The sequence below is a fragment of the Mytilus galloprovincialis genome, chromosome 6, assembly GCF_965363235.1.
Source record: "Mytilus galloprovincialis chromosome 6, xbMytGall1.hap1.1, whole genome shotgun sequence".
In the NCBI taxonomy this organism is placed as follows: domain Eukaryota; kingdom Metazoa; phylum Mollusca; class Bivalvia; order Mytilida; family Mytilidae; genus Mytilus; species Mytilus galloprovincialis.
In genome coordinates this window covers 15241210-15385388 of record NC_134843.1, presented here as the reverse complement: position 1 = coordinate 15385388, position 144179 = coordinate 15241210, and the positions used below count along the sequence as shown (strand labels likewise).

Sequence of the window (144179 nt, the reverse complement as noted above, 5' to 3'; positions counted from 1 at the left end):
TAAAAAGTTTATTGAAAAATTGATTTGTTTCAATATATTTTTTAAATATTTATATAGAAAAAAAATTTGAATCAACATTTTTATTCTTAGACCACATTTTTTTCTTCTTTTAAAATTACAGACTTTCAGCAGGGGGTTAAGACATTGTGGAAACTTATTCTTTATCTCTTTCATAAACTTTTTAACAAAACAAATAAAACATTTCAAAAGTTTTTTTCTTAAATAGATAATCAATTTCCTACATTATGATTAAAGTAGAATTTTCTTTAATAGGTAAAAAAAAATAGTTTGAAATACTATTTGCAGTATTAGAATAGAGTTTTTGAATTAGTACAAGATAAATATTTGTGTTTTCGTAAGTCAAGATAAATAATAAAACAGACAATAATAAATGTACTTGACAAGATAATTGTATTCAAAGAGGCTTTTTACAGAGAAATATGAGTTATGGCGTAGATTATGAAAAGAATATTCTATTTGTTTATTTTGTTTTACAAGACTGCTGTTTGTAGTCCGTGGCCTATATACTGGATCTGCACTTTCTGACATAGACTGGCGACAAAACTGGGAACTAGCATACAATTATATGTTTAAACTTATTTTACCCAAAGAATTTTATAAAATATAATTACCTCTTGGCCTCGGTCCCTGTTTTAATTCTGACTTAAACATTTTTAATTCTAAAATACTGCTTGAGATTATTTTACAAAAGGGAGCTGGACATACAGTTGCCTATAAGTGCTTACATCCACTACATTTGAACTTTTGTGGATAGTGCTTACATCCACTACATTTGAACTTGTGTGGATAGTGCTTACATCCACTACATTTGAACATGTGTGGATAGTGCTTACATCCACTACATTTGAACTTGTGTGGATAGTGCTTACATCCACTACATTTGAACATGTGTGGATAGTGCTTACATCCACTAAATTTGACCTTGTGTGGATAGTGCTTACATCCACTACATTTGAACTTGTGTGGATAGTGCTTACATCCACTACATTTGAACTTGTGTGGATAGTGCTTACATCCACTACATTTGAACATGTGTGGATAGTGCTTACATCCACTAAATTTGACCTTGTGTGGATAGTGCTTACATCCACTACATTTGAACTTGTGTTGATAGTTTTTTTCTAATTGGAAATCAAACCTTATCTCCTTATTTTTATATGGACTTATTATCTTTTAAAGGGGCATTAGTTTTAAAAATTCATGTTCACCTATTAGACTCAAATTCTTTTATCTGATTTATAACACACTAAAACATCTATCTAAATTATAAAGACTCCAAAAGAAACAATTTACAATGCATGGACTGGTTTAATGGATCAGTATTTCATGTGTTTTTCACATAAACTTAAATTTTAAAATACATGGACAAGCACATGCAATTTTTCTAGCACCGTTTGATTTTTATGTTATTAATTAAACAAATATGTGAATCATCTTATAACTAAATAAGAATGATTGCTTGTGCACAGAATCAGTAAATGAAATGGATATTCCCCATGGCTCCCTAAAGTAACTAGTTTCACTTTCCAATGCTGACATTCTGTTCTGTTAAATAACTGGACATGCTTAACACATGCATCTAAGCCCATATCCAGCTGAGGGTTAAAATGAAGGTTGCATGAAAACTTATTGGCCAATTTTCCAACATGTTCTCCACTAAAACTCTCGGGGGGGGGGGGGGGGCCACTTACTATATAATTAGTGGTAGGGATGAGCCGCTGGAATAGGTCACTTTTTCATGCTCTATGATATATGAAAAGGGTGAGAAATTCAGATTAAATATATCAATAGGTTGATATTATCACTTGCTTGATTATATCATAAGTATCTGTTCAAACTAATCAGATGTCCGTATTTATTTTTGATGCTGTTAAACCAAAGTCGTAAATGCATCAGTTATTTGTCAAACCAATTAAACTCTATTTATTCTGATGTGGTATTTCCACTGATGCCAGTGACAGATGCAATAAATCCGACCAAATTGACATTTGCACCTATATAACATTCAAGGGTTTGTATACATAAAACATGATAACAACTATTTAAAGAAATTCCATTGTGACAGCGTCCTTTAAGAGGGAACGGCAATGAAACTTTTTATCAGTTTTTAATTAATATTTAAATTTAAATAAAAGGGGCAATAAGAAGAAGGTTTTTAACATGTGACGAATTTATTGGAAAAGAAGGTGATATTATTGCGACTACTTTGCTTCTTAACAAGAACGTGATGATGAGCTGGAAAAAAATCTATAATAATGTACCAGAAGATGAAAAATATTTAAATATATCTATAGGTCTGTTTTTTGTTAATTGATATATGACAAGGTATATATTTTTGATAAACAAAATATATGAAAAGGGTGGGGTACTTGATGTCTCAGCTGCTCACCCCTACCAAAAAAAGTTTGAAGTGGCCCCCCGAGCTAAAACTACAAAGAGATATCTCATTAAGGAAATTGATGATCAGGAGACACTCTACAAACCATGCTCATTTAAAGTTGATGGAGAGGAAGCTTGTTACATATTTTTCTCATTGAATCCATATGAAACTTTCTATATATAAACTTCTTATTGGTAGAAATGATGAAAGGAACATCCTCTTGGAATGTATATAATTTGGTTCCAAAGGATAAAAGATGATATATATATCTGCCAGAGTCAAGCTTTGATTCTGAGAGGCCAATAGAAGATTCCTCCTTCCATCAGAGATGTGTTACAGGAGTTAAAGTGTCTCTGTTTCCATGGATATACAGTGTTACCTGCATAATCCCAAACCCGAGTATTCCAACATCCTGCTTTAACCAACACATTTTCATGGTCCAAATATATGCCTATCCTTGCAGAAAAAAACTGAGTATTCCGACATCCTGCTAAGTGCTTAATCCAACATTTATTCTGGTCCCCAATTGTGTTGGATTACAAAGGTATATCAAAGTCATTAAGCAATAAATCTTGGAAAAAAATATATATAAGACACACATGTGCACCTTCTACTATGTGATATATGTAAAGACTTTGCAGCTTTATTGAGAAATTCTCCATTTTGGGGCTGTAAAACATTTTTTCTAAGTACATTATGGAAATAAATTCATCTTTGTCTTGTATAAATCTGATCAAAAATCAATGAATGATCACTATGAGTTAATAGTTTCATAACCTAGGCTCTAGTTGAACATAGAAAAACCCTCAAATCTCTTTATTTATTGGTCCAAGAATGTATTCTGTATAACTTAAAATTTGAAACTAAACATAATTTCATAAATATGTTAATTTGCAATTGAAAAGAACATGTATGCTAATTTAGTGACCTCTAACTTTGGCATTTATTAAAAAATGATTATCTGTCTAAAACTTAATGCAATAGCGTTATATGAAGTTTTCAGCCCAAATTGGGTCAAGTGAGCTATTTAGTACTATCCTCAACTTATTTCACACATACTGAAAATTTCTTTTTCACTCAAAGTGATAATGGTTGCATTTTTTTTTTGTCATTTATTGACCAATTTTTTATTTTGTATACCATATTATGTTGCTCTTGTTGCACACAATATGTGCCTGAGTGTTTTAGTAATAGTAAAAAACATTTGGCGACGTTTGGCGTCCGTTGTCAATCATTGTCTGTTAAATTTTATAAGATTTTCTCTTCTGAAACCTATTTAACACTTATGATGGTCCCAGCTGAAACTCAGCTGTCTGTAAATGGGACCCAAACTTGACCACAATCATCATTGTAGAAAATGTGTCCAATGATCCCATCTGCCAACCAACATGGCGGACAGACTACAATGTAACCTGCCTAATCTGACACCTGAGTATTCCAACATCCTGCTTTAACCAACATATTTTCATGGTCCCAAAATATGCTGATCCTTACAGAAACAAAACATGAGTATTCCGACACCCTGTTTATCCGACATGTTTTTTTCTGGTCTGCCAGTGTGTCTGATAACACAGGTGACTTAAAAGGGTGTGCTGTTTATACATGAATATAAATTATTGCAAAATTTTATTCCTATAATGATGACTTGTTGAATGCAACAGACATGACACTGAAATAGAAATAATTTTGATGACTCAAACTTGTAATTTCTTAGAAATCGACAATGATACTGCAGCCGGAGACAATGAATAAAGACTGGAAATTTCAATATGATAACGAAATATGAATGAAATTTGATTTATATTACATGTTTTGTTTGACTATATCAAGTAGGAGGAAATTATTGTATTTTATTTTTCATTCTGTTACTAAGTGTTTTAACTGATTATTGTTATGCAACTGTTTCAGACTTGCGAAAAAGGATTCAAATCTCATACTAGTTCAAAAAGGGAAACACTTTCATGTATATGTATGCTTAGTATACAGTAAAGACCTTTTCCATTACAATTATGCTTTGATTTGTAATTGTTGAATCCATGCTTCAAGGGAGAAGGTTTGGTACCATTGAAACGTTTAATCCCGCTGCAAATGTTTGCACCTATCCAAGTCAGGAATGATGTACAGTAGTTGTCATTTGTTTATGTAATTTATAAGTGTTTCTCATTTCTCGTATTTTATATAGACTAAACTGTTGGTTTTCCTGTTTGAATGGTTTTACACTAGTAATTTTGGGGCCCTTTATAGCTTGTTTGGTGTGAGCCAAGGCTCTGTGTTGAAGGCCGTACATTAACCTATAATGTTTTACTTTTAATCGTTATTTGGATGGAGAGTTGTCTCACACCACATCTTCCTATATCTATTCATCAAGATGCTTCATATTAAACAATGGGAGAATGACCATTAATATACATCTAATCAGCTGAGGTACTCCTTAACTTAAAAAAAAAACCAACTTATGTTATACTGCAACACCACTGTCTCAAGTTAGGGGGAGAGTTGGGATCCAACTACCATGTTTAACCCCTCCACATTCTATATGTATGTGCCTGTTCCAAGTCAGGAGCCTTCAATTCAGTGGTTGTTGTGGGTTGCTGTGTTACATTTGTTTTTCGTTTATTTTTTGTATGTTAATTAGGCTTAATGTTTGAATTGTTTCACATTTTTGATATCCTGGCCTTTATAGCTGACTATGTGGGACAGGCTTTGCTCATTGTTGAAGCATGTGACCTATGAATGTTAATTTCTATATATGTCATAATGGTCCCTTGTGAAGAGTTGTCTCATTGGCAATCATTCCACATCTTCTTTTTAATACTCACTGAAAAAAACTCTGCTCAAACTTCAAGTAATTTTGAAAGAAGTTTTGATGAAAAGGGTCTTAATAACAAAGGCCTAAATTACAAATTATAAATACATTATTGTTTTTTTTCTGCTCGCTGAACTGAACTACTTGTTCCAGTAGGGGACAGTGATTACGAGTGTTTGCGTGGGACTCCTTTTTTACAGAATTAATTATTCTATAGTGAATTCAACTGCACTTAATATTAATCTGCAGCATCTTTTGTGTTTTAAACTGACATGCATATATTGTAAGTTATAAAACACTTGAGTAATAAAAAGGAATTATATCAGTACAATGCTAGCACAATACCTTTATGTGATAACTGTTTGAAATTTTTTTTTTATTGAGTTCAAAGTGTTTTTAGTTTGATTTTTTAAATATTTTTTTATAATATTTAGTTTTGATTTCTATAGATATCCCCTGGTATTATGCAATGACTCCTTCCTAAATTTTCTGATAATTGAATATGGAATTTAAATTGAATACACTATTAAATGTCTAATTATTAAACCTTACACAACTCTTGCTTCTTAAGACTGACTTTACAAACATTTTAGTCAATACAGTTTGTTTGAAAATTGAAATTAAAAATTAGAAATTGAATGGAAACGTACTGAGGCACCCTAAGTGTTTTTGTAAAAAAAATCGTCAATTTGTTGAAAACTGATGAGAACATGGGGTTTCTTTCACATAGTATGTTTTGCCGTGTTTTCTTCTTTTGAAATAATGATGGGTATTTAGTTGTACCTGTAATTGTCACCAGTGTTGAACAATACATTTTAATATCATGGGTCTACCAGCTTAGTATAATCCTGTTTGAATTTTGATTTTTTTTGTGTTTGAAAATGAATTTAAAAACTATTCAGAGTATAATATTGTATTATATTTTATAACGGTTTGGACTTGCAGTAATTGGTTGCCCTTTGCTAGAGGATTTGTATTGATCTTAAGAAAAATAAGTTCAGACTGGATTAAAGTTTTCTGCATTTGAAAGCAGACCTTGCTGCCAGATTAGAAAGAGCATTTTGAGATTTTTCCTGTTTTTCATAGTTGTTATATATACTGGTCTTGGTTTGAGTTGTTGAGTTGATCATAAATAAAAATAAGTTAAAAAGAAAAGGAAAGGAAAAATAGTAGTTACAAACTTAGGGAATACAATTTTGTTTTTTTAAGTGTATGATATTTTGATTATTATTTGATTAAGCACTTGTTTCTAAATGCTCTTTGGTTGCAAATTGTTTATAAAAAGATATAAGAAGATGTGGTATGAGTGTCAATGAGACTATGTGAGCCAAAATTTGTTCCTGTGAAAAAAGTTCCAGTGGAACTAATTTCACAGGAAATATGTTCTGGGAGAACTTTTTTCACAGACAATTTCTATATAATTTGTTCCATCTCTATGAAATAAGTTCCACACTTTACCTAGTGAAATAAGTTCCACACCTTACCTAGTGAAATAAGTTCCATGTTTGTGAGATTTGTTCCTTACCTGGTGAAATAAGTTCTGGATTTATGAGATTTGTTCCTCACCTGGTGAAATAAGTTCCATGTCTGTGAAATATGTTCCTCTGGTTAAACAAGTTATATATTATATACTGAGCACTTGTCATCAGTGAGTTTAAAGTCATTATAAAAACATGTATTATATTGATAATGGGATAAATAAAAAATGTGTAAACATTCAATTTGGATCATGGGGAGTAAAACAAAAGTTTAATAACATACTCAATTAATAATACTAAAAATGACACTTATGAACCAGGAAAGAGTAGAATAAGAAATAATAATAAAAGTCATTCCGACAAAAAAGTATTATAGTTAAAGATGAACATTTGTACTTTTTTTGAAAAGGACAATGTGACTGATCAATTATATTAAAAGACATAAAGAAACAAAAGACACACTCTTTTAAAACTGTGCAGTGACCATAGCTAAGTACATGTATGATTAGAACACCCATGACAGATCAACAGGAAACAAGGAGGTCGAATACCACATAAACGATAAAATTACAAATGTACCCCATGCAAGCACAGTACTTATTTTCTGTGAAATAAGTTCGAGCAGAATACTCTCATTCATTTCTATAAAATACCTTCGTTCAAAACTAATATCACAGGATTTTTTTTAATTTTAATATTGGAACCAAAACTCATGGTGCTGTGATTTTTGTTCCGAAACTTATTTCACACTTGGTTAAAAAATTAGTTCTGGAACATATTTTCTGTGACATAAGTTCCGGTGGAACATATTTCTTATAAAACTTGTTCCGGCGGAACAAATGTCACGCCGGAACAAATATTTTGTTACAACTACTCTCCATCCAAGTCACAATTTATAAAAGTTAACCATTATAGGTCAAAGTATGGTCTTCAGCATGGAGCCTTGGCTCACACAGAACAGCTAACTATAAAGGACACCAATGATTACTAGTGCAAAACCATTCAAACAGAAAAAAACTCTTCTCTCTTTCAGTTTTAAAAATTCAGAAAATGGGACTTTATCTCTTGTTGGCTGATGCAATTTTCTTTTTACAATTTGAAATGTGATGTCCCTAATTTCTAAATTGTGATGATTTTCAAATTATTTTTTCATTGATATTACTGAATACTTTGTTGATATTAAAACATATTTCATACAACACTTAAAGTTGCACTTAACTGTTTAAAAAAAAACTGCAGTTTCATGATAAATGGTGTGATTATAGGGTGCCAGGGTACTATTTTAAATCATCTGTTAATTATATTGTCTAAAATCTAACTTTTTGATGAATCAGTGTGTACTTTATTGGAATTCCTCATTAAATATGAACTTCTAGGCCTATCAGTTTTCTCTAGTAAAGGCTAGTGAAAGACTCAATTAGCCTCTCTGGCAGACATAACTGCATTTATCTTTATAACTTCAAATTATATAATAACGACTATAATATTTAATTTTTGACCCGCAATCCATCAGTGTTAAAAAATTGAATTAACCTGAAATATTACTCAAAAATTTCTCTTTTTTTACAGGATTGATGGAGAAAGTCAGATATTTCAACACCATCAAATCCACAGGATACCATCCATCACACTGTCTTAAGGTCAAGGATACAATGGGGTATGACAAATGACCAAAAAATAACAAGGTTTATTTATAATGGAAAGTATTCATAAGAGTAGAGTTACAAATGTGGTGGAACATGAGTGTTATTTTTGTAACATATTCTTTTCTCAATATTATATGTACTGCCACAGATGATTTATGTACATGTATTATATTATATTAAGTGATTAAATTTGAGAATAATACTCATATTAAACAATATTTTCCATTGGCAGCTTGTGTCACTAACATAATTGAGTCAACGTTCATGAATGGAAATTTTCAAAATTTATTTTTTACTGTTTTAAGATTTATAAAAATTTCGTAGGGAAATGTATTGAAAAATATTCTCCTTGAGCTGGCCCCAAGGTCATAACACTTTTGAGTATGATTATCGTACTGGACTCATAAATCAACCAATCAAATTACTGGATTTTGTGTTTCAAATTTCGCTTGAGAATTTGATTGTTCTTAGTTAAGTTTTATCAGTAAGGACAACCATTTGATACAGTACATGAGTATGGGAGAATTGTTCATTCATTAGTACTGATATTGAATTGTGCCGTTGATGCCATCAACTGATCAATATGGTTGCAGCTGAGGTTCTTGCGTTTTCAAGTCAGGCATTTGTAAATTAAAAAAATGTTTGGTATTTGACCTCAAGGTCTTATTCTTGTTCATGTTTATGTCCAGAATCATTTCTTTTTGCCTTTGTTGATGTGCTGACTTTTTTGTTGTGGACCATTTGAATTAAGAAGTGGATTTGGAGGCCTAGAGGAAGATTTTGACAAAAGCATGATCCAGATGTTATTGATAATTTTAATATTATAATTCTGGTTTTGAAGAAAAATAATAACTTTCCCTTGTTTAAACTTGAATACCCTTAAAAAGCTTATATTTGAAAAAGTAATTAGTTTCATATAAAAGTTTTTGATTGTAGTTTTTTGCAAGGTGAGCCTCTTGGTTTTTTTTTAACTTCAGGGAACCACATTTATCTTTCGTGCTATTCAAAATAAGGCAGAGTATCTTAGGACCAGGTCTTGTTCAGAAAGTTATCAATTTTCAAAGGAGATAGCTGCTTTAGGATTTAAATTCAAAATGCAAAGCACCAAAGTTTTTTTTTCGAGAATGATGCATTACACATGATATAGCAAAGGGACTTGAATATTTAAATTATATTGTCTCCCCTGGCTAAAGTTAAGCTTAGATTAGGAAGATTTTACTGTACATAGAAAGCAACATTAATAGCATATTAAATCAAATCTGTTTGGAAGTGATAAAACTGATTTATTATAGAATTTTTTTTTTAGAAGTCGTGAACTTTATCCTTTACTGTAAGAAATTTACGAGTACAGAAATGATTAGAAAGTGGAAAACGTACAGAACTGATTGTTGGTTATAGTGGAAAACATTTGGAGAACTCTGACTTTACTGTGACCTTGAAACTTAGAAAGATCAGTAAGATCCAGGTATTTGAAATTATAGGGAGATAACTCATTAGATATGAACTATTGTTTCCTTTATAGTGGAATACATTTGGAGAAATCTGACTTTACTGTGACCTTGAGACTAAAAAGATCAGTAAGATCCAGGTATTTGAAATTTTACTGGAGATAACTCATTAGATATGAAATATTGTTTCCTTTATGTGAAATTAATTCACGATAGACAAGTCATTAATCTCACTTTTTATCTTGAGTTGAGATATTTATTCAGTCATAATTTTTGATACATTATTTTTTAATTTTTTGGATGAAATATAACTCTTTTCTATTAAAAAGATCATGATTTATAATTTTTCTTCAACAAGAAGAGAAATTACACATGTAATAGTATGAATTTTTTGGAAAAACACACCTCAAGTGTGCCGTCAAAACCAACATTTAAATAAATGTTTGTTTTTTCAGTTCATCTTCAAAGAGAAAAAAATGGCCATTTATTTTTCTATCTTCAATTACATCTAATAAATGGGCCTATTAACATGATAGGGTATAATGACTACCAGATCTTTGGGTTCTAGATCCAGCGTTACCTTTTGATAAATTGTCTAGTTGGTTATACTGATGTATATTTTGTGATAATTTGGTTAACGTTATTTGGTAATGGGAAATGTCATATTTTGTGGGCAGAAATAGTGAGAAATGTGTTTTTGAAGGGTAAACCATTAACTTTACATCTCCTAATTATCTGCTAAAAGTCGTTCCACATTTATCTTTCAAATCTGAAGACTTTTTTTCACTAAGGTAAGATTTTAAATCTTGATGACATATTATATATTTTATATTGGGGAAAATGTTTTACATCTCTTTATAAACGATATGGGTCCAGTTCTGTTGTCTATTTAAAACAAATTTAAAAACTGATTTCAAGGTTTTCAAGAGACACTGCATACATCAAAAAACAAATATGCATTAAGAAGATTAATTTCTCTTTATGAACATTGGTTTAGTCCATTTAAAACAAATTTGTTCTTCATGTGGGCTTAATTTTAATTCCTGTCTTAGGGTTTTGATTATTCAATCTTTTAACATCATAATCTCATGCTTTTTATATTGATCAGAATGCATTTGATGTTAGATATACCCAGCAAGACCGTTTTCTGTTGTCCATTTAAAACAGATTTACGATTCTTGTTCCAATGGAATTATTGGGTAGAAGACAACCTAATATATTTTATATTGATCATGTATGTCTGTCTGCCCTGCAGGATCATATCTCTGTTTTGTTTGTTACATGCTGATGAAATGGGGTGTCTTGGCAAACAATAATTAATCAATCATTTCATGAAAAAAGTTACAGGAGCATATAAAGTGTCTCTTTGTCCTTTCTTCATGCTTGTGTAAGAAACAAATGCTTTCCTGGCCTTGTGTTCGTAAAACTTTCAAGTACAATTTTTGTACTCAGACTCAGAAATCAACCAATAAAAGAACTGGATTTGATTTTTCCTCAATTGAGCACACATTTTGAACTCAAGAGTGCTGAGTAAGATTTATGACAGACCCTTGATAATTAACCTTCGATAGATTGGAATGAAATAAACAGGGAAGCTATAGGGGAGGGAATAAAACATTCACATTTACTACTAATTAGAATATATTTTGGCCTCATATTAAACCAGTTTGGACTGTTCTCATCACTAATTGTTTATTAGACACTTAGACACTTACCCACTATATTCTTAAGTTATCCAGTATAAAATTGTATTCTTGGAGTTTGTGTTATTCAACCAACCTTAACATTGCCACGCTTTTCCCATCACTTGGCGTCCGTCGTCGTCTTCCGTCGTCGTTAACTTTTACAAAAATCTTCTCCTCTGAAACTACTGAGCCAAAGTTAACCAAACTTGGCCACAATCATCATTGGGGTATCTAGTTTAAAAAATGTGTGGCGTGACCCCGCCAACCAACCAAGATGGCTGCCATGGCTAAAAATAGAACATAGGGGTAAAATTGTTCATCAAGTCAAGATCTCTCTGCCCTGAAATTTTCAGATGAATCGGACAACCGGTTGTTGGGTTGCTGCCCCTGAATTGGTAATTTTAAGGAAATTTTGCTGTTTTTGGTTATTATCTTGAATATTATTACAGATAGAGATTAACTGTAAACAAACAGCAATAATGTTCAAAAAAGTAAGATTTACATATAAGTCAACATGACCGAAATGGTCAGTTGACCCCTTTAGGAGTTATTGCCCTTTATAGTCAATTTTTAACCATTTTTCGTAAATCTTAGTAATCTATTCCAAAAATTTTCTCCTCTGAAACTACTGGGCCAAATTTAACCAAACTTGGCCACAATTATCTGTGGGGTATCTAGTTTAAAAAATGTGTGGCGTGACCCGGCCAACCAACCAAGATGGCTGCCATGGCTAAAAATAGAACATAGGGGTGAAATGTAGATTTTGACTTAAATCTCTGAAACCAAAGGATTTAGAGCAAATCTGACGTGGAGTAAAATCGTTCATCAAGTGAAAATCTATCTACCCTGAAACTTTCAAATGAATCGGACAACGGGTTGTTGGGTTGCTGCCCCGAAATAAGTAATTTGAAGGAAATTTTGCAGATTTTGGTTATTATATTGAATATTATTATAGAAAGAGATAAAATGTAATCAGCAATAATGATCAGCAAAGTAAGATCTACAAATAAGTTAATATGACTGAAATGGTCAGTTAACCCCTTAAGGAGTTATTGCCCTTAATAGTCAATTTTGAACAATTTTTCGTAAATTTTTGTAATCTTTTACAAAAATCTTCTCCTGAAACTACTGGGCCAAATTAAACCAAACTTGGCCACAATCATCATTGGGGTATATTGTTAAAAAAAATTGTGGCATGACCCCGCCAACCAACCAAGATGGCTGCCATGGCTAAAAATAGAACATAGGGGAAAAATGCAGTTTTTGGCTTATATCTCAAAAACAAAAGCATTTAGAGCAAATCTGACAAGGGATAAAATTAATTATCAGGTCAAGATCTATCTGCCCTGAAATTTTCAGACAAATCGGACAACCTGTTGTTGGGTTGCTGCCCCCGAATTAGTAATTTTATGGAGATTTTGCAGATTTTGGTTATTATCTTGAATATAATAATAGATAGAGATAAACTGTAAACAGCAATAATGTTCAGCAAAATAAGATCTACAAATAAGTCAACAAGACCAAAATTGTCAATTGACCCCTTAAGGAGTTATTGCTCTTTATAGTCAATTGTTAACAATTTTTGTAAATTTTTAGGAAATATTTTCCACTGTAATTACTGGGCCAAGTTCATTATAGATAGAGATAACTGTAGCAACAAGAATATTCAGTAAAGAAAGATCTACAAACAAATCACCATCACCAAAACTCAATTTTGTCATGAATTTATCTGTGTTTATTGTTAATATGCACATAGACCAAGGTGAGCAACACAGGCTCTTGAGAGTCTCTAGTTTTACCTTCAAGCTGCTAACTATGAATAAAAGGGAATAGTGTTCCGAAGGTCCTTAAAAAGTATGACGGAAATATTTGTTAGATGAGCCGACAGGCAAAGTGATTGTAATTTAGCTCTAATACAATAATAGTATTAAAAAAGGGTTTCTAACAACTATATTTTTCCTGGAATAGTCCTGACCTAATTGTTAAGTTTGTCACAACAATAAATGTACATATTGGTTAAGAGTGCACATTCTTATTTTAAATGTCAAATGAACAAGGTATTTGATCTGATATCACTAAAAGTGTACAACTTAAAATGATGATCATACTTTTCTCTTAAACAATGCCGTGGCAAATTCATTAGAGTATAAATAAGCAGTGGCGGATCCAGCCATTTAAAAAAAGGGGGTTCCTAACCCAGGACAAAGGGGGGGTTCCAACTATATGTTCCCATTCAAATGCATTGATTGGCCAACAAAAAAGGGGGTTCCATCATTCCCCCCCCCCCTCCTGGATCCGCCAATGAAATAAGTCATTTCAACTGGCAATACTACTGTGGATTCAGTTATTTTCGTTAGTATTAATTTTGGTAGATTGCTAAAACTTACATATTCATGATTATTTGATTTCGTGTTTTTTTGCCAATATTTGTATACAAAGCCTATTAAAAATACGTTATTAGTAGATTATTTGAAATCGTGGTTCACCTGTACCCACAAAAACAACAATAAACTGGTATCCAACGAATAATAATGAATCCACAGTAAGCTATAACAAGACAGTCACTTTAGGCAATACACATGTTTGACAAGTAATTCTAGAACTTGAGTGATTGATTATAAAATCCAATATGATAAAAATATATGATCCCGGGTGAATGTCTTGCTGAAAAGGATCTGACAACACTCCATAGCATTCTACTTTATGTTTTAGTAATTATTACATTAGCCAAAGAAAGCCCTTCCTAAAAAATTGTGAAGGTGTGTATCATTGCAACAAAGCAAGAAGATCCCCAAAAAATCTTAGATTGGAAGGTAGAACAGAGGCTTGTCAGATTCTTGTAAGTGTGGACACAGAATCTTTAAGGATGTACACCTCTGAGGAGCCAAAAATTTCTAGAATTAAACTTTTTTTCTTAACCTGATTTTTGGGTTTATAAGACTGTAACAAAATAATTGATGAAGAAAAAATCATATGGTGGTGCACTTCTTTTTTTGCTACGGCCCTTTGAAAATGCCCAATTTTGATGATTTTCCCATTTTTCATCGATTTTTACTTATTTTTGGGCTATTATCATGAAAAAAATCACAGTTCCACAATTAAACTTTTTCTCATACTTTCTATAAAGATAAAGTGGACCAATCTGAATAAATTTTACTTACAAAAACTATAGGTAGGTGTTAATATAAGAAAGTTTTATCATCTTTTGACGCTTTTTTGTGTAAAATTTACCATGCTGTCAATTTTGTATTTTTGTGATTTTTCTCAGATTCAAGAACAAAATGCACATTATTTCAACTTTTTTGTTATAAATGAATGAAAAAAGACATGTCTAAGAAATTTGAAAAGACCAAAATGATATGGGATGTACATGATTCTTGTAAAATCATTTTTTGTATCCGTCACCCATTTTCTCAAAATTTTGGCTAAAAATTCTGACTTGATTGGTCGTAAAATTTGAAAACTGGATTACGCAAAAACCATTCATTGTAAATACACAATTTTTTCATAGATTTATGTTTGCTTGTAATATTTTTAAAAGTCATTGATATTTTCCACTTGTATCATATGTTTTGGAAATAATTCAAGAACGAGATTTCAACGTGACTGAACGAGACTGAAAAGTCAGAAGAATACATCCTTAATTTAATCACGTAGAAAGCAAACATTTTGAAGTTCGATCCTTGGTTAGGACATAGTCTTATTTGAGGGATATTTGTGCTGAAGGTGCTACCAAACACCTTGAGTCAAACTAATTTATGGTTTAATTTTATTAAATCTTGGCAAAATATTTACTCTGACCCTTTGACAAAAATTTAAAAAAAATCACAAAATTTGAATCACACACTTAACCTTTATCAGAAAAAAATTCATTGGCTATATATCAATTTGACAAACACAAATTATGATTATTGAAAAGCTGATTGCTTCTTTCACTATAGAACATGATTAAAATGTTCACCTGATTTTTATAGAGTTATCTCCCTGTAGTGTTATGTCATTCCTTAAGTTGGATCATTACTATGTAGTTCCTCAGATAGAATTTTCTTATACTTTTACCAAAATGTAGATTTTACAATGTTTTTTTTTTCAAAAAATATTGTAAAAAGTATGGGTCAATTATTTAAGCTACAAGTTTTACAAAACTGTCCAATTTTGCAAAGATTACTTGCGAAGAAAAAAAAAAAAACTTTTTGTGAAAAGAAAGAAATCTGTGAGATATAATTTGAAATAAAATACGAGGAGACTAATTTTATGATATGCTTTAAGAAATTCAAATGAAAAAAATGATGCCACTAAACTTAATATCTTACTCGAAGTAGAAAAGTATGATTCCAATATAAAATAATATTACTGTATGAGTTATCTCCCCTTATATGAATAAGTTGAAAATTTGATTGAACAGTAACACATATTCGGTAATTGTAAAATCAGTAATGCTATAAATCATTAAATTGTGTTAATTTTATAAAACAATCTACACATAACTGCCATTTTCTGTCCTAAATATGCAGATCAAATAACTGGACTAATTGTGTTCTGCTATTTTACGATTCAAGATGGCGGTCCAATTAGTTGTTAAACCTTTCCTCCTTGATTTTAGCTTATCTGGCCCTAAGTGAGCTTTTCTTGTCCGGCGTCTGTAAACTTTTACAAAAATCTTCTTCTTTGAAACTACTGGGCCAAATTTAACCAAACTTGGCCACAATCATCATTATGGTATGTAGTTTAAAAAATGTGTCTGGTGACCCGGCCAACCAACAAAGATGGCGGCCATGGCTAAAAATAAAACATAGGGGTAAAATGTAGATTTTGGCTTATATCTCTGAAACCAAAGCATTTAGAGCAAATCTGACATGGGGTTAAAAAGTTTTATCAGGTTAAGATCTATCTGCCCTGAAATTTTCAGGTGAATCAGAGAACCCATTGTTAGGTTGCTACCCATGAATTAGTAATTTTAAGGAAATTTTGCCTTATTAAGTTATTATCTTGAATATTATTATAGATAGAGATAAACTGTAAACAGCAATAATGTTCAGCAAAGTAAGTCCTTTTAATAAGTCAACATGACCGAAATGGTCAGTTGACCCCTTAAGGAGTTATTGCCCTTTTATGGTCATTTTTTAACAATTTTTCGTAAATTTTTGTTATCTTTTACTAAAATATTCTCCTCTGAAACTACTAAGATGAATTTAACAAAAGTTGTAAACAATTTTGTTATTATCTTGAATATTATTATAGATAGAGATAAACTGTAAGCAGCAAAAATGTTCAGCAAAGTAAGATCTATAAAAAAGTCAACATGACCAAAATGGTCAATTGATCCCTTAAGGAGTTATTGCACTTTATAATCAATTTTTATACGACCGCAAATTTTGAAAAAATTTTCGTCGTATATTGCTATCACGTTGGCGTCAGCGTCGTCGGCGTCGTCGTCGGCGTCGGCGTCGTCGTCGTCCGGCGTCCGAATACTTTTAGTTTTCGCACTCTAACTTTAGTAAAAGTGAATAGAAATCTATGAAATTTTAACACAAGGTTTATGACCATAAAAGGAAGGTTGGTATTGATTTTGGGAGTTTTGGTCCCAACATTTTAGGAATAAGGGGCCAAAAAGGGCCCAAATAAGCATTTTCTTGGTTTTCGCACCATAACTTTAGTTTAAGTTAATAGAAATCTATGAAATTTTGACACAAGGTTTATGACCACAAAAGAAAGATTGGGATTGATTTTGGGAGTTTTGGTTTCAATAGTTTAGGAATAAGGGGCCAATAAAGGGCCCAAATAAGCATTTTTCTTGGTTTTTGCACAATAACCTTAGGTTAAGTAAATAGAAATCTATGAAATTTAAACACAATGTTTATGACCACAAAAGGAAGGTTGGTATTGATTTTGGGAGTTTAGGACCCAACAGTTTAGGAATTAGGGGCCAAAAAGGGACCCAAATAAGCATTTTTCTTGGTTTTCGCACTATAATGTTAGTATAAGTAAATACAAATCTATGAAATTTAAACACAAGGCTTATGACCATAAAAGGAAGGTTGGTATTGATTTTGGGAGTTTTGGTCCCAACAGTTTAGGAAAAAGGGGCCCAAAGGGTCCAAAATTAAACTTTGTTTGATTTCATCAAAATTGAATAATTGGGGTTCTTTGATATGCTGAATCTAACTGTATATGTAGATTCTCAACTTTTGGTCCCGTTTTCAAATTGGTCTACATTAAGGTCCAAAGGGTCCAAAATTAAACTATTAGTTTGATTTTGACAAAAAATGAATTGGTTGGGTTCTTTGATATGTTGAATCTAAAAATGTACTTAGATTCTTGATTATTGAAGTTTTTTGGTCCAGTTTTCAAATTGGTCTACATTAAGGTCCAAAGGGTCCAAAATTAAACTTTGTTTGATTTCATCAAAAATTGAATCCTTGGGGTTCTTTGATATGCCAAATCTAACTGTGTATGTAGATTCTTCATTTTTGGTCCTGTTTTCAAATTTCAAATTCTACATTAAAGTCCAAAGGGTCCAAAATTAAACTAAGTTTGATTTTAACAAAAATTGAATTCTTGGGCCTCTTTGATATGCTGAATCTAAACATGTACTTAGATTTTTGATTATGGGCCCAGTTTTCAAGTTGGTCCAAATCAGGATCTAAAATTATTATATTAAGTATTGTGCAATAGCAAGTCTTTTCAATTGCACAGTATTGTGCAATGGCAAGAAATATCTAATTGCACAATATTGTGAAATAGCAAATTTTTTTTTAATTAGAGTTATCTTTCTTTGTCCAGAATAGTAAGCAAGAAATATCCTATTGCACAATATTGTGCAATAGCAAGAATTTTTTTTTAATTGGAGTTATCTTTCTTTGTCCAGAATCAACTTAAATCTTTGTTATATACAATATACAATGTATATACACTTTTTACTACCAACTGATAAATTTAAATAATCTTTACCATTCAGTGATAACAAGCAGTTTTTTTACATCTTAATATTTTATGATGTATTTAAATGAGTAGTTATTGTTGCAAACTCCATTAGAAATTTGAATTGATATCAGTTTTGAAAAAGGGAAACGGGGATGTGAAAAAAAAAGGGGGGGGGGGTTAAATTTTTCTCATTTCAGATTTCATAAATAAAAAGAAAATTTCTTCAAACATTTTTTTGAGAGGATTAATATTCAACAGCATAGTGATTTGCTCAAAGGCAAAAAAAACCTTTTAAGTTCATTAGACCACATTCATTCTGTGTCAGAAACCTATGCTGTGTCAACTATTTAATTTTAGATTTAAAAACTTTGAAGAAGAAATCTTTAATTGATTTGTAAAATCTTGGCATTTGTTTTGTGTAAAAAAAACCATGTAATGTCAAAAATTTGATCACAATCCAAATTCAGAGCTGTATCATGCTTGAATGTTTTGTCCATACTTGCCCAAACTGTTCAGGGTTCGACCTCTGCGGTCGTATAAAGCTGCGCCCTGCGGAGCACCTGGTTATTATCAATTTTCATAAATTTTGTAAATTTTTACAAAATAATTTCCACTGAAACTACTGGGCCAAGTTCATTATAGATAGAGATAATTGTAATCATCAAGAATGTTCAGTAAAGTAAGATCTACAAACACATCACCATCACCAAAACACAATTTTGTCATGAATCCATCTGTTTTCCTGGTTTAATATGCACACAGACCAAGGTGAGCGACACAGGCTCTAGCCTCTAGTTGTTTTACATGCTGTCTCACAAAGTTAATATACCCTAATGTTTAATCTTATTTATGACTTTTTGAACAATAATTCTGGAATTTAAAAAGTGTAGAGAATTAATTGGAGGTAGAGTCTCAAATGGCCTGAAAACACAGTTATTTAGTAGTGCATGTATTTCAGACAATAAATTCATATTGAAAAAAATTGCACATGCTCTATCTACAAAAGATTTTGACAGTGTAGTGTACTACTGGTGTGACAAATAATGTCAAAAGTATAGATAAGTCTACCAGCTTTAACTCAATGTATAGACAATTCTAAGTTAAGGGGTCTAAAATTCAGTTTGACAGCTTCAGGCATACTAATTTTTTAGCTTTTTTAACTGGATCAAATTACTACTGAACATAAAGATTTAGCATCCAAATTTTTATGCCCCACCTACGATAGTAGAGGGGCATTATGTTTTCTGGTCTGTGCCTCCGTTCGTCCGTCCGTCCGTTCGTCCGTCCGCTTCAGGTTAAAGTTTTTGGTCAAGGTAGTTTTTGAAGAAGTTGAAGTCCAATCAACTTGAAACTTAGTACACTTGTTCCCCATGATATGATCTTTCTAATTTTAATGCCAAATTATAGTTTTGACCCCAATTCGTGTACTATGGACACATTCTTGTTTTAACATGTAATTTCATCCCTTTACTTAATATTTCATGCATAAAATATCGAGATTTTGGGAAAGTTTATTAAAAAAAATGCAAGTTATACACTGTTCACAATAAGGACTACTAGGGACTACATTTGTAGACATCGAAACCAAAGGATAATAGCTGTGTCTTTGGATCAAATTGAGCATAATTTAAAATAAAATACTTCTGGCAATTATTTGCACCAGTTTTAATGAACAAATCACTGATGAATTTTGTTTGAAAGTAGATATATGGATACAAAGATAGCATAAAAAGCCTTTTGTTTTTTCTTAAATTTTGAAAATTCAATAATAATTAATACTTCCAAAAATGTGTTACACAAATTTAGAGTAAACATGTATGAAAAGAAGATATTCCAATGTTTTTACTTGTGCAATAATATGTGTGCGTTAGATATGTCTGTCCAATGGAGAGAAATTGAGTATAAATGTCTAAAATTTTAACTCTTTTACCTCTTAAAGAAGCGCATAAAGGTATATTTTGTCATTACATATTTGCATAAACTGGATTAAAATTAGCTTGCATGCAAATTTGCCTGGAAGGTTCATCGTAGGAACAAAACTGTATCATATGTATATACCTTAAGAAAATAAAGATCTTGTGAGGCAGGGTTATTCTTACCCATGCTTTTGCACTGCCTCATTTCTCTATTAAACTATTCTTTTTACCGATTATACTTTAAAAACCACAGTGCTTTGGGAGGTCTTGGAAAGAGTTGGCAATCATTTACAGAATTGGCAAGGCTTTCGCTGTGGATAAATGTCTTTTTGTAATTCAAACTGAAGTATCTAATGTACAGAAGGTTCATGAAAAAGATAAAGTGTAACTAGAAATACTTGTCATTAAAAATGAATTTGTTTAATATATCAATAGTCTTTCTCTAAAACTGATGACTTCTTTTGGTCATTGATGAAGGAGGACGGTCGTGGGATATTTTTGATAAACTTATGTTTGATTACTTAGGAATTGAAATATATGTCGATAGGACTAAACTGAATTTTTAATATCTTTTATTTCAAGTGTTTAGGGTAAATATTCTTTTGTTCCTCAAAATTATGGAAAAAATAATAATTAGACTAACAAATCTTCATTATAGATATTCTGAATCTAGCATTTTGAATCTCCACTGCATCTTATAGTGCGTCTATATGTTTTATACATGTTTTTTCGATGGGTCTCTTGATGCATCTGCGGAAAAAGCATCAGTTAACCTATAACAATTGTTTTTCGCCAACAGGAAGTCATTGGCCAGGTGTAAATGTTTTTTTAAGTTTAATTAATCAGTTTTTGTTTATAAATTATCACCTGTCATGTGTCATGTAAGTTTTACCTGTGTTTTTTGGTGTTGTATTTTTTAGGAGCCTTACAAGAATACTTAAAACAAAACCTCTATCATGTTTAGCATTCTCGGTAGAGCAAAATGTCAGAATTTGAAATTTTAATGTGAAACTAAGGCAGATCTTAAACTAGTTTTTTGTTTATTTTTTATAATCCACTCTTAATCACTTCTACTGTACAAAAATTAGTGTCCTTGATAGATGATGAAATAGCACTTTTTTATATATAATTACTTGTGATTCACTTGAGTAATGGTTTTAAAAATTTTTAATCTGTTGTTTCTGATGACAAAATAGAGGTCAAGTTCAATACTGATGATTCTTACATTTGCCATTCAGGAGTTATGGTTCCAGTGACTGATTGCAAAATGGCACTTTATGATGCTTCTTTCTGATAAAGCTTGATTCAATTTTGATATGTAATGTCTTGTGAAAAAATTGAGGACAAGGTTGTTTTTCATTTTTTTACTGCAAGAGTTTTCTAGATGGCTTTTAAGAAGACTCAATTTGGTGCCATTTTAACAGCTAATTGATGACAATAACTTTAATCCCTTTGTCATGGACATGATTTTGCTAATCTTTGACCAGTTTTATTTTCATGTATGAACATTTTAGTGCACATGCTTCTTTAGCTGATCTCTGCCTACTTTCTAAAACCATTTCATAGCACATAATATTTGTACATAATTTCTGAAAGATTTGTGTTTTGTTCCTTGTTAAAGTCATTGTGGCTGATGAACTTCCTCAGTTTTCTTCAACAGTGCATTTTAGATATGTAAAGTCAAGTATATGATGGAATAATTAAAGTGTCATATATGCTTTCAATGCATCTCAAGTGGACCTCATATTCACATTTCGTGTTATTCTTGTGTGCCCACTTTTCTGGTTAGGTAATGTCCAGATAGTCTTTTAATTTGATATAAACATAAAAATATTGCTACTGTAATAAGTACAGTATATGCAATTGTACAACGATGATTAATCTAGCTAGGTTTGTTTTGAGTTTTTTATGCCATAGACAAAAATATATATAAGTAAATGGTATCAGAAGGATTTGGTCCATAAATTAGGGTTCTTTCTAGTGGCTACTTTGTTTCACTTTTAAATGTTGACATTCTCTTCTTTTTGATAACCATACAATCTTTAAACATGCACAATCAATCTTTAGCTGAGGTAAAATTGAAAGCTGTATAATTATGGATTCAAATGTTATACTTTTGATCTGCAAGCCAATAATAAAATATATGATTTCTTTGTACCCATGCTGCACATTTCAGGAGATATAGAAACACTGGGTGTTTTCTGTCTATCTGGTGTTTTTATTGCTCTGACATGTACAATACTTGCCAGATTTTTATGAATCTTATATCACAGGTTTAAATCAGCAATGTCTTCGAAGAGATTGAAATTAGTGCTATCAATGATTTAAAAAAGAATTATGTAATGCCCCTTTGATACATTAGCACTCTCATGTGTTCAGCTCTTACCAGAATTTTATGAAACTTAAATCATAGGTTTATATCAGTAATGTCTTTGACAAGGCTGAAATTCCATGCCAATGAATAGTTTATAATAAAGAGTTATGCCTCCTTGAAATATGTGTTGTATGGAAAATTGTCTTATGAGCATTCTAATATGTACAATTCTTGCCAAATATGTATAAAATAAATATATGAGTTTATATCGTCAATGTCTTCTTAAGAGTTCAAAAATTTGTGCTGATCAATTATTTTTAAAGGAGTTATGTCCCTTGGATATATTGAGTTTATGGAAAATTGCATTGTCAGTGCTCTCATGTGTTCAATTCTTGCCAAAATTTTATGAAACTTGTATCATAAGAATATATGATCGATGTCTTTGACTTTTTCCATGTGAAGGACTTACAAAACTCACTGTTTTAAGAAAATTTAGCCACAAAAGTTTTCTTGGCTTGTATGAAAGGGAATGATCAAATTGCTCCAGTATATGTGATACCTTAATTCCATGCTGATATGCAGGGCCAGACCTGGAATTTGTCTTTGTTTGCTAAGCCTAAAATTAGATTATATGAAAGACATACACTCTCTCTGGTATAGAATTCATTATTTACAGTGAAAACCCAACATTAAAGATAATTTGGTAGTCCTTTAGTCTTACAAAAATTCTAATTCTGCTTGAAATTTAAATTTTAGATTTTTTTTTGTGAAAGCATGATATTCTGTAAGTGTAACATTATGTCTGACTATAAATTGAACCATTTATATTATAGTAAAAACTGAAAACAGCATAATAATTATGTTTTATTTTTATTTTTTCATTTATTTCTGATGAAAATTGTTGCATGTTAATTGTTTGAAAATTTATTGAACATTTTATTTGTTCTTGTAAAACACATACTTAGCATAATGTTACTATTTTTGATTTTCAAAAACATTATTATGTTAGTTTATTAACTAAATATAATATAATGTTCTCTCCATGCCAATAATTTTGAAACATGTAAGATTGTTAAAGGTTACAGGAAATTTGCCGTTATCTAAAGTATAATGGGCAATATTTTCTCAGAACTGTATAATTCTGACGCCATAAAATACTTATACAATCAGCACAAAATGGCTACATAGGAAATTCTTCAGGGAATTCTCGAACATGTTTTCTGGTTCTTACATAAGTTTGGGTTTTTTTTATTTATTAAATAATGAAATGTCAATATTTAATAAATCTATGATATTTAAAAAATTCATGAAGTACTTTAGTAAGTTGGGGGAGGTGTAACGTCATGAAAAAGAACGGTTGATGCTCTAAGTCAGATCATGGTAACATGAAGTACTAACATTTTTTATTGATCCATGGAAAGAGATATTCTATAAGTTAAGTTCTATAGTACTTTGTCCTTAAAATACTGTAATGTAGTTAACTCTTTTTGCAGTACATGAAAGGGCAAGGTTAACTTTGTGGCAAAAAATAACATTGAATTTTAACTTTATCATAAAATGTCACAAACATCCAAAATCTGGTTCTTAAATGAATCTTATTCAAAAGGTTTTATTCCAGGTAAGTCAAATCTTTCCATAATAGTAGCAAGAACATCTACAAAGTAAGCACAGTTTTGTTGAAATTTGATGATTTTGTGCATTTTTTTTGGACAAAAGAGCTGTAAAAAATGAGGCTGCAAACCAAAAAGTGCAATAGATGATAACAATTCCCTAGACACAAATATTTTCTGCATTTGAGATTAGGCCAGACTAAATTAAGCCCTAACAGTGCTCAATACACATCAAACGAAAACAGCATTTATTAGATTGATTTTAAAATTAGAATGCCTGTCATAAATCAATCATATTTTATATGAAGTTGCATTGGTATCAGTACTTTTCAGTTTGATAACTATTTTGAGGTCATGTTCTGACTTTAAATTAATAAGCAATTTCCAATGGTAATTAATCTGCTTTAATTAGTTTGACGAGCACAATAGACAATTACACTTCCTATAAAGTTACCTTCTTCCAGTAAAGAGACTGTATTAAATTTTTAAATGTATACAATTTTATTTAGGGGCCAGCTGGGGTGGGATTTATCTTGCTGCATTGAAGACCCATTAGTGGCCTTAGGCTGTTATCTTCTCCTTGGTCGGGTTGTTGTCTCTTTGACATAGTCCCTATTTCCATTCTCAATTGTACCATTACTGTTTGTACATCTCAGTTTGTTGACCATTTTGTTGGCCCTGTTCACTAGTTCATAGTTCATGGACTTTGAATTGATTAGCAATGTCCATCGGACTATCTTTTTGTGAATATTATGCCTATCGGAGAGACATATCTCTGTGTCAACAGTTTATTAATATTTCATGTTTGACTTTGTTATCAAGAGTATCTGTGCCGATGATCTTATTAATTTGACCTTGACACAAGTTTCAAAGTTGATATAACTTAAGAATATCCAAGCATATTTGACTTAGTATACAAAAAAAGTAGGTAGGAAGTTTTATAAAAGCATTGCATCCTGTTAATTGATGATTCCATTTGACTTTTTGGTCCTTTGTCTTAATTTCCTATGTCTGTCTCCAAAGAAGTTTTTATGCCCCACCTACGATAGTAGAGGGGCATTACCGGTATGTTTTCTGGTCTGTGGCTCCGTTTGTTCGTCCGTCTGTTGCGCCGTTCGTCTGTGCGTCCGTTCAGGTTAAAGTTTTTGGTCAAGGTAGTTTTTGATGAAGCTGAAGTCCAATCAACTTTAAACTTAGTACACTTGTTGCTTATGATATGATCTTTCTAATTTTAAAGCCAAATTAGACTTTTGACCCCAATTTCACGGTCCACTAAACATAGAAAATGAAAGTGGGAGTTTCAGGTTAAAGTTTTTGGTCAAGGTAGTTTTTGATGAAATTGAAGTCCAATCAACTTGAAACTTAGTACATATGTTCTCTATAGTAAAATCTTTCTAATGTTCCAAATTAGATTATTACCCAATTTCACGGTCCATGGAACATGGAAAAGGATAGTGCACGTGGGGCATCCGTGTACTTTGGACACATTCTTGTTAAGGTTCCAAAACAACAATAAGTTGCATACAACATGGAAATATCTAGGGCAGATTGTGAAAACTGTTTGTTTTGGTATATAATAATTTATACAGAAGATGGGAAAATAATGTAAATCAATCATGTCAGAGAGGTTGTTTATCATTGTCATAGAAATCGCTTTAAAATGAACAAAATATTCCGTTACTCTGTTGAATAAACACAACTTTTTTCTCTTCCTCAGCAGTCGAAGTCAAACTTAATGGATAAAACAGGCAATATTTGGAATGAAACTTTATCTTTGAAATGAGAAAAATGTTTGCAAGAACATTGTAATCAAACAATTCCATAAAGACAGTCAAGAACATTTCTTCGCAGTTGTCATAAATTGGTAATGATCCGTTACTTAATGTTTTTTACCCAGGGCCAACACATTTGAACATTATAATGGAAAAAACAGAAATGGTGAATGTTGATTTTAGCATGGCAGTCTATTTAGCTTTTCATCAAACTTTTTAGATAGGAGTTGTCAAGATTTTCCACTGTTAAGAGAGTGCCAACCACACCCTTGAAGAAATCATTCTTTTATTTTAGAATGTGAAAAAAGTGGTTTTACCAGCAGAAATTTCAATTTGATTTTTTTCTCACTTTATATCAAGATGGGAAGTTGATCTGACAGTAAGATTTTGCTAAGCTCATCAACGATAGCTTTTTGTGCCATTATTCTTACTTTATAAGTATTTACAGGGCATTCCAAGGGACCTTCTTGTGTCCTTTGCCAACTATCCAATGTAATAATTCATAAAAAATAATGAGTATTTTGGATATTTGGTAGATATGCCCTATCAACCATTTTGTAATTTAAGTCCTCAAAATGACTGATGATCAATCCAGAAAAAAATTAATTGGTGTTTGACATCTGGTCAAGTGTCAGAGAATCTCAAGTAGCATTAAGGTCAGTTGTATGAGAAGTAACAGATTCACAATGCCTAATTGTCTATCTTATATTTGTTATTTTAGTTTAGCAAAACTTGTGCCAACCATATTCTGTTATCTTAGAAAAAATCCTTATTATTCGATGCATACCTTTTGGATTATTGAGGCTTTCCTATCTTTAAAGGATTCCTACATTTGCTATGTCTATCTTTCTATCGCTAGGGGTTTCCCAGATATGCCCTTTGTACTTGTCTATCATCAAATGATTCCTGGATGTGCTATCTACATTTCCTTTATCAGATAATTTTTAGATGTGCCCTGTCTACCTGTCTACTATCATAATTTTTAGATGTGCCCTGTCTACCTGTCTACTATCATAATTCCTAGATGTGCCCTGTCTACCTGTCTACTATCAGATGATTCCTAGATGTACCCTGTCTACCTGTCTACTATCCGATAATTCCTAGATGTGCCCTGTCTACCTGTCTACCATAAGATGTGTCCTAGATGTGCCCTGTCTACTTGTTTACTATCAGATGGTTCCTAGATGTCTCCTGTCTACCTGTCTACTATCAGATGATTCCTAGATGTACCCTGTCTACCTGTCTATTACCATATGAATCTTAAATGTCCCCCCTCTACCTGTCTATTACCAGATGAATCTTAAATGTTCCCCCTCTACCTGTCTATTACCAGATGAATCTTAAATGTTCCCCCTCTACCTGTCTATTACCAGATGAATCTTAAATGTTCCCCCTCTACCTGTCTATTACCAGATGAATCTTAAATGTTCCCCCTCTACCTGTCTATTACCAGATGAATCTTAAATGTCCCCCCTCTAGCTGTCTATTACCAGATGATTCCTAGATGTGCCCTGTCTACCTGTCTATTTACCAGATGAATCTTATTTTAGATGTCCCCCCTCTACCTGTCTATTACCAGATGAAATCTTAGATGTCCCCTGTCTAGCTGTCTATTATCAGATGATTCCTAGATGTCCCCTGTCTAGCTGCCTATTTACCAGATGATTCCTAGATGTCCCCTGTCTACCTGTCTATTACCAGATGATTCCTAGATGTCCCTTGTCTACCTGTCTATTACCAGATGAATCCTAGATGTACCTTGTCTACCTGTCTATTACCAGATGAATCCTAGATGTCCCTTGTCTACCTGTCTATTACCAGATGAAATCCTAGATGTCCCCTGTCTAGCTGTCTATTATCAGATGATTCCTAGATGTCCCTTGTCTACCTGTCTATTACCAGATGATTCCTAGATGTCCCTTGTCTACCTGTCTATTATCAGATGATTCCTAGATGTCCCCCCTCTACCTGTCTATTATCAGATGATTCCTAGATGTCCCTTGTCTACCTGTCTATTATCAGATGAATCTTAGATGTCCCCCCTCTACCTGTCTATTTTCAGATGATTCTTAGATGTCCCCCCTCTACCTGTCTATTACCAGATGAAATCCTAGATGTCCCTTGTCTACCTGTCTATTTTCAGATGATTCCTAGATGTCCCTTGTCTACCTGTCTATTACCAGATGGGTATACATTTACAATTAATTCTCCATAGGCCGTAATGGTAACGTTTTCCTCCGTTGCTCAGTCCATATCGTTTACTTGAACATGTATGATGGCTCATATCGAAGCTGATACATTTATACATGTCTGGTTAAATTTTCGGGGTGGCAAGTGAGATTACTTTTTTCGCAAATTGCTGGACCCCGGAAGATGGTGAAAAATGTCACTCTCCTCATGAAATAATCCCAAAATTCTGATCATAAAATTCAATAAAAAAATTGTCCTTTCTAATAATTTATTTCAGGTCAAATCTACATCTTTCTTTTCTCATCACATCAGCTCTATAAAACAGTTCTTATTGTTCATTTATGTCCATTTTTAAAATCACAGCATCCACAATTGTATGGCGGACTAATATTTTTTTTTAATTACGTCATCTGAGTTCCTCATCTCAAGGTCTATTAGGGATCCTGACCCATATTGAAATCAATACTTCTGATTTTTCCAAATATTTTTATGTGATCTTCATCGGTATAACATTCTGAATAAATCTGTGTATTTTTGTCCATTTCTGAAAAAAAATAAAGTTGTTTTAGCACTATAAGGCAATGACACTTTCGTCGCTATATTCATTTATTTTGAATACAATGTGTATGTATAATTAATTTCTTCCAGAATACATTCACTAGTCAAAACAAGGACAAAACTTCTGATTATAACCTTTCATTACAACACACAGACCCTGTTAAAGCATTCTATAAAATTTTCTTGTGTCTTAAAGTGCATTTTGGCAGAGAAATTATGCAAAAATGAAGATTTTATAAAAAAACCAACACCAAAATAATTATTCTTACTAGTGGAAATCTTGTATTTAAAACTGTGGAAAGCACTCTAAACTACTGGGAAAGTCATCCTTATCATATAATTAGAGTGCAATATAGTGCAAATTTTCAAAACTTGTCCTTTCACATAATTCTATTTGAGAAAAAATGTTTTTAACATGTATTTCAGTGAAAACCTTTTATCAGTGAGAAATCCACATGAGGTTTTAAAGGAAACATTGTGACATCACATGTATTATGGCGTCATTAAATAACGACAGATCAAAATAGTGCTAAATATAGTTTGCAGTGTTACGTGAGAAACAGTTGCCGCAAGATTTAACTCGAAATATTGAGTCGAAACGATCTGTAACTAAGCCTTTCCATTCAATATCAAGACCATAGCAACAGTTTTCATATTTGCATATTTTTAACATACCGACTGTAATTTCAATTGCATAAATACCATAAATAAACAATTTAGAGCTTGCCTAACAAAACAAAATGCTTACCAGTTATTCAGGACTTTTTAAAACCTCTAGTTTGCCATCTCAGGTTAAAAAGTAATGATATGTCTGGAACTGAAATAAGACAAAAAAAAAATTACTCAGGCTGTGTTATCATTTGATTTAAATATATAAGTATTATTGAGAGAGAAAAATCTATTTCTTGAAAGTTTAATTACAAAGAAAGACAAATGCTTCTCCCTTGTGGCTTAGTAACCTTCATTTAAACCTTTTATATTAGAAGCAATGGGTAGTAGCTTACTAGCTTAATAGTTGAATCGGTGCAGAAATATTGTTTTCAAAAAGGTTTGACCCTCCCCCTTTTTCACTGAGAAATGACAATATCTTTTGTTTTGCTCAAGTGCATTAAAAATAATAATTCATGATTTTCTTAAAACATGTACATGTGTTTTCTGTTTTTTTGCATATATCTACTGACCAGGGGTCAAATCATTGGATAAAAGCACATGCGATGATGTATCTCACTTTACTCGTATGACGTGTGTTATCTCCCATGATTATCAGGTATTCCTGTAGACCGAAGTGATAATTACATAACAAAGACTATATTGTGTCATGTTTACTTACAATTTAATAATATTTAAAAGTTATTTCTTGCCTTTTTCAATATAGTAAACAAATTCCTTTCGGATATCTCGGAAGTAAACAAAGTTATGATTGTGCCTAAAAAATGTGTACAGCCCCGTGCCAGTAATGCATTTTAAAAGCGAAAATTTCATTGAGTTTTTGCTGATTTTTATCAATAATATTTATCTTAAACCATTTATAATAACTAGGTATAAATAAAAAACTACTAACCATCATTTTCGGTGGTGTACAAGGTGAAATCATCCATAAATCAGCCTGAAAACTTCTGGAATTAAGCTTCTAATTTGGGTATACATTTACAATTAATTCTCCATAGGCCGTAATGGTAACGTTTTCCTCCGTTGCTCAGTCCATATCGTTTACTTGAACATGTATGATGGCTCATATCGAAGCTGATACATTTATACATGTCTGGTTAAATTTTCGGGGTGGCAAGTGAGATTACTTTTTTCGCAAATTGCTGGACCCCGGAAGATGGTGAAAAATGTCACTCTCCTCATGAAATAATCCCAAAATTCTGATCATAAAATTCAATAAAAAAATTGTCCTTTCTAATAATTTATTTCAGGTCAAATCTACATCTTTCTTTTCTCATCACATCAGCTCTATAAAACAGTTCTTATTGTTCATTTATGTCCATTTTTAAAATCACAGCATCCACAATTGTATGGCGGACTAATATTTTTTTTTAATTACGTCATCTGAGTTCCTCATCTCAAGGTCTATTAGGGATCCTGACCCAGATGATTCCTAGATGTCCCCCCTCTACCTGTCTATTATCAGATGATTCCTAGATGTCCCTTGTCTACTTGTCTATTATCAGATGAATCTTAGATGTCCCCCCTCTACCTGTCTATTATCAGATGATTCTTAGATGTCCCCCCTCTACCTGTCTATTACCAGATGAAATCCTAGATGTCCCTTGTCTACCTGTCTATTATCAGATGATTCCTAGATGTCCCTTGTCTACCTGTCTATTATCAGATGAATCTTAGATGTCCCCCCTCTACCTGTCTATTACCAGATGAAATCCTAGATGTCCCCCCTCTACCTGTCTATTATCAGATGATTCCTAGATGTCCCTTGTCTACCTGTCTATTATCAGATGATTCTTAGATGTCCCCCCTCTACCTGTCTATTACCAGATGAAATCCTAGATGTCCCCCCTCTACTTGTCTATTATCAGATGATTCCTAGATGTCCCTTGTCTACCTGTCTATTATCAGATGAATCTTAGATGTCCCCCCTCTACCTGTCTATTATCAGATGATTCCTAGATGTCCCTTGTCTACCTGTCTATTACCAGATGATTCCTAGATGTCCCCTGTCTAGCTGTCTATTATCAGATGATTCCTAGATGTCCCCCCTCTACCTGTCTATTATCAGATGATTCCTAGATGTCCCTTGTCTACCTGTCTATTATCAGATGAATCTTAGATGTCCCCCCTCTACCTGTCTATTATCAGATGATTCCTAGATGTCCCTTGTCTACCTGTCTATTACCAGATGATTCCTAGATGTCCCCTGTCTAGCTGTCTATTATCAGATGAATCTTAGATGTCCCCCCTCTACCTGTCTATTATCAGATGTGTCCTAGATGTGCCCTGTCTACTTGTTTACTATCAGATGGTTCCTAGATGTCTCCTGTCTACCTGTCTACTATCAGATGATTCCTAGATGTACCCTGTCTACCTGTCTATTACCATATGAATCTTAAATGTCCCCCCTCTACCTAGATATAGGAAGATGTGGTGTGAGTGCCAATGAGACAACTCTCCATACAAATAACAATTTAAAAAGTAAACCATTATAGGTTAAAGTACGGCCTTCAACACGGAGCCTTAGCTCACACCGAACAACAAGCTATAAAGGGCCCCAAAATTACTAGTGTAAAACCATTCAAACGGGAAAACCAACGGTCTAATCTATATAAACAAAACGAGAAACGAGAAACACGTATATATTACATAAACAAACGACAACTACTGTACATCAGAAGACTGACTTAGGACAGGTGCAAACATTTGCAGCGGGATTAAACGTTTTAATGGATCCAAACCTTCTCCCTTTTTCTGAAACAATAGCATAACATCACAACAAAGAAAAACATACGATAAAATATCAATTGGCAGACTTAACTCAATCAAAAAACGTATGATTAAACAATGAACGAATAAATTTGATCTGCGATATCTGAATACAAATGCACAGTTAATTAAATATTACCAGATGAATCTTAAATGTTCCCCCTCTACCTGTCTATTACCAGATGAATCTTAAATGTTCCCCCTCTACCTGTCTATTACCAGATGAATCTTAAATGTTCCCCCTCTACCTGTCTATTACCAGATGAATCTTAAATGTCCCCCCTCTACCTGTCTATTACCAGATGATTCCTAGATGTGCCCTGTCTACCTGTCTATTTACCAGATGAATCTTATTTTAGATGTCCCCCCTCTACCTGTCTATTACCAGATGAAATCTTAGATGTCCCCTGTCTAGCTGTCTATTATCAGATGATTCCTAGATGTCCCCTGTCTAGCTGCCTATTTACCAGATGATTCCTAGATGTCCCCTGTCTACCTGTCTATTACCAGATGATTCCTAGATGTCCCTTGTCTACCTGTCTATTACCAGATGAATCCTAGATGTACCTTGTCTACCTGTCTATTACCAGATGAATCCTAGATGTCCCTTGTCTACCTGTCTATTACCAGATGAAATCCTAGATGTCCCCTGTCTAGCTGTCTATTATCAGATGATTCCTAGATGTCCCTTGTCTACCTGTCTATTACCAGATGATTCCTAGATGTCCCTTGTCTACCTGTCTATTATCAGATGATTCCTAGATGTCCCCCCTCTACCTGTCTATTATCAGATGATTCCTAGATGTCCCTTGTCTACCTGTCTATTATCAGATGAATCTTAGATGTCCCCCCTCTACCTGTCTATTATCAGATGATTCTTAGATGTCCCCCCTCTACCTGTCTATTACCAGATGAAATCCTAGATGTCCCTTGTCTACCTGTCTATTATCAGATAATTCCTAGATGTCCCTTGTCTACCTGTCTATTATCAGATGATTCCTAGATGTCCCCTGTCTACTTGTCTATTATCAGATGATTCCTAGATGTCCCCTGTCTAGCTGTCTATTACCGGATGATTCCTAGATGTCCCCCCTCTACCTGTCTATTATCAGATGATTCCTAGATGTCCCCCCTCTACCTGTCTATTATCAGATGATTCCTAGATGTCCCCTGTCTACCTGTCTATTACCAGATGATTCCTAGATGTCCCCCCTCTACCTGTCTATTATCAGATGATTCCTAGATGTCCCTTGTCTACCTGTCTATTATCAGATGAATCTTAGATGTCCCCCCTCTACCTGTCTATTATCAGATGATTCTTAGATGTCCCCCCTCTACCTGTCTATTACCAGATGAAATCCTAGATGTCCCTTGTCTACCTGTCTATTATCAGATGATTCCTAGATGTCCCTTGTCTACCTGTCTATTATCAGATGAATCTTAGATGTCCCCCCTCTACCTGTCTATTACCAGATGAAATCCTAGATGTCCCCCCTCTACCTGTCTATTATCAGATGATTCCTAGATGTCCCTTGTCTACCTGTCTATTATCAGATGATTCTTAGATGTCCCCCCTCTACCTGTCTATTATCAGATGATTCCTAGATGTCCCTTGTCTACCTGTCTATTATCAGATGAATCTTAGATGTCCCCCCTCTACCTGTCTATTATCAGATGATTCCTAGATGTCCCTTGTCTACCTGTCTATTACCAGATGATTCCTAGATGTCCCCTGTCTAGCTGTCTATTATCAGATGAATCTTAGATGTCCCCCCTCTACCTGTCTATTATCAGATGATTCTTAGATGTCCCTTGTCTACCTGTCTATTATCAGATGAATCTTAGATGTCCCCCCTCTACCTGTCTATTATCAGATGATTCCTAGATGTCCCTTGTCTACCTGTCTATTACCAGATGATTCCTAGATGTCCCCTGTCTAGCTGTCTATTATCAGATGAATCTTAGATGTCCCCCCCTCTACCTGTCTATTATCAGATGATTCCTAGATGTCCCTTGTCTAGCTGTCTATTATCAGATGATTCCTAGATGTCCCTTGTCTACCTGTCTATTATCAGATGAATCTTAGATGTCCCCCCTCTACCTGTCTATTATCAGATGATTCCTAGATGTCCCTTGTCTACCTGTCTATTACCAGATGATTCCTAGATGTCCCCTGTCTAGCTGTCTATTATCAGATGAATCTTAGATGTCCCCCCTCTACCTGTCTATTATCAGATGATTCCTAGATGTCCCTTGTCTAGCTGTCTATTATCAGATGATTCCTAGATGTCCCTTGTCTACCTGTCTATTATCAGATGATTCCTAGATGTCCCTTGTCTACCTGTCTATTATCAGATGAATCTTAGATGTCCCCCCTCTACCTGTCTATTATCAGATGATTCTTAGATGTCCCCCCTCTACCTGTCTATTACCAGATGAAATCCTAGATGTCCCTTGTCTACCTGTCTATTATCAGATGATTCCTAGATGTCCCTTGTCTACCTGTCTATTATCAGATGAATCTTAGATGTCCCCCCTCTACCTGTCTATTACCAGATGAAATCCTAGATGTCCCCCCTCTACCTGTCTATTATCAGATGATTCCTAGATGTCCCTTGTCTACCTGTCTATTATCAGATGATTCTTAGATGTCCCCCCTCTACCTGTCTATTACCAGATGAAATCCTAGATGTCCCCTCTCTACCTGTCTATTATCAGATGATTCCTAGATGTCCCTTGTCTACCTGTCTATTATCAGATGAATCCTAGATGTCCCCCCTCTACCTGTCTATTATCAGATGATTCCTAGATGTCCCTTATCTACCTGTCTATTACCAGATGATTCCTAGATGTCCCCTGTCTAGCTGTCTATTATCAGATGATTCCTAGATGTCCCCCCTCTACCTGTCTATTATCAGATGATTCCTAGATGTCCCTTGTCTACCTGTCTATTATCAGATGAATCTTAGATGTCCCCCCTCTACCTGTCTATTATCAGATGATTCCTAGATGTCCCTTGTCTACCTGTCTATTACCAGATGATTCCTAGATGTCCCCTGTCTAGCTGTCTATTATCAGATGAATCTTAGATGTCCCCCCTCTACCTGTCTATTATCAGATGATTCCTAGATGTCCCTTGTCTAGCTGTCTATTATCAGATGATTCCTAGATGTCCCTTGTCTACCTGTCTATTATCAGATGAATCTTAGATGTCCCCCCTCTACCTGTCTATTATCAGATGATTCCTAGATGTCCCTTGTCTACCTGTCTATTACCAGATGATTCCTTGATGTCCCCTGTCTAGCTGTCTATTATCAGATGATTCCTAGATGTCCCCTGTCTACCTGTCTATTACCAGATGATTCCTAGATGTCCCCTGTCTACCTGTCTATTACCGGATGATTCTTAATGTGCCCTGTCTAGCTGTCTATATTATCAACAAATCCTAGATGTCCCTTGTCTACCTGTCTATTATCAGATGAATCTTAGATGTCCCCCCTCTACCTGTCTATTATCAGATGATTCCTAGATGTCCCTTGTCTACCTGTCTATTACCAGATGATTCCTAGATGTCCCCTGTCTAGCTGTCTATTATCAGATGATTCCTAGATGTCCCCTGTCTACCTGTCTATTACCAGATGATTCCTAGATGTCCCCTGTCTACCTGTCTATTACCGGATGATTCTTAATGTGCCCTGTCTAGCTGTCTATATTATCAACAAATCCTAGATGTCCCCTGTCTACCTGTCTATTACCGGATGATTCTTAATGTGCCCTGTCTAGCTGTCTATATTATCAACAAATCCTAGATGTTCCTTGTTGACCATTATAAGACGATTCTAAAGTGTGCCCTGTCTACCTATCCTTTATCAGACGTTTCGTAGATGTACCCTTCAAACCTTTCTACCTGTATAAATTATTAAGATATGCTTGGCCTGCAGTTCAATGAGAGAATTCAAACAAATGCTTCATGAAAAAACTATATTGCTGGTCTAATTTATCTTGTGCTTCTTGTTGGTGTTTACTTTTATTTTTTTACTCTAAATACAAATGATATTTTTGATGAATGTCTTGTATTTATAAATAAATGTGACATGATTTCCCTTGAGAACAGAATTTTTGTTGAGTATGACAATTTTTCAAACTTCAAAATTTAAATTATTGTCATCAATTTTCTAGATAGTTGTGACACAAATTTCCCTAGTTTCAATCATCGTCTGCTTTACAATCTGACAATAATGACAATGACATTTTAGGTCAACAATCTAGGTGCTCTGTATGTTTTACCCCCTGCTAGAATTACAATGTAGCAGGTTTTGGCATGTGGACGCTGAGATGACCCATTCAAAAATCACAATACCTTCTGTTCAGGTACTATAACATGTCATAGATGACAAATGTTATGGGGGATAAAATAAACATTTTTTTGACATTTTTCACTTTTTAAGAATGCAGATGTGATTGGTGTTTTATTAATGCATTCTTATCATTACAAAAGATGCAGGTTCCATATTTTCTCTTTTGAATATCAAGTATTCCATTAAATCTATTCAGAACCATATGGGTTATCTGATTTGAAGAAAAGTAAAAATAAGTTCCTAGGAATAAAAGTGATGTGCTTCAAAAACCCAATGAATATAAAATAACCTACAAACAAAATCAGTAAAAGAACTCTAGCAGACAATAAGAAATATTAAATTTGATATTATAAATTATGTAAGCTTATGAAATGTTAAGTTCAAATTTTAATGCATTTTTATTAAATTTTGACATTATGAATTATAAGTTTATGAAATGTTAATTTCAAATTTTAATGCAGGTTTGATTAATTAAAAAAACTTCTCCCCTTTAGTTAGAAAAGAATTTTGTGTTGACATCATAGTTGGAATTTTTTTCCAGAAATAAAATTTGTACTGTTAGTCTAGTTTCCACCAATTAAGAAATAAAAAGGGGGAAGTGTTAGAGCTCTAAACATTTAATTGGCCTTTTCAGAATCTAAAGGACGATGGGTGATCCCATTGTTGTACACCAAAATGAAAATAATGTTACATCATTTGTTGAATTTCTATTGTTTATCTCATTTTAAACCAATCACAACGCTTAACGGTGTACGCTTTTGGAAATATTACCTAGAATGCATTAGATTCTGTGATTCTGTAACAGCGAATTGGATCATGGCACATTTCAGGACAGCTGTTGTCTTTGCTAAAGTTGAAATAAAAACAACATATTTTATTTAATAACAGATGAAACGATTTAATTTAATTGTTGAATTTTACTTGATATGTTGTATTTGAATTATATTTCAGATATTTATAGACACTTTATAAAACAAGAAGACATGGCATGATATCAAATGAAACAACTATTTACTTAAGATATACCTAGATGTTAGAAACTATTGGTCATCTTCAATATAGAACAAAATGTATATCCTATAGTAAGCTAAATAAGGCCCCAACATGACAAAATGTCAAACAATTCAAACAAGAAAACCCAAGTACAGCGACAAATGACAACCACTAATATCACAGGCTCCTGGCTTGGTACAGGCACATAAAAAAAGTTGATTTTCAAACAATTCAAACAAAAAAATCAAGTTAACCACTAAATTACGGACTCCTGTACGGGCACATGCATAAAGTTGCTTATTACTAAAGTTTGTAGAAAACAATTTTTAAAAGATGTTTATTTTTGCTTCATTTCAGATGACCAAATGCTAAAAATACAGAGTTTTCAGCTTAATAATTAGATTTTGGAATAGAAAAGAATTGAAGTGACTGGTAGAAGATGTGACAGGAGGCAGTATTAGAGCTAGTAAGATTAATGTATTGATAGTTAATAGGAATTTTTCTACAAAGATGAATGCATGTTTTGTTAGGGAATTTAAGGCTTGGTTTAAAATATTTTGATAAATATTTAATCAGATGCCAAAAAATAAAATTATATTGTAGTGACTGCTTTAAAAACTAATTTCCGCCTTTTAATGATAATTGCAAATTTCTTTTGAATTACACCGAGAAAAATTAATCTGTTTTAAAATATATGTTTGAAGAACATGATATGCAAAGTTGATTCGTTTAAACTTTTAAAATTCTTTCTTTTTTTTCACATTTGGAACCATAATGAAATGTTTTCTAGAACATTAGCTAAACAAACAACAAAATTCTGCCTACACATTTACAAAGAGAACACATTTACCTAGGGCCCTAGATTCTAATGATAGGAAAATATTAGAAAAACATGCTAATTTGTATATAAATCATACATCACTATTTAACACAAGAACATTACCAGTTTTTGTCAGATCGAGAGTCTTTGTATGTCCTATATTCATGGTTATACTTCAGCGACTTTCAAATCCATTAGGATGACTTTTTGGTGTTTTCTTTAGAGGTGGATAAAAGAAAGATGTCATAAATCAAATATGCATTGCTTTTGTGAAAGTCATTCTTAAATAATGAAAAATTATAGAAAAATTAATATGGTAGGGTTTAATGTGTACAACACGGAGAATATTTCTTTCTTTAAATTATTAAAAGAGGTAAAATAGTAATGGTGAATAAATGGTTTGATATTTGTAGAGAAAAGTTTTTTGGTGAAGTAGTTTACCTTTGATGCTTTCATCTGTGTATGAATTTGCTTAATTTTGTACAAATACCGTAAAAATGTGAGGTCAGAAAATTCTATAGGTTTAAATATTGATAATAGCTGAATCAAAGAGCCTTCCATTTGCAACAGAGCTGGATTTTTGAATGTTTGTAAGAAGCTTGTTTAATATTGATAATAGCTGAATCAAAGAGCCTTCCATTGCAACAGAGCTGGATTTTTGAATGTTTGTAAGAAGCTTGTTTGATATTGATAATAGCTGAATCAAAGAGCCTTCCATTGCAACAGAGCTGGATTTTTGAATGTTTGTAAGAAGCTTGTTTAATATTGATAATAGCTGAATCAAAGAGCCTTCCATTGCAACAGAGCTGGATTTTTGAATGTTTGTAAGAAGCTTGTTTGATATTGATAATAGCTGAATCAAAGAGCCTTCCATTGCAACAGAGCTGGATTTTTGAATGTTTGTAAGAAGCTTGTTTAATATTGATTGATTGATTGATTGATTGAATGATTGATTGTTGATTGCTTTACGCCTCATCAGCACAAAAAGGCTATATTATGGCAAAGTTAAACATTGATAGTTTAATCTAGGTATGTCCTGCCAGTGTCTTGTAGTAGGGCGGTTAATTCTTATTCTTTGCATCAGTATTGTCAAGTTACTCCAATGCATTTTCCTAAAGTTTTATTAAATGTATATAGTTTATGAAGCACAAATATTCATATACTGTTACGGCAGAATATGAGCTTTTTATGTTATAGGTTACAGTGGGATGATATGACCTAATTTATATGGTTCAGTGATCATAGTTAAGTTTTAAATTTCAGTTTTACGTTTGAAGGTGGTAATTTGATGAAAAAAGATATCATAAACTCTTTACAGAATACATATAGATATAAATTATCCAAAATAAAGCTTGGTTTACTTATATAAATTGTTACTTGGATGGAGAGTTGTCTCATTGGTACTCATACCACATCTTCCTATGTCTTTATAATAAACTGTCTGGCAGGCATCATCTGACATTGACCTCATTTTTATGATTCTATGATCAATGTTTAAGTTTTGTGTTTCAAATACTAAAAGGTCAGCTACATGTATATTTGGTGTATGGAATAATTGTAAAGTGCACATGTCTGTCTGGCAAGTTTCATCTGACCTTCACCTGTTTTTGTAGAGTTCATTGGTCAATGTAAAGTTTTTGTGGTATTTTTTCAATTAGCATATGCAACTATTTAGTGTATAAAAAATTATGTTTATGTATATGTCTGTCTGACATGAATAATCTGACCTTGACCTAAGTGTCGTTGATCGTTTGCTTCTTTTTCATAACCTTAAGTCAAGAACAAGAAAGGGTGATTCATGAAGTAGCAGTGACTGGTTAGTTTAAACTGCCAATTGTTTACTTGGGATGGGAGCAAACTGGATCAAGTGGTCAAATATAATCAAGGAAAGGTCTCAATAGAATGAAAAGTTAATTATGTTGACTTTCTGAATTGCAACATTGCAGATTCTTAAAACATACCTATATATTTTTTTTTTTACAGAAAAGGGGTTTCGAAATGATTATTTTGGAATCTTTCATTGAATTGGAGTCCTACTTAAATCTATGGTCATGTATCTGATTGAGGAGGGGGAGGGGTATAAGATTCCTATTGATAATAAGTTCAACATTTCCAAAAGTTTCGTATGAAAACAAAATGGTAGAATTTTGGATGGAAACTTAAAGGAAGGTGTTTTAGCCAACTGGATCAGGGTAAAAAGTCTAAAAGAATAGATCAGCACTCCTGCAATGGGAAGAACCTATTAAAAAGGGGGTTGGTTGATTAACAAATTTGGTTCTTAGGAAAATAATAAATCTATTTTTAAAGAATTGAAAGATGCAAAATTACTCTTAGCTTCACATAACAACTGTAAGATACATGTGTTATTCCTTAATTGTTTTCTTGATGTTGCTTGGATTTTGAGTACACAGTTCCCCTGATATTAATGAATTCTGTCGTTATGACTAAGGAACTACTTAAAGGGCAATTTGACGCTAAAATAATCATCCATCTTCATAAAAAATGGTCCAGTATTATTCTGTTAGAGTTAATGGCCATATATCTTCATAAGTGGTTAACTTAATTTGGTAAAAGTTTAGTAACAAGTTCTCACAGAATGCAAATAAGTCTCATAAATAACTAATCTGTCTTGTTCTATTACAGGCAAATGCTAAATGGACAAAATAAAAATTAACAAGATTTATTATTCTCATAAAATTTAGAAATATTGTTTATTTAGCTTATTTTTAATTCAACATATGATACTAAAATATATGTAATTAAGCAATGAGCATAAAATTAAAAAATGACAGAGAAGTTATTTAATGTCTATCTACACCTTTTTCCAGGGCCGTAACTACATGGAGGCAAATGAGGCAAATGCCTCATGTTGGAAATTTGAAAAAAAATAAAAAAAGTGAAACAAAAGCTTGTCTTCATATCAAATTGTTTTCACGGCGAGTGTCTTACAAGAAGCAAGTTCTCTTCACTCTCTGATGTCGCCCCTGCATGTTTTTCGTGATCTATGTTGCTAATTTACTTTTAGTTTTCAGTGTTGATGGTCTATTGTTTGTAGTTATGTGTCTTATCTGTACCCGGGTTTGTCTTTTGTTCATTTATTGTCCTACTTTATGACTATAATCTAAGTGTTGATTTTCTTTTATAAATCTAGTAATTTTGTTTAAAACTTGAGTTTTCTTATACTGAAGGACCTTTTGTCTAATTGAAAAAACTACATTCAATTGTAAGAATGTCTGAAATTAGATCTACGATGACGGGTGAACGGTTGTGTGGTTTTTGGCAATGTTGCATGTCCACCGATGTCCAGACATTGTGCGAGAAAATATTTTAAGAAGATACGATGCTACTGGACACAGAAAAATTGGTCGTTTCTTCATGGAGAATTGAATTTAATATTAAAGAATACAAAACTGGCTCTCTTTTTTGTAGATAAAACTAGATAGCTGACATGGGTTAAATTAAAGTAAGACCACCAATCTCGCGGTATCAAATCATTTGAAAAAAACAACAATGTATTGCCATATATGACCTTTTACATTTAAGCGCTTGCAATTAAGTCGTGTTCAGACCCTTTAATACAAAATAAAGGAATATGGAGTAAACGTGCACGGGACTTAATCGCACACAAAGTCAATACATAGAAAAAATACAAATTATCTATGATCAGGGTTTTTATCCCTGTTCTTCATCTTGATAGTCGCTGGCCTGAGGGTCTTCAGCAATGAAAGAATCATTAATACCATAAAACAAAGTCAAGATGGTCCCTAATGTCGACTTAATGTACTTAAAGTATAATACTGCACTGTCACTATATCTAAATTCAGTCATAAAAAAATTCTCCAAAGTCTAAACACAATACAAGACAAGAACAGACAGATCTGGTATTAAAATGATTATGAGAATTACGATTTTTGCTTTATCCTACATATCGGTCTTTTGATGTTGTCCCTTAAACCTAAAAGTTTTTTTATTTACAATGAATCTATATATTTTGCTTTAAGACCAGAATATTGTCGAAAAAATAGCTAAAAATTAATTGCGTTTCAGAGTAAGAAAGAGTCTGGGAAACGGTCAGAATGCAAGATTTTGCGTCATTTTTTTCAGAGCTTCTGGGGGCCTTGAGCGGCCTCCAGACCCTTTGCCTCGCTTCGCTCGGCGAATATATTTTGCCTCACTTTTAAAAGAAGCTAGTTACGGCCCTGTTTTCTCTTAGCATACAAGCTTATCTCGTCAGTTGGCATCCATTTTCCTTGTAGTCTCTAAATGTTTAAAAAAAACTACTCCTGAAAATTTTTGCCCAAATTTGATAAAAAATTCATCATTAGGGTATGTCTGATGACCCAGCTTGCCTACTAATATTGCTGACATGGCTAAAAATAGAACACAGAGGTAAAATGCTGGTTTTGTCCATTATCTAGAAAACCGCTTTAGATATACAAAATCTGAAGGGCAGAAATTTTGAGAATGTTGAGATCTAACAGAAGCCTCATCCAAATGTTTAATAATTAACACATACAAAATGATTAATTATTACAAAACGCAGATCAAGTGAATTTTAGTGGCGTCATTAAACAGTTCTAGGGTTATGTCCCTTTACAAATGGAAAAATGCTGAATTTGTCATTTCTGTTCTCTAACTTAAGTTTGCCTCAACCAAATGTTAGGAAACTTACACACATTGCTTATTACCACAAAATACAGATAAAGTGTGTATTTTAATGGTGTCACTTTAAACGTTCTAAAATTATGCCCCCTTTACAAATGTAAAAAAATGCTGACTGTTTCAATACAGCTTTAGTAATCCTCAACCAAATGCTAAGAAACTTAAACAAAATACTTATAACCACAAAAGAAAGATCAACTTTGATTTCTGATGGTGTCATCTTATCTGTTTTAGAGTTATGCCCCTTTACAAATGGAAAAATTACTGATTTTTTTTAATCTGTTCTCTATCTTAAGTTAGATTCAACCAAATGGTTTGAAATTTATACACAATGCTAATTAAAACAAAATACAGATGGAGTTTGGATTTTGGCGGTGTCACATTTACTGTTTTAGAGTTTTACCCCTTTACAAATGGAAAAATTGCTGAATTTTTCGTTTCTGTTCTTACCTAAGTTTGCCTCAACCAAATGTTATGAGACTTATAACTAATATTTATTACTACAAAACTCAGATCAAGTACACATTTGTGGAGGGTCAATTTTACCAGTCGCTTTCATGTCAAATTTTACTGCTTTTTGTCAAGCCTTGATTTTTGTCTTAAAAGCTAGACATAGCATTCCTACATTCTGTTGTCTGCAGCATCCACAAATATTCATTCTGTGATTAATGTTTTGAAATTTTATTAACTTTCTGATTCTATCCTGGATTTCTACCAAACTTGGACAGAGACTTGTTTATGATCATAAGATAGTATCTAGAAGTAAATTTTGTTAAAAAAAATCTTTTTTATCCGTATATTACTTATAAATGAACTTCTCTGCCAGTTAACATTATATACACGCTTGTTATTAAAGTTTTAAAATTTTTATAAAAGTTTCTGAAATTATCCTGGATTTTTTACCAAACTTGGACAGAAGTTGTAGTTGTGAAGATGCACATAAAACTAGATATGTAGTACAGGCTCTTAAGGGTCTAATTTAACAACTGTCATGAACATCCCAAACAGTAGTGTCAATTTTTTCTGACATTTTATGCTTTAATATGAAGGATTTTTGTTTTTGTTAGATTAAAGACAACATTTTACAATGGAAACATCTCATTTTACAACTGTATAAAGAATATTAAAGTAATTCCTTACAGCATTGCAGTTTTAAAGTTTTGAAAAAGATAACAGGTCATAGTTTAATCTTAATGTATCAAAATTATTTTTGCTTTGGACATAATGAAATTAGAGTTTTTAGTGAGCTTTTCCCATCACTTTGCGTCCGTCGTCGTTAACTTTTACAAAAATCTTCTCCTCTGAAACTACTGGGCCAAATTAAACCAAACTTGGCCACAATCATCATTGGGGTATCTAGTTTAAAAAATGTGTGGCGAGACCCGGCCAATCAACCAAGATGGCTGCCATGGCTAAAAATAGAACATAGGGGTAAAATGCAGTTTTTGGCTTGTAACTCAAAAACCAAAGCATTTAGAGCAAATCTGACATGGGGTAAAATTGTTTATCAGGTCAAGATCTATCTGCCCTGAAATTTTCAGATCAATCGGACAACCCGTTGTTGGGTTGCTGCCCCTGAATTGATAATTTTAAGGAAATTTTGCTGTTTTTGGTTATTATCTTGAATATTATTATAGATAGAGATAAACTGTAAACAGCAATAATGTTCAGCAAAGTAAGATTTACAAATAAGTCAACGTGACCGAAATGGTCAGTTGACCCCTTTAGGAGTTATTGCCCTTTTTAGTCAATTTTTAACCATTTTTCGTAAATCTTAGTTATCTTTTACAAAAATCTTCTCCTCTAAAACTACGGGGACAAATTAATCCAAACTTGGCCACAATCATCATTGGGGTATCTCGTTTAAAAAATGTGTGGCGTGAAAAATAAATTCCACTTTTCCGTATTTTACTTATAAATTGACTTAGTTTTTCTGCGAGGAAACATTACGTTCACTCTGTGGTTAAAGTTTTTAAAATTTTAATAACTTTCATAAACTATCCTTGATTTGTACCAAACTTGGACAGAAGCTTGTTTATAATCATAAGATAGTATCAAGAAGAAAATTTTGTAAAAATAAATTTCCACTTTTCTGTATTTTACTTATAAATGGACTTAGTTTTTTTGCCAGAAACAAAACATTCACTCTGTGGTTTAAGTTTTTAAAATTTTTATAATGTTCTTAAACTATCCTGGATTTCTACCAAACTTAGACAGAAGCTTGTTTCTGATCATAAGATATTATTCAGAAGTAAATTTTGTAAAAAAAAAATTCACTTTTTCCGTATTTTACTTATCAATGGACTTAGTTTTTCTTCCAGTTAACATTACATACAGTCTGCAGTTAAAGTTTATACAACATTTATTAGATTCATAAACTATCCTGGATTTTTTACCAAACTTGGAAGCTTCTTTCAATCAAAAGACAGTATCGAGAGGGAAATTTTTATTGATGTTTTTCCTCATTTTGTTGAGTCTGCGATTAACAGCAAAAGTAGGCGAGACACTGCGTTCCGCGGAACCCTTACGAATTTTTCGTAAATCTTAGTAATCTTTTAGAAAAATCTTCTCCTCTGAAACTACTGGGCCAAATTTAACCAAACTTAGCCATAATTGGGGTATCTAGTTAAAAAAATGTGTCCGGTAACTCGGCCAACAAACCAAGATGGCTGCCATGGCTAAAAATAGAACATGGGAGTAAAATGCAGTTTTTGGCTTATAACTCAAAAACCAAAGCATTAAGAGCAAATCTCACAGGAAGTAAAATTGTTGATCAGGTCACGATCTATCTGCCCTGGAATTTTCAGATGAATCGGATAATCGGTTGTTAGGTTGCTGCCCCTGAATTGGTAATTTTGAGGAAATTTTGCTGTTTTTTTTGTTATCTTGAATATTATTATAGATAGAGATAAACTGTTAACAGCAATAATGTACAGCCAAGTAAGAACTAAAAATAAGTCACTATGACCAAAATAGTCAATTGACCCCCTAAGGAGTTATTGCCCTTCATAGTCAATTTTTAACAATTTTCTTAAAATTTGAAGATTTTCATTAACATTTCCCACAGGAAGTACTGTTATAGATAGAGATAATTGTAAGCAGCAAGAATGTTTAGTAAAGTAAGATCTACAAACACATCACCATCACCAAAACACAATTTTGTCATGAATCCATCTGTGTCCATTGTTTAATATTCACATAGACCAAGGTGAGCGACACAGGCTCTTTAGAGCCTCTAGTTTTAAAGAAGACTTGGGTTTTTTTGTAGGAAGGGGATATGGAATCTGTAGCTTGTAGCATGTAACACTAGTTTAGGAGAGAAGCTGGAAAATAAGGTAAACTGCTATGATCACACTATAAGAAAAAAAGTACACTGCTATGTCCATGCAGTTAAAAAATAAACAGCATTCAAATTGTAGGTATGCCACATGAAATTTTCACAATAGATTTATTAGATAAAATCAACCATTTGATTTGATAGAGCATAAAACATTGAAATCAGAACACTTTACATTTTAAAATTATCTCAAATGGTTCAAAAGTTATAATAAAAGAAATATCTTAAACAACTTTTCGTAATTTTTTGCAACTTGTACAAAAATATTCTTCTCTGAAACTATTTGGCCAAATTTAACCAAACTTGGCCACAATTATCATTGTGGTATATAGTTTAAAAAATGTGTCTGACGACCCGTCCTACCAAACAAAATGGCCGACATGGCTAAAATTAGGACATAGTGGTCAAATGCAGTTTTTGCTTTATATCTTTGAAACTAAGACATTAAGGGCAAATCTTTAAAGATTTAAATGTCCATCAGAATAAGATCTATCCCCTCACAAATTTTCAGATGAATCTGACAACCCGTTAATGGGTTGCTGGTAATTTTAAGAAAATTTTGCAGATTTGGTTATTATCTCGAATACTATTATACATAGAGATAAACTGTTAAGTAAGATCTACAAATAAGTCAACATAATCAAAATTGTTAGAGGACCCCTTTAGGAGTTATTGCCCTTTATAGTTATTATTGAACAACTTTTCGTCATTTTTGAAACTTGTACAAAAATCTTCTTTTCTAAATCTATGGGCCAAATTTAACCAAACTCGGCCACAATCATTACTAGGGTTTCTATTTGAAAAAAGTGTCTAATGACCACGCCTACCAACCAAGATGGCCGACATCAGTAAATACAGTAACAGGTGAGAGACACAGGCTCTTGAGAGCCTCTAGTTTATTTAATATAAAAAGCATAAAAGTTTTTTACCAATTTGTTGTGTGTATAAAGTGTCTCCTGTACCAATTCTTGAAACTGGAAAGTAATTGAAATTACTTAGATTTAATATTCAATTTAAACTATTCACAGATCTTCAATGTTTTTGCTTATAAATGAGACAATAGAAAAAGGACAAATACATATTTTGTAGAAAACAAAAGACTAAAAATCTTAAAAACAGTCCCCCCTTTTTCAGCTTTTACAAGGAACAGTAAATAGATATTTTATTACACTCATAAACAAAAAGCTGCAAGAGATTTCTTGGCAGCATTAAAAAGTCATTTCCACGTTAAAAACAGCACATTTCAGTTAGCAACTAAAATTAATTAATCATATTTATGAGAGATAGTTAGACCTATAAGATATGTCCTCCCTACTTCTAGTATAATCTTCCCTATAACTTCATCTGAAAAAAAGAAACGCTAAAAAACGCATTAGTACAAGGATTTAGCCATATTTGGATTCTATCTAATTAAATTAATAAATTTCTCATTTTTCATCCTCCAAGTGTCAACACTTATTTAAATATAATAAATTATATTTTTCTTTGAACAATTGGCTTGGTTGGTTGAGCGACTAAAGCCGTTGAGTATAGAGCTATTTTTCTCTGTCATTATGTAGTGGTACGCCCCAGTGGGCAGAGCGCTATGTTATACTACAGCCATACAAAATGGATTGCTTCAGTATGTGATCTGTATGTTATTCTGAAGGTCTGCAAGCATTTATTGTCAAATTTTATGACTTTTAGTGGATTTTGTGACTTTTAAAGCTTTTTTGTGGATAAATCTTAATTTTTGTCTTGATTAAGGTAAGTAAGTATTGTATGTTTTATTTACATCGTAAATACAGCCAGGTAAACAATAATTTACCTGTAATCTACAAACAATACGTAAAATGATAAAAAAAAACTTTCACCGACCTGTGAACTATATATTGTATCAGATTGCATCTTACTTATATCCCTACTTTTAATTTTTACAGTTTATGATAATTAATGTCAAATTAAATTTTGCTAAACTTTTTATTGTGCATGTTTTCATTCATTCAAGTGGAAAAATAACATTTAAAGAAAATGCTATAAAACCTATCAATTTACAGTAATTTCTCATATTTTCATTTTAATACCTCTCATAAAATGTTTAAATATATGTTTACTAGCCCTAGAAAACAGTTAAAATTCACTAAGGAGCATATGGAGTTAATACTATCAACATCCTAACGCTCTAGCCTCAACGTAGAAATACAGTTACATAAAACTTATCAATACATACTCATAGTTTGTTACCAACATAAAACAAATTTTATGTGTTTTTTATCATCCCCATGTGGAGTGAGTGTGAAATTATTTGAATGTGTGTGTAAACAAATTAGAGAGGCATACAAGAACATGGACATATGATCTCTCTTATCAAAATGTACTTTTATTTCTCGCCAAATTTCAATTTAGAAAAAAAGGCAAATAAATTATTCTCTTGTAATAAAAACTGATGGATTTTGATTGAAGAATTTCTGAATGTGAAATGTTATCTTAAAATTTGAATTCGGTTTCTGCTTCCATTTTTAAAAAAAAAAAAAAAAAAAAAAAAAAAAAAAATCCCATCCACAGAAAACTAGAGAGAATGAAAAACAAAGAAACAATATATCTTATTTGATCATCAAAAAGAAATGAATATTTGAAGAAAAAAAACTGATTATGAAAATAATTCATGTGGTCAGGTAATAATAGAACAATGTAAATTACTATTAAAATCTACATCATGTTAATTTTACATGTCACAAAAACTCAAACGAGACATAAATTATTCATATTTAACATGAATTGAATTACATTACAGATAATTATCATTACTTTACAACAAACAGTTTCATTTCTGACAGAAGTGTTTTTTTAGCCATGAATAGCTTCATACCATATACATGTATTTTTTATTTTCTTTGATATTTTTTTATTGATTTATTACCTATATTGTTTTACTATATGAAATAGAAAGATTTGATTTGATTGGAAGTAATAATTTATACATGTAGAGGTTTTAGAAGTGATAAAAGTGTCAAGCTTTGGGCAATACACATCATTTTCCTAGTCATATCAGTTTACAAGTAGTTAATTAAGATAAAACCAGCTGTGAACAAATTTCTAGTAATGGTCCTGATGCCTCAAATTCTAATATTTTTTAAAAATGATACAAAATTCACTGTTTAGTTTGTTTCTAGAGTCTGTGAACAGATTTCTAGTAGTGGTCAGGATGCCTCGATTTCTAAAAATATTGAGAAATGATATGAAATTCACTTTGATTTAAAACCTGCTTCTAGAGTTCACATTTTGACTCTGTTTCTAATATCTTTGATAAATGATATGAAATTGCACTGTTAAATTTCAAAACCTGTTTCTTGAGTCTCTGAACAGATTTCTAGTAATGGTCTTGATGTCTCTGTTTCTGATATTTTTGAAAAATGATATGAAATTCACTGTTTGATTTAAAACCTGGTTCTAGAGTTAGCATTTTGCCACTGTTTCTAATAATTTTGAGAAATGATATGAAATTTACTGTTTAATTTTGAACCTGCTTCTCACAGTTAACATTTTGCCTCTGTTTCTAATATTTTTAAGAATTTGATATGAAATTCACTATTAAAATTTAAAACCTGTTTCTAGAGTTAAAAATTTGTTTTTAGATAAATAATTTCATATGAGGAAACTATAATTATTAACATGTGAATTTTTTTTGGGGTGTTTATCCATATTATGTCAAATATTTCTGAAGATTTATTTGAAAGAAAGATAAAAAGAAGATAGATTACCCGAAAGGTTATTAATTCTAACTTCTTTGAAGTCTGTTACATAGAATGAGTAAAAGCAGGATTTTTTTTGCCAGTTTTTCTTTAGTATTTATACAAAGTACATCAACAGTTTGCAGTTTTTCTGTGAAGAAGTTAAATACATTTAATATGAATATAAACCTCATACTTTAGGAGATTTCATCAAATTTCAAAGGGGTCTAACTTCTGCTACATTCATTAGTAAAGTGCAAAAAACTTAAATCCCACAATTCATAAGAAAAGCGTGAAAAATCATATTAAAAGAAATACTGTCGTGGTTTTTAAATTTTTGTTTATGGGCGTAAAAGATGAAAGAGAGAATTTAAAATTCCATTTTATTGATGGCTATTAAATATATTTCTACTACACAATGCCCATTTATACTGACGGGACAATTCTCTGCCTATGTCCTGCATTCAACATAACTTCTTACAATAAATCTATTTTTTCTCAGTAAGATATTAAAATGATTTTCGTAGGGATGTGATCCATCAATATTTGAAGTTTACGAGTTCTCCTGTGGAGGAAGCGTCATTTGTCTAAAATACAGAATATATTTGGTAGATTTTTTGTCTGCTGTATCAATACATCTAATAGGAAATGTAATATTTGTTGGCCCATAAAATCTTATATTTTAGTCATAATTGTAAAATGGTCAGTAGCTAGATTATATTACAAACAATTCTAATTTCTACTTAACCGTCCTACCTTTGAGTATTTAATCAGAAAATTTACACATTTTAAAGGCTGTGGTTTTATAGGGATGTTTTATTTTATAAAAGTTGAAAGAATACAAATCTTATTCAAAAAGACTGAATTACAAGAACTATTCTCTCTTCTGATGGGCAGATTTACTGTTCATATTTTTTATAGAAACAAATATTTAGGACTTTTTTTTATCTAAAACATTTCAAAAAGGTGAATTAATAATGATAGTGATTCATTTATTTCATATCTTTAAATTTCCTGATATTTAATTCTAATTGTACTCATTTAAAAAAAAATAACAATGCACAACTGTCAGATATCAAAATATTTTTCTGTAATTAAATTGCCAAAACTTTTGAATGGAGTTTAAGAAATCTATAGTCAAAATTTCTGATTTGAATATGAAAATAAAATGCTAAATACAAATTGATAAAGAAAAAAACACACCATTGAATACATGGTGCATTTCAGTCACTCTCTGACAAAAACATGATTCAAAGGAATTCAATCCATTAAAAAGTTTGAATATTGGCTTCAGAAATTTTCGTAGTTTTGATTTTGACTTTTCTGACTTAGTCATGTTTTCAATGAAATATTATACTGTCGATAGAAATAAACAAAAAATGTAAACAAAAGTATTCACTGTACTTGGATCATTTAAGTCTCAAAAAATTATCATTAATGTAAAAATCAAACTAGAAAAAATTGTTTAGTCTCCTTCCTATTAAATCAAGCTGTCACCGTGGACTTGGAAGTTTCAATGATTAAATGACTTTTAGATCAGATTTAATTTAAATTTCAGAATTGATTCATGCTTTTGTTAGGAGAGAGACAGGAGTCAAAATATGGAGGACATTTTGAATATTAAGGGGTCTTCCTTACCAGTCACCAATATCTTTAAGTGGCAGTCTTTTTGGAAGCTGTATTGTGATAAAATTAAATTCTGGAAGCATTTCTAAATAGTGAAAGGTTATATTGATAGGACTATTATTGTTATAATATCAGTGACAAAGGTTTTATGTCAAGTACTTGAGGTTTTATTCACTTTGACATCACATCACACTTTTATACAAACTACTATTCCCTGTTCATTCATTTACGAATGAAATGCATTAATAAATGTTAACGAATAAGAGAAATATTAAGAAACTGAAGTTCCAGCTCCCTTATTTTAAGTTGACCTTTGCTGAATTTGGCTTTCATTTTTAGGTCCCTATTAGTCATTTAACTCCTGATATTTCTCTGTGTTCAAACATCTCTTTGAATTGCTTGCAGGGATTGAGTGTTCCTGATGAAGTTAAAGCTAGAAAAGATCTTTCGATGTGCAAAGTGTTATTTTAGTCGTTAGATCATTTTTTGGCTACCTATAAATTCTCATGAATTAGAAAGATCCATGTTACTAAAATATAGCAAATTATATCTTGAATCCTGAGAATTTTATAATAATATTTTGATTTTAGTAATGATTTTGCAAAAGAATCAAATTTGTTCCTCAATTTAAAAAAGATTCAATTGCCAGGATTCAAAAATCTATGGTTCATTCTGGCTTCCTCCAACAAAAACTGGTCCCACAATATAGCCCAAAAGTGGCACTTAAAAGTGGCTTTAAAACACCAAAAATCTATCAATCTCAATAAACCAGTCTGTAGACATCTTGTCCATTTACAATTCAAATAATTCATCAGAGGAAATCAGAGTATTTGCTTCTTATCGGAAGATTTTGACAAGTTCCTCTAGGATGTCCTATTTTGTCTGCTGTTCCATTCCAAGGGTGCCATATGAGTGATTTGACTGTATCCTTGGGCAATCTGTTCATGTCTCATCAGTTATAATATTCCAAAGGACTTAGTTGAGTGATGGGACCTTTTCCATTTCAGAACTGACAATATTGTGAAGACTTACTTACTAATGAAATATGATTCTCTTGTAATAGAGGTTTATGATGACAGATCATAATTGTAAGGAAGATATACTCAAATGTAGAAATATTAGTACATATATTGCAGAAACCCCATTTTCAATGAACTTGGATATAGAAGTAGGAGAAGGAGTAAGGTTTTTCATCTTTTCTATCTATGTTTAATCTTTCATAGTAAAGATTTTAAAAGTGTTTTTCATGTGACCACTGAGGAAGTTCTGATTTGTGGTTTTTGGTCAGTTTTTGGTCATTTAGATATTGACATTGTGGTCACTAAGTGCTGGCTATTTTGACCATTAATGATGACAAATGAGATTTTATATTAAGTGTAAATTACCATTTCCTTCAGAGTTGGACTTAATATGTTTAAAAAGTGATATGTCGTGTGATTTACTGAAAATGTGACCTGAGGACACGTCCAGAGTCTGTGACAATACTTGTGATCTATGACTGCTTTAATTTTTATATTAGCATTGGTCATTTCATTTGGTACATGATGATCTAATGAATAAACCAATATCATAAATAACTCATGCAGACATCGGCAGTCACATGGTCCAGTGACCATTGACGTTGGACCAGTTGACCGAACTTGATGAAAAAGAAAGTGATCATATTTCTTAAGTGACATGGACGGCTATTATCATTGATATGAACGGTCACTCCCATCACCGATTTAATTACTGGCTTGCTGTTCGGTACAATGTCTATTGTTGGATCCACAAACCATCATTTTAATTATAGAATTGATAGAGAAGATTGAATTCCCCCTGTATTACCCAATTCTTACTACAATACACTATTATTGCACTTTAAAGTGGGGAAATATTGAATTGTATTATATTGGAAAGGGAGACAATCTTGTGAGTGTCTGAGAAGCTGTGAATGGTTGTCATTAAGATTTTATTGTCAGACGACCACAATTTGAGCAAGGTCTTTTGACCGTCTTGTTAGTGTCACTATGAACAGGTTATTGTTGAAGTAATAGAATTATTGTTGACTTGACTTCTTGTGCCCTTATCATGTCCAAAAAGTTGTAATATGGCCAAGGTTCTTAACATGTCAGGTTGAAGGGGCTATTATCTGTCATAGAAATTTTGTTAAAACTGAATTTCTGTAAATGTATCATGTCACTTTTCTATTAGACCTTTGACCTTGCTCATTTCGTTTTGAATGATTTAACATTGAAAGCATATGACATTAAGTGATAGCTATTTGAGTAAGATTTTAGTCCTTGGACATAATTCTTAGAACCAATCTGTACTAGTTAAGGTGTCTGAACTACCACTTTAGGACTGACTGTTGTAGAGGTTTCTCTGTGCTCTGCCACTCTGGTTAATTGTCTCAAAAGAGGAGAAATTTCAATAGAACAATATGTAATTTATGCTTCACTTAAATTAACAATTGTAAAAAATAAATACAATGATATGCAATGGATTAATTTATTTTCAAGGTACATGTACTTATTTGACTTTGACGAAAACTTGAAGCTTTGTGGATACTTAAGGAATTATTTTAGTTTTGTGAACACTTGATTTGTGGTTTTAACTAGTTCAACAAAACTGTCCTACAGGAAATCTATATTTTGTTAGCTTCAAGCCATTAAACCAACAAACATTAGTATCCTGTTTATTATAATGGATCCACTGTACATGGAAACAATAAAAAAGCAAGAACAGTGTTCCTATCCTGGGGACATTTATAGCTTACTTTAAGGTAAGGTTTTTAGCCATTGTTGGAGGCATACAGTGACCTGTAGTTGACATCATAAAATTGGCTTTTGGTGAATAGCTCTTGCAATTAAACCTACTTATTTTAATATTTCTGTGTGCATTCTACAATATTACAAAAATGGGGTGCTATTCCTTAATTGAAAGGTATTTGTACTTTGCTGAAGATGTACATGGACATTAAACTTTAATTTAAATTTGATTTTAACCAAATACCTTCGGAGTATGATGTTGTGATGAGGTAGTATTAAATTACCAACTCTGTTTTATGAGGAGTTTTATCTACTAATTGTTAATAGGGTAGGCTGACAAAATACTCAATAAAATTCACTTTTAAACCATCAGACTAAATCTGTGTTAGGTGAAGTAATAAAATAATACAAGATCATAAAATCCAAATAAAGTGACACAATTAAGGTTATGATTACTGTATAAAACTATTATCAGGGATCAAAATTTTATTACTTTTTGATTGGCTATTTAGTTAAATGGAACTCAATTTTCTCTGGTTTGATTGGCCTATGTTGAGATATTTTTTATATCAAAGTGATTATGGAGACAAAATGATGATTTGCAGTTTTTTTCTTGGTCGACTTACAATTGAATTTATTTTTGTTATCATTTCTCATATTTAAAAAAATACATTTTTTATGTGACAATTAAATAAATTGAAACAGTAGAAAGTAATTTTATACAACATTTTTACTGGTGTCGCCAGAAATGAAATCAAGGATGAAATGATCATTGTTAGTTAGACACTTAACATGCTACATCATAAAGATATTGTTTAAAACATAGTTCTAACCTTCTGATCTTTCAATAGGATAATAGTATATCCTTGTACAAGTATTGGTGTCATCTGAAAAAAATGACATGATTTTATCATTGGCTTTGTCATCACTGGTATAAAACAGTCTTATTTTGGTTTCGTTTTTTGTCTAACCGCATTGTCCATTGTTAACTTCATAGCACATTCTACATTCTTGGATACATTTTTTAATTCTTTTTGTTTACTATAATTTTCATCCTAAAAGTTTACAGATAATGCCTTGGAAAAAGAAGCTGCTTATAGAGATAGGATTATATAAACATTGCTGAAGCTTTAAGATAGCTAGACTCTTTCCATATTTGATTTTGAGCCTTTATCAGCCCATGTTTTATTTCAATACAAATAAAGGTAGAGAGTGTTAAGCTAACCATGTTTTTTTCATATTTCATAAACAGCATAGGACAACAATAGAAAAATAACCACCATTATTGTTCCATTTCTGTCATGTTCGATGCACTTTCTTTCAAAATATGGCCACCCACATTCAACATGCTGACCACTGCAATGAAATCTAATTTCTAAAATGTCATTTAAGTTGTCATAGTGATTTTGTTTTGTATTAGAGGTCTTGGTTAACAATGGATGACTGACAGATTGAAATTGTTTGACATTGAACTTTTGTTATTGAAACTGAAAGGTTGGATTTATTGTCATGTTAGGTGTCCATACTAATTTGGATGAAAGTGATGAGACTTCTTTACTTGTTTTTTTTGTACTGGATTATTGGTGTAATATGAATAGTAGTAAGTAGATTTTGTTCATTCATTAATTTATGCATAGTTATTTGTGATTAGGTTATATATAAATTTCTAAATTTTTCTATGTTTACCATTTAAATTTATTTTTTGATCTGTTTCTTTTGGGCCTATTAAATGCATCTTTTTGACTTGCACATATTACATCTTCAGTAGGCATTTGCTCCTTTGAATACATGAAAGGGTGAACTCCTGGGTGTACTGTATTCAAAGTCATTTCTAAATTAATATTAACCAAGGGCATTCAGGACAAAATGCTTCAAGAGATAGAGCTAAAAACCAAGGTATAAGCTTTGTGATAAAGATTAGTTTCACAAACAATGAGTTGTCTAACCTGGATACTCAATATTTCATTAATCATTGTGATAAAAGATGGTATTACATGTACATAGTCCAAAATATTCTATGTTAAGTTCCTAAAATGTAAGATATAAGATTGCACCAAAGAAGTCTTAATGCCTGTTATTCTTTTGCAGTAAGCTTTGTTTTGTTGACTTGGTTTAGTTATATCAATTCTATTTTATTTGTTTTATACACTACATAGTAAGTGTAGCTGATGGAATTCAATAAATCTTTTGCTATCAAAATAATGATTTCATGAGGTTTCAAGAGCTACTTAAACTTATATATACTGAAGATAATTCTGTGGAAGACTTGGGGTCTGTATGGGTACTCAAGAGTGATTTTCAGGCTGTTCCTAAGTTTAAATTCAGCACTTGGACTGCTTTTAAAGTCGATCAATATGAAAGTAATGGTCTCTGGTCAAACAATTGATAAAATAAGCACCTGAATAAAAATTAAGTAATCTTTTACAAGGAATTAGTCCAACTTAAGTCTAATAGTATTGGTTGAATCAAATGTTTGTTTGGTACCTTGCAGCTTGTCAATGCAGGGGCAGATCAAGCCATTTGAAAAAGGGGGGTTCCCAACCCAGAGTAAACTACATGCTCCCATTCAAATGCATTGCCAAAAAAAAAGGGGGGGTTCCCTCCCCCTCCTCCCCCATGATCCGCCAATGCAATGAAACCAGGTCTGTAAAGAGATATTGTGGAAAGCTGCACAATGATCTATAGTTGCTTGTAACAAATCTATACCATTTGATCTCTTAGTGGAATATGGTCTCATTGGCTATCATACCACATATCTCATTTATTTCAAAAAAATTTCAAGCTTTGTCCATCTGGATGAAATTTAGCTGATGTGTATGCTCACTTCTTTTAGTCATTGTTTTTAGAAAATTTGTTGTTTGAAATTCTGACTTTTCATCCGAGTTTTGATCCTAGACCCTCCTATTTTTTCTATTAAATCCTCATTACTTCAGGTTTAATTATATCTGTTCTCAATAACCCAATATTATCAGTATGTCTTGTATCATAATTTGAACAATTTGTAATGATAGTGTGTATATATATTTAGATATCTTATAGGCCTATAATGTTCTTAGAGAAGGTGATGCACTCAATAACGCTTTCATAAAAATTGTGAAACTTCTCACACATGTAATTAGTTTTTAAGGAGTTATGCATCAGACATTAGATACTGATGAATTTTCTTACATTATACTGAAACTGAAGCATTACGTAGACATAGACATGTTCTATCTGAGATTTTAACTTATATTTTTGTTATTTTGTTTAATATTCTATCAAAAATAATTTCTATTTAGTAGAAAGGTATATTTAAGTTAATATATATTAGAGGAGAACAAAACTGCAATATTTTAAGCATTACCAAAACCCAGGGAAAAAACATCAGTAGCAGTTCCAGGAATATGAAAAGGGGTTAGGGAGACCTGAGGCCACCAAGGTAATGTTAGGAAAGGAACAGTAAAAAGTCTTATGCATTAACCAATAATCCATGTTGCCCCATATTAGTTCTCGCTTCAAAGCATCCACTTCCACTTTTTGGTTCTTTTATCTTGATCATTGTGAATGTTGCTTTACCACTACAAGCATGGATTGCATGTCATGAATATGAACTTCTTTACTCAGTATAAAGACATAACGGTCTTTTGTTTCGCTCGTCTTGTGGTCTCAATTACTCTTTCATAACTGTTTACTTTGTATCTCTTCATTCATACACTCTGAAAACATGTTGTTTAAACAGCTGAACTTTCTTTCTCTGCAGCAGATATTTTGATCAAATGTAAGGTCTCAAAATTTTAAAAGACAAACCATTATTTCTTGGATTCAAGTGACACCTTTAGACCCTCGTGTCTTGGGGTTCTTGAAGGTGGTGCACTTGATCACTTTCTGATAATAATTGTGCAAGTTTTCACACATGTATTCAACAATTACTGACAAATACTGCAAGCACTGCCCAAGTGTTAAGATCATGCTAAATAAACTTGACTTTTATGGATCACAAAAACATTCTTAATTTGTCATTTATAGCTTATAGTCTTTTTCAAATAACAAATCATGTATGTCTAATGCTAAGGCACTTTTTTCTCTGTTAGGCTGTGACAAAGTCAGACAAGTAGATAGGTTCCATTTAACCCAGTACAAGAACTGTTGCCCACAGAACATTTGGACTAGTATCTCATTGGCAGCTTCTGTTCAGAGTTACCAATGAAAACATGAAAGAGGAATTTAAACAGTTAAGGTGGCTCACCCCAATAGTGACCCCCGGTAGAATTTTTTTATTTTCACATATTCTGTAGATTTTTTTATGCTGAATCCAAAAATGCAAAGAAAAAAGGGGGTCACCAGGCTCGTTTTCTCCTCAAATTGAAGCGAAATGTGCGATTTTGACCCTATTTCCAAACATGCCCACCCTTCCAACAATAACCGTTACATCAAATTCAAAGACTTTTAAAACCAAGTCAGTATGATTTTTATGTGAAAAAACATTAGAATTTAAAATGTAAACCTTTCCCTTGGTTGTTTTTGACTTAAAAATCCTTTTATTTTCAGATTAATGTCTAAATTTTGCATTTTCTAATTTTAGTTTAAGGCAAAAATTATTGGTTTAATCGATTTTTCGTAAAATTTCCCCGGTAGATTTTTTTTAAAAACAGATATGTCAAAGCTATGAACTTTTCGAACATTTTAAGGTAAAATAAAATGGGGGTCACCAGGCTTTTAAAAAAGTTACGAGCTTTTGTTTAACCCCTCTACCCCATAAGGTCTGATTTCATTGCACTCCATTAATTACTTAATTGTGAATTCTTTATTGATGGCTTTAATAAAATAATGTTTGTAATTATATCAATAAACGATTGCTGAATATAAATGTGGTTAGCGTATTACTGTTTGTTATCAAAAAGTGAAATTTTGATTATTTTGGTGAAATACGGTAATTTTGTCTGGCGCGAGTTGCTTCCCTCTAATTTGGCGCCATTATCGGACCAGAGGAATTTCAAGGTCGCCATTGCCGAGCAGCATACTATATTGATGAATACGACCATGTACATGCATAACAGACATTGTGGCGAATATACAACGATGAAGGTAGAGTTATTACATAAGAAAACAAAGATTTCGATATATTAGGCAGCCAAATGTTATCAGTATAACGAAAAATACAAACTTGGGGGTTGTCTCAAAATACTCGCTACTGTTGAAAATCACTGCGGCTGAAACCTTGCACGGGCTCAATTTCTGTTCCATGTTTAATATTATAGATCGGTATAGCTGGTATCTTATTTATGTGTTTATTTTACCTTTTACAGACAAGTTGTAAACATGTCTGGCCAGTTTTGCAAAATATCCGTGTGCAAACGGCCGAAGAGGAAGGGATGACATCTACTGTCATTTTTACGCTACCGTTAGCAATGGTTAGTGTCAATGAATTAGTCTTTTTTAATCATCATTTTTAATAACTTATTTCGTAGCCAAGTTAGGTTCATATTAGTCCGAGATTAGCCCCAGCTTGTCTGGCAAAACAACCGTTGGACGTCTGACAGAGAAATCTCGGACTAGGGTCATATGTATGTGGGGTACCCCATAACTTCCATCGGGACAGTTTCTACTCCTTGACCCCAACTATATTTCCCTTCCCATTTTACTCTAAACCCCCCCCCCCTCCTTTTTACTTCAATTCTTCCATCTCCTTGCCCCAAGACAAAATATATTTCAAAGATACCCCCTTTTCCCTGATCCCTCATTCCCCTGTCTCCTTACCCCTGTCCACCCCTCTATTAAGGTCTGGGGTTTGATTGACTTCTTTATTTTCTTGAGAATATGATATAATTGGTCTAATTTGTAAATGATAAACCCTACAGTAGGAGGCAAACGAAGGATTCATCTTTATCAATCACAATTTGTTTACCATTACCCCCCCCCCCCCCCTAATTCTGTTAGGTATACAAAAATGTCTTAAGGTCTAGTAATAGAAGTATCAGGGTTAAACATGTACTGAATGCGGCCATAAGTATTTGTCACTTGAGATTTTTAGCTGTTCATATATATTGTATATAATATAAAAAAGAAGATGTGGTACGATTGCCAATGAGACAACTATCCACAAAAGACCAAAATGACACAGACATTAAAACAACTATAGGTGTATACATTTTTTCAAAAAAAAAAATATTTTGGATTGATTTTAAGCATCCTGGTACCAATAGAAGCAGTATTATCACAGGTTTATTTTTTGGTTATATTTTTTTTGTGTCTCATTTTCATTATTTTCTGTTCAGAAATTCGATATACATGTATATTCAACCAAATTAAATTATAAAAAAATATTTTATGTTTTCTCAAGGGAAAACAAAAATAAATGAAAACGAACCTATTATCAAATAAACACATATTAATTTAGACCATTTTAGTTCTTTTAAGGTTACCCTTGCATTGTCAGTTTATCAAACTTGCATGTACCTCCCAAATTTGGTTTCTGTTCTCCAATTTCAGTTTGCCTCTACCAACGTTATGAAACTAATACACAATTAATGCATATATATATGCTTACTACATTGTACCAACAAACACACATGAAGTTTGAATTTTTGGTGGGGTCGCTTTTACTTTTCTAGAGTTATGCCCCTTTACAAATTAAAAAAATGCTGAAATTTTGTTCCTTTCTTTAACACAAGTTTGCTTCATCCAAATGTTCTGAAACTTATATGCAATGCTTACTACAACAACACTCAGATCAAGTACAAATTTGGGTGGTGTCACCCTTTTCATCCTTTATATGCAAGCAGCTGCTCATCTGTGTCCCATGGACACATTACCATTATGAACTAGTCTACATCTATATGCTTTTGAATGTCAATAATTGTTGATTTTCTGACAGAATTACTCTTGATATTTAATTTCAGGCTGCAAGTACATTTGTACATGTACATTGCAAATGGAAGGAGTGAGCTTGGAATGTTCAACTTTACTTGGAAACTATTGGCAAAGTACTGACAGAATTTCATGAGAAGCCAGTATCATATTCTAGTCTTGCAACCGGAAACTATGCGTAAAGTGCTGAAACTTAAGAACAACATTCTACATGTATATATGCAATATATGTTGCCACAATCCACTTAAGGAGCTAAGATCAACTATAAATTGGAACTACATGTATATGCTTTAGTGCTGTCAAAATCCTTTAAAAAAATATAATCAAAAGGACCTACTTCACCTATATATATAGCTACCTGTCCCAATGATGAATACAGATCATATATATGAGTCTACTCTTATAAATAAAACAGTGAAGGAGAATAAAAATAAAGAAAATATAGAGCTGATTAGCTAATGATTGTACATGTACATGATGTATAAATGGCAACAATTCGTACATGTATACTAGTACATTGAAATTAATTATATTAATAGATGTTTTATAAATTTGATCTCATAGATATTAGAGGAATAAAATCAATCACGTTTCAAAAATTTGATTTAGTTGAGCCTTTTTTTTAACACCAGTTTTCAGGACATATTATGGTATACCATTGACTGTCCGTCGTCAGCATGTCGGACATATACTCAAAAATAATAAATACTAATAGGTACATGTAGTAGTCAATATTGTGTAATCAATAGGTCATCTTCATGTATATTTGGTGTATGAAATGATTATTAAATGTCTTATCACAAATTAAAATATCAAATGAGAAGATGTGATATGATTGTAAATGAGACACAACAGACCAAATAACACAGAAATAACTATACCTGTAGGTCACCATATGGACTTCAATAATGAGTAAAACATATTCCGCATAGTTGGTTTTAAAGGTCTCGAAATGACAAATGAACAATTTAAAACATTTAAAATGAGAAAACTAATGGGTGATTTATGTACAAAATAATAAATGAATAACAAATATGTCTGTCTTGCAGGGTTTATCTGAACTTAACCTCATTTTCATTGACTTGTCTGTTTCTTGAATTCTAAATATGTTTCAAAATATTTGGTTGATGGGATGATTGTTACAGAGTCCGACATAGGGTGGGGGCTAATTGGTGGATTATATTGCAAATAACTGAAGCCAGCCCCACTTTGGCAGTCAGTCCCCACATTGCCACTAGAGAAATAAAATAACTAAGAAAAAAAAAATTAAATCACGATAATTTCCTGTCGATATGCACATCTACATAGTATGTCCTTATTATCTACAAAGTTTCATGAAATTCTGTTGTGTGGTTTCAGAGGAGTTTCGATGACAAGCTGTTTGCAGTTGTATACTGTAGCAAATAAGTTCAAAGGGGCATAACTCCTAGAAAAATAATTCGTAATTTCCTGTCGATATGCACATCTACATGGTATGTCCTTATTATCTAAAAAGGTTTTATGAAATTCTGTTGTGCGGTTTGAGAGGAGATGCAGTGACAAACTGTTGCAGTAGTATATTGAAGCAAATAGGTTCAAAGGGGCCTTACTCCTAGAAAAAAATATGTATATCTAAATAGTATGTCCTTATCTAAAAAGGTTTCATAAAATTCTATTGTGCGGTTTGAGAGGAGATGCGATGACAAACTTGCAGTAGTATATTGAAGCAAATAAGTTCAAAGGGGCATAACTCCTAGAAAAAGTTTGAATCATAATTTCCTGTCGATATGCACATCTGCATAGTATGTCCTTGTTATCTAAAAAGGTTTCCTGAAATTTTGTTGGGCGGTTTGAGAGGAGTTGTGATTACAAGAAACAGGACTGATAGACTGGCTGATGGACGGACGGACGGGTCAAAAATGTTATACCCTGCGCCACTTCCTTGTGTAGGGTATAGAGGAAGATGGGGTGTCATTGTTTATGAGGCAACTCTTCACCAGAGACCAATTTACATAGAAGATAACAATTATGTCCCCGTACGGACTTCAACAATTACTATAAACTGATATATCACATAGTCAAACAAATAAAAGTCCCAGAAATTACGTTTTTTTTATATGACTGCACATAATGAAAATTAAAGTTGTGCATACTGAATGATCACTGGCAAGTATTTCAAGCATAATACGGATGAGAACATGCAGATAAGTATCAATTATGAAAGTTATGCAAAGTAAGACGGGAGCTAGATTTATGGACTGCCATAAAAAAAAACCGAATGGACAATTACGCTTGGTGCATGTGTAGGCAAAATTCCCCCTTTTTACCCTACGAGGCTTCGTATGTATACATCCAGCTGTTTGAACACCCTGTATAATCAAGGGGTCATCTGTCAGATTAGTCATATTTCTATGTTAACCATACGATATGAAAATAAGCAGATGTGGTATGATTGCCAATAAAACAACTATCCACCAAAGTTCATATTTAAAATTCAATATTATAAATAAAAAAAACATTATCTCCTTTTATCATCACGCATAGATCGATGATTAGTTATGCATTTCTTTGCCACGGTAAGATCAAATCAGTGTTCACAAACAAAATTGTCATTCACATTTTTTTGCCGCATTGACATCACTCAACTATATTTGTGATCATTTGTTTTAATCAAGAACTTTCCTTATTAGCTTACCTTTTAAAAAAGCATTTCAAAAATTAAGATTAAAGTTAAAGTTTGCCAACATCACCGGCTAATATAGCGTTCTTCAGGGAGTAGCTTTTAAATTACAATCCAAACTTTTCCTGAACCTAGTAGTAGTATAGATTTTTTTTATATATAAAGTCTTTAGTAGTGTTTGAGACTGCCCGGCACGATGCGGGTGTATGTCCTAGCAAAATCCCAACATGGTGAAACCAAAAATTTTGCGGTTCTCCGCAAAGCATGCAGTATTTAGGAATTATATCATAGACCGATATATAAGGTCGGAATACTAGGCCAGTCCCGGTTACTTTTGACAGTGATGGATCCAGGGGGAGGGTTCCGGGTTCCCCCCTTTTTTGGACGATCAATGCCTTTGAATGGGGAAATATAGTTGGAACACCCCCTTTTTGTCCTGGGTTGGGAACCCCCTTTTAAAATGGCTGGATCCGCCCGATTGATCGTTGCTGGATCCATTAGTCTATTTTAATAACATTCAGTGCTCTGATTCAATTATTTTAGTTTTAATGCTGATATTTCTTTTTTTTTAATATGAACTCGGTTGACATATTGATAGATACAACAGAAAATTGCAAATCAACAAAATAACAATTCACAAAATAAGTAATAGAAAAGTATCATAAAAATAGAAAACATTGGTCCCGATGTCTTAGATTATAGGACTAAGTCTAGTGTTCCGGAAATCATGGAATTGTGATACGAGAAAAATTATCAGATGATTTTCGTGCAGGTAAACATATCTTTAAATGAAAATGTTAAGTATTAAGTTTGTTAGAAAATTGACATGTTCAAATTTGTTTTGGTATAACTATAATTATCAAAATTTTGCAGTGGAAAAATATATCGCATACTCGGGAATAAACTCCTAAAAATACTTGGAAATAAAGATATTTCAAGTTTTAAATATATTTATGACAGAAACAAACTGTTATAAAACGCCAAACGGATTATATCATGATAACAAACCCGCCCCGATGTTTTAAACCATACTATACGGGCAGAGACATATATACACATATATGTCTCTGATACGGGTCACAAGTTTACCTGTTTTTGAAAGCTGTACGATGACATGAAGTTGTTTACATCGCTATCATTTGTTTACAGTTAATCATTGCGTCATTGGCAAAACATTTTCAAAAATAAATATCCACGACATCATTTAATTCAACTGGTATTTAAGTGAATTCAAAATATGGTACGAACGGACCCAAGAGGCGACCGTGTAAGATGAGAATGCGTTTTGGGAGCGAAGCGGCACCAAATACCGTCGACGTCATACATGTGACTTTGTCAGTATTTATATATTCTTTTTTTTTAATGTTATGCTTAAATCATGTATATTTTTCTCCTTTTAAACTTTTATGCGAAAAATGAAGAAAGCACTGTGAATTTCTGACCGTTCGTATTTCCTGTTTTGAAGAACGTTTAGCGTCTCTTGTTTACATCGTCAAGGGTGCTTTCATACACGCTCGCGTTCCAAGGTCGTCAAAGCTATTTTTGAGAAGACCCCTTAAAGCGACCGTTTCCAAGGCACTCGTCGTAAGAAACATGCGTTAAAATATGCGCATTGGTAAAGGGCCGAGCCACCTTAACTGCCATAAAGAAAAAATGCATATCAAACAGTACTTAATAAGATTTAAAAAAATATGTTGATGGATTGGTATAGAGAAATTGTACAGAATATTATAAATTCCTATGATATAACTCAACACAAGTACCTTTGACAATAAAAAATCTAGTAAATTTAAGTTTAAGAAAGAAAAAAAAATTGTTTGTTTAAAAAAAAAAGTCCACCTCTCTTCCCAATCTCCCAAATATACCTAAATTCCTGAGGGGATGAATTAATGAAATTTCAGTAAAGACTATGGCATGTCAGGATGTGAATTACAGAAATGATCAGAATTGTACATTACTGGCAATTACATAATGGATTGTTTGTAAGAGAGTAACTATTTAATCTACGTTGATCAGATATATAAGATTTCATATGTTATTTTCATAGCTCGGCTTCTCTGTCAGATTATGAGTTGTGTTACACTTTTATAAGATATTTACTGACATTTATGTGTTTTTTATTAAAATTGAGCTATAGTCTGTTTCACAAATGTTATTTAATGCTTGGTTGATTATAAAGGAAGTAACTAAGATTTTTATGATATCTTTAATTGGATTTTTATAAAGTTTATAGGCATTGAAGTCATAATCCGTACACTAACAGAAAGAAAATTATATTTTGATAAAGGATTTTAAAAAAAAAAGGGAAAAGGAATCACAAAATTTGGAATACAAATCTAATAATCGTGCAGTGGTAACAGATGTTGAATCAGAAGCAGGTCATATGCTTTTAATTTAACATCTTGTGCTTATCTTTGATTTTTAACCCAAAGAAGAGAGTACATAAGAATTAAGAAGTTTTGAAAATATTTGAAAATATAAATAAGAATAAAAGGCTGAATTGGAAACTTTTAACCAAAAGAAGAGAGTATAAGAATTAAAATGTTATGAAAATATTAAATAAAAATTACTTTAACAAGTGCTGAATTAAAAACTTTTGAAACAATGTATAATATTTGTGTTGAGGGGGGGGAGGGGGAATCTGTGTCATAACTACAGGTCTGGTCTTCTATTAATTTTCACCTCATACTCTATTTTTGTTTTATATAGCATTTTTTAAATTTTAAGGTATCTTTGCCCCTTTTTTAGCTCACCTGGCCTAAATGGCCAAGTGAGCTTTTCTCATCACTTGGCGTCCGGCGTCGTCGTCCGGCGTCTGTCGTTGTTAACTTTTACAAAAATCTTCTCCTCTGAAACTACTGGGCAAAATCAAACCAAACTTGGCCACAATCATCATTGGGGTATTTAGTTTAAAATATGTGTCCGGTGACCTGGCCAACCAACCAAGATGGCCGCCATGGCTAAAAATAGAACATAGGGGTAAAATGCAGTTTTTGGTTTATAACTCAAAAACCAAAGCATTTAGAGCAAATCTGACTGAGTAAAATTGTTTATCAGGTCAAGATCTATCTGCTCTGAAATTTTCAGATGAATCCGACAACCTGTTGTTGGGTTGCTGCCCCTAAATTGACAATTTTAAGGAAATTTTACTGTTTTTGGTTATTATCTTGAATATTATTATAGATAGAGATAAACTGTAAACAGCAATAGTGTTCAGCAAAGTAAGATTTACAAAAAGGTCAACATGACGGAAATGGTCAGTTGACCCCTTTAGATGTTATTGCCCTTTATAGTCAATTTTTAACCATTTTTCGTAAATCTTAGTTATCTTTTACAAAAATCTTCTTCTCTGAAACTACTGGGCCAAATTAATACAAACTTGGCCAAAATCATCATTGGGGTATCTAGTTTAAAAAATATGTGGCGTGACCCTGCCAACCAACCAAAATGGCCACCATGGCTAAAAATAGAACATAGGGGTAAAATGTAGATTTTGGCTTATATCTCTGAAACCAAAGTATTTAGAGCAAATCTGACAAGATCAGGTCAAGATCTATCTGCCCTGAAATTTTCAGACAAAACAGACACCCTGTTGTTGGGTTGCTGCCCCAGAATTAGTAATTTTAAGTAAATTTTGTAGTTTTTGGTTATCATCTTGAATATTATAATAGATAGAGATAAACTGTAAACAGCAATAATGTTCAGCAAAGTAAGATCTACAAATAAGTCAACATGACCAAAATTGTCAAGTTACCCCTTAAGGAGTTATTGCCCTTTATAGTCATTTTTTAACAATTTTCATAAATTTTTGTAAATTTTTGTAAATTTGTAGAATATATTTTCCTCTGTAATTACTTGGCCAAGTTCATTATAGATAGAGATAACTGTAGCAAGAAGAATGTCCAGTAAAGTAAGATCTACAAACACATCATGATCACCAAAACACAATTTTGTCATGAATTTATCTGTGTCCATTGTTTAATATGCACATAGACCAAGGTGAGCGACACAGGCTCTTGAGAGCCTCTAGTTAGAACTTATTTGCTATCAAGTGCTTTATCATATTAAGAAATCTGGCAAGTAAAGTCCAACTAGTTTAAAACCATGTTTCGTCACTGTCTGAATGCTTGAAACATTTCTATTTTGAAATGAAAAAATCATGGTGCAAAATTTGCATGAACCAAGACAATCAGTAAATTAGCTTCATTAGACACATTTATTTCGGAATTTATCTGAATTTCATTTGTGAATCGTTACCATCATTACCTAAATATGTTTACAGTTCACAAAGAAAATAAGGAAATTAGCAATAATTGAATCACATGACATTTTCAATCAGACAGCGTTTCTGTCAATTTGTTCGAACTAAATGTAACTCAACATCAGTCGGATCCAAAATAATACAAACTAGCAAGTGCTTAGTTAAATAGTCATGTTTTGTATGGAAGCATGCTGCTAAAGTTGCCAAAAAAACCCAGCAAGTACTTATAGTTAAATAGTCATGTTCTGTATGGAAACACGCTGCTTAAGTGAACATTAGTGCTAGGATACAGTTTCTTCAAAAACACAACAAAGACCGATCGTTATATAATGACAAGGTACAAGGCTTTGTAAAAACATCACATCAAATGAATGTAGTTGGGAACTTTAGTTATGTCAGTAACAGAAGATTCAAGTTTACCGTATCTATAATAAATAAAGCAATTTGCAACAAGAAGCATTTGTAACACATTTTTTGCATTATTCGATAATATCATAAATATTTATTTTTCCCGTACTTATCAAGTTGATTTTTTGGCACCTGATCCCATCCTTTACATATCAAGATGAAACATATCAAAATTAGATGGAAATTGGAAATGATCCGTAGATCCCAGACGAAGCTCTGTTTGAATATTGTTATATATTAATATGCATGGCACAAATGTTGCATGTCCGCGTTGTATCTGGGAATGTATGAACAAGGTTATACCATGTTGATGACATGTGTTATTAACTGGTGTTTGATTGACGTAGTTACGTAACACGGTAGATATTGTTTTCATTGCAGTGGCTTTTTGTAGGATCATTATTTGCAGTCTTTCTAATCTAAGTACTGGCTGTTTTGGGTACAAAAATTCAATGCACATTAAATTTTTCTCGTAATATAAGCTACATTTCTAAATGACATAAAAGCTTAAAATACAGTCACAAAAAAATGCAAGTTTGGATTATAGTTGTATGATAACTGCTGTTAACTTAAGAAAAGAATGGATGCACGCTATAGTGATCTGCTAAAAGTTAAACATAGTATAAATATTCTAGAATCAAACAAGCATTTAAAATGAATGTTTTCCCCATTGACGGAGACATTTTTCCGTATCATAAGCATGATTACTCCAGGTTTTGTGAATGTTAATTCCAGTTGATTGGATACAACAAACAGCAGTGCACCGAACAACCCAGTACAAATTTGTCAAATTTCACACAGTCTTTAATTTTCAAATACTCTACTGAAGAACTTTTTTTCTAGGGTATTTATCAAATTTGTATTAAATTTTATGATTTGATGTTTAAAAAACAGAATTTAATTATTGCTTTGTTAAAGGATGTATTTTATCAATACCATATCAAACAGCGAAAGGACAAAGAAAAGAATGAATATATAAAAATGAATATGTTCGTCTTTAGAAATAGGGGACAAAGCCATTCGGTTGTTGTTTAAAGAGAATGTAGCAAGTCTGTCAGAAATCCCATGTCCAATTTGTCCATAGTATGTAGACATAAAAAGACCTATTTTCTGTACTAGTAGGGGGTCATTGGTTCAAATATTGCCATTCAAAATATTTTTGTACTTGTGAAAGGTTACAAATATCATTGGTATTTTCTTGTGTGTTTAAATATGTTTTAAATGTTTATCGATATCATTAAACGATTAAAACAGAAGTGGGGATCTTGATAATATTTTATCTTGAAATTATATACTTCATTATGATTTTTGTAAACATTTACATAATAAACATTGTGTGAATGAGTACTTAGAAAATTTAATATAACATTTAATTTATGTAAACATTGATAGATATCAGCTTGTAAAATTATAAGTATGTTAAAATATAGCCAGAGTGGAAAGATAAACATTATTGTAACCCCCTTATGAATAGTTTTATCCAGCTGACAGAATATTACCTTTACCATATTTAATATTGCCCAGCTGTAAGATTTGTTTTATATAAATCTCCTGTCATACAAGGTTTACAAGTCCAGGCAAAAAAATCAAGAGCAGGGAAACATTAAAATGGGATCTAAACATGGCAAAGTAAGGGTACCTGTTGAGAAACCATAAAAGTAAACTCTGACCTGTGTTACTCTTCTCTTGATCTTTTTTGACTTGTGTTAACACTAAGCTTGATCTTTGACCTGTGTTAACTCTAAGCTTGATTTTTGACTTGTGTTCACTCTAAACTTGACTTTTGACCTGTATTAACTCTAAACTTGATCTCTGACCTCTACTAACTCTAAACTTGATCTCTGATCTGTGTTACTCTTAACTTGATCTCTGACCTGTGTTAACTCTAAACTTGATCTCTGACCTGTGTTAACTGTTAACTTGATCTCTAAACTGTGTTCTTTAACTCTAAACTTGATCTCTGACCTATGTTAACTGTTAACTTGATCTCTGACCAGTGTTAATTCTAAATTTGTTCTCTGACCTTACCTCCAGTACTTATATAAGTTATAACCCTTTCAATTTACAGGCCAGGATGTTTAAACAGGGGCATCATTATTTTACATTTTGATGAATTGCACCATACTTTAGTTGCTAAATCTGAATCATTTGGTCCATGGTGGGTAGTTGTCTCATTGGCAACCATACCACATCTAAGACTTGTTGTTTAATTACATCAGCATGATTTGGTCAATGGTGGGTAGTTGTCTCATTGGCAACCATACCACATCTAATACTTATTAGTTTTGTTTGTGTGTCTTTTTTAGGGGAGGTTAATGTTTTAAAAAAAACACTATTTAATTTACCATCCTAAATTATGTTATGTCAGCATTTCACCTTGAACTACAATAAGGAAAAAATGATGGCCTTTTGATTGGTCATTAAAATACCAGGGATAGAATCTTCAAATTATTCACAAAATCACTTTAATAGGATTTAAAGTTCAGGCTGTCTAAATTTCACCAGATTTCTATTACAAACTATGTTGTGTCACAAAATTGAAATAATACACAAAATATTAAATTATCTATTGACAAAAATATAATTATATGCAATCTTTAAAACTGCAATTATATATTTTATAGTAATACAACCTTGAAGGAGAGGAATTACTGCAAATATTATTTGTAATTTAAAACTGTTAAATTATTGTATCATTAGACGAAGACGACTCCAACAATAATTTGTCATTCTGAAAATGTTTTAGAAACACCAGTAGTTATGACACATGGTTTAAGATATGACAAATTCCCCTTATGTTGTAAGTTTCAAGTCAGATATCCATGCTGTTTGTTCTAGCTGTCTCTATAGCTATATTACAATGTAGATTTATAGTGTAGTACTCAATAAAAGTATTTTGATCATTTTTACGAAGAATGTTTGTGAAAAACTCCTTTTGTTAACACATCTATCTAAAGGTGACACAGAAAAAAAAATGTTTACTTGATCTTTTACTTTTATTTTCTGCTGACCGGTAAATTTGACAAATTTCCTTTGTGGTTGTATTTTGTGGCCTAAGTTGTTTGTCATGGTTACCGGTCTGGTATTGATACCAGATTGTTAACAATGTTATATCAGTTTGAAGATCTATAAACCATTGTGTAACCCGGCGTCTCAATTACATTCCGAGTCCATAAATGAGCATTTAGTCTGTTTTTATTGCCATATCGACACCCGACTTGAAATAGTTTAGCACGATATGCATAGAGGATTTCTATGGACTAGTTTAGATATTTTTTTTCAAATTCGAAGACGCTTAGTAAAATTGAAGTGACGTTTTTTATGATGACTGAAATTCTATCCCGACCACATACAATGGGTCTTTACGAAAAAATGTATCAGTTTGAAAGAGACGGGTGTGTTTTCAAAGTAATTAGTCATGCTAAATAACCCACGGTGTCTAAGTTTGAATGGAAATCTTTACAAATCTTTCAGATTGTCTTTATAAGATTGCTTTAAATTGCATATTCAGAAAGGTGTTATATTTAGGGGGTTAATACTCTATACATATACTCTGCTTAATTTGTTTTTTTTAACGAAAGATTAGTAATACAAGATATTCTTTAATTATTTAAAACAGGGTAATATTAAATCATTGCTTTAATAATATGGGTAGTAGAGTGGATATTTCCTCTGTATTGAGATCAAAGAATTGTATTTTACAAATTTATTAGGTCTTATTTTTCAGCTTTATTCTTTTCTCGCTGATTAAATGTATTTTTGAAATATTAACATTGAAATTGATTAACATATGGCCATCTGCTTTTATGGTTCAAATGACCATATTAATTTTTGTTTAATGTTCACAAGTGAGTTTTTCATGGTAGCTAGACAATTTATTTGTAAATTTAAGTTGCTTCTGTTTGATATTTAGTGTTTAAATTTCTCACCTAAAATTTGAGAGCCATCAATCTATTTCTTTCATAAAAACCAATTTTGAAGAAATTGACCATATAAATGCATAGTTTAAAAAAAGAATATTCACAAAAGGGTGACGTATAAAATACTTCTTTCACAAAACTTCCATTGATAATTTATATGAGCTATTTTGTGATTTGAAATTGGTTTAGAAAAGCTGTTAAAAATGATGGATGGAGAATTAAACTGGATAGCCAAGTACAGTTCTAGGTCCGAGATTCATTTGCATCCCTATCCTTACAATATACAAACTATTGAATCAATAAAATCTTTTATTCCAGGTGTTGAGTTCCTTGGAAAAAGGATTTACTAGCCATTAATATCTTTACCTTGTCGTGAAGCAAATAGAAAATTTGTCAATATCTATCGCCTTTATTTTGCCTTTATTTTCCTTTTAAAAAGCAATTATATGACGGTAAATGTTCTGAGTACACTTGACTTTATTCATCTTGCCATAGATGAATGTCCCAAATCATTGTGTTAGACGTCCACACAGAACAAAAGTTTGTATGATATTGTCAACATTACCTAACTTTCTTCACCTGTCAGTACAACACTTTATGCATACATCAATCATTTTACCAAGCTTCATACACCTTTTTTTAAATCTTGTGTATTCATTGGCGTTAAAATAACTTCCAACTGTTTGTCATGACCTGTTGCACCAGCTTGAGATACAGAAATAAATGAACCGATCACCAAAATCAATTCTAAAATATACTTTGTCCATATTTGTCTCAGCAAGAGTCACTTGGGTGCAAAATTACCTTTAAATTTGCTAACTCAATTGAAGAAGAAAATCCTTTTTCTGCCAGAGTGAACTCGATGTATAAATTTAGAACCAGGAGGAGGGAGTACACATTTTTCTTTGATATTTTTATAGTTGTGATTTATTTATTTGGAAATATTACATAATGGATAGTTTGAACTGTATTAATACCACTTTAGGGGGAAGTATAACTTTTGTATTAAGGGGACGTAACTTTAAAATTGTTTTACATTTGTCATTTTGGGGCCTGTTATAGCTGACTATGTGGTATGGACTTTGCTAATTGTTGATGGTCGTATAATGACCTATAGTTGTTAATTTTTGTATCATTTGGCCTTTTATGGAGAGTTGTCTCATTAGCAAATATACCAAATATTTTTTGTATTAGTCAATGAATCATATTTAGCTATCCTATACCTATGTAAGCAGGGATATGACAGAGCCTCATATGTTAGAAGTCCTTGTGTTTTTGATTTAGAAAGCATGCTTTCAGTAAGGCTATTAAGTGCAAGGCCTGCTAAATTTAGCAGAATTGGGCAAATAAATAATCCCAACCTCCAAATTCTAACTGATGTCTGATTAGAACTTCCTGTCTGTTGCAAGAGTTCGACAGAAAAATAATAATTTCTAAGTTAAAATGTCTTTTTGAATGAAGCCCATTAAATGATGATTTGTAGTAAAAAAAAAATGGTAGATAATATTTTTGGGATAAAGCTCACCATAAACCATTATCTGTTTAGCATGAATCCATTTAAATTCAACTAGAACAAAAATTTGTTATCTAGCATGTAACACAACACACACTATCCATGGTGCTCAATTTGTCTAGTATAAGGCATTGTAAGCTCCTATTGGAAGTGTTGCTTTCTTGAATTAGTCACACATAATTAGTTGTTATTGCAGTAATACATTTTGTGTAAAATGCTAAGTATTTTCTTCTTCTTTTTCAGGTTTGAGTTGATAGTGAAGAGTTCTGATTTCAGATAGTAAGTAAACAAACAATTAAAATGTATATAGCTTTCTAATCACATGAAAATTAATTGTCACTTTTAATTCAACAAATATTGCCATCCAACAAAAATCTTATAACATCACAAAACATAAAATTAAGGCTTAAAACACAGGTAACCTAGCATCTAGAATTATGTGAAGTAAATTCGACATTCATATCTTATTCATATTGCAAAAAATGAAAGGAAACATTTTGGTTAAAATCTCGGTACTTTGGACATCTAGTGAATATTCTACAAATTGACAGTCCCTTATAACATCTATGGAAAAACGATTAAGTAGAAGAAGATGTGTCCTTTTTTTTGAATAAAATTATGCACACAAGAAACCTCATGTTTTAAGTCTTTGTTAAAAATTCAGATAATGCAGTTTAAGGTGAAACAATTTTTATTTTTACGTAAAACTTGAAGCAAGCACACTGTGTAGTAAAAAGAAAATTTACAGACATTTTTGCGATAAAACTATGGGAAAATTGTCTCAGAAAAATGTAAAACAAGTGACCAGAGATGTTTGTTCAGTAAGGACATTAGTTACGGACTGAGCTGTCGTGTTTGTACTGGTTTGACATCAACAGTTTCCTGGAGTAAACATAAAAACTTCTTTGATTTTATACTAACACTCCAAATAAGACAAGAAAACATGGTGATATGACATTATGTTAAAATCATGTACTTCATATATGTATGTCAGTTGTCATGCAGATTCTTTACATTTTTATAAATGTGTCGCAAGTGCTTACAATAAAAATGTTTTCTGATGTGGAAAGTAGTTAATAACAATGAAAACTATTTTAAAGTGGCTAGGGAAAAAGTCTTATATCAACTTAAAATAAGTTGTCTTCTTTTGTCAGGAAGTGAATGGGAATGGAAACACATTTTCCTAAAAAACAATTTTTTTTTTTTTTTTTTTTTTTTTTTTTTTTTTCTGTAATGACCCTTTTCAGTAGGAGTTATCTCCCCTGACTTTATGTGGTGTTCATTCAGAATTTCATCTCTGTAATAGAATGGTCCATTTCGCAAATGGCTAGTCATATTTTCTAAAGATGTTGAAAGTTGATTGAAAAAGTAAAAGATGTTGGAAGTTTTTTTCTAAGGAAACAACATTTATAAAGATAAATTCTTAATGTATTTTTGTTACCGTGGAAACATAAATTATGAGGGACAGGTGGTAATTTTATCAATTGAAGTTTATTACATAAAACCTATAGCTCCTAGTTTTCCACTGTTACTTAATAGTTTTATGCTGAGAAGTACCTGGAGAATTTGTACTAATGTTCGCTCACACCTGGTTAATCACTTACATCAAATTTAATAAATGTATTGTTATTGTAATTCTTTTTGAGACTTTTAACCTTTTGCAAGCCCCCATAAAGTGATGGGAAAGGGTGTAGTTCTGTTACATTAGAATCCCATGACATTGGTTTTAGGTCCTGAACGTTTGTTCAACTTATTTATTGGTTTCTGTTCCTTTAAAGTCAGTTTAAAGGTATTCTTGGAAATTACTATTATTTATATGGGAGAAGGATATATCTAAGCTATTCTTTGGCAACATTCTCATGAAAACATGAATTATCATCACTTATCGTTATATTGTAACATGCAAAATTTGCTTCTGTTAAAGTATAAAATTGGCAGACATAAAAGTAGGATTTGGTATTTATTTATTTATATATTGGTATTGAGCACTGTCATGAATGAGCTCTCTGTCATAATAAGTAAAGTAATTGTTATGAACTATATCTATAGAGATAGTTTGCTAAACATATAAAATAAACCTTGCTCAGTCCACAATTACTGCTGTGGCTGATGGTGTCCCTTTGAGTTTTCTCATAAAAGTTTCCATGCAAGAGGATAATATTGAAAAATCATTAATAAGTTTTAAAAAATATCATATGACAGAAAGTTGATGTGTTTTCAATGTTCTGTGAAATTATTCCTGTTTATGATGTAAGGTTAGAAATCCTAGTATACTCCCTACTGTGTCTAGATACATTATAAATAATGAAAACTGTCAGAAAATTCTCCCAGATTCATCTTTGTTGCAACAACTTGATTTTGGACAAAATGAGCAGACTTTTTGAAATCAGTTGAAGGTCAAATGCTTTTTTTTAGCAATGTAATTGGTCACTGATGATTTCAGACAAAATGAGCAAACAGTTTGAACTAAGGTAAAGGTCAAGTGTTTATAGCTCACCTGGCCCACAGCAGGCCACGTCTAAAAATAGAACACAGGGGTAAAATTCAGATGAATCGGACAACCTGTTGTTGGGTTGCTGCCCCTGAATTGGTAATTTTAAGGAAATTTTGCTGTTTTTGGTTATTGTCTTGAACATTATTATAGATAGAGATAAACTGTTAACAGCAATAATGTTCAGCAAAGTAAGATTTACAAATAAGTCAACATGACCGAAATGGTCAGTTGACCCTTTTAGGAGTTATTGCCCTTTATAGTCAGTTTTTAACAACGTTTCGTAAATCTTAGTAATCTTTTACCAAAATCTTCTTCTCTGAAACTAAATGGCCTAATTAATCCAAACTTGGCCACAATTATCTTTGGGGTATCTAGTTTAAAAAATGTGTCCGGTTACTCGGCCTACCAACCAAGATGGCGGCCACGGCTAAAAATAGAACATAGGGGTAAAATGCAGTTTTTGGGTTACAACTCAAAAACCAGAGCATTTAGAGCAAATCTGACATGGTGTAAAATTGTTAATCAGGTGAAAATCTATCTGCCCTGAAATTTACAGACCAATCGGACAACCCTTTGTTGGGTTGCTGCCCCTGAATTGGTAATTTTAAGGACATTTTGCTGCTTTTGGTTATTATCTTGAATATTATTATAGATAGAGATAAATTGTAAACAGCAATAATGTACAGAAAAGTAAGACCTAAAAAGAAGTCAACATGACCAAAATGGTCAATTGACCCCTAAGGAGTTATTGCCCTTTATATAGTCATTTTTTAACAATTTTCACAAAATTTGTAAAATTTTACTAACATTTTCCACTGTAACTACTGGGCCAAGTTCATTATAGATAGAGATAATTGTAAGCAGCAAGAATGTTCAGTAAAGTAAGATCTACAAACACATCACCATCACCAAACCACAATTTTGTCTTGAATCCATCTGTGTCCTTTATTTAATATTCACATAGACCAAGGTGAGCGACACAGGCTCTTTAGAACCTCTAGTTTTATGCTTCTGTTCCATCTTTTTCTTTGAAAACTAAAATCTTTCATTAAAAAAAAATCTATCGTGAAAAATTCATCAGTTTCCATTAAAAATATTAGAATTAAGCACACCAGTCTCTTTGATGGCATTCTAAGGATGACTTTAATCTAATTTTATCATTGAGATGGTCCAAAACTGTGTCAGTAAGTTATTTGCAAGTTCAAACTGATAATTTTCATCAAAGCAACAAAATCCTATATCCATCAAAATTTACAATTATTGTGAATTTGATGAAAGATTTGAAGAAATTGTGTGTGTAACTGATTCATGGCTATGTCAGTGAGGAATGCTGGATATCTCATGGGTACTTCATCTAACTGTCATGTACAGGGTCACAAAGCTAATCAACAAACAATTGTAGTTTATGTGATAATAGATATAGTTCTAGTGATTTTAGTAAGATGAATGGATATAATAGTATACTGTGGATTCACTTATTTTGGTGGCTATCAACTTTCGTGGATTACTAAAAACTTGCATATTCATGGATATTTGATTGCGTTGTTCACCTGTACCCACGAAACCCACGAAAAGTTGGTATCCAACAAATAATGAGAAATCCACAATAGACCATTTCTTTGGATTTGGGAAATAATGTTTGTATACAAATTAAAAAGAACAGTTTAGACGATTTAAACAGTACGTGTTCATATGAAAGAAGAGGTTTTCGGAATTGTAGTTTAGGACATTACCAACATTTAATCCCAGAATATATATTTTTTCCATAGGTTACTTAATCTGGGTTGGGACTTCTGGTTTTAGTCCTTTTAGCAACTAAAAGAAGAAAATCTATTGTTTCAATTTGAAGGGAAATAATTGTTGTGTATAGAAAGCATAACATCTTCAATTTTTTCCCCAAAATTCCTCGATTGAAAGCTTTATTTTACTTATTTTAGTTGCTCCTCCTTTACTGAAAACCAGAATATTGTTCAATAGAGAAAGTAAGCTGTCCAAAAGTTATATACTCAGGAGTCCAAAGTCAGAAATTTGAAGAAGAAAAAAAACCAGTTATGACAAACATTTAAAGACTAAATATGGCAATGTTGTCAGACAACAATATAACATCATTTACAAAGTCCTTACTGTAATCAAATACATGTTTTTCCTACTAAAATAAATGTAAAATCTTTTTGTAAATCTGCCCAACTTTATAAAGAAAAAATAATGGAACAACTGATACCTTCAATTAATGTGGGTTGACTTGTTCTAATTTAGAATCTTTACAAATACCAAAACGTTTTTGCCAAAATTTTTCAAATTTATCAGAAAAAATGATTATAGACGAGAGACGCTGTGGTCATAAATCTCATGTCAAAAAATTCTGTTTGTCGAAAAAAATGTTCAAATCAAAATGTGATTATTTATTTGGTGTATCTGTTGGTTTATTTAAACTGTCAGATTCCCTCTGCTTGCCATTCATCATGTTCTCCAGCTATAAATACAAACATTTGTATCATCTACCAGTAACAATCATCATCTATACAGTTGTGCAACAATATATATTTGTTTTAATATCATTCATTTTTGTCAAGAATTTGGCATTATGCATCCTTGTTTTGTCTTTAATTTATTTTTTCTGGAGAAAGGAAAAACCAGAATATTAGTCTTTAATTACTATACCATCTGTTTAGATAGAATTGTAGTTTATTATACAATCATTTTTCATTCATAGTGAAAGCTCATATTACATTGTTTCATGCTAAAGAGATATATCATGAAGCTTAGATTCTATATATTTTTACTCACCAAAAAAAAACCCAATACTAAGATTTTATGAAAAAAAATAGTTTGTTCACATCGTCATCAAAGACTTTATTTACAATGTTTCCCATAATCTTTCATAAGTAGATTTTTCAGTAATTTCTGTATTCAAAAAGAAAAGTAACAAAATATTATGCTATGGCGGCCTGGCTCAATACATATCAATGAGTTTATCATTATACTTTTAAAGCTGACCATAGCTCACCTTATATAATGATTTTCTATCCTACCCTACATACCCCATTTTTTTTGTGATAGTCAAAATAACTTAAAAATCCCTAGGGATCACTCGCTTTTAAAAAACTATCTAATTGATTTATTGAGTTTATGACACAATTTGTACTCATCTAAAGGGATGATACAATTCATACTCATCAAAAGGGGTTTCTGGTGGCACAAAGAAACACAAAAAAATCACAGAACAGTATGTAAATTCTGTACAATTTCAAACTTATTAGTAGCTCTGTAAATATTACTTCGATTTATCAAGTGAAACAAAATGCTAAAACATTGTAACATCTTCCTATTAAGGAACAATAAAGCCTGAAGTGGAAATAACTGCGGTCTTTTTGTAGCATTCAGTGATAATCCATGTCATGTTTCTCCTTAAAAGAACTATATATATCCAAAAATAATTTGAGGAATGATATATACATCTTGACTTTGAGCATAATTTTCAAGTCTATGATCTATACATGTTCAATTAATTCAAATAAGATTCTTTTACACCCCTCCTTTATTAACAGCTTGAATTGATGATTAGTTGAAATATTGATTGTGATCACATAAAAAGTTGTCAATAACTTGTACAAAAATATTGGAAAGGTGTTAATAATAATTATGGAAGTCCTTATTTCAGAAATTGCACTAGCAAATAACTCCCTTTTTCATTAATGATTGACATTACTTGTCTTTGGCATTTTGTTGATCTTAAAATATGTTATAACTCTCCCTGAACAAGTATAGTGCATATTTTTTTACCATTCAAGATAACACATATATACAGAAAGTATAATGTGTTACTATATTAAATCTAGAGATATTAATATTGAGTCAATATTTTCAAAAATAAAAAAAAACATGAAAGGGGGAAAATTTCTATAGTTATGTCAAGTTTACCTGTACTTGCCATACATGGCATTCACTTTGAACATAAGTTGTAAGGGATAAACCCTTTCCAAGAAAGACTTGAAGATAAATTTATAGTAATTCTATTCAAATAACTAACAAATTAATTTGAGAAACAGCATATCAATCATTCTCAGATTTTGACAGGAATTTTTTTTTTTTAATAGTCTTAAAGGATGGTTTATTTTGGAAAAATTTCTTGTTCAGACATTTAACTGGAATGATATTTTTCTTCCTGAATGTTTCTGATTCTTTACATTCAAACCTATTCCATCCTAGAATGAATTTGCATTGCCCCCAGTTCCCCCCAATCATTACATTTGTTGATTAACATCTATATGGTGTTATAATGAGATAGATTTTGGTATGTTCTGCAGGTAAATATCTCACCTGATACATCATCCTGTCACATTTTTATCTGTAACCCCAAGGCAACTAACATTATCACTGGTTAAAGGGAAGTAACTCTAGTGCATTAAACTGGTTCCATTCTAATATATACTAAACAAAGGATGAGAAACATCAATTTTAACAGTTGCAAATAAAATTTAAAAATATTTATGAAATGAAAACTAAAAAAAGAAAAAGAAGGAAAAGAGGAGTACACAAACTTTAAAAGAGATTCATGATATGCAAATATATATGTTCGCTTTATTTCAGTTATTTGGCAAATAAAAGACACACAAAATGCATGTTAATTTTCTTGATGTGTCAATACTGTTTAACCAATGAGCCATAATATAGTTAAAACTTATGGGACTGTCCTTCTCATGAAATGAAATAAATGTTAATGCTTTTTTTTCATATGATTTAAAAGATCGTTTTTATTTTGTATAAATAATTCAGAACGATAATATTTCTTTTATCTCATCAGTATATATCATATCTTTTAAATAGTTTTTTGTTAATATAATGATGTCCCTATAACCACTTTACTTTGATCCTATCTTTCAAAAACTTTTAAAATGTTTACCCTTTTACTTATGTCTGGTTCCATCTCTATCAAAACAACATTTCTTGTACTAATTTCATAAGTCAGACTGTAATGACGGTGTTAAACCCATATCTGCAGAGCTATGCAAATAATAAAGATATTAATTTTCTTATGATTGAAAAATCAGAAATATGTTGCAAAAAAAGAAACAAAATACCTTTAAGCTATGATAAAACGTTACATAACTCCGTGCTTGTCATTACTACTTATCGGTAAATGTAATTATTGTAATCTATTCTCTCATTTCACTTATTGTCCAAAGTAAAAGTGAAAATCAATGAAAAATATGCACATTGCATTTTAATTACGAAATTGACGGCTAGATTTTTAGTTCATTTATAAACATTTTAATGATATAGATCTTGCACATTGTATCATAATGTTGTAAAATTCAATAACAAATAGAACATGTAATTAAGTACAGGTCTAAAATTCTTTATTGTTTCATACTTGGATGATTTTGAATACTGTGGACGTCAACCGTGTAGAAATATTTGCACCTTTAAATAAGCTACCAATACCCTTCTCTTGTTGGAAATTTAACCTGTTCAAGTTGACAAAAACTTGTGAACAATACCCAAAACATTATTTAAAGAGGTCCGTAAGAGGATTCTATTCTCATACAGGAAAAGATTTTTCTATTTTTGAAATCTTTGGCTGTCTTGGTTTAGCATATACTTGCCATAAAGGGCTATAATTTTTACAATCCCTAACCCTACACTATGGTTACCATAGCTCATATATTTACTAAACTTTACGGAAACATTATCCTTTCCCTAATGAACAGGGTCTTTTGAAATGAAAGGAAACATCAATCTTCAGTAGCAACAGAGGGAAATATTGGTCTTTTTTTTTTGCCTAAATATTCACAGGAATTTATATTTAAGATTTCTGTTTATTTCTATTTCAAATTTCCAATGATACACAACTTAAAACAATTCATTTAGGAGTTCACAATAAAGAAATTATGAAAGTGTTCAACTTATTGTTGATTTTTTAATATCAGTTGCCTGTAAAAGTGATTGTTTCAATTTTCTTTTATTGGGAAAAAAAGCAACTATTTTGATCAGTCTTTTTGATAATCATTGACGCATATACCGATTTTTTTGAGTCTGTACCAAGTTATGAACCTCTACCCTTTGTTAATCTTCTTTTTTTTTAAGAAAATTTAATTCAGTTTATAAGTTTTTGAGTAAAGAGTGGTATTCATTTCATGGAACTACATTTTTGTTTAGGGGCCAGCTGTAGCCTGCCTCCAGGTGTGGGATTTTCAAAGACCCATTGATGGCCTTCAGCAGTTTTTTGCTCTTGGTTGTGTTGTCTCTTTGACATATTCCTAGTTTCCATTCTCAATTCTGTACAAGGGCTACTCTAGCAAGCTTTTTTTCCAAAATGAATTTGTTTGATGCTGTTAAACGTTTATGGATTTAGTTATCCAAACTTTTAGTCTCAACAGAAAATGAAATTTTAATTTCTCATAGGGTTTCAATATTGAGGCCATTTATGTTATTGAAATCAAGACTAGATAAAAAATCTGGCTTCCATACAATAAGATTACTTGTTCACATTTGATACTGGTTCTTGCATTCAAGCAGTAAAGAGTGTCTCAGTACTGACATGATAAAAATCATACATTTTTAGATATTCTGAGTCTCGTAATTGCAAGGTTAAAGATGTCACTCCCTCAGTCAAACTTGACACGGAAGACACTTTTCGCTTTTGGCTTAGGTCTGTGTTTGGAAGTGTTGCTTTTATATATTCATGAATTTGCTTCTAAACTGTGTTCAACATTGTGAAGGAAACAAAAAGTTTGATTTTTTGGGGGTAAAGAAAACTTTTGGTGATTAAAAAAAAAAAGAAATTATATTATAACAATATATTTTGTCTGTTTATAGTTGCATAATGTGTTCCATTATCCTTTTAAAAGGGAGATAACCTACATAAAAGTTCTATCCTACTAATATTAATAGGTTTACTCTTGAGATTTTATTTTGAGTGATTACCTCCCTTTGTGTATGCTTTAATCAAGTAGGCCTTTAAATTAATGTGATTGTTCTGAACCCCAATCATGTTTATAATTGATGGCCTACTCTTTTGAGTTTTCGGACAGTGTTTGTTTTTGTTAGGGCTTTTTTGGGGGGAGGAAAGGGGGATGGGGATTTTAGATAAGCTCTGTTTTCCTTGAAAAACTACTTTTAAGAAATAAGGAGATGAAAATACTTTTGAAGCATCAAATTCTTTTTCGTAGGTACTGGAATATGGTTCTTTTTATTGGTAATTGAATCATGCAAATTGTTTTCATTTGGCCTTTTTCTAGGAAATTAACATTTCTGAGCAATATGTATTCTTTTTTTCAACTTTTTTTTATCAGAATAGGATATATGCAGGAAAGTTGTCTCCAGAAAACATTGCATAATGCATTAAACAAGAAAGAAAAAAAATCGTCTTTACATCACCTCTGAATTATTACACCAAACTATTTGAAATGAGTCTTTGGAAGCAATGATTGATTTTTGTAATGATAAAAACCTTTTTCAGTAATAATATATAAATCTTCTTCTATACATATATTTTTATGCATCTTATCTTTTCCAGAATTGGTGTATCCAAGAAAACTGAGCATCCAAGAAATAAAATCCAGACAAGAGCACCACAGGGTTTTTAAAGTAGGTTTTATCTTGTATGATCTTTATGTATAATAATTATATTACCAATAAGATTTACCCTATTTGATGGCCTCTTAGTTGTCAGTCATCAAATTGAAGGTAATGGTTTAGGGAATAGAACACGTGGTCCTTCAAACAGGCAATGAATGGGTTGTATTCTTTATGTAGTAAACCAAGCGTGAAAACTTTGTGTGTTGGTTGTGTGTAAATGTTTTCATAAAATACAGACGATGGACAAGGATTAAAACCTATGTAGAGAATAAATTGTGTACATTTCTGTAGCAAAAATGCATTTTCTTATAATAGGAGGTTAAAACATTTTATTACACTATGTAGGGAATTATACTTGAGATTTAATTTGTTTATCGGATATTAAATGGTGGACAATTTTACCTGCTTTTTTCACCTGATCATGAAAGGTGAGTTTGTGTATAGCATTGTTACATTTTACGGTAATGTTGATGTTACTCTTTGTTCAAGAGATATTACGGAGCGATTTGTATATATATTTCCTGTTTGTACTATTCATACAACTATGTTTATCTACCTATCGAAAATTTGTATCAAATTATGCCACAAAAAATACTTGTTATTCATTGAAACATGAACCTCAATCTGGCAGTAAGAAGATTAAACTTTGTTGACATTAAGTAGAAGATTTCAACGATTTTTTCATGACAAATGTGAGGGTTATCACAACAAAAGCGTAAAATTGTATTTGATTAAAAATACAAAAAAGAGCACTAACTTCCAAAATAAATATTGAAAATTTACACTTTTAGTGCAAGTTTTTGTAGCATTATATCCATTGATTCTAAGTTCAATGTAAACTGTATTAACATTAGGCTCTGTAATAAATGTTTTAAGCATAAAAATTGAATTAACAGATTCAGTGAAATTTCTTCTTAACGTTAAAGCTGATATGGTTATAAAAAACCTGTTGTCAGAAACCAATGACTTGTTTTTTTCTGTTTCTGGAGCTTGTTAAAGTAAGTTGCATCTACTTTTTAAGGCCTTGAAATCGAGTAAAATCTTTTTAAAAGCAATGAAAGATCTTTTTTAGAAAAATTAAATTTTGACTAAATATTTTTTCTATTTTGTTGAATTAAGTTGAATATACTTTTTCATACCTGAAATTTGAATATGACCTTATTTGAAAAAAAACAAGCTAATAAATATCTCCTTTGGTTTTGAACACTGACCTTTTTTTTTTTTAGAAAACACTAACAGAAAGATGAGATCATCATATCTGGTCTTGTATTAAGTGTTATCTTAAGTAAAGAATTGTGTCCTATAAAATAATGTCATAAATTATCCGTGGGCCATTACAACCTGTCATAGTTCTTTTAGGTCATAGGTTAAACCTTAAAACAAGTGTAATACATTTGTGGACTTGACAGAAATATGTTAAGTTCTTAGTTTAGAAAGACTTAATTGCATATAATATTCATTGTATTATGATTTTAATTTATTGAAAGTATAAAAACACATTTAATGTACATTGCATTCTTAAAATATTTATTTGAAGACCGATTTGAAAGTCATTTTTGGCTTTATTGAAAGTATAAAAAAGCATTTAATGTACATTGCATTCTTAAAATATTTATTTGAAGACCGATTTGAAAGTCATTTTTGGCTTGCTGCATACTGAAATGCGAGATAATCCAAAACACATAATTATAAAAATTCTCTTGACATAAATGCCAATTTCAATAATTCTAATGTTCCCCAAAATATTGAAGCTAAAGATCAATGGTAAGGGAGCATTTTTCACGCAGTCAATCAAATTTTTCCAAAGTTTTGGGGAAATCTGGGTTCAGAATATTTCTTTTTGTCATCTGCTTAGCTACAATAATTGTTTTCATCAAATAGGGGATCAGAATATTTTTTCAGGAAAACATTTGAACCGAAGTTGGATACCAAAATATTTTTTTTGGTCAGTTATAGTTTCGGGAACTTTTTTTTTTGTAAATGAAGTATAATTATTAGAATTGATCTTCAACTTTAAACTGAATTTTAACAAAAAATGTGTGTTTTTTTTGTTCAAAGTTTGTGGCTAAAGAAGATTCTAAATTTCAACAATATATAATTTTGTCAGTTATGTTTTAGTTTGTACTTTTACATCTATTTATAAGTCTGTTTCCCTTGTAAATTTTTTTGAAATCAGCCTATGGGCTTAAGATGTCAAAGTTCAGAGATTAACCTGGGTCAGCATGGTTCAGGTATAATTAATCGGTTTTCACACAGCCTATTTATTCATACACATTTCTTGTCAAGGGAAAGGAGGATACCTGTATAATTAATACTTTACTCATTTCTTATATAAAATTCCTTAATGTGATAAATTGTAATGTAAAATTTGTTAATTTAATATCCAGCAATTTTCCAATGCGGTATATGAATTGATGTATTTGTTGCTTTGATACAAATCACCATTTTCTGTGTGACTAGACATTATTCTCTACTTTTACTAAAACCATACATCTTTCTTTTGTTGTCATGCCAAAATGAAAAATTTCACCTAACTTTTGAAAGGGTTTTATATTTCTTCACATGGTGGAGATCTCCAAACTTCAATTATTGTATTATTCAGGGCTTTAAACTCATTAATTTCTGCCATTGTTAACCCTAGTGTGTAGCAGTTTAATGTAATTTTTTGCGATCAAGTCATTTTCTTTTTCTCTTTTTTCCCCTGTAAAGGGTATATTACATAAATGTTTATTAAACGATATGAGTACGTGACTTCTAACAGATTTGTAAGGGTCTATTCTTAATTGTTGAAAATGTTATGAGCTAAGAAATAAAAAGAAAGTTGAAAAATCATAATGTTCTTTTATTAATATTAAAAACTACACATTTTATGATGAGGCACTTGTATGTCCTGTTATATATATATGGCATTACTCTAAATACAAGAAAATATCCTTTTTCGATTTTAAGTTTGCACTGTAATGTTTCGCTGAAGCCTACTGAATATTTTTCAGTTGAGAATTTTTATTTATTAATCAAAAGGGAAGTGCTCTCATGACTGCATGTTGTCCTTCTTTTGTCTTTTGGTTTATCGTATTTTTACGTTGCTGTCTGATCGACACATACACCATATCACCTTTTCTTCTTTTTTGATGACATCCAAGGTACATTGATATAATGCGGGAGTTTGAAGCGAATTTAATTTATAGTAAGCATACCTATAACTGTTGTTAATACCTTCATGAATGATTAGATACACTTTAAATAAAACTATAATAAAGAATGAAACATGTCCTACATGACAAAATAGTTGTCAAAATTTCCTTTAGTTGAAATGCACTGTTAGAATTAGTCACCATGTGACACAGCTGATATAAAAGGTATCAACTCTATGAAGGATATCTGACAAGAGACTTATAAACCTGGCCAGAGGCTGTGGATCTTATTGTTGATGTAACCTGAAACACACGGTCTTATCGCCCAAATATTCCTCGTCTATTGAATTATGAAATATTTTCTTTTCCGATTTTCTATCGTCCATTGTCCAGTAAACATTTTACATGCTAAGTCATAAGAACAAGCGTCTAATCTTAGTTTTGTTATTTCTCTATAGGTGAAGTAACCATTAATAATTTCTTATTAAAACTTTGTGTAAGGGATTTAAAAATAGGGGTATGGTTAAATTTGGCAGAGAGTTACAAACATTCCTCGTAATTCATCTCTTGGATATTATATTAGTGTGTTACTGTAATTCACTTTAGGTTTGTATGTCAGTTTCTTCTAAATTTTAATGTAAAGTGGCATTGTTATTTGTAATCGAATCTCAAGACACTCATGAAAATTATGATATATTTTTTATGGTTTCTTTATATCTTCAAAATATAGAATATCAAGATACCTAATCAATATGATATGCAGAAAGTTTAAATGTTTTAATTTGAAAGACTCTAAGTGAAAATTGTTACCACCCTATTGATTTACTAGTTTTTTAATTTGATTTTGAATGGTATGTGAGAACATAAAAAATACCACCTCTCCAATTTTAGGTCAAGCATATAAATGAATTGTTTATCTACAGAAAGTAATCATTGTATTTAGTTGAGATATATACATTGTCTAATTGTTAAGGATTCGTTGGTAGAGGCCATAGAGGGTTGAAATCTGGAGGTTAAAAAAGATTAAGTTCAGGATTTTAAATTAAAAAATTACCACAAAGGTCTGTCCAAGGTCGTGATGATTTTTACTACTCAATACATTTTAAAAAAAATGCAAGGTGATGTTTGACTTTCTTCTTCAGACGGGTAACCTGTAAAGTCGGCCCTTGATCAGAGCAAAAATAATATATTCATATAAAATCCAGTTCAACTTTATGCAAGTATTTTAAAAACATACATAAACCTATATTTACGTGTAAAAAGTGCAAGGTGTTGATTTAAAAATATCGTTTGGAAGAAAATGTTTATGAAAATAAATATGTTTATATGGTAACTGATCTGCAGTAATCCTATCTGCTTTTTATTTCCAACCTCCTTGAGAGCACCCTTTAATTATTCATTATTTGCACAGACTGAGTGTTTTTTAGGATTATGAAGACTAATGACTTTATCAGTGTTTGTCTATTACTTAATTCACACATTTGTGTCAACATTAAAACTTCTATCTATCACCTAACAGGCCACAGACTTGATCACAGAAGTTAATTTATTATTCTATAATACCTCTATGAGGTATGACTTCATTGGAACGTGATATATAACACCAGAGAACATTTTAAGGGGCTAGATTATGTAGTGTTATGCAGATATTTTGGTTTGATAATAGACTTGAGACTGTAATTGCCCAGTTATGCTCACTTGTATTAAGTAATTTACCTTGTACATGTACTTGGAAAATTGAAGTTTTAATCTTCATACTTTTGTCAATCTTTTGTCAAACATAACTCAAAAGTGTCATACCTTTTTTAGGAGGCAGTTTATTATGTTACCTATTCGGCTGTGATGTTTGTGATATTTGCCACTGGACATTACATAATTAATCAGTTGATCACAGTTTAACTGAAGACAATGGATATAAATTTATAAAAACTGAATCGCTCCCAACACGTAAAAAAAAAAATTGAAAAATTGAAAGAATTCTTGCTTTTGATTAAAATAAAAGAAATTTTGTTTCATTCATCTGCTTTTCAAATAAAGTTATAAGACACCTTAGCATGATCCTAAACAGTGTTCAAACTGTTAAACGTATTGTAGCTTTTCTATAAATATACAACAAAGACCCGACTCAAGGGGACATTTGTCATATTTAGATTGATGAATACCTTTAATATGAAAAAGAGAGGCTGATCGATTCCAACAACAAAAGCAAAAGCTCGGTCTTTATAAATTTGAATTGGTCGTTATGGAAACAGGTGAAGGTAAGGAGGGGAATGTTTGGTAACATTTTGTACCCATTATAGAAAAAACTTCTCAATAATTCAGATGTGTTCAAACGATTAGCCATTAAGTATTGACATAAAGTTTTTAAACATTTGACTGTAACAAAGATTTGTATTGTCTTGTCACCGTTACATTCAATTCTGGCTGAGAGAAAAAAGTAGATTGAGTCGAAAATATCTAAAAACGTATTTCTGTAGTTTTATTGTGTTAAGTGTTTATTCTAATGTAATAGGTTCATTCTGCTATAGATCTTGTGACACACAAAACAGCGTTTATTGAAGTCGTCAGAGAAAACAACATTATATTATACCCGACAGTGTAAGGGTATATTTAACATATAATTTAATGTAATTTTCAAATGATGAATATGGCGACACAGAAATAAATAGCTAGGCGATTGACACAGGATCCTTTGTATGTTTTGGGAAAGCTATTTTATTTTGCACTTGGTGAAACCATGATTGACATTGTTCTCGACTTTAAACCAACCTATAGGCCATTCAACAACTTAAATTATCGTTCTTTTATGCAATATAATTTTGGCTTGTTCATTTTTTGAATTCAGCACCTTCAAATGGTCTAAGTTAATTTTACTATAAATGCTCCAGATGTAAAAATATGAATCTATTAAAGTATAAGAACGTGATGTGTTATACTAATTTACATTTTTTAATTGAATAATTTTGATTCCTTAGAAAATGACTTATAAACCTTAATGTCATTAGAAGTTTGGTTTCAATGATAAATGTAGCTTTCATATTTGTGGGAAAATGGGTTCAGTATTAAATTTTACAATTTTGAAGTTCAACCTTTGACATATTTGATTAAAGAATGTAGTAAATTTTAAAAGATGTATTATATATGTTGTACTAAATAGCCTAAAATATAGATTGCCTTAATGTTTTCAACATACTAGTAGTCTGAATATCCCCATGTATGCAAGAATTCTTATGTAACATAATCATTATAATATAATGAGATATTTGTTTGTCATTTAGATGAGTTGATGTCTCTTTGAAATTTGCAACAACAAAAAACACACCTTCATATAAACTTGTGAGTTTCTGAAAAAATAAATCCCTTTTCAGTGCTTTATCATTATATCTTTTGTAGTATGTTTTGATATCAATTCTGTAGGATTTTTTAAATTTTATTGGCAATGAGCTTGTGCTCTGAGCTATTGTTTCTATTGCCTATATTTTCAGTATGTTTTCTTGTCATTTCAGTAGGAGTTATAAGATCTTTGGCAATGTGCTCTTACTCTAATCTATTGTTTCTGTTGAACTTTGATTTGGTGTCAGTTCAATAAAGGTAGATACAAATGACATCTGTGTTTTTACAAACATTTCCTGGTCGCGTCACTCAAATTTGATAGAAATACAGCAAACAATTGTTCCAGATATTACCATCAAAAGGAGCTCATATCTATCATTAACAAGTTACCAGAGAGGCGATAAGTCTGAGAATTTTGTTTTTTGGCAGTATGTAGCAAGTTTGAAAAATGATTTCCAAACAAATTACAGTCAGGTGAGAGGGAGAATGATGAATTGTCCATGAAATGTTAGAAGTAAAATTTGAAAACCATTCCAAAATATGTGCAGAAATTGTTCAAAATGTCAGCGGGGAAGGAAAGTAATCTTACACATTGTGAAAAATGATATAATGACTTGAACAGACACAAGGTGAATTAGTTCTCTTGGAAAATTCTATTTTATCTTTAGGTAGATATTGGATACTTGTGAATTAATTGACAGTTAAGTAACTAGGTTTTTTACAACAATTTGAGAAGTCATCTTCATTAAACTCTAAATTTTATTTGTTGTCTTGCTATTTATAGTTATCTAACTGAAATAGATTATACAAGTTTTTACCACAAGATATTAGTGACACCTTTTTGGTGAGATGGACTTGTCCAAAGGCATGTTTATGTATAGTACTCAGGCAGTTTGTACAAAAACATTAGTGTTTTTATATTTGCTGCAGTTTGATTAATCTCTTATAGAGTTATTTCCCTTTATTTTGATTGACACCACAATGTTGATTTTAATCATTAGGGAAGATGCCCAGTAGGTGTGAACTTAATTAAGATTGCTTTTTTGAGTGCAGTTTGGTTGAAAAACTTATATAAATATCTTTGGAAGGTGTAAATTAGTTTATTTGACAGGTGCCATTATTTGGACTCTTTTTCTAAGATTTAATGGATATGCATGCAGCTTTTAAACTGTGATTAAAAACATTTGGAAAAAAAAATTAACAACTATAAAGTTTGGCTTTTGAAAATTAGGAATGTTACCCGAATTAGAGGACATTATTTTCACAAAAAATTACTTTTATGAAATTTGTGTTCCCTTAAAAAAAAAATTTAAGGGGGAAGGGGGGGGGGGGTGTACTAAACAGTATGGGTTTTTGTACAATCAACCGTAAATTATTTGATTTCTTACACCTACATCATTTAATCTCTGGTGAAAGTTGTCTTATTGTCAGACATGACATATGTCCTTATTTTTTTTTTCAGAAGTAAAAATACCAATTTACACTATGAAAGCTAACTTTAAGAGGACACAAAATGATACAAACTAAATTAAGAATTATAGATACTAGATCAAGCTTTGACTCCATTCATTTCTTATTCAAATGTATTAAGTTTAGCTAGAAACTTCAAAATAAGATAAAGAGAACATATTATGCTTTAGAAAACTTGAAAAATTTAAGTAGTGCAATTTAAAAATATATATTCAAAGGAACAAACAAAAAATTTCCTCTACTCAAGTTTTACATATTGTATAACCACCTGTGTTCCTATTGTTAAAGTCTATATGTTATCTATCAGACATTTATTGTATTTTTGTGTTATTGGGTTGCTGTCACATTCACATATACCCCACATTTCTTTCAACCATTCACAATTATGAATATTCTGATAAGATCTATGAAGAAATATTTCATAAAATTCCCAGTTTTCAGCCAGTGTTAAAAGAACACAATTACAAAAACTATTACCACCAGAACCTGGTATATAATCAGAAAGCTTTCCTTTATCAGCATTCCTCTGCTCTCTGATGAAGTATCAAGTGTACCAACATGTGGAGAAATTTATATTTTGACAAGAAAAACATAGAAATCTTGCCCTGGTAACATGATACTATGATACAGTTAATTCACCCCTAGCTCTGCTTGTGTACAAGATGGTGGATAAAAGGAGAGTTTATAAAATGGTTTACTTTGTTATTCTGCAGGAGGAGTAATTGTTACATTATGTTTCTAAAGGAAATTATTATTCTGCTTCATTTGAAAGTTTTGTTAGTGGAGTTTTTATGAGGAAACCATGAGCTAAAAATAGATACTAGTTGTGTTGAAAGTTGTGTTGTACATATTGCAAAACAATGGAAACAAATGTATAAAACACAATATTTGTTGTTCAAAACTGTTTTGAGATAGTTGGAGATGTTTATTTGTGTATTTTGGATTATTTAATTCACACAATTTAATTCCCTATGAATGTAAGTATTAATGAACTGTGTGCTATGTGTATGTTTGTGTAACACCTTTGGTTACAAACCAATCTATTTTGTTTCTGTTTGAATTAGATAATAGAATATCAGTGTTAGTTGCATGTTTTCATGCTCTAGCCTCATATTTACACGTTTTACGATAGGTGGAATTTAAAATGTGCAGCACATTTATTTTACCGGAGAAGAAATATTAGATCATTTATTCTTTTCAAAAATATTTTAAAACCACTAACAGATACACTTAATGGTTTTTACAAGTCTTTCTCAAGAATGAAGACTTTTTATTTTATTGTATTTAGTTAAAATGTACTTTAAGATGTTTTGACCTTTAATTTATATTCTTCATTTGTACTTTGTTCTGTTTTATGTTTTCTCCCTTCAGAATGATAAAATTATCTAATGTCAACTAAAAGCTATGTCAGGCTTTGAGAAAGGTCTCAGGTTGAAATGTTGGACATTAGCTCTATATATATATTATCATAAAAAAGGATGTGTTGAAAAATGTTTTCAAGTATGGAGCTTTTATCCATGTTATCTTTTGTTGATGGTGAAATATTATTTAGTTCATTGTGTATATTTCATTGCATTGTACAATATAATAGGGAATCTTTTCTGCTATTGTTCTTTTTCTATCAAGAAGTTTTCATCAATAATGAAAATATAGCCTACCCTTTAGACATGTGAGAACTGGCCCTTGCGACTGTTATAGAGCCACATATAAGGTTAATGCCTAGATGCTTTACAAGATGTGTGTCAAACGTTGGCTTCTTGGGCTCCTGTTTTCAAAATCCTGGTTCCCACATTCCTGTATATTCTCAGGATTCTGATTAAACAAAGATGGTTTGATATTTGAAAAAACAGACTTTGTTTTGTATAGTAAGGGGTTAGTGGGTTAATGTGTCATTGATGATTGTTAGTGACTGTCATGATGAAGAACATCAATATAAGCTCCACTGCTTTGACAACAGCCTATACCCCTTAAAACCCTGTTAAATATTTGTATTTTGTTCTGAAAATTTTAAAGTTTTAGAATATCTTTAAACGGATAGTAGCTACGATTTTCATTAAAATTACTTTTTTAATCTATATGCCGGATTTTGTACAAAAAGTAAAATAATTATGTTTAAAACAATTACTGGTTACGTTCCATTAAGCGTTTAGAAGCTTTTTAACGTTTAGCACCTACATTTATTTATTGTCTATAGATAATAATTCCATGTTAAGCCCAACCCTTATTCATATGACCTTTACTCTTCAGTTCCTAATGTGCAATCGCACATTGCGCCTCGAAGGGATATGGTCGAACAGGGGAATGTTATCGCGGAAATAGTACGTGAATTTACAGTTTCAGCAAGAAAAGAAATAAAAAAAGAGGTGCAGACAAGTTATTGTAAATTAAAAATAAAAAATGTCAACGAAATCGGTGATTAAAATCACTCAAAACACCTGCGACGCAGGCAAAGTCAAACAGAAGTAGCCGACAGTTTGCGTAATGTTTACATTTCTTCAATTTTCCAGATCACATGAACAAAAATCTCAACGTGTTCATGATTGTCAAAAATATGTTTATAAATTTACGGGCAGTAATCTCCCACCTTAGAAGAAATTATAAATCAAGTTCCTAAACTTTAGTATTATTTTTCAAGTGTATCCTTCATGGAGGCCCCAATTTAACACACAAACACGTGTATACATTATCGGCATGGTTAAGTCATACAAATGTAATAACAAGTGTATAATATCGCCATTGTTGGAGAATCTTGGGTTGGAATAATATGCCGGTATTGTTATATTTTTTATTTACATAATTTGATAAATGGCGTCAAATATGTACGTTTAATATAGAGTAATTATCAAATATGTAAGAAAACAAAAAGCATGTGTTCGTATCTATATATATCTTGGTTAGCTCACTCGCTGTGTCGGCAAAGTTCGGGAAGTAAACCCGATGCATAATTAATGAGATGAATAGGCACACAACACGATATGAATTATCAATTATTAACACTTATGTAGTTTATGAACACATTCTAGCGATCTTATTGCTTATATTTAGTACATATCTTTGATTTTAGCAGCTTTAAAACTTGTTCATATTTTTGTCAAAATCGTAGCTACTATCCCTTTAATGTAGTTTGAAAGGATTCATAATTATTTAAAGAAAAGCTATTACGTTATGAGGCTATCACAAGTTTCCTGTAGACCTATAGACCTAAACAGATTTGTTATAACACCTGTACCTACCCTAAGGCTTTGTTTACATCGGACCTAACAGGTGTTTTATATCAGGACTATTAACTAGTAATACAAGATGGCCAAATATCTCAGATATGTAATTAGGATGAAGTAAAATGGGAATGAAAAAGGAAAGGATATGATATGGGACAATTTTACTAACATAAAGATCAAATCTATTTACAATTTTGTTGAGGAAATATGATGGCCCTCTAACATGGAGTGGTCCAATTTTCTATGATCTTTTTGCATACTAAGGTGACTTATAGTCCTTACTTGAGGTGAACTCGTAACTCATTGATAACTACCCTTCAGTTTATGGTTTGATTGACATGTTCTTGTAACCTACATATACGTTTGTTCTTATGCTTAAACTCATGTGTGCTTCTTGAGATGATCTACAGTTAGTTTTGTGCTCATGTGCTCTTGTTGAGATGACTCACAGTTAGTTTTGTGCTCATGTGTTCTTGTTGAGATGACTAACAGTTAGTTTTGTGCTCATTTGTTCTTGTTGAGATGACTCACACTTAGTTTTGTGCTCATGTGTTCTTGTTGAGATGACTAACAGTTAGTTTTGTGCTCATGTGTTCTTGTTGAGATGACTCAGTTAGTTTTGTGCTCATGTGTTCTTGTTGAGATGACTCACAGTTAGTTTTGTGCTCATGTGTTCTTGTTGAGATGACTCACAGTTAGTTTTGTGCTCATGTGTTCTTGTTGAGATGACTCACAGTTAGTTTTGTGCTCATGTGTTCTTGTTAAGATGACTCACAGTTAGTTGTGTGCTCATGTGTTCTTGTTGAGATGACTCACAGTTAGTTTTGTGCTCATGTCTTCTTGTTGAGATGACTAACAGTTGGTTTTGTGCTCATGTGTTCTTGTTGAGATGACTAACAGTTGGTTTTGTGCTCATGTGTTCTTGTTGAGATGACTAATAGTTGGTTTTGTGCTCATGTGCTCTTGTTGAGATGACGACTAACAGTTTAAGTTTTGTGCTCATGTGTTCTTGTTGAGGTGACCTAGTTAGCTTTGTGCTCATGTCTTCTGGTTGAGATGACCTAGTTAGCTTTGTGCTCATGTCTTCTGGTTGAGATGACCTACAGTTAGTTATGTGCTCATGCTTTCCTGCTCATGTTTGGAAAAGTTTACTTTTTTTCTAGTTTTTGTTTGCACACCTAAGGCTTAGGCTACTTTTGCACTCAATGTATCTTTCCTTCTCCATTATTGGTAGGCTATTACTCTGTTTTATGGTCGATATTTTCATTTCATTAATAAAAGATTGCGTTCATTGACATATTTTTTTGTTTGTAACTAAGTGCATGCAGGCATAAATAATTATATATAAAGCCAACATTTTCTACTTTATCCTAAATGAAATTCCAGCAAAGACTCGGGTAATCAGTGTTATACTGCCAGAAATAAAATATCATTAATTTTTCTAGTGTGAAATTTTTCTAGGCAGTTTATAGGATGTACAGAATCTGTGGAATCTTTTATCTGTTTCAAGTGTATAATGTTTGAAATGTTAGTTGTGTGAAGAAGAAAAAGCAGTGTAAGGGGTCAAGTTGTATTCCAGCTGTGTATTGAGGAAGGATTGTTTATTTGGTGAAGGTTCATGATGATAAACAGTAATTATTGTTACAACATAACAACAAAATTTGTATGGAAGATATCCAGGAAGTATAATCTATCATTGTGTTTGGTGTTCAATAGATCATTGTTGTAACAGGCTCAGAAGGTCATTAGGGTGTGAGGTTAAGGAAGACCTATACTATTTTTTTATCTGTGTCAGTTTGCAGCTTAACAAAGAGATAGCCATTTTCATCAGCTAACCTTTCTTTCTACCATATAAAATAGTCCGGGGCAATTCCAACTATATGTCCTCATTCAAATGCATTGGTCTTTTTTTTTAAAAGGGGGAGGGGGTTTCAACCCCCTGGATCTGCCACTGATAGTAATAGCATTTCCATCAAGATTTTTATAGAAATTCCTTAGATGGCATGCAGAAAAATGTTGTGTCCAGATTTAGAAATCCCATACATAGCATTGGATAGAGAGTGTAAATCACAGGTAGTGTCCATTCTAAACACCTGTTTATCAACTGATTTATTTAGTCCATATAAAAATACTACAAAAAAACTATTTTGAGATGAGTCACTATGTATGGAATAATTACAGCCCTATAAACCTACTATTGCATGCTAACAACTGATAATTAAAGGTTCCTATTCTATACCTGAATAAATTGACCAGTGAGCCACAAGGTACGGTGTCCTTGAAAGGTATAATTACCAAAATTAGGTACATTTAAAAAGTATTTTGAGTTCAAAGGTCTGTGACTCTTAATTTCTTCCGTTGCTTTTGTTAACTTGAAGAAGTGTTGACAATTGTGTAGCCACTCTTACAAATAATGTTTGCATCGTAGGAGGTCACTACTCGCCATTGTAGTAGCAGTAAATAGTAATTAAAGTAAATTGCTGAAAAAGATTTATACCTTTTTTGCGATTAAATCTCTATCAAAATCTATTCCCTTCTTATAGTTTAGCTTTTATTTTAAACACTTCAAAATCTGTCCACTACTTTCTATTATTCCCTTTTTTCCTGCTGTCTAAAGGGCCAAGCAGGTTTTGTCTAGATCACAGTAGCATTAATCTTGAGGTCTAATGTTGATTAATAACCTGTTCCGTACCAGAGGAGAAGGGGTTAGGATTAAGTAACATTAATGTCATTTTTTTAATTAGAAAGATTTGGTTGGTAAAGCATTACTACTGAAGCTGAAATCTTGATCTTTTAAGTGTATCATCAGTTTGAGATTCTCATTGAATAAAGAATTTCCTATGAAATTGACCCTCTCTAGAAAATCGTGTGTTTAGATAAGGTAACACCTGGTTGGTTAGAGGAAAGTATTTCATCCATAATTATTCATTCATTTTCCATGTAAAATATTACAGAGCAGTCCTAATTTTAGATAAAATTCATACTTTAAATACATTGTAAAGATTGCATAACTAAATCCAATCTACCGTATCAAAATAATGTCACTAGACTATTTGTACCCCTTGACTTTGTAGCTTATAAGTTAAATCAACCATTTTTCTTTATTTTGACATACAAATTGCTATATTTAATCATTTTGTACCATACATGCTGCACTGGATCCTAGGGATTGTTTGATCAAACTGAATCCACTGCAATAATGAATAGGTATGCTGACTTGAGGTCCTTACAATTACTGATCTTTCTACTTGTATTGTAGTACTAGAAAGTAAAAATGTTAGAAAAAATGTGTATGGATCAGACAAAAAGGAGGTTTCATTCTTGTGATGATAGTTCTGTCTTTGTTCTGCTATAATTGACATGATATTACAGTGATTATGTGTTGTTGGGTGGCTGGCCACATTGATGTTTACCTTAAATCGTCTATCTTATTAGACTCTTGTTCAAATTGTATTCCATTGAGCCTCAACTTTATAGTAATCTTGTTTCTTATTTAGTAGTCTTGGTGGAGTTTTTATCCACCGTAGTCCTTTGTGAATTACCAGTAGTGAGATTTATCAACCATGATAGTTTAAGGATAGACCATTTGATAAATTTGGGTGTCTTGTAAAAAAGTCTGGTCTCTTTGGTTGCATTGCTCTGAAAACATGTCTTGTATTGCCTAAGAAAACTTAACATCTTTTACAACACAAACCTGACAAGTGCCTTTGGAGCACTGAAATGTGTATTTAACATTTATATCACTTGTCAATTAAAAAGTCGGTAAAAAAAGAGCTTTTCCGCATTTATTTACAAAATGCATCATGTAAAGAGTACAAGGAAAATTACTGAACAAAAGACAATATTAACTGTTCCCAATGATAGCATATCAGTATAATAAAGTGCTTTTTATTGATTTAATAAGTTTGTAAATATTTAAACAAATAAATAGATTATATTATCACAAATTAAATATAAACAAGGGGACATTAATCTACTGAAGTGTTTACAAGGAACTGTTCCAATGGCAGAAGTGTAAACCTTAGATAACATTAAATGATTATAAAATTGTAATTTTCCATAATATATTGTTTTGGGGTACTTTGGTTCAGATCAGTAGCCTATTGATCACTTAAAGCATATTTATATTTTCTTGACACTTCTTTAACCAGCTTACAGCCCTTGTAATGTTTGAAATAGAATTATTTTTTTTTATTAGTAAGTCACGTTTGAGTGACATTAGCAATCATGTTGGTTTGAGAGTATAAGTAAGAGTGTTGATAAACATTAAGACAAGTAGAGTGCACCCTTGAGAGGAGGATTTAGGCAAGTGTACTGCAGTTTAGGAGAATAATTTAGGTAAATAGAGTGCACCTTTGAGTGAAAGATTTTAAGAGGTAATTTTAGTTTGACTGTCCCTCTGGTATCTTTTGCCCCTCATTTAAGATTAAGGCAAGTAGAGTGCACATTGAAAGCTTTCTAAAAGTTGTTTTTTGTACTGATATCAGCTCATTGGACATGCTGTTGTTTAGCAAAAGCTTATTATTTTATTAGGTCTCAGCTTGCTTTAAATAAAGGCAATCCAGCAGTTCCAATTTGAAATAGTTATGAAATAAAACAGCATTTGAAATAATTTAAGATGTAACACAACATACCTCCCTCTTGTGATTGGTAGTGTTTTCGGCCAAAAAGTTATCAACTTATTGACACAACAAATAAAATAGTAATTTTCAGTATCACATCACTGAAATGAAAAGAATATTGTTTTGACAGAAGTTTCCTTATCTTTTGTAAAGTATTACATAACACAGCAGGAGCATTCTTACAGAGATCTTTGTGCAGAAATATACCAATGGCATTAAGAAAACAATTATGTTTGTTATAATTGTAAAGAAAGCAAGCTATTGGGGTTAGAAGTCAATTTATAAGTTGTTCAAGTCAGATTCAAAAGAAGAGGGTGCCTAGGAAGAGTAAATCTTTAATTAACTCTATTTTAAAGTACTTAATAAAAGACTTTTCAATGAAGAGGTAGACACAGATTACTTTCACAATTGCCACATCATTATGGATCATCTCAAATTGGTTGTACATTGAAATCAACGCTCTCTATACACCCTGTTCATTGCTTGTTTTGTCCTACAACAGCTGGAATGAAACCATGTTGTTGGACTTTTTATGGAATAAAATACAAAATATTCAATTTGTTTGTTCCATGCGCTGTACTTTTCTTTCAACATTTATAACTTGCGGTATTGTCTTGATTGATGATGAAAATATCTTAAAATAGGTAACATGGCGTAAGGGTCAACAAATATAATATGCTTTTATTGGTGATATACATATCATTTGTCATAAACTTCTTTCAATGAATATCTTAATATTGTCATTTCATGTGTGAAAAACAATCAATCTTTATATTCCCAAGTTAAGATTAAGTAGCTGTGGGCTATTCTTACCAAATACCAAGATGTTTTGTATAAATTTGTCAAAATGAAGGATAATTATTCTAGTAATATATGTCTAGAGAGGTGATAGTTTTTGTTAATTAGACAAATCTGTGTAAATATAATTAATATTTGTGTCATATGTAGCACAGTATTTTGAACAAGACCACATCAAATAAAGTGCAATATCTTTGTATATTCAACAAAAACCAAAATGAATTTCAAAGGTTCATCATATGTCTCTCTTTCTATTTACATGCATTGTGAACTGAATTTGGAATTGGCCTTTTTAAAGATATGAAATGCTGCGTCACGGAGGGGTCTTTATTTTTTAGGACATAAGCATTCACCAATGAAGTTGTTGAAATTATTGTTTGTTGACCAATCAAAGAAGCCCATGTCCATCCAGGGAGATGATGAAAAGTCATATCTGTACATGGAATTTTCTCTTTCCCCAAGAATCCAGATAATTTTGTTTTTCTACTAAAATAACAAGAAGGTCAGATGAATGTCACCTAGTTCCTGCTTTATCATGTTTACAATCAGTGTTAATCTGGTCTGATTATAGAATCAATCGGTCACTTAGCAGCTTTATGATACAAATGACCACAGGTGGCAATTTAACTGACCAAATAACTGACCAATCAATCATCTTCAAATACCATCACATAAAGGCAAACATGTTTATCAGTAGATTTTATTGTTTAGGGACTATCTAGTGATTAAAGGAATCCTGTTATTAAATGGTGCAAAATTTGGAATGCCCAATCAAAATCTAGTTATTATCTTGTCATAGAATGGTGCCAAATTTGTTTTCTGCATCAAAATCTACTCATTATCCTGGAGAAAAGCAAAAGACTTGATACTTCAGTGAATTTTGGATAAATTTAGAGGGAAATATTTTGGTAATATATATCCAAAAGGGCCTGAATGGTTGTTTGGTTGTATGCATTTGGTTTTGCTGAAGTCTGCATATATGCCAATAGAAAATTTGTACTTGTTGAATATTTAGATTCATGTATTAACTAGACCTGCAAAATCTACGAAAAAATTGATATCCAACAAATGATAATGAATCCCTGGTATCCGAAATAAATAATTATGAATCCCTGGTATCAGATATAAGAGATGGTGAGTAAGTTGTGTATTTTGTTGTGCCGACAGATGGAGACAGCTTTGTAGGTTATTCAGCTGTACCCTGGAGGAACTTTCTGTAATTGTTTGCTTGACAGGAATAAGTATCAGTAAGCAGAAAGTTCCCCCACAGACTTTGTTGATAGATTATATACATTCTTCTCCAAGATAAAACGATTCACCTGTTTAAGTTGGCCAATCTTCAAATGATAAGTGGTCATTGATTATCATTGAAATGACCAATCATTAGGCTGAGATTATATCACAATGGTCAATAGGGGGTGTATATAATAATCGTGATAATACTTTAGAAAGTTTGGAACAGCGGGATTTTGGATTAACATTCTTGTATTGAGGTATGGTCATTTTGTACACCTGAATCATGATGAAGATTTATACCATCATGTGATGTTACAATCATTGCCAAAAACTATTACATGAAATTCATCACATTAATAAAAAAAGTTTCTTTTTCCGTATGTTAACATAGTTTATGATACGGTTTATTGATCGCATAAATAGATCTTGTATTTCAAATGGTCATCAGGGCAATAATAAATAGAGAATCAATGGACTAAAACAATATTGACAATAAAATTGTCATTTCATATTGATTTTGGCAATTTAAAAAAATTAAAATTTAAAAAAAAAAGATGTTGTTTGCTCAATTATGCATTAAAACAGCAAATTCAACAAAATCTTGAAGTGCACAAAAGTTTTGTTCATAATGACTTAAAAATTGTTGCTATTACTGACAAGCAGACAGACATGACAGAAGGTACATTTGAATTTTCAATGGATGCATTTATTAAACTATTTATTGTTGAATTTTAACCAATGTTTGCACACCTGAACTGCAGTTTGTCAAAGCAGAAGGCTCCTGTACAAACCAAATTTTGTCCCAATATGCAATCCTATGAAATAAACAGAAAATCTGTTGCATCTTATGAAGGATTTGTAAACATCGTTTTGGTTACAATAGAAAACATAATAGAGTTGGCTTAAACTAGCTTAAACTAACCTTTTTTTGAGAATTATAATGAAGAGAAGTTTATAATATTATCAAATCACTGATACAGTTTAATATTTCCATTTTACATGTTATATATTGCTGCCTACCCGTAAATTTGTGAGGAACGTTAGGTTTACCACAATGATCATCAAAATGTTGATTGAGAAATTATAATTCTTATAAGTATGAATATCATTACTTTTTTTTTTCAACATTAGTAAAAGTACAATTATTTAGATGAAAAATAGCAAGTAATGGATTCATGTGAACACACAAATTTCCAAAGGCTGTAAATAAAAAATGGGTATTATCATAATTTGGATTCAATTGTCTTTTTACAAAATCCCAGGTCATCTTTCACATATAAAACAAATATGTTTCAGTTAATACATAACAAATTATCTAAAAAGTAAATTGACATATTTTTTGCAGAGAAAAAAGTGCCTCTTTATAAAAAGTTGCCAATTTTGATGGTTGAATGTATTTGAGAAGTGTAGACTGTTATCGAGTTCTGTTTGAAAAAGGTCGTAAAAGTTGTTTAGATTTACTTACATCCATAGATTTACGACTTTGCTACCAGTATACAACTTCACTTCTGTTGCTGGTTTTATGGTCTGTTATCACGGGTTATGGAATGCTAGCAGACTTTTTATAAATAGACTAATTTTACTGGTTTTTTAAGGGATTTTTATGTCTCTAAACAAAAACAGGGAAACATGTAATCCCAAAACATTACTTAGTTGTGGTTGACTTAAATATATAGTGTTAAGAAAGCATAAGCTATTAACTTGCACATGGATTTGACAGTTATTGTTATGAAACGATATTTAGATTAGCTATACAATTCTTTGTTTTTCTGGGCAATATAATTATAGTTCTTCCTTTACTTAAGTGATGAGTGAATTTCCAGCATTTGTCAAATATAAAAAATAAAACTCTAATTTTCCAAGTTCTAATTGGTTACATTTAAAATGATTTTTACAGAATTTGTGCAAAATCACTTTCCTTTTTGTTTATTTCTGGGTTGATGCATAAATTCTGTCAGTAAATTGTCAAAACAAAAATGGTCAGAAAATTGAGTAGTACTGTCAAAAAGCAAATACTGCCAGTATGTGCGAATAATACTGTTCAAAAGTAAATACTGTTGTGTTAGAAAATAATATAAAAAGAAAATACTACCTCTATGTTGAATTTTGTTAGAGTATGTTGAATAACACTGACAACCTTTCAATAATTCTTTTACTGACAATTTTTTAATCGCAGATATTTTTGTATATTTCAGGATTGTTGCGTGGATTATAAACGGGTGATTCAATGAGTGGATTCTATTTGTCTGTGTGTCTTTATGACAGAGTATGAAGAGGCCTGGCATCAACAGGATGCTAGTAGAGGGTCTGTTACTATGGATCCTGGTCGTCATGGTGAAAGCCACAACTTCTGAAGGTAAAATACAGAAATAATACAGAAGATTGAACAGTGATTTTACTGTTGGGAATATTGAGAATTTTGTTGATGTATATATATTACCAGATTTCATGCAAAAACTGATTTGTTCAAATATCAAGCCACAGTTAAAAAATTATATTTGAATGAGCGTTAGATTTCACATGATCAGAAGGTCACTTATGTCGGCTCTATACTTAAACAGATTGAACAAAATATTTGTTGGATAATTTGGTGTATTACTACTTTTCCAGTAGTTATCTCCCATTTCTTGAAATTGACAAGATTTCTCTGACTCTTTGTAAAGTTTTTGAATATTTCTCAGTTTTATGCCATTGAGTTCAATCTAATGATATAAATTTGTTATTGAGACCACACAAAAATTCTTCATACCAATAGCCTTGTTGAACTATTAAAATTAAGAGACTGCACAAATTATAGGGCATCAAATACTATTGTGGCATTGATAGGACAATTGAATTTTTTTCCTTTTTACAAAAGTGTGTACATGTACCAGGCAGTACATAGATACTTTGTTCATGACCTTCAATTGTACCAGGTAGTACATTCACGACCTTCAATCTTTTCAACATTTCCTAAATTATAAGAGTAAGAAAAATCAGATTTAGTTCATCCAGGTTCACTCTTGTCACATGCAAGAAACCATAGGGAGTTAAATGAACAATCCCTGAAGAGGAACTTGGAAAATGTGAAATATCATCCACTCCTCTACAAACAATTTCTTACAAATAAGCAAAGAGTTGTGGTATGTTGTCAAAAAGACTGCAACCTAACTACACACAGAATGTCTATTTATTTGAGGATTTCAGTAAAATGTGCAGGATTCACCATATTTCCTTATGGAGAACCCCTTAAAAACATAAATAAATCAATAAGGACATCTTGAATTACAGAAAACCTTTGATCAGTTTTCGGTTAAACCATTAAAGTAAAAATCATTTTGCCTGTAAAAACTATATGATTTATGTACAGTAATATTGGCTATATATTAGTGCTATCTGATTGGTGTCTAGTTACACTGGGTTATTAAAGGAAATCTTAATGCGTTTTTTTTCACAGAGGTTTACTGGCATGGTATAAAAATAGAACAGGTCCTCTGAATTTAATCTTTGAAGGTTTAAAAAATATTATCATCAGGTAGAATCTCGCTATTTAGAAATTTAGAAATGGTGGTTTATGTTCTGTGGGTTGATGATTTCACAGAAATGAAAATTTGGTTTCGAGTAATTTATTAATGTTATAATCAGATCTCAGACAGGCATGCAGTTTTCCATGACAAAAATTAGAGACATTAATTAAAAAAGAGGGATAAATACACGGCGGGCAAAATAAAATTGTGAATCAAGGACAAAAACGGAACCTTTTCCAAAGAATAAAGAAGCAAGAATAAGCAATATTCAGAAAAAATATATCTCAAGATTGATTTATAATTACTAGAACTTATAAGTAAAACATTAAATATTAGTCCAGGTAATAAATTCAGAACAACCTAAAAAAAATAATTTTGGAAATTTAATTTTCTTATAGTTTGGATTCTTAAACTCTCTGTATTGTTTTTTATTGATGTGCACCCTTCATTATCATGATTATTAAAGTACATTTTAGAATTATATTTATGTATTCCCACAAATGTTTTAATTCATTATAAATTAGAAATACAATGTGTTAGCAATAAAATCTTTCCTTATAAACCTACAGTAAATGTTAATTTTGATTTTTATGGTCTCAACACAGAAACATACATTGTATTTTTTCATTGATAGAAATAATAAAATATTTCTAAAAGGAAATGTTTGAGCCTATTAATATAACAGAAAAAATTATAAATAGGTAGTAATTTAAAGCATGCCTTTTTAGTGTGGACAACTGATGAAAAATGTAGATATGGAGAGTTATTTATGAGAATTTTATTCAGTAATGAAACTAATGACTATTCATGTTACGCTTGGTTTAGAAGTAAAAAAAAGGGGGGATGGAGGGCTGATCAATAGGTAAATATCTATTTGATATTTTGTATTATTTTAGCAGTGGTGCAAGATACCTAATTGAATAAAATTTAAAGTTAACATCACCAATCTTTCATTGACGGATCCAGAAATTTTCATAAGTGGGGGCCCACTGACTGACCTAAGAGGGGGCCCGCTCCAGTCACGCTTCAGTGATTCCCTATATAAGCAACCAAATTTTTTCCCAAAAAGGGGGGCCTGGCCCCCCCCCCTTAATCCGCCTCTGTCTTTCATTTGAATGAAATAGTGTTTCTAATGGTCAAAATTGTGCAAGTACATTGTTCAAATTCTATAGTGTAATCACAAATTAATAAAATGACCCTGTATGGGTTTTTTTTTCTGGTAATTTAGATATTTTTCTTCAATTGTTTCAAATTAAGCAAGAGTTAATTTCCCTTTTATGGCTAGTTCAGCAGGCATAATTTCCTTCAAGAATCAACCTAACTCATCTTTTTAACACTCACTGGTCAGACTCCTAGAATTTAAATAAAATCATAAACTAGGTCAATTTTAATTTCTTTTAGCCTTGCATAATTCTTCTCAAGTATCTTATATGGATCTCCTTTGACCTTTGGTTGTACCACAAGCCCATGTTTTGTTATGGTTAGTCACCTAAGAATCTCAACCAGTTACACCTCGGACATGATTGCCAAGGGAGATAACTCAATCTCAAATTATCTGATATTAAAATCTATTTATTGTTCACTCGGGTCATCTGCTTTCAAGATGCTGATGATGATGTATGTTTGATTAATGTCCAGTGGCAAATTAAAATGCATATTCATCTGACTCAGAACCAACAGCAGCAGTCTTGCAGTCACATGTTTGGGGGAAATTCCTTGTAAATTATTTTTGTGTTGTTGTTTTTTTTTCATTCACATGAACTCTTTGATAATTTGATATTTGAAGTAGAGATGTCCCTTAGAAAATAGAGAAAATTTACAGGGGGTTCTATAAAAAAAAATACAGTTGAGACAGTTTGCTATATATGAACCCATTTGAGTATGTGGGAAATCTTTGACATGAACGAAGATTTATTTTCAAAATATGGAACATTGTCATATTTTTGTAATCTAGAAAATGTAAAATTAGTCATAATGCCTTCCTCCAACATTAATATGGTAATGTGTTAATTGGTTGGTTACAGGTTTGAATACAAAACTCATTCTAATTACTTCTTTCAAATTTGATGGCCTTAAATCATACTAGACATGAATTATAGTTGTTTTTTTCATTCATGGTGACAGAAAACATTAATATATACAATTGCTATCTTATGATCTCTGACATTTTTTATATTTATAGACTGACCAATCACATAAAAGATATGATTTACTGCGTGTTAATATGGAGTTGTTTTGTAATAAAGTTAAAACTGTGCAATATAATTGATTGATTAGCATTTTGTCCTTATTGCACTAGTGATAAGTTTAGCAGGTATAAATGACAAATTTAATGAAATTATATTAAAAATAGAAATTTTATATCATTTGTGGTGACTTTGACAGAAAATGATTTATTAGCCAATGGAATCGTTTTTAAACCTTTGCAAATCTGGCTTTCCTTAGTATAGAATTATGACCAAAAGACTGTGTACGTATATATACTATGAATTGAATATCTTTTATTTTAAGAGTATAACTGCAACCAGTTTCCACTTTATAAAACAGTTGTTTGTAAGAGGTGCACCTTAATGCCAGGTCTGAAAATTAAAGGAGATATATGTTTTGATTCAAACATTCATAATATTTTACTTATATACAAATTGTGACTTGGATAAGAGAGTTGTCACATTGGCGCTCATTCCATATCTATTCAACTAAGTAAGGATAAGGCAAGTGGCAAAAGCTACGAAAAATGAGAATTGTTTTCTGTAAAAAAAAAAAAAATACCACAAAAATGTGGATCTACGATGCATGCAAAAGCCATTGTAGAAACTGTCATTGGTATGTCTTAGACATTACACATTACAGCATATTCACATGTCCATACTGCCAACATTAGGATGTTAACAGTGTAGATCTGACTGATCTAATTACCAACTCAAAATTCTCAAACACATTGACAACAGTAAACAACAGTGGCCTATTTTTACAAAAGTATCAAACTGGAGTAATTTTCTTTGAGTTGCCAAATAAACCATATATTGATAGATAAATAATCAATTGTTTTCAACTTTCTGCAACCTAAGTAATTTTCTAAAGGAATCTCTTTTTCACTAGTAGTAAAAAAACATAAATGTAAATTGTCAAGAATATGACAAAACTCAGAGAGAGAGAGAGAGAAAGAGAAAATAAATCACAAAGAAAAGTCGGCTAAGAAGGTTTTTAGTTTATGTATAGGTTTTATTTGTCATTTTCAAATTCTACTTAAAATATAGCCCACAAAGTTTAAATGTCAATAATAATTTCCATTGTAACACTATTGTGTAATTTCATTGTATAGTACTTGACCCCAGAAAAAAAGTTGCTGAATCAACCAGCACTAGATGTTAAATGACATTTTAATCGGAAAATTTATGTTTGAATTCTAAGTTCAGTATCAAAATGAACCTGGTCATCCATGGTCAAACATCCATAAAACAAAACATTGAAGTGAACAAGAATTCCTGAGCAGAAGATCAATCATTCTACCTGTGTACCCTCGACTTGGTTTTGTCTATTACTAGGCAGTATAACCCGGTACAAAATCATCTCGTAGGACACAAAACCCATGTATAAGGAACATTTATAAACATTTCCAAAACACACCTCCTTTAATTCAAATACCCTATTATTTCATGATTTATGTTTTTAAGTAAAATTTCTGAATGCATTCAGCCAAACACTATGTACAATACCTTATGGGTCCATTTGCATAACATTCTATCCACACCTTTAGAAATGTTCAGATCCTGATCTTGTTAAATGGTTATTTAATGCAAAGTAGGGACATTAACCTTCAGGATATAGCTGAAGTCCAAACTAGATTTTCACTTTAATTTTGATATTTTCCTCATTAATCTTTAGAATTGATGACTTTGATCTCATATTTTAAAATGGTGCCCATAAATTAGTACAACATCAGGATAAAATGGTCAACACTGAGAACTAAGGTACCAAATTGTGCAGAGAACAGTACTTTGATTTGATTTTTGGTGTTTTAATGCCGTTTTTAAGCACCACATTTAGGCTATTACGTGGCGGTCAGTTTTTATTGGTGGAGGAAGCGGGAGTGCCCGCAGGAAACAGACCTTTGATAGGAAAACTGACAATCCTAGTCAATTAAGATTGGAGTCGAGTGCATCTGCATGAGCAGGGTTCAAACTCACAACCTCAGTGTTGACTGGCTAGTGATTAAAGTAGTAACTACTTCGGCCACTGAGTCCCATAAACAGAAATTTGAGATAGAGGTTGATATAATATCTAATCACACCCTAAGCAAGGCTCAGGGGATTCAAACATCCCCCCACCAGATTGTGCTCCAAAACTTTGATATAGAGCTCAGCCTCAACATAATATCTAATTGCACCCAAAGTCAGGAGGTCAGACGATTCAAACATCCCCCACAGGATTGTGCATTAGAAGAGAAGGAGATTTTCAGAATTTTGCTATTGTGATAATTTGGTGTCATGTCAATTTGAACTAAAATGTGTAGTGTAAAAAGTATTTTCCCATTGAATAAGAAATTCAAGCTTATTTTTATTTGGTTTTATTAACCAGATTTTTGTGACAAAAATGTTGGTTATTGATTTGGGGATGTACGGCGGGCGGCCGGTCGGGCGGTCGGTCGGGCGGGCGGCAATCAAATGTTGTCCGTGCATTAACTCATGAACCGTTCAACCAAAGCTTTTAAAATTTTAATATGTTGTTACTGACAATTAGATGAAGGTCAAATTCAATAATGGTGATTTTGACTTTTACCGTTCTGGAGTTATGGTTCTTGAAAGATTGAAAAATGGAGTTTCCAGTCGTGTCCGTGCATTTACTCATGAACTGTTCTACCAAAGCTTCCCAAATTTTAATATGTTGTTACTGATGACAAAATAGAGGTCAAGTTCAATAATGACGATTTTGACTTTTACCGATCAGGAGTTATGGTTCTTGAAAGATTGAAAAATGGAGTTTCCAGTCGTGTCCGTGCATTTACACATGAACTGTTCTACCAAAGCTTCCCAAATTTTAATATGTTGTTACTGATGACAAAATGTAGGTCAAGTTTAATAATGACGATTTTGACTTTTACCGTTCAGGAGTTATGGTTCTTGAAAGTGATTGAAAAATGGAGTTTCCATTCACGTTGTTGCATTTACTCATGAACCATTCAATCTAAGCTTTTCAAATTTTAATATGTTGATACTGATGACAAAATGGAGGTCAAATTTGATATTGACGATTTTCACTTTCACCATTCTTCAGTAATGGTTCTTGTGATATTGCCAGGACACAAATAAATATGAATAAATCCGGTTTGCTGTCGTTGTGACAGCCTCTTGTTGTCTACTAGGTTGCTCTCTCATGAACGACAGCTCCAGCATTCTTGTATTCATATCAAACCAGAAGTAGAAAAACATGAAGCTTTTCTAAAGCAATAAATTTAAAGTTGTTTTTATTTCTACTTTATACAAACTTTCAACAGATCGTTTGGATAGAGTGATGAATTAGCTACTATCTTTATCATTTCTGCATTCTATAATGTTTTATCAATGAAGACTTGAAATCAACCATACACCTCTAGACTGTATAAAAAGGAAACAGGGCATGTTTTACATATCGTAACATCAACAAAATATCTGTATTTAAAATTTCACGGGTCTTGTGAATTTTATATCTCCTATTGATATGGTGTGTGATTCAAATCGTCATAATATTAATTCTTATTCCCGTCATAAAACTTACAAAAATTCTGTATTATCTTCTGCATCATTTAACCTTGACCTTGATGGTTTAACATTTGTTTGACAAACAGGGTATATGTATCTAAGTGTGTGTTTTTATGGGGTATTTGATAGTTGTTTTATGAGTGTTAATATAGACAAGTTATTGTTATCATAGTGAGAAGAGAAACTATAAAGTTAAATCAGACCACACTAGTGATACCCTGCATTACTCTTCAGAAAGACGTCATAAAACTATAACTTTAACATTTTATGGATATTGTTTAAGAAATATCTTGGCTGTGATTTGAGATGTCAGGCACTTAAAGAGCTGTAATAATGTAATACCTACATCATTGCTTTGGTTAACTGTAACTGTACACTGTACACAACGGCCTCAAATGATACATTAAAAATACAGTACACATGATAAAAAGGAATAATACATTTTAATGGAATATGTATGCCATATGTGCTTTTCCTTTGGACTTTATCAGTTTTCATACATTGTTTATTAAAATAATGGACAAAAAATAGTTCCACTAATGTGTATCCTTTGTCACTCACAGTTAAAGATCAAGATTGTGTTTCATTTGTACTTTTGGCAGTATTACACCATATGAGTTTACAGCAGGCAGGGGCGTTGGTGTACTCCCGACACATTTAATTTCATCATTACATTTTTGTTTAGGGCCCACCTGATCCCTGCCCCTGTGCTGAAGACCAATTGGTTTCCTTTGGCTGTTTTGTGCTCTTTGGTTTGGTTGTTGTCTCTTTGACATATTCCCCATTTCCATACTCAACTCTAACATTAATGAACTACAAAAATCAATCTGTTTTATATAAATGTGAACAAACCTATTGATTTGGTTGACTTCACTGTGAAAAGTCCAATTTTCTAACTTTGCTTGTAAGCATGACTACGTACCTACACTCAGAAACAAAACAAAACAGAGAAAAGTTTTAATCATCATATAAGCTTGTTTCCTGTAAAATAAATTTATTTGGGTTTCCATTTCATATAATTCCAGTTTGACAAGTAAATGAATTTCAACATTTTCTAATTTGCTATATTTCAAGATTTTCTAAAGAATGTTTTGGCATTCTGCAATAGTTGCAGAGTAATTGCTTATTTGAAAATTGAGCAAACTTGATAAATTAGAGTAAATATGTTTTAAATCTACTACAGATGGTCGATAGGCAAAAGAAAATGACAAAAATGTTTTTGAAAAAGACATAAGCAACACACATTAAGTTAATATGTTTATAAACTGATTGTAGAGTGCTGTATTACATTCTTTGTACTTGGCACTACATGGCCATTAGGAATATTAGACAGATGTGATACTATATAATAATGGCTGAAGAAACAAATCTTTCTTCTTTGCCTGCTCATTTACAGAGTGCAGATATCTCTAACATTTATCTAACTCTTACAGCAAATATGTTTTTATATCTAAATGTGAATCCATAAAGCGTTTTTCAAGTGTGTGAGGCTGTTAAACCATTATTTTCTATAGTTCTACAATCATCTGATATTTCACTAAGTTGTAGAAGCAGGGGAAGATAATTTATTTTCTTTTGAACATGATAAAACTAATGAGGAAAGAAGTTAGACGTTTAGTAAATGACTTTAGATAATATCCAATAGGTAACACCTTAAAATAGTCTGTACCTAATAATGATCATGGGTGGAGTGTTCCTAGATGAACAGGAGGGAGGTTTTTTTTATAAACAGTAGGGAACCTTAGGACCGAACCTCCTTTATGAACCGGTCTGCACTGTAAGCCACTAGTCCGATGCCCCAGACTAGTAAATAATGATTTGAACTAGTGAAAATTTTCCAAATTTTATATAGTCTGATAGGGACAATTTTTTATATTTAATTTACGGACTAGTAGATGAAAAAGTTTTTGGCACAGACTGTTCAGAACAGGGAAAACCTATAAACCATTACCCTAAAACTGAACTGTTTAATAGTCAAGGCTATATATATATATATATATGATTGTTTATCTCTTGAATGCGTAAAGGATAGAATTAAGAATTGAAACGGGGAATGTGTCAAAAGAGACAACAACCCGACCAAAGAGCAGAAAACACCCTGAAGGCTAACAATTAGTCTTCAACACTGAGAAAATCACAAGCCATGGAGGTGGGCTTCGGCTGGTTCCTAAACCAAAATTTGAAACTATTTAAAATGCTGAAGTTAATTTCCAAACCTTAAGGATCTCATTTGGAGAGAATTAAGATTCTATGTAGAGACTATCCTGATTTGAACACGATTTGAACTACATCTTTCAATGTGGATTTCATTTATTGTTTTATAAGGACAGTACTGATAACATATATAGGAGTTTTTTTGGTCAAAAATTGTTTTTTTTGGTTGCTGTCTCAATACATCTTATAATTACTTTCAATCAAAGTTTTAGTTTTAAATCCTTATTTGATTATAGTCTTCTTGAAGCATGCTTCTTATTGTTGATAATTTTTATAGAAACCTGGAGTGTGTATAACAATGTCTATTCTGTGTATTTGGATTAGGAACACAATATAACAATTGTCAAAGTAAACTGAAGAGTCTACACATATCGGTGTAAAACTTTGATACAAGATTGATGTATAAAATATTCACATCTAATCTGAATGAAATATTTATAGAGTTTAAATGTAAATTTCTACACACTCTGATTATTTTTCTATTAGAAAAAAAATATCATTGTTAGTAAATCTCCATTGTGTCGTCTGCTTCAAAAGAGAAAAAACCTCCATTTATATTTTTTGTATTGTTCTGGTTTCCTGTTCTTGCTTTAGACTGGTTGAAATTTTATCTGCAAAATACAATAAGATCAAGAGTATCCAGAAATTTGACCTTTAAATTAATATAGATTTATATCATGGTAAAAAGACAAGATTTTTCACTGTCCAGACAGGCAGATATTGAAAGTCTCATGATGGTGTCTAATTTCATATTTACGATTACTCATGTAATAGGTTAAGATGTTGCATGCTAACTTAATTTTAAAATGAATAAATTCAAGATATGGAAAATTTTACAAAGTGCGTATAACAACCTTACCTTAACAAGTTCATGTTTACGCAATATGTAGCTAGTACCTAATACAGCAAACTCTAAATTTGCATAGAAATTAAGCAATTTGTCAGGAATTCTGCAGCAACCATTGAATATCTTGTGACTTCAAATTCCAAAAAAGTCCCCCCGAAAATAAGATTTTTATGATGATATAAAAAAAACTTTGCTATTTCATTATTAGTATCGGTACTATGTATAAGAATATTGATATTGTTTCCAATTTATAATTTTTTATTTTTTTATTTCAGATTCTTTGCCTATCTTCTTAGAAGAACCAGAATCAGCTGTTATATCCCATCATGCATCAGTGACGCTACCATGCAAGGTGTTGCCTTCTAGTGCTGTAGTACGGTGGAAATTCAATGGTGACTCTGTGAAAGAGGGGGGGTCAAAGGGGTTTAGCATTGTTGGAACAAATCTACATATAGCAAATTTTAAACATAAACGGAAGCAGGATAGTAACGAAGGGATATATCAATGTATAGCAGAGACATCTGTTGGACGTGTGGCTAGCCGGCCAGCCAGACTTTCAAAAACAGGTATTTAGGCCTTTTTTTTTTAATTAGTTGGTTTACGGATCCGCCGACCCGATTTTGTTTAAAAGTGAAATAAAATTAAAATTTTGATTTCGTGTTGTTTTTTATTCCGCCGACCCGATTTTTCGAGTGCTGTGAATAAAAAAATCCGAGGCGTTCCAAAACGTTTTGTCTGTGTCAATAAAGCGTTTGTAGTGAACGGCGTATTTTGAAAAGCTTCGAAATGACGCAGACGAATTCAAAAACCCAACGAGGGAGGACCATGGAGTCTGACGGCTTCATCTACTTTCAGTTGAATATTAACTTTGATGGTCAACGTACTGAGAGCACTTTTATCAAATGCAAACCTAAGCAAACAATCGGCGATGCCATATTCGACAATATGGCTGATGAAAATGTTGCCATTGTCAAGGTACAAACAGTTTCGCCACCAAACAAAACTAGGGCAGACACCCCTACCAGTACACCCATAGAAGTGCTTGCGTCCTTTGGGGCAAAAATTATATTTGTTGATGTAAATGAAGGAGCACCTCCAGAAAAAAGTGCAAAGCTGAACAAAATATGTGTTTTAGTCAAACTTTGGTACATTGCTATTTCTTCATCAGCATGATAGGATCATGAACACAGTTGATTATCAAACATTTCATAAATCAAAGAAATTTGTTTATGTCAAGTATATTGTCCTCAAAAGATTTTTGGGTCAAACATGCACATATATTCATACGTGAAGACCACGTGCACCTTAAATGTGATGGTATTGTGTTCACCTGGAGAGTGAGAGATCTTGGGTTTGAACCTTGACCCGGTCAAATCAAAGACTTAAAAATTGGTATCTGCTGCTTCTTCGCCAAGCACGCTGCAATTGCAATTATTAAAGGAGTCAGAATAATGTGTTTGGGTAAGGTAACATATCTTTGGGGGAACTGTTACCTTGTGAGCTACCACATTTAAATTCTGGCTCAGTGTGTCAGTTTAGCATTTCATTTCTCATTATCATATTCTCATCCTAATTATGCATCTGATTAGCCACTAGACATTAAACAACAATTGACCATCCATCCATCAAATGCAAAGCATATCAAGATAAGAGCTAAACTATTTCTCCTCCTCAACCCCTGTAATGTCATGAATGAACAGCATTTTTTTTTTTTTTTTCCTCCAACTCAAATTTTTCAGAACAGTTATACGTGAACAAAAAAAAAATCTAAGATTGCTATTTTATTTTTATTTTTTTTACCTCCTCCGACCCTAACCTTTGACACTAGTTGTCCGTAAACCAACTAATTAAAAAAAAAAGGCCTTATGTTGACAAATTACCTATTCTTTAAGCAACCTTAAAACAGTTGACAATGTCACCATGTAAGACACCTAAAAGAAGTAAAAGTATGATTGTTGTGGGGAAATGTATGTGATACAAAACAAAATAATGTGTAGACCTAGTTACAATTATTTCATACCAATTCAGGATGACAATAAGTTAAACATATATTAGTATATTAGGAACTTTCTTAGCAAGGTACTAACTGACAGTTGGAATAAATCTAGATACATGTAGCTTTAAAGTTTTAAATCTTGGCTATTTTTATGGTGGGGTTTTCATTAGAAAGTATCTTATCATTGAACATTTTGTAAATATTCAACCCTCATTCTATTTTTAAGAAAGATAAAGTGATTGAAAAAAAAAGTCTGGAAAAGTTAACCTTTTATTTTTTTGAATTTCAGTATTAAAAAGATTCCAAAGTCGAGAAGATTTACGATTGAATGGAACTATAGGCTATAGTATAGTATTGCCATGCCAACCTCCTATCAGCAGTCCAGAAGCAAATATTTTATTTGAACTGAATGGAACAATTATATCAACTTCATCTGGTAAGTCAGAATCTATGGATTGTCTCCCTTGGATTTATTAAGTTGGAATCTAGGGTTGTCTCCCTTGAATTTGCTTAGTAAAGGGAGATAGTTATATGTAAAGATTGACCTCATACATATGAATTTTGCACAAGATTTTTTTTACTGTGGTTTCAATATTATTTTTTGTGTTACCCTTTTTCATGGATATCATTGGTACAGGGAAACCACAAATTTAAATTAAAGATTTTTGGAATGTATGCAGACTTTGGGAAAACCATGAAATCAAACATTCATTTGAAGTCAAATTTTCTCCAATTTATAAAATTGATACCCCCAAAAATAAATGAATCCTTAGTAGTTAGAGAGTTTGTATCCGAACATCATTCACATTTTTGATAATTTTTTTCGTTTTGTAACATATCTTTCTAATTCTTGTCATCTGGATATTTCTCAACATTCTTTTTTTCATCTTACAAAAAATGTTTTCCTCTCTGCATAGTTCATTCAAATTACTTGAAAAACTTAAAACATCTGTTAGAAATTTTCAAATATCATCATGATAAATATTTTAATATGAGGTTAAAATATTTGAAAGATATATGAGTGTAAAGTAGGCTAATGTCATTTCTACACTCCTTGTATCAAATTTTCCACAGAAAAGTATTATCCATTTACAATGACATATATATGGTTAATAATACTGAAACCTAAGCAATATTTTTAAACTGATAGCTTAAGGTAGCAAAAAGAGGAATTTAGATTTATGTTTTTATAGTTCTTTCTGAGACTTTGACCAAAGCGTTAAACTATTCTTTATAAAATTTAGGAGAAATAAACACCCTTTTCAAGTGGTACCAATGTCATTAAGAGATAACTGTGGGTTAAACTGGATTAACTATGATATCCCGCATATCTAAGTTACGCAGAAACTTGGCATCATAACACACTTAACCTAAAAGAGTGCAAGAAAACCAACCGTAATTTTTTTTTTGAAGAAAAACAAATCTGCAGAAAAAGTTTCCCAAACAGCACCCCTAATGTTTTCAAAACATTTGTTAGTGATAAATAAGAAAAATGAGAAGGAATTGTTTTTGAATGATTCTGGAACTTCTATTTTCCCATTAACACGTCTTGGTGGTGTTTGAAATATATAAATGAGCTATGTCCTTGTAATAAATAGAAGAAAAAGAGAATTTCTATAATGTATGATAAAAGAATGTAAAAATGATTACAAATGCTTTCTTTCAAAAAAAACGTTCAGGTGACTCTGACAGATACAAATGAGATTTTTTTTGGCGTGTAAAGCTCCCCGCTGCAGACGAACACATTACTATGATAGGACTAGGATGGATAGATTACTTCAAAGTGCCAAGTGGAAAGCCCCATCTAATATATCTTAATTTTAATAATCTTCTGCTGGGGTTGTATATAGAAATTGTTACAAAATTCTTTACAAACTTTGCAGGTGCTCTAATAACATAAGGGGTGCAGTTAAGGTTTTTTTACTGTAATTAGTAAATGAATTAATCAGTTCCATATATTTGATTTTTAATTGCCACTGTTTTGAATCTTTAACAAAATGAGCTTTCAGTAATAGGTGGAAATGTGTTTTAATATACTGTACAAAAATTAACTTTGAGATTCTCCCTTTAATTAGTATCGCCCCCTGATGTTTAAAATGTATCATGTTTCCATGGTAGTGACTTTTTAACAGCTGCAGTTTTACAACAAACATATATTAATCATTTTGATATATTTTGGTACAATCAGTGCTGAAGTAATGAGGCTATAGAGTAGTGCTTTAGTTTCACTGGCAAAAATCAAATTATGTAATATTCTGGAAATTTATAACTTAATATTGGTAATTCTAAGAGCATGTTCTTCCTATCAGTATAAGATGTTTTCATATTTGACGCTAACTTAATTTTATATCGCTTTTTGAAAACAAATAGGAAAAAGAAAACACAAAAAAAAAATCATTGATAATATGAAATGAACAAAGAAGAATAAATCAAGTTATAACAAAGACATTTTAAAATTTTCCCAACTATCAGAAAAATCCATTTGTTATCTAAACTTTTTGAATTTAAAAAATAAAGATCAAAATTCTTGACCATAGCAGAGACTTAACTTGCTTATAATCAGATGTAATGCTGAATCAGAACAAAACAAAATTCCAATTAGGTGTAATACAGAGTATATCATTGGCCTTAGGTATGTGAAGTGTGATCGGATATTATATTGTTCCGTAAGTTTAAAGGGACAACAACCACATTGACCCTATCCATGCTTTTGTCTTTATTCAGATGTCTATCATACCAAGGAGAAAATTAAATGGCTCTGCTAATTAGAATAATCAGTAACTTTAGGAGTAAATCATCCTTTTCATGTAAGACAAATTAGTCAAGTGTTTAAAACTCCGTGGACAAATTAGGGGAGATTGTATATAAAGGATAACATGTTCAATCAGATAAATTCTCCTAAGTTCCTGCACTTCAAGTCTTTAGGCAATATTCGTTGAAAATTTATAGTCTTATATTGTTTTAAACTTAAATTTAAATCTGAAACGTGCGATCTGCTGTAAGAAATATAATATGTATGGTAAAGTGAATGACTTCAAAGAAAAAATGTTTTTGCTTTTTAACTGTATTGTTTTATTTTAAATTTGTTAAATTTTAAGTCTGGAAAACTAAGAATGTGAAAATCATAGAATGATTTATGTATTTAGAAAAATTTAATATGTAGTGGCATTTAAACTTGTAATAAGAATAAATTTGAAATACTGTAAATTCAGAAATTATTGCGTGCATTTATTATTGCGATTTTGTAATATTAGACTTAAATGCACCTTTAATTTTGACGATTTTGAGAAAAAATCGTTTTTTAATTGATATATAAAATATTTCAAAATGCAAGTTTAAATTATTACGTTTACAACTCTGTCCCATTTTTCGCAATAATAAAAACCTCAATTTCTGAATTTACAGTATGTAGATATTGATAAAAACTAATCCAGGGGAGATAACTCTATGAATTCAAAAGTTACAAAACTATCATGTTAAAAGTCATTTATGTTTGTGAATAATAAAGTATGTCAAACTTCCAAGGCTACAGGTATCAAATGTTAATATGTTTTCCACGGTCAGTTTCATTTTAGTAATAGAGTCCTTTGAAATCAGTAAGATTGGGAAATCTGGGTGTTGATTTAAAACTGTATGTTAATGTGATTTGTACATGCAAGTAACAATGTGAGAACAACTCTTTGACATGTTAATGTATTTCTAAAACAATATCAAAGATTAAAGTTACATATATTAAGTTAACTAATGTATTTTGTATAAAATCTGCATTTAGATTGTATTAGTCAGGTTGCACGACACAACTCGTTTACTTGGCCTTTATTTTAGAATAGATGAGTTCTTTAAGCTAATGGGTATTTTTTAATGCATTTTCAAAGTCAATTTAGAAAATTTAATATGGCTAGGTCAGTAATTTTGCAAGATAAATGTGAATTCATATCAGATAGGAGTACTCATTATTATGTCCTAATTGGTTTTCACGTAATTAATTACCTGTATTATCTTATTTATTTTTTTCCATTTGTAATTTTAACCTCATGTAGAGAATGATATATGTATTTTGTACATATTTATTGTGAATTTAAAACCTTCCAACATCACCCCTTGCTGATATTTTATCTATAATACTGTGCAATGGTATATCTTAAAAGGCATTATTTAAGATTGTCAAATGTTTATCTGAATGCAATGGTAACAAATTTCATAAGAACATTTTAAGAATGTAAGTTATAAGGATTCAGACTTTTATCATCATCATTTTTGTTGCAGCATAATTTCCACACATAAATTAATCATCAGAAAAAACTTTGAAATTTGACCTTCCTTCCATCCTTCTTTTTGTCCATCCCATTTTCATTTGAAAAGCAAGCTTGAGTGGCGGGGGCACATTCTTCTTTTATTAAGTTCTATGGTTTATGGTGGTAACATGCTGAAATAAAAATGGACATAACTGTGAATTTAAAAAAATAAAAAACCTTTATTACCCTCTTTTTATTTACCAGTTACAAATGACTTTGACATACTAGAACACTAAATGCATCAAAACTATTTTAAATTTGCATGAAACCATTAACCTGAATATTTATAAGTATATAAACAACATGAATTATACAGTTGGAAAGGTTATATAGGACCTCGTATTATACTCAGCTAAGCATTTGCAGCAATTGAAACTTAACAGGCTTAAATTGAATGTACTGCAATGGAACTGTTTAAAGTCCGACAAAGTGGTTGTTTTACCTTATAAACTTTATTGTTCTTCTCCTGCATTAGTTTTAGCCTTGGATCTGGTCTAAAACCTGTAAGGGTAATAAATTATATCACCTTACATGTTAAGGTAATTGTTATAATCACACTACACATAAATTTATAATTTCACAAGTTTTATTCTTGATCATTTTCTTTTTATTGACAATAAAAATATGCCTCAAACTATTTCATACTTTTGGTAAGGCTCTAAAAGGATATTTTAATTTTTTTTTAAAACATGACGGGGATTATGTCAATCTTTAGGAAATATATAAAAAGGAATTGTATATTTTGGCGTTAATTTAGTTTAAGATTCACATTTCTCCTATGATGTTGTAAAAAGGTAAAAAATAAATATCCATTTGTAGGCTTTATTTTTTATTTTCCCCCTTGAAATTGTGAAAGAAATAATAGAAATCCATTCATATATCTCATTTAAATCACCAAACTCTCCGAGTATGAGACTCAATAGAGATTATGTAGTAACGGATCATTAAGAGAATATATTTTATCTACGCTGCTTGCGATTATAATTTGAATTTTTTACTTTGTTGATGAAGTAAATTTGACAATGTAAAACTAGACTACAGAAGTCAGTGGCCTTGTACAGGAGCTAAGAATGATAAATGATAAATTTCTGTTCCTCTCACAGCTGTGCTTTGTATAGCTGCATATTTAAGCAATATGGCAACTGCCAACAGTTTCATTTACCAACCATCATTAGGTTACATATATTTTTGCAATGTATCGACATAAAATATGATAAAGTATAATTTGTTACCATAGTAACCTAAACCTGGCAGGAAATGTCTTATCTTGAAACTTGTCTGCAATTTATGAAATGTTATTAATTAATTATTTATTAAAATCCTTGTTACTTTTTTGTATGATATTGTGTTCTGGATTTTGTCAAGTTTTTTTTCTGTTTGAGAATGAGATTCTTTGAAGTAAATTTTTTCTGGGGTTCATTGCTTCTAATGAAACCTCTGTCTGATGTCAGCCATCAGTTCAAAAGTTTCTGACTCTCTGATGCTTCACCCAGGTCAAAGGTTAATCAGCTCATTACATCATGGGAGGTTGAGGATAGAATTTTTAAGGAAAGGGGTGCTGTGACAAACTAATTTTTCCATAATTTGAATTCAAAAGTGTCTATTTGTTTCCTGCATTTTGAGGTTAGTTAAACATATAGTTAGGTATTTAGACAATTCTTTTCATATCCATTTGCTTATTGTTTACATTTGGACCCATGAACATAATTCTTAGTAAGCTCAGATGAAGCACAGTGAGATTGATCCTGAACAGATGTATGTCATCGTAAACAGGACTCCTTTGTAGTTAGATGCAAGTTATTCTAACAGTCTGGGGCCTCACTTTTGATGTTTGCACACTTTATCAATTTGGTATATTAAATATTGGGTAATTAGCTGCAATCTGTTTAATGTGTTTTCTTGTTTGTTTTATCTCTGCTTCTGTATCTTCTTTGATTCATTCTGATGGATATTAATTTTACTGAAGATTAACTTATACTGTGTTCTGTGTAAACTGTAAATTACGGTTAATTATTTTCATTTTATATATCTCTGATGATGAAAGTATAAGAATGTACAGACTGAAAGGTCCTTTATAGGATTAATCAACAGAATGTGCAGGATGTCAGGTCCTTTATAGGATTAATCAACAGTCATTAATAATCAATAATATAAAATTTGAAATAAAATTCACATGCACTGATTTTTAAAAAAATCAGATGACCACTGTAACTTAAAACAAGGTGTTTATATACATTAAGATTGATCATGAATTTAAATGTTCAGTGTAGTGCTAATTTTCTATAAGAAACTATGCAGACTTGTGAGAAACAATGAAAAAAATATATTCACATAACACCAAATCAAAATTGATTTTTTTTTATATTTAAAATGGTCCCTTGTATCTTGTATTTTGAAGCAAATGGAAGTTGGAAAACTTTATTAGGAAACAAATCGTGTCCAGATTATAATATGGATACAGAAAGCAGTGACCAATGTAAATATCAACCAAAATTTCAATGTATTTCTAAAAAAAATTGTGAATGATTTTCAGTGTTGCTTATTTATTTCAGATCATTACCGAATTTTATCATCTGGCAATTTACTCATCAGAAACCTTACATTAAATGACCAAGGGACATACCGGTGCATTGCTGTGAACCCAGTATCCAATCAAAATAGAACATCTAGCCACATCATCTCACTCAGTGTCAGGAATTATGCCCAAGGTAATTATTCCATAAATTCTTATTGCTATATGAGAGCGATTTCTGGAAATGCCTTATAGAAAAAATGGTCTCAGAGTTGAAAAAAATGCAATAAATAAATGCCATATAAATGTAAAGTCCGAATTTTGCTTCATCTCTGTGTGAAACATTTTTGATTAGAATGTGTCAAAAGATATTTAACAGCAATGAGCATTTTCAACTCATCACCGTAGGATATACTAGAAAATTTGCAAACTTTTACAGAATTTAATCCAAATTCGTAATTTCATGACTAAAAAAAAATGTATGAAACACATCTTACAATTATATGTAACTGTCTTAAAATATAAGATTTTTTAAAACTTTTTTTCTATCTCCACTTTATAAAAAAATCAAAGTGAAACAGAAGGTGACCGATTTTTCACAAAATGCAGATCATTGTAGTTACGATGGTGTCCTCCAAGAGTTGACGATCAAGGAAGGGAACAGACAGTACATTATATATTCTATGTCTAATGATATTTGCACTTATACTCACCTGTCTGTTTTAATCTACAAGATTATATATGTGTATGAACACAGGACCTTTGAAATCTTTTCCCTATCATATATGTGTGAACGAATATAAATTTGACATTTAACTATTCATGAGGGTATATTAAGAGCCATAAAACTCATGAATGAGACATTTCAACAATAGTCTGTATTAATATAAAATTTAAGCTTGGTTAAAAACAAGTACTGTTTTTGATCATCGGAGGTGGTCTTAAATATTTCCAAATTATTTATTAATCTTAAATAATTTGCTAGGTTCCAAAGCGTGGTGCTTTGTTCAAAAGTGAAATGAGCTCATAATAGTTCACACGTTGCCCAGTTAAAAACTTTTATCTTTTGGGAAGCATTAATTTACGGGGCAGGCACCTGGCGCTTACTGAAAAAGATCAAAGACGATTTCTTTGATTTATACTTATATTTTCTACCTATTATCTGTATGTTGATAAAAAGACTGCCAAAGGTAACGAAATCTGAAATAGATTCCATTATCTCTGTGTATCAACATTCTCACCAAAGCCATTTATTTAAAGTACTACTGTAATTAAATAGTAACTATTTATCTGCTAATAGTAAACAAACATTGTCAAGTTATACTATAAACTGTCTACATCTGTAAAGTAGGTCACAGCTACCAAATTACCAAAAACCTAAAGAAGTGTACCGGTAACTTGTTTATCAAAGCTTTATGATTCTAACCTTAGCCATTTATTTAAAGTACTCTGTAATTAAATAGTAACTATGTATCTCCTTCTATAAACTGTCTACACCATTAAAGTAGGTCACAACTACCTAGTTATGGCTAAAGAATATTAACTGGTAAATCAAACTATGTACTTTTAACCTTAGACATTTATTTGAGGTTCCCTGTAATTAGATAGAAACTATGTATCTGTCTACATCAGTAAAGTAGGTCACATCTACCTAACTAAGGCTTTTGAGTAATAACTTTGCAAATTAATATTCTATCTATTATGGACATATCTAAAAGTTGGTTGCATCAACCTAAATATATTCAGAACACTTATCTTTGTAAATTTTTTACTGTAATTGCCTTCATGTAAAACAAAAATTACAAATTATGAAAATTGTTAATCTATTAAAAGATCACAATAACATAAGAATTCTATAATCTTACATTTTGTTAATTATTGTTCAAACTGTCTGCATCACTTAATAAGTCGCCATTACCTGAAGGTTTGTCATACTTTCAAAAATAAAATTTAAAAAAAAAGGGAAAGTGTTTTAATTGTGTTGCATATATTTATGTAATTTGAAAAGAGATATTGTAAGGAGAGAAGGCATATTGTATTAAACTTTAGGTAATAAAAACTTAAACTTAATTTAGGAGAAAGTTTGATTGTTTGACATGGGTTATAAATAGAAATAATTATGGCATTTATTAAAAAAAATATTTGAAAATGTATGGAGTGATGATTTAGACTGTTCACCTGTTCAATGGAGTCACATGATTACACGAAAAATAATACTGATTTCAATAAAATAAATGGTATAGAAAATGGTTGATAACAACTTTGTTATGTCAAAGGTCAACCTGATTTCTGCGCTGACTTGTTTTTAAGGTAACTGATACGATTTCTTCTCAATAGAATGGCATGATATAGTTCTACCATGCAGAAGTAATACATTCATATGAACTACAGTTTACAATATTAAGGCATGATTTTTTACTTTGATAAGACAGCCATTACAATGGCTTTTAATATTATACACCGATATCACCAAATTCCTATGTCATATTTTATAGAAGTGCTATTATAGACGTTTATAATGGAAGTTTGGTACGTGCCAATGAAAATATTTTATAATTATGGATCTCTATTTACCAAATTGTCAGTTGAGATTTGCCAAAATAAATCAAATATGAATTATTATAATAATTGTTAAAAGTCCTTGAAAGTAATGTTCTGACTTTACTGAAGAAATTATTATGAAGTCAAGTATGGTGGTTAGATAACAGAATTAACTTGTATAATGGAATTTACATGTAGGAATTTATGTGACATAACATAAAAAGTGTTTAAAACATTGGGTCTAAATGTAATTCATCCTATTAAATGTTCTTCACTGGGTTTATGACACGTGAACAAGGTTATATATTTGTTAGGGGATTGGTAAATATTCACTTGAAATACAATTCTAAAAAAATAAACATGGAAATAAGTGCTGAAATTAAAATTACTTTCAGACAAAGAATAATGATATTAGAGATGCCATATACAATTTTTTGTGACATGTTAGAGTGTATTTTTATACCAAGTTTACGAAATATTTCAGTAATCTTCAAATAATTAATTTAAAGTTTGTTAGTTTGAGAAGTAGTTATAAAAGTGCTTTGAGCGCTTTGATTATTTCAAGACAAAAACCAGTAAATGACAGTGTAAATGCAAGTAGTTTATTTGTAAACCACTACATTTTTACATTCAGATATTTTTCTCAAAGGATTTTTATTTTTTTTTATCTAAAACTGAAAAAAAAAGCAATATACTTTTACATCTGACAAATAAATCTGAGATATTATGTTTCCCCAACATTTGTTAATACCATAACATTACATTCAACCCTAAATTCATTTTCTATAAACCTTATATTAAAGTTGATTGACACCAACCTAATGTAGTGAAACTTTGACATACACCAACTAATAAAGCATCAATAGGCCTATACCATTAATGGTTCTAATTATTTCAGGGTAATTAAACTTTCAAAAATAATTTGGCCAAATTGTTGACTGTGTTCATTGGGCTAGAAAGATATCCTAAGATTTTGAACATTCATAATGGACAAATTGTTCAGGAATTTATGAAGGATAAAACCAAATTTATTTTGTCCATTTTTATGACCATGAATTATTCAGTGTTTCTTTTGATTTATGAAATATTTTGTTAAAATATGACATCAAAATAAAGACACAGATTTGTCAGGGAATCCTAAAGGTTTTTTGTATCTCTTCATTGTTCATTTAATTACACAGTAAAAAGAGTCCCCACCCTATGATTTATAACCAATATAAATTTCTTAAGTTAACCTTAAAAAAACAGAATTATGTACATTTGCCTTACCGTCTTTTTACTTGTACAAATTTGTTAAAAGATTTTTGACATCTGTGTGCAATATTTAATTACCTCAAATTTAGATTTAACAACAAATTAGTGTATTAATTACAAGATTTTAATGCTTTATTATTAAATGTCATGCAATTTGAAAAAAAATAAAAACAAAGGGGGGTAACTCCTAGAGTCTAAGATTTCTAATAAAATTACAAAGAAAAATAAAGTTGTATTTTGCACATTTGCTATAATTTTTAACCACTTATGATTAATAATGATATCCCTTATTCAGTGTTTTGAGTAGGATATTTGCACCAAAGTTTCGGGATGACTAACAGCAGAATAACCCAGTACTTATAATGGTCGGCTAAATTTATGATTGGGTTTATTACTTAACTACAGTTCTAAACTGACAAAGCTACTGAAAATAAGGATACAGTAATTATAAGTTGTCATGGGTGAACAATCTACCAAAACAGACGAGCATGGTATTAATACGCCAAATTTATCCTTTAAATTACGGAGAGGAAAGAAACATGAGTGTGTAATTTAGCAATCCGGTACACTTTTTGATTCACTGAATATAATAATTAAATTTTTGAAGGAATGTGTTTTGATGTTAGATTTAGTCCGGGTTTGTTTTGACAGAATTTGATATATAAGTATATGTTTCCACATGCTTTTAATATGAATTCTTTTGTCCAGTTTTGATATTTTTACTCAAGGTCATATTTAAACTAATTATTTTTTTTCACAGAAAATTTGCATTCAATGAAACTATATATTGATAAGGGATTAAAGGAATTTCCTTGCCATGAAATTATATCCTAGATTTATTTTTAAAATTCCAGATCTTGCATATTTGTTTTCTTGTTTGCTAGTAAATAAACTCCATCACCCTTCTGACCTGAGAGAAATGACAACTTGAGCGATAACTGCCGAAAGATGCATTTATTTTACTTGTTAGCAAAGCCTTCATATTGTTGGTAGACATACTTCTGAGACATATTCTGATGAAAGAAGTTTTCCTACTATATCATTATTCATCTTCAGAAATTAGACATTTTCAATACCATGGTGAATATGTGAATGAGTATCCTGGTTCTGATACCAGTCAGGTACCGCCTGTTGGTTCCTGTCAGCTGCACAGTACTGACACTCCCTCTTTACAGATAACAGTCAGGGGGGACACTTTGACAAATGAGATTTTAAAGTCATAGAATTATATCATTGGATTTGATATGACCTGGAAATGGATACCAGGTCATTATTAATGGCATTCTGATTAATAAGGGTACCAGTAAGGGTAACATTTGTGTTTATGTTTTCTTAAGAGGGGTGTTGTCACCTGTGCAAGTCACTAGAGGTATAAACATTATGTCATTAATTTCAAATGCCAAAAACTGAAAAGAAAAAAGAAATTGAAAGGGGACAAAATCAGCTTCTCATTTGTATCAGGTTTTCATCCTTAGTGATGTGAAATGTATCTTTGTGATTAGAAATGACATTGATAAGTGTTGACCATTAAGTGACCACTGAGATGACCAGATAGTGACAAGAATTGTATGTTGAATATAATGACAGGTGTTAAATTCAGGTGTAGGGCATGTCAGCCATGATTTAATAGGCATACCATCCATAATGAAATCTGACCCTTGTTTTTTAATAAAAATTTAATTTCATTAGAAAAATACTGAAGACGATTAATCTGAAATGTTATCGGATGCCTTTATATATTAGAAAGTGAGAATAATGATTGCACCCCATGGCTGGCCCCTGTAGATGTGGTTTTGGTATCTACTGGGTGATTGATGAGTTCGCCTGCTATCTGATGATGAAAAATGATAATGTTTGTGAGGGTCCAGGGAGGGGAGTTATTTGATTTGATCTTTGTTCAACTTTGCACAAGATCCAAGATAAGGGTATATGGTTACTACAGTTTTCATATGTCATATTTTAGAGAAACTTGACATGTTAGTTGGTTTATAATAAATGAACCCTTAAAATTAATAAAAAAAATTAAAATTACACTTGTTTCAAAAGTCTTATTTTGCCCTTAAATAACAAAGAAGCTTATATATTTTTCTGATAATCTTTTCACTACAATTTCCAAAAACAAACGAAGACAGAAACAAAGTTTAATAAGTTATTTTTTTCTTGAATATAATCTAATGGTCCGAGTTAAACTCATTTTTAAATTTAGAGAAATCAAGACTAATTAGGTAGTAAAATAAAACGTTATTAGGAAGATACATGTAAAACATCTATTTTATAGATTTTGTCAGATGCATATATCTAAATCCTAATTATCAATAAGTTTGAAACACAATATTTCAAAAAACATATTGCCAAATATATCGTTCTATTTTTGTTACTTTCCCATTAATCTACATGTTAAGGAAACATTGCCAGTTTCCGGATGGTTAATCTATGTTCTTACCCAGAAAACATTATTGTAGCAACTTCAAACAAAAAATAAATGACTTTTGAATTCACTATTTTGGAGAAAAATGTCCATTTATCACATGTTTTTCATTACAGTATAATTACTCACTGTTAGTTAGATGATCATTAAATAAATGGGGTACACATTACCAATCGCTAATGACTTTTTAACAACAGTACTATAAAAACAGATGTGTACCAACAAAACTGCCATTTTGAGCGAGAGGTTGAAGCCTTATTATTTACTTAATGTTACAGTTTATAATATATAACGTGATCAAAATAACTTATTCTTGAGTTTAGAAGAAATATTAATTCCGACATGAATGTGCAGTAATTACCTCCCCTGCATTTTTCACTTCTCTACCAGAGTAATAGGCTATTAATCCACAAGCTAAAAATCTTGTTGAAGATAATTTGTTAGATATGAACTTATCTTACAAACTTTGTTTTACAAATTAAATATTTTTAATAGATATTAAAGTCTTTATTTTTTGCATATAACATATTTTGATAGGATAATGAATTCTTTGTAATTTTGCAAATTGCATGTTTTAATGAGGTATTAAATGTTGTGAAAACATCTATTAAATCTGCTACTTTAAATATCATTTTGCCTATAAAACCTTGATTTTTGTTTAGTTAGTAAATATAGTTAAAATTTGAGTAGAATTATGTATTAGAGATCTTAATTTTTAATTGAACCACCAAATAATTCGAAAGAATATTATATTAAACCTTAGGAACAATACATTATATACCTTTGATGAGAATTAATGTAATGTTCACAGTCTAAGTCTAGTTATCTGCAAACAAAACAGTCCTTATTAGAATAACATTAAATCAATCTTTTTTTAATGATTTTCATTTTTTTTGTAATTTTGACAAGGACTTAATTGTATGCAAATAAAATATAGCCACATTACCATCTTGTTTACTAAGAATGACACCACATAAACATTTAGAATAGGTAAATCAAATGGTGTCAAAATGTGAAAAACATTTTTTGAATTTTTATTTCAATGTATATAATTATTTTCCAGGTTCAACTTCAGGAAATGTAAATGTTTACAGACCAATGGAAGTTGAAGCCCACGAAGGAGAGGATGTTACGATAGAATGTGTTGCTATAGGTCTACCTCAACCTGTTGTATCATGGGACAAATATGGTGGCAGTTTTCCAAAGGAACGAACAGAAACCATTCAGGGTAGGAATTTCCTACAATCCACCAAATTTAACCATGTTATGTCTAAACTGGCTTATTTAAATTCCATTGCTTCATTCTTGATGTCTGTTCAAATATGTGGCCAATTTTCAGCTAAAAAACAAATTTTCCAATCACCAAATTGTGAAATGAAAAACAGTAAAAAAAGGAGAAAAAATAAGTTTAACAATATGAAAAAAGAAGATGTGGTGTGGTTGCCAATGCCTATTAAGTTTAACAAGAATATTTTGACGAAAAACCAAGTTCAGTTTTACATTATAAAAGTTTGTAATTCGTTAAGGTACGCTGTTGTACTTCATCTTTCACTCACAATATTTTGTTGAATATTTAAATTAGTGGTCACATAAACCTCCAAATGAACTAAAATGAGTACTCCAGCAACAATAATAAACAAACAGTTAGGCCAGGATTTTTTAATTTGTTGGTTTACGGATCCGCCGACCCGATTTTGCTGATTTCCAGAATAAAAATAAAATTGACTTTTCATGCTTTTTTATTCCCGCCGACCTTAACAAATGCATTATCCCTGAAAAATAATTAAAATGTCCTTTTTTATGAAAGGAAATACATAAATCACTTAATACAGAAGTGATGACACTTTCTGTTGTGAAAAAATGAAACTTTCAGTTTACGTTTCTAAAAATAGACAAATCAATTATTAATGACCTTGAAATATTGTTTGCGCAAATAATTTTGCGGAACGAAATCTGTGTTTAAAACTAGTTACACAATAAGTTCGTTTCCTTTATTTGTCACCAGTCCTTAAGATGCCTGTTCTCATAGAAATAGACTTGTCCAAATGTGGACAGGTGGAAGTTCAAGACACCGAGTAAAAGTTCTGAATTTTAACAAATCATTTGAAATTTTCTTGTTTTCATAGATAATAAAAAAATATGTTCCATTTGGATAAAAAAACGGGAATGCATGACAACTATTATTTAACCCGATATTCTCGTTTTTCCAGTGGACGAGTCTACATGGTCTATTACGTTTTTGACACGCGTGTTGAAACTTATTTTCGTACGACGTTTTTACATTTTTATCTTTATCAGTTTTCGTGCTAATTACTATTCACCAAGTTTTAATTAAGAGCTACCGACATGAATCTCTTTTTCTTGTTTTTGAAATGACGATTTAATTTCGTCTATGTCCATGCACCCCTTTTTTACGGGAAATTATTAGACAATGTCATGCGATGTTTATTACAGCTGAGAAATACTATTTCATCCAACTAAAATTTAAGAATGATGACAAAATAGTATGACAAACATATTATTAGAAAGGTGAAATATATATATATATATTTATTTTGCATATCAGTTTTATGTCTTGAAAGATCTTTTTTTTTTCTTTTTTTTTCCGACCGACCGACCCGACTTTTTCATGGAGAAAATCCGTAAACCAACAAATTAAAAAACCGTGGCCTTATCAAAGTTATCATTTGGTTCTTTTTTTGCAGGAAATTTAATAATTAGAAATGTGACTCAGGAAGATACAGGTACATACCTGTGTAAAGTGAACAGTGGCAATGAAGAACAGACTGTAAAGGATGTTTATCTGAAACTAATTGGTATGTACTAATAATTTTTTAAACCTGCCCACGGCACCAAAATATTGTGATTTGAAGATATTTTATTTATAATCCTAATGTAGCAAAGTGATCCAAACACTGGATTATTTAAATACACAAGTTATAACCAATAAAATGAAGCTGTATTTGAGTAGATACTTAATTGTAGACATATATTTAAAGACACAAATATAGTTCAAGGAAATTAAGATAAAAGAGTGTTTTCTCTTCCTAAATTCACTAAAGAAAGGGACAAATATTTTAACAAAAGGAATGTGAAAAAAAAAACAATATCCCAAGAATAATTGTTTGGCCAGTTATATACTTTGCGATATTTTGAAACAGTCGATAATATTAATGTATGATTTTAAGTGTTTTCTTTACAATTTATTTACAGAACCTCCAACAGTTACTGCAGAAACTACCTCAGTTACCTTGACCCCATTAAATTCTGTCAAGTTGCGTTGTCAGGTGAGAGGTTCTCCTAAACCAGAGGTGATATGGTATCACAATGCTGTCCCAATCTCTAACATTCTCAATGTAGATGAGAATCAAGGAACAACGTATAGCCTTAATCATGTGATCCACGACGATGCTGGACTTTATCAGTGTATGTCCAGTAATGATATTGGTGTTGATTATGCAGTTATTAGAGTGGACATCACAGGTGATAGAATGGCTTCTACAACATCCAATAAAAACAATAACAATCCCAGACAGAGGCCTAATGTAAAAAGGAAAAATGGTAAACGTAGAAGGAAAAATAGGAGAAACAGAAAACAGAGAAAGAATAAAAAAACAAAAGGTCCTCAACCTGTTAATGATGGTCCTGATAATAGTAAGTTAATTCTTTACTTTAAAAAACAGTAAGAAAAAATGTATTTATGTATTCTAGTTATATTACTTTCAATATTTGAATATGTTACATGAATTCCCCTTTTCAGAATCTTAAGGACTGGGTAATTTCATTGTTCTTACACAAAAATGAAAATAATGTCGCATCATTGCATGGATGTTCATTGTTTTGATGTATGCTTTTGCATATATTACCCAGAATGCATTAGAGTCTGAAACGGCGAATTAAGAACTAATACTCCAATATAGGCTAGCTAACAGATTATTTAAAAAAAATATGTCTGGTAACAACTAATTAGAAAAACAGTCTCAAAAGCACAGAGTATTATACTATCTGTATTTGTTGTTTTTCATTTAAAAGCTTGATATGTAATATAAAATTTTGAAATACAATTTTCAACTTAAAACAAAGTACAGATAGACTAGTTCATAAAGCTTTATCCCCATGTGATTTTATAGTCATTGTAATGTCTTGTCTTTTTTGTAGCCAATGTAAAACTGGTACCCCCTTCAGCACCAGATGTGTACCAGTTATCAGATACATCAGTCAAGTTAAATTGGACTGTACCAGCCAATGATGGACTGAATATTATATTTTTCCGTGTTCAGTATCGAGTGATCAAACCAAAGAAGAGTCCCTGGCAGACAGATGATAACGAGATTCAGGGAGATCGTAGGCAGTACGAAGTCAAGAACTTGGTTGCCGAGGGAACTTTTAAGTTTCGTATTGCAGCAGTGTACTCCAATAATGACAATAAAGCTGGTCCTAATTCAGACAAGTTCACATTACATCTACCAACGTACCAGCAGCCACAGGTTCCCAAGAACCCGCCGACTATTGTAGAAGTTAAACCGATTACATACATGGATAACTATGCTCTCAATATCAAGTGGAATGTAAGTCTAGCAAGTTTTCTTATAAATTAGGACGTTAGTTTTCTTGATTGAATTTTTCATGTAGGAGCCATTTAAAGTGGACTATATAGTGTGGGGTCTCTTATTGTAGAAGGCTGTACAGTTGCTTATAATTGCTTATTTCCACTTCATTTAAATTTTGGTGGATATTTGTCTCTTAGGAATGAAATTTTTTTTCAGACTACGGCAGATGTTCTCTTTTCAAACAATAAAATATATAGGTCTTTGAGGGTCTTGTTAAAGCTTGATGCATTTCATAGATAAATGTGCTTTTTGTTGAAGATGTTGACCTCTAGATTTCTATTATTTGTGTTGTAGGGTTGCAGTACATTGGCATATTCTCAACAATTCCTTTTATTGATATACCAAGTAAAGATAGGTTTCATGGACTAGTTTTAAACTGCAATTACTTACGATTCAAATTGTTCTCTTTCAGTACATCCCAGTTAAGTCATCACCTATAGAAGGATTCTTCTTATATTATAAACCATTCAATTCCAAGGGAGATTATAAGAAGGAAATGTTGATGCAACCATCCATACGAACCTATCTGGTGGTCGAACTGAAAGCAGCGACAGAATACTCACTTAAAATGCAGTGCTTCAACTCAGAGGGGATGAGTGACTTTAGTAACACTGTGGTCATGAAAACTCAAGGTGAAGGTTAGTATAGTGTGTCTATATATTGTTAGTGACTTTACATCACAAGAGTTCATAGAGTCAATACAATAGAAAAACAAAGGATATGGGATATCTATCTATGACACACAATCAGTACATACACAATAAAAAAAACATGAAATTAAAAGGAACAGTGCTTTTATTGCTGTTCTTCATCTCAAAGTCCCAGTGATGTCTCTACAAGGAGAAAAAAATTCTCACCTCACTACAAGTGTAAGACTGCCCCTAGCACAGGCTTAAGAAGAATTTTTGCCAAAAATAATTTTGATTGCAAAAGTAGTTGCAGTATGAATTATAGATGTTCAATTACAAATTCCCTCCTAGTTACAATTAAACTTGCTAAAGTTTTGGTTAAGGTAAAAATAGGTTATAATCAGTTTGATGTAAGTATAACATGAATGAATGCATTCTGAGAGTTCATACCAATTGTATAATATGTACATTTATATTATTTATGGATTGATAAAATCACTTTAAATAGATAGTCATGTCATAAACTCATTAGAATTGAAAGTTTGAATATTACATTGTAGATAAACTTGATAGTGTTTCTCTGAATCTTGCACATATAAACCACACACATTGATAACATGTGCAATAGACAGCAATTTCATCTTTTGAAGATTTTCTCATGTTTACATTCTTAGAAAAAGAACAAAAGTAATCCCTTTCCTCTATTGGTAGGAATGTTTCTCATTTGGAATAGCCGCAAAAAAATAGTGTTGTTTTCTAGATTCCTAGATATTAAATATTTAGTTCTTAATAATGAGAATAGATATAGAAAGATGTGGTGTGAGTGCCAATGAGACAACTCTCCATCCAATTAACAATTTATAAAGTAGAACATATCTCATCTTGAGAAAAATGAAGGTCCAATCTTGACATTCATAATTAAACCACCCCTCACTCTTATGTTTTGACTAACTGGTGATATTTTTTGATAAACACTGATTTTTTTTTCAAATTTACCCATAATGAATCTTAATTTTCTAGAACTTACAAACAGGAGAGAGAAGAATAATGACATTTTTATATTGACGGGACGTATTATGGTATACAAATGTCCGGTGTCTGTCCGTCTGTCTGTCCGGCGTAAACAGGTCGCACCGTAACTTGAGAACAACTTATCCAAATTTCATGAAACTTAATATAGTTGTTTCTTATAATGGTCAAATGATCTGTATACTTTTTGTTGAAAATAAGATTTAAACTTTTTGAGTTACGGCACTTTGTAACTAAAACAGGGGTATGTTTTTTTAGCTCACCTGACCTGAAAGGTCAAGTGAGCTTTTCTCATCACTTGGCGTCCGTCGTCCGTCGTCCGTCGTCTGTCGTCCGTCGTCCGTAAACTTTTACAAAAATCTTCTCCTCTGAAACTACTGGGCCAAATTCTACCAAACTTGGCCACAATCATCCTTGGGGTATCTAGTTTAAAAAATGTGTGGCGTGACCCGTCAAACCAACCAAGATGGCCGCCATGGCTAAAAATAGAACATAGGGGTAAAATGCAGTTTTTGGCTTATAACTCAAAAACCAAAGCATTTAGAGCAAATCTGACATGGGGTAAAATTGTTTATCAGGTCAAGATCTATCTGCCCTGAAATTTTCAGATGAATCTGACAACCGGTTGTTGGGTTGCTGCCCCTGAATTGGTAATTTTAGGGCAATTTTGCTGTTTTTGGTTATTATCTTGAATATTATTATAGATAGAGATAAACTGTAAACAGCAATAATGTTCAGCAAAGTAAGATCTACAAATAAGTCAACATATTTAAAATGGTCAGTTGACCCCTTTAGGAGTTATTGGCCTTTATAGTCAATTTTTAACCATTTTTCGTAAATCTTAGTAATCTTTTACAAAAATCTTCTCCTCTGAAACTACCATGCCAAACTAAACCAAACTTGGCCACAATCATTATTGGGATATCTAGTTTAAAAAATGTGTGGCGTGACCCGTCAAACCAACCAAGATGGCCGCCATGGCTAAAAATAGAACATAGGGGTAAAATGCAGTTTTTGGCTTATAACTCAAAAACCAAAGCATTTAGAGCAATCTGACATGGGGTAAAATTGTTTATCAGGTCAAGATCTATCTGCCCTGAAATTTTCAGATGAATCGGACAACCCATTGTTGGGTTGCTGCCCCTGAATTGGTAATTTTAGGAAAATTTTGCTGTTTTTGGTTATTATCTTGAATATTATTATAGATAGAGATAAACTGTAAACAGCAATAATGTTCAGCAAGGTAAGACCTACAAATAAGTCAACATGACCAAAATTGTCAGTTGACCCCTAAAGGAGTTATTGCCCTTTATAGTAAATTTTTAACAACTTTTCGTCATTTTTTGTAACTTTTCTAAAAATCTTCTTCTCCAAAACTACTTTGCCAAATTTAACCAAACTTGGCCACAATTATCATTGTGGTTTTATATAGTTTAAAAAATGTGTCCGATGACCCAGCCTACTAAACAAAATGGCCGACATGGCTAAAATTAGAACATAGTGGTAAAATGCAGTTTTTGCTTTATATCTTTGAAACTAAGACATTTAGGGCAAATCTTTCAACATTTAAATGTCCATCAGAATAAGATATATCCCCTCACAAATTTTGAGTTGAATCGGACAACCGGTTTTGGGTTGCTGCCCTAAAATTTGTGATTTTAAGGATATTTTGCAGTTTTTGCTTATTATCTTGAATACTATTATAGATAGAGATAAACTGTAAACAGCAATAATGTTCAGCAAAGTAAGATCTACAAATAAGTCAGCATGATCAAAATTGTTAGAGGACCCCTTAAGGAGTTATTGCCCTTTATAGTCAATATTGAACAACTTTTCGTCATTTTTGTAACTTGTATAAAAATCTTTTCTAAAACGACTTGTCCAAATTTAACCAAACTTCGGTACAATCATAATACATTGTACTAGGGTATCTATTTAAAAAAAAAGTGTCTAATGACCCCGCCTACCAACGAAGATGGCCGACATCAGTAAACACATTAACAGGTGAGCGACACAGGCTCTTGAGAGCCTCTAGTTTCACATGTCGCACCGTATCTCAAAAACCATTCTTGATTATTGCTTAAAACTTTACACACTTCTTAGTAATATTAATCTTAATATCTGTATCCTTTTTGGTGATGATTCAAAATTTCATTTTTGAGTTATTGAGTATTTCGTAAAAAAGGGGGAGGGTTTTTTTACATGTCGCGCTGTATCTCAAAAACGATTTATGATTATTGCTTAAAACTTTACACACTTCTTTGTTATATTAATCTTAAGATCTGTATACTTTTTGGTGATGATTCAAAATTTCATTTTTGAGTTTAGTATTTTGTGAAAAAGGGGGAGGGGTTTTTTACATTTCGTGCCGTATCTCAAAAAGGATTTATGATTATTGCTTAAAATTTTACACACTTCTTTGTTATATTAATCTAAAGATCTGTATACTTTTTGGTGATGACTCAAAATTTTATTTTTGAGTTAATGAGTATTTTGTAAAAAAGGGGATGTTTTGTTTTTTTGCATGTCACGCCGTATCTCAAAAACAATTTATGAATATTGCTTGAAACTTTACACACTTCTTTGTTCTATTAATCTAAAGATCTAGATACTTTTTGGTTTGATTCTAAATTTTATTTTAGTGGTATTTAGTTTTTTTGTAAAAAAAAAAAAAAAAAAAACAGGGTGGGGGGTGGGGGGGTTTCTCATGTCCCGCCGTGTCTCAAAAACAATAAATGGTTATTGCTTAAAATTTTCTTAGAAACTATTTATGATTATTGCCTAAAACTTCCACATAAGACGTGGGGCGTATCATGCGCTCATGGCGCAGCTGTTTATTGTTTTTGAAAGTGACTTTATTAGCAAGAATATCAATAGCAATAGCATTGACCTTTGCACAATTATTAATAAAAAATCAGAATCTATTACTTCAATCAAATAAATAGGTATGATCTTATCATCTAATGTTTTATTTCTGTAATTACAAGAAAAATGTAAAGTGAATTACAAATCATGACTGTAAAACAGTTTGGTGCTAAAACATACATCAAATATTTGTCAGATGATAGACTTGATAGATGCAGAGGGAGCAAAAAGCTAAAATTGTTTTGTTTTCAAATATCCAATAAAAAGAACTTAAAAAAAAGTATATAGGTGAATTATTGTTACTTTTGATGAGAATACCATCTCTAGACAAAAGATGTTATGCAATATTTTGATTTAATTTAATGGCAGGAAATTTTATGTCAGTGAATGCATAGATAACTTCCGTTGTCTGAGAAACTTGAGTAACCCTTTGTAACTAGGGGATTGAATTTATATGTGAGTTACATTGTATCAATCACCCCTATCTAAGAAGAATTTTAAATTCAGATGCATTGAAAAAGTAAAGGCTCCTTAAGATATATATATATATATATATATTGAAGACTAAGTTATAAAAAAAAAACAAAAAAAAAACGAAATATATATATATATATATATATTGAAGACTAAGTTATAAAAAAAAAAAAAAAACGAACAACATTCTGCTGTTCTCCAAAAACAATTGTAACACTTCTATTCATAATTTAGGTATATATCCATTCTACCGATGGCTTAATTCCAATGACATCTTGAAAGCAAATCACACTAACCTACATTATATGGAGTGTGTTGAGGAGTTGTCTCATTGGCAATCATATCACATCTCTTTATGTTTATATAGTATTTATAATTTCTTTTTTTTTTGGGGGGGGGGGAATTATTCAATCATTATCTTAATATGCAGCTAGCCCGTATTTATATTTGCAGTAGACATGTTTATAATAATCAGTGAAATAACAATACTATTTGTATTTTAGGAAAGGAACCAAAGTTTCCATTTATCCCCCCATCCACATCTAAACCACCAGCAGAACAGAGTAACGAGGGTTCACCAACTAAACCTGACAATCAGGCTAATAGTGAACTATTATACATGATCCTGGGAATAGTCTTCGGTGTTCTTATGTTGTTGTTGATTGTTTTTATCTTCATGTGTTGGTGGAAACAGAGACAACAAAGGAGAATGATGGGTAAATTATTATTATAAATATATTTTCAAAGTTTTAGAGATTTATTCAGCACTCTATTAGCCTTTACCATTATAGGAGAAAATGATTTAAATGGACAATATATAAACATTTTGTACTTATTTGAGAATGATTGAACTCAGTTATACTCTTGCTTCAAAGAATGCCAGTTGAGAAATTTCAATAAAATTTTCCTACAATTTTTTTTTAGTAATTTTCAGAGAATACATTGCATTTTTTTAAGGACTTTTTTCCCTTTCATTCTTACTTCAACAAAAATCTCTGTCTTATTACAGATGCTATGAATGATGCTGTTCTGAGAAATAAATTTCAAGATCCATCTCAAAGAATTTATGCTGACAGTCTGCGGAAGAAATATGTAAATGGTGGATATTCCGCTGTTCCTACAGTACCACCTGTTCAGAATGGACAGGTTCAAAATACTTATACCAAGATGAATGTTAATGTTAATCCATTGTCAGAAATGGACATGCATTCAATGAGCAATGGACACACTGGGAATCAACTTCACCAGGTATGTAATCAGGGTCAGAAGGTCATGTAGAAAGGGGTCAGAGATCATATGCATTCAATGAGCAATAGGGATACTGCACATCAGTATCAACATCTATTTTTATATCGCTATGCATGTAATATTTGTAACTGAATGTTTTAAAGTACCAATTCATTATCATCATCAGCAAGTCAGAGTGGAAGAACATGCAATCTAATCTCTGTAGACTAATTAAACAGCAGTGCTATCTGGTATATATTCAGGGTATGGGACATCATATACAGTTTGAATCTTATGACATGGATTTAATATTGATGTAAGCTTCATTCTGAAAACCATAAGGATTGCCACTTTCTTATTTGTTATGTGTTCAATTTTCAATACTAAAAAAATGTGATGCAAATCTGTAACATTTGACAAACACAGTAAAATATATATGTATATTGAAATACAATGTTGGTATTCCAATTGTCACAAATATAAATCTGTTTTCAAAATAAAGCTTACATTACTTACACTTTAACATAAGATTGACCTTTGATTTATGTTTTTCAGCAAGCAACACCTTTTGTTCCGAATGGCACCTTACCTAGTCAATATAGTGATAATGACCTTTGATTTATGTTTTTCAGCAGTCAACACCTTTTGTTCCAAATGGCACCTTACCTAGTCAATATAGTGATAATAACAATAAACAGAATCTGGACAATTCATTGGAAGGCAGTCAGTGTCTCAATACTCCAGATTCTATGGGTAGTGGGGAGGCACCTGCCATCCCGCCCTCGCCTAATTCTTACAGTGTGCCAATTGGTTATGATCAATTTACAACTTCAGACTCTCAGGAGCAATATTCTAATAAGTCATGTGATCAGCTGGCTGAGTCACATGACCCAAACAATTTAGATTTTGTGAAGCAGTGTTCTAATGACAGTTCTGTGGCCAGTGAAAATAGTGTTCATTCAGGAAAACATAAGCGAAGACGAAAAAGGAAAGCAGCAAGTAGTGAAAATTCTACAAGAGATCAAGCGACGAATACTGATTTAAGCAGTAATGGTTAGTATATTAAATAATGAAAGTGACAGAACGTAAACCATCAAATATTGTTTTGATATTAGAAAAAAAATCCAAGCTATATAGTGAAATAAAATTACAGTAGCGTGTAAGCAGGTTTTGTTTTCTTTCTGAAATATATATATTCGTTAAGGTACAATCAGAAATTAAACAGTTTTAATAGCAATCGTTGTCTTTTTAGTACATGTTTGAATGATGAGCAACATATTTAGGTGATACATTTTTGTTGTGCAGATCTGAATGTTAAGCATTATTATTACACCATCTTTCCATGTGCACCTCTCAGCTTTAAGCAATAATTAATATATATATATGATTCATTAAGTAATCTGTTATTGTGAATCTCTAAATGAAAAACAGCAAGCAATCATTTATATATCCTGCAAAATATTCATCTATTAAATATATTTTTCAGAAGGAACAATTGAGTTTTCACATGTAAATAGAGATACAAATTCACCAGAAGCATTTGAACAGTGTTATACACGGACTAGCTCCAGTGAAGATTGTGATCAGGTCGTATGACACGGAACTAACCTCAAATAAAAGACTGATATACACAGCTTTTATACAACAAAACGAGAATAATGTACAGTCTACCTGGCATTTCATTTAATACGAGAATCTCTTCTATGGTGCATCATGTTATTAATACTCAGGATTAAATACTTGTATGGAGTGCATCATGCTATAATTCCATTGGATAACTTTACTGCCAAAGATTGGACATATTTTTGCAGTTCTTTATATAGTAACTGTAACAAATAACCAAAGTTATTTATAGTACCATGGAAACTGTACATCACAAGTAAACAATAATTTGATTGGCTGTGATATAAATTCCTGAACAGGAAGTTACTTGTGATGTGACATTGTTGATTGAAATCCATGGAAAATATTTTCATTTTGTGAAGTATGAAAATATTTTCTAAAAATGAAGTATTGTTGACCCCTGCCAGGTCATATCGTTGTATACTGGTACCCTGTTAAAGGGTAAACCAGTCCTATAGGGTAAATCTACAGATTGTTATTTGTGCTCAAATGGGTACTTTAATTCAAATTTATACAAGTTTTAAGTTAGCGGAACAATCTTTCTTCACTTCATATCTCATTCAGATTATTTCTTAATTTGCAGAATATTTTAAATCTATAAATAGATGTTTAGCTGAGAGAAACTATTTGTAATCTCTGCAGCATTTCTTACTAATAATGAATATTTGGGAACAACATTTCCATTCAAAAATTAGTTCTAAATATGGTCATGTTTGAATAAAGAAAAACTTTCATGTTTTTATATCTTTTATTTAAAAGTATCATAGCTTAAACATAAATAAAAATGTGAAATTCTATTCAATTAAGGTTATTTTTAACATAGTTGACATGTTGTTGAAATCGTTAAATATTTAATTTCAATTTAAGAATTCTTCATTCATTAAACATTCACTGTACATTTACATTGGGGAGGGGAAAGTAACATATTGTTCTATGTTTTTTTTTTTAAATCAATGAAGTGAAGGAAGATTGTGTCACTGTTGTGTATGATTATAACGAGAATTTTCCCTAAATTATATCATTTTGTACATAAGCATTGTTCAGTATTAAAATTGGTGTCATTGTTATGTCCCACCTATGCAATATATTATAGAAATGTTAGCAACAATCAATGCACTGATTGACAGTAGGAAAAACAATTATGCATTCACATCTCTTAGGATCATAATCTTGTTATCAAACAACAATGAACTTTGTAAAGGAACATTACAGTCTCATATACATGTTCTTAAAGAAGCAGATATTTTATTATGAAATTTGACACATCTTAAAAAATCCCTTATATTGAAAGATACAGATAAAGATACTTTACACATAGAATATGACTGTAACGTTTGTAAAACAAGGTATAGGTTTTGCTCATTGCTAAAGGCCATGTATTGACCTATAGTTTTTAATTTCTGTGTCACTTGGTCTCTTGTGGAGAGTTGTCTAATTGGCAATCATACCACATCTTCTTTTTTTTATATTTTATGATCATTCAAATTTTAAATATGACTTAAAAAAGTCCCTTAATATTAGCTATATTATTCACAGAGTTTTTTCCTTTGTCAGTCAGTGTTAGTCTTTCAGGGTCTATATTTATTTCTGTCGATGGTGCTATCTAAATCGAATGAAGAACATATTTGATTGTTGCATACAATTCCTTATCTACAAGCTTTCATGTATTTTTTTTGTAAATTTTTGCAGGGAGAAATTGGTACTTATTTTAGCAAATTGTTTTTGAAAAAGAAAATAAAAGATTAGAAATGTAATAACATTAGTTTCATTGCCCCATAATTATTTGGATAGAAATTATAAGGTGGAATATTTGTAATTGGAAGGCAATGTTTTATTCTTATCCTCCGATTAAATGAAGATATATTCTGCCCAAACATACTGCTTTTAAAGGGTTTCTGTTTTTATAAATATATTTCAAAAATTTGAAAAAATCAAACAGATAAAAAATCATAGTTGAAAAAAATTCTTTAAATTACATGAAAACTTGTAGACCAAAATGTTTTTAAGGTTGTTAAGAATATAAGTTTGTTGTTGATAGAATGTTTAGGGCATCTGTTGTTGAGTGTGTATATGTGTAGTGGATGTAAATGTTTGTGTATGTGTGTGCAGATGATACTTAAGAAGATTTTGAGCCACCTTATTATTAATGAGGATTGTATTCATGAAACGGGTAAAATGACTTTTTTTTAGTTTATATTGTCTATCATTGCACCTTTTTTTATTTACAATCATTTTGTTTAACACTAGAATACCTGGAGACTTTATAATTAATAAACTTTGGCCAGCTGAATTATTTTTGGGTTCTCATCTTCCTTTTACAAGACCATTTGATTTATTATTCGGTTATTATTTATATTATTTAGTTGTTTTCACAGAAAATTGTGTTATTTTTCAAAGAAATAAATTAATAAAAAGGGGATGGAATCTAAAATTATTTCATATGGTCTTACAGGGA

General features: G+C 31.5%; 1 protein-coding gene and 2 long non-coding RNA genes across 8 annotated transcripts; 2 read left to right on the top strand and 1 right to left on the bottom strand.

Annotated features, from left to right (window-relative positions):
• Positions 1 to 28186: 28186 nt before the first annotated feature.
• On the bottom strand, positions 28187 to 30162 carry LOC143078003 (uncharacterized). The gene is made up of 3 exons (XR_012978987.1): positions 30110 to 30162; positions 29497 to 29565; positions 28187 to 28734 (listed from the first exon to the last, which is right to left on the bottom strand). It is a non-coding gene; the product is annotated as an uncharacterized LOC143078003 (long non-coding RNA).
• Positions 30163 to 47959: 17797 nt separating this feature from the next.
• On the top strand, positions 47960 to 142352 carry LOC143079037 (interference hedgehog-like). 6 transcript variants are annotated; one of them, XM_076254168.1, is made up of 16 exons: positions 47960 to 48102; positions 74294 to 74329; positions 84064 to 84134; positions 104132 to 104292; positions 114517 to 114807; positions 116527 to 116673; positions 123085 to 123240; positions 130331 to 130495; positions 131973 to 132083; positions 132481 to 132921; positions 133426 to 133835; positions 134290 to 134515; positions 139378 to 139590; positions 139884 to 140122; positions 140737 to 141154; positions 141588 to 142352. In XM_076254168.1, exons 4-16 carry the CDS (start codon positions 104205 to 104207, stop codon positions 141695 to 141697), a joined length of 3015 nt encoding a protein of 1004 aa, XP_076110283.1. In that variant the 5' UTR covers positions 47960 to 48102; positions 74294 to 74329; positions 84064 to 84134; positions 104132 to 104204; the 3' UTR covers positions 141698 to 142352. The 6 variants fall into 6 exon arrangements, with proteins under 6 accessions (XP_076110283.1, XP_076110278.1, XP_076110279.1 ...); XM_076254163.1 differs by having other exon boundaries at positions 47961 to 48102; positions 140734 to 141154; positions 141588 to 142351; XM_076254164.1 differs by lacking the exons at positions 47960 to 48102; positions 74294 to 74329; positions 84064 to 84134 and adding an exon at positions 84321 to 84553 and having other exon boundaries at positions 140734 to 141154; positions 141588 to 142351.
• Positions 58654 to 61890, top strand: LOC143079033 (uncharacterized). The gene is made up of 2 exons (XR_012979328.1): positions 58654 to 59506; positions 61321 to 61890. It is a non-coding gene; the product is annotated as an uncharacterized LOC143079033 (long non-coding RNA).
• Positions 142353 to 144179: the final 1827 nt, after the last annotated feature.

What these genes read in the sequence shown, in the direction of transcription:
- LOC143079037 (XM_076254163.1), top strand. Translation starts at nt 104,205, where the DNA reads ATGAAGAGGCCTGGCATCAACAGGATGCTAGTAGAGGGTCTGTTACTA. An exon ending in TAATGATGGTCCTGATAATA is followed by an intron (nt 132,922 to 133,425) that starts GTAAGTTAATTC and finishes TCTTTTTTGTAG; the next exon opens with CCAATGTAAAACTGGTACCC. An exon ending in CTCTCAATATCAAGTGGAAT is followed by an intron (nt 133,836 to 134,289) that starts GTAAGTCTAGCA and finishes GTTCTCTTTCAG; the next exon opens with TACATCCCAGTTAAGTCATC.